Source organism: Engystomops pustulosus, chromosome 6 (genome assembly GCF_040894005.1).
Source record: "Engystomops pustulosus chromosome 6, aEngPut4.maternal, whole genome shotgun sequence".
NCBI classification, from domain to species: domain Eukaryota; kingdom Metazoa; phylum Chordata; class Amphibia; order Anura; family Leptodactylidae; genus Engystomops; species Engystomops pustulosus.
The window spans coordinates 117,691,494-117,835,672 of NC_092416.1; the positions used below are offsets into that span (position 1 = coordinate 117,691,494).

Sequence of the window (144,179 nt, forward strand, 5' to 3'; positions counted from 1 at the left end):
CTAAATGGACTCAGGCTTCAAACCAATGGGTGGCAGAGAAGAAACAAAGGAGGTGAGCAAGAAGTGCTGAAATGATTTCCTATGTCAACAAAAGGTTGACGGTATATTTAGTCAATAACACAGCATGGTGGCGACATAGTGACCAAGTTCCATAACGTATCTGGTGAAACACCCGAAAAATGAGCCTGACACAGCTCGTTTGATAAGGGGACGACATGTGGAGGCAGCCATGGAGACGACTTCCATGATTAAGAGTGACAGTATGGGGCAACTTCAGGTCTCCAGCATGGCGGCGACAGATGGGCCGAGTTCCATTATGTATCTGGTGAAACACCTGAAAATTCTGCCTGACACAGCTCGTTTGATAAGGGGATGATGTGCTGTATATCCTCTCGTGCTCCAGCGTCTGGGGTATAAAGAGTTGAAAGTTGCGCATGGAGACATTGGTGGACGCTGTGGAGGCAAAATGGACAGGAAACAGCAAGGGCAGCATGCATGGATGTCTCTGAGGCTGCCTAATCTTGGGATGGAGCTGGCGGTCCGCTGCCAGACGAGCTTTCGCCTGTCCAAGCCCCTGTCTCTCGGCTCCTCCCCACCCAAAATGGGCCTGGGGGCCAGAAGCGTTTGAATATTTCACCTTGGAATAATGGAATAGCATAGCGGTTCTATTTTCAATAGTTTTTTCGTAAATGGTTCCATGATTAAGAGCGACAGTATGGGGTATCCATATTGCGCTGCTATGATTTCAACTTCAGGTATCCAGCATGACGGCGAGAGATGGGCCGAGTTCCATTATGTATCTGGTGAAACACCCGAAAATTCTTCCTGACACAGCTGGTTTGATAAGGGGACGATGTATGGAGGCAGTAAAGTAGTATTAGATTAAAGGTGTTGCAGTTAAAACTATGTTAGTTGGATCTTGGGATGGAGCTGGCGGTCCGCTGCCAGGCACGCTTTTGCCTGTCCAAGCCCCTGTCTCTCGGCTCCTTCCAAAACAGCACTTCTAAGAACATTTTGTATAAGATCATGTGTGGTAGTGTTCTTATAAGTTTGGGTTATGGCGGATGAGGGGAATGTAAACCGATGCGCAAGAAGCGCTTAAATAATAACGGTAAATGATAAAAGTTTGCCAGTATATTTTGTGGATAACACAGCAGGGTGGCGACAAAATTAACAAGTTTGATGTGGAAGCCATGAAAACAACCCAAAATTCTGCCTGACACAGCTCGTTTGCTAAGGGGACGATGTATGGAGGCAGCTATATGGACGACTTTGGGAGGCAGCTATGGAGATGATGTGTAGAGGTAGCAATGGAGACGTGTGGAGGCAGCTATAAAGACGACGTGTGGAGGCTTCTATGGAGACAATTAAATTTGGATAGTGCCTGTATGTGGCAGCCCAAAAAAGTTTTTAAACCAGAGGAGCAGGTAGGTGGTCCTCCAGAAAAATTAAATAGATTGAGTGCCTGTATGTGGCACTCCCAAAAATTGTTTAAAACAGAGGACCGGGTAGGTGGCCCCCCAGAAAAATTAAATACATAGAGCACTACAGCTAAAGCCAGTTGGCTCTGGCAAAAAATAGCCAGTTTCCTCTGCTTTAGTGTACAAAGAGGAGGAGAAGGAGGAAAATGAGGAGGAGGAGTGCATACATTATTCAGGTTGAGCTTCTTTCACCTGGCGGAGAATGGAAATCCTGAGAAATCCAGGCTTTATTCATCTTGATAAGCGTCAGCCTGTCAGTCGACAGGCGTGTACGCTTATCAGTGATGATGCCACCAGCTGCACTGAAGACCTGCGCAGACAACACGCTAGCGGCAGGGCAGGCAAGAACCTCCAAGGCGTACAGCGCCAGTTCGTGCCACATGTCCAGCTTTGAAACCCAGTAGTTGTAGGGAGCTGTGTGATCATTTAGGATGATGGTATGGTCAGCTACCTACTCCCTCACCATCTTTCTGTAAAGATCAGCCCTACTCTGCCGAGACTGGGGACAGATGACAGTGTCTTGCTGGGGTGACATAAAACTGGCAAAGGCCTTATAAAGCGTACCCCTGCCAGTGCTGGACAAGCTGCCTGCTCGCCTACTCTCCCTTGCTACTTGTCCCGCAGAAGTACGCCCTCTGCCGCTAGCGCTGTCAGAAGGGAAATACTGTTTCAGCTTGTGCACCAGGGCCTGCTGGTATTCATGCATTCTCACACTCCTTTCCTCTCCAGGGATGAGAGTGTAAAGATTTTGCTTGTACCGTGGGTCCAGAAGAGTGAATACCCATTAATTGGTGCTGGAATAAAGACTTTGAATGCGAGGGTCAGGGGATAGCCTAGCATGAAATCTGCCATATGCGCCAGAGTCCCAACTCGCAAGAATTCACTCCCCTCACTGGCCTTACTGTCCATCTCCTCCTCCTCCAACTCCTCTTCTTCTGCCCATACATGCTGAACAGTGAAGGTCTGAGCAATGCTCCCCTCTTGTGTCTCGCCAACATTCTCCTCCTCTTCCTCCTCATCCTCCTCCACCTCCTCTGATATGCGCTGAGAAACAGACCTGAGGGTGCTTTGGATATTAACAAGGGAATCTTCTTCCCCCATCTCTAGTGATGAGCGCAAAGTTTCTGACTTCATGCTGGCCAGAGAGTTTTTCAACAGGCCAAGCAGTGGGATGGTGAGGCTGATGATGGCGGCATCGCCACTGACCATCTGTGTTGACTCCTCAAAGTTACTCAGCACCTGACAGATATCAGACACCCACGTCCACTCCTCATTGTAGACTTGAGGTAGCTGACTGACCTGACTACAAGTTATGGTGGAAGTTGACATCTGGCTGTCTACAATCGCTCTGCGCTGCTGGTAAACTCTGGATAACATGGTTAATGTTGAATTCCACCTCGTGGGCACATCGCACAACAGTCGGTGAGCGGGCAGTTGGAGGCGGCGCTGCGCTGCCATGAGAGTGGCAGCATCTGTGCTGGACTTCCTGAAATGCGCACAGATGCGGCGCACCTTCGTGAGCAAATCAGACAGATTGGGATATGTCTTGAGGAACCGCTGAACTATGAGATTTAACACATGGGCCAGGCATGGCACATGTGTCAGTCTGCCGAGTTGCAGAGCCACCACCAAGTTACGGCCGTTTTCACACACAACCATGCCTGGCTTCAGGTTCAGCGGTGCCAGCCACAGATCCGTCTGCGCCGTGATGCCCTGTAATAGCTCTTGGGCGGTGTGCCTTTTATCGCCTAGGCTCAGCAGTTTGGGCACTGTCTGCTGCCGCTTAGCGACGGCACTGCTGCTGTGCCTAGAGATACCGACTGATGGCGTCATGCCCACGGATGGTAATTCAGAGGAGAAGGTGGAGGAGGGGTGGGAGGAGGAGGCATAGTAGACCTGAGAGACCTGGACCGAGGTAGGCCCCGCAATCCTCGGCGTCGGCAGTATATGACCAGCCGCAGGGTCAGACTCGGTCCCAGCCTCCACCAAGTTAACACAATGTGCCGTCAGTGATATATAGTGGCCCTGCCGGCAGCACTCGTCCACGTGTCCGTGGTCAGGTGGACCTTGTCACAAACGGCGTTGGTCAAGGGAACGGATGATGTAGTCTGACACGTGCTGGTGCAGGGCTGGGACGGCACATCGGGAAAAGTAGTGGCGGCTGGGGACCGAATACCGAGGGGCGGCCGCCGCCATGAGGTTGCGAAAGGCCTCGGTCTCTACCAGCCTATAGGGCAGCATCTCCAGGCTAAGTAGTTTGGAGATGTGGACGTTGAGGGCTATGGCATGTGGGTGGGTTGCACTGTACTTCCTCTTGCGCTCCAGCGTCTGGGGTATGGAGAGCTGAATGCTGTGCATGGAGACATTGGTGGATGCTGTGGAGGATCGTGGAGGCGAAGGTGTGGTTTTCGCACGGGAGCTGTTTGGGCCGTGGTCCTGGGCAGGGGGCTGACTAGCAGAGGCAGCAGATTACACAGGGGAAGGAGCAGTGGTGTGCCCGGCCGGAGGTGAATGGCCTTGGTTCCATTGAGTGGGGTGTTTAGCATTCATATGCCTGCGCATACTGGTGGTGGTTAAGCTGGTAGTGGTGGAACCCCTGCTGATCCTGGTGTGGCACAGATTGCACACCACAGTTCCTAGGTCATCCGGTGTTTCTTTAAATAGCCTCCAGACTTCCGAAAATCTAGCCCTCGTCACGGGAGCTTCACTACGTGAAACATTTGGCGCTGATGCACCAGCTCTGGCCCTGCCTCCCCGTCTGGCCCCACCACTGCCTCTTCCAACCTGTTCTCATCGAGGACTCTCCTCCGTCTCAGAAGCACTGTGTTCACCCGGCCTATCAACCCAGCTTGGGTCTGTCACCTCATCATCCTCCGATCCCTCAGTCTGCTCCCCCCTCGGACTTCCTGCCCTGACAACAACTTCACCACTGTCTGACAACCGTGTCTCCTCATCGTCCGACACCTCTTTACATACTTCTTCCACTACGTCAACAATGTCATCATCACCCACAGACTGCGACCGGTGGAAAACCTGGGCATCGGAAAAGAGCTCAGCAGCAACCGGACAAGTGGTTTGTGACTCTGGGAAGGGTCCAGAAAACAGTTCCTCAGAGTATGCCGGTTCAAATGCCAAATTTTCCTGGGAAGGGGCAGACTGGGGGGAAGGAGGCTGATTTCGGTGACATGGGTGTACTGCGTGGAAGACTGACTGGTGGACAAATGGCTAGAAGCATTGTCGGCAATCCACGACATCACCTGTTCGCATTGTTCTGGCCTCAACAGTGCTCTACCACGAGTCCCAGTAACTTGAGACATGAACCTAGGGAGTGTAGCTCTGCGGCGTTCCCCTGCTCCCTCATCAGCAGGTAATGTCTCACCCCGCCCAGGACCACGGCCTCTGACCCCTGCAGTAGTGGGACGCCCACGTCCACGCCCTCGTCCTCTGCCTCTAGCCTTCGGGTTCAACATTTTCAAAATTAAAGTGTAAACTGTACATTTTTTGGATTTTTTTTTTTTTTTTTACAAAACGATGCTATCCTTTTGCTATGGCTAGTTTCTAACCTACACTGACAGCACACAACTGGATTTTGTGCTGTGCCTGATGACTTTCAGTTATAAAAAAAAATAAAAGTAAAAAAAAAATCAGCAGACTGTGCCTAATTCAATCAAACCCCTAATAAATTGTCCCACTCAGGTGTTTGAGATGTGTGTGCCACTAAGAGCTAAATATAACGTTCCCAAGTCTCTCTGCAAATTCCTCACAATATGGTACTAGCTGCACTACCAGTGCCAGCAAGGCCAGCCACAAGCAAATCAACAAAACATATATAACGCTATTGTAGGCCTAAGAAAGTCGTTTGGGTTCTTGTATGCCTAGTTTCTAACAGCACACAACAACTGGATTTTATGTCACTTTAAGTTTTGAAAAAAAAAAATCGTCAGACTGTGCCTAATTCAATCAAACCCCTAATAAATTGTCCCACTTAGGTGTTTGAGATGTGTGTTTCACTAAGAGCAAAATATAACGTTCCCAAGTCTCTCTGCAAATTCCTCACAATATGGTACTAGCTGCACTACTAGTGCCAGCAAGGCCAGCCACAAGCAAATCAACAAAATATATATAACGCTATTGTAGGCCTAAGAAAGTCGTTTGGGTTCTTGTATGCCTAGTTTCTAATAGCACACAACAACTGGATTTTAAGTCACTTTAAGTTTAAAAAAAAAAAAAATCGTCAGACTGTGCCAAATTCAATCAAACCCCTAATAAATTGTCCCACTTAGGTGTTTGAGATGTGTGTGTCACTAAGAGCTAAATATAACGTTCCCAAGTCTCTCTGCAAATTCCTCACAATATGGTACTAGCTGCACTACTAGTGCCAGCAAGGCCAGCCACAAGCAAATCAACAATATATATATATATATATATATATATATATATATATATAACGCTATTGTAGGCCTAAGAAAGTCGGTTGGGTTCTTGTATACCTAGTTTCTAACAGCACACAAGAACTGGATTTTATGTCACTTTAAGTTTTGAAAAAAAAAAAAATTGTCAGACTGTGCCTAATTCAATCAAACTCCTAATAAATTGTCCCACTTAGGTGTTTGAGATGGATATGTGTGTCACTAAGAGCTAAATAGAACGTTCCCAAGTCTCCCTGCAAATTCCTGACAATATGGTACTAGCTGCACTTCTAGTGGCAGCAAGCCCAGCCACAAGCAAACAAAAAAAAAAAATTAAATATAACGCTATTCTAGCCCTAACAAGGGCTGTTGCGTTCTTGTAGACTCACTTCTGCCTAACATTAAGCTAATATAACACCCTAACGCTATCCCTGCAGCAGCACCAGCTCTCTCCCTAACGGCATCCAGACAGAGAATGATGCGAGCAGCGCGGGCAGGGGCTAGTCTATTCCAGGGTCACCTGATCAGGCCAGCCAACCACTGCTATCGACGTGTAAGGGTACCACGTCATGCTGGGTGGAGTGCAGAGTCTCCTGGCTTGTGATTGGCTCTGTTTCTAGCCGCCAAAAATCAAAACGGCCGGAGATGCCATTTTCTCGAGCTGGCGAAGTATTCGTCCGAGCAACGAGCAGTTACGAGTACGCTAATGCTCGAACGAGCATCAAGCTCGGACGAGTGTGTTTGCTCATCTCTATTAATAATTCTTCACACATATTGTTCTTCACATACTATTGGGAAGAACACCGTCGTTCGCCACTAATGTCTTCTGATAAGTTAGCAGATGTACGGAAACATCTGCAATGTGTTCTTTAATGTGTTCTTCACTTAAATGATCCCGTGTTCACTGTGTTCTTCACTGTTCTTCACTGTGTTTCTTTAAGTGAAAGCTCGTTCTCGAGCAGGCAAAATACTCGTCCGAGCAACGTTCCGTGTCGAGTATGCTAATACTCGAACGAGCATCAAGCTCGGACGAGTATGATTGCTCATCTCTAGTTGGTACAGTGTCCTAAAATGACTGCAAGTGAAAAACTTGAGAGCAGTATGTCAGGCTACTACTGCTAGTGCAATGCCGTGCAACACTGTGCAAAGCCAGATTAATAAATTCATGTCCCATAAAAAGTCTAATAGTTACTCCAGGCCTCTTGTCATGCTCTGAGACTTTTTTGGACTTATTGGGAAAAAAAATCCCAGGCGGAAAATAGGCCATGAGAACATTTCTTAAAGGGCCACAGCCACTTTTATTAATCTGATGGGCAGTGGGGCTCCAAAAACAGACATAGAACTTTCCCAAGATGCTGCCTAATAATATATAACCCCCATTGTCTTGGAGATATTGGGGGATATTTGTCATACGCTAGCGCTCGTGCCGCGCTGCTGAAAATTCGCAGCCCGACATATCAAGAGGCTCCTGCCTCTTGATGTATCGGGGCTGATTGCAGCGCAGCGTTTATCCTACATCAGGCAGGGCCTGGCGTAGAAAAAAAACGCAGCCGGCGACTTTTTACATATGAAAAGTTGCCGGCAGCAGCAAGTGTGCAGGCGCGGGGACAGCAACGCCCTGCGCCAGCCCACTCCTGTCTGGCCACGCCCTCCTCTCAGCCGGTCGCGCCCCCCCCTTCACGTCCCACTGGCGTGAAGGTGGCGGAGAGGGGCAAATAATCGCAAAAGCTAGCACCACTGGTGGTGCGCAGAGGTCCTGATAAATATCCCCCATTGTTAGGATGAATGAAAATTCACGAACTATCCACAAGGCAGTAAAGGCACGTGGGCAACTTATGTAAAAGAGTGGCCAACCTAGTTAAGCTGCATGTGCCTAGTTAGAGGGTAGTATCCTGCACTTGAGTGAAAATATTTTGGGGTCTTCTCCACCTTTAACTGGTTTAAAATACGCAGCTGCATCTGCTAGGTATAATGTATGCCTAATCTTGCACTTGACTGAAAATATTCCTTTTTCATTGGTTTAAAATGCCCCTCTCCTGTTTATAATCCATGCATAAAATCTTGCTTGATGTTTAGAGGTCAAAGTGTTTCCAGTGGTTTCTTGTTCTGAACCAGTCACAAAGACCCCATTAGCCAATAGTCACAGTGTCCCTAGTAGCCAACAGTTACAGTTTATTTGTAGTATATGAACAAGCACATTGACCCCATAATGTCCTAGGAGTCTACCATGCTCAGGTAATAAAAGGCAGTCAGCACAGATCACACCTCCAGATCACCAGTACAACACACAGGTAACTTCAGGTAGTCCAGGCAGTAGTGCAATAAAAAAAAAAAAATAATAATAATCACATATCCCAACAAGCTCTGGGCCCAGAACTGAATTCACATGCTCACCTGTGCACCAGTCCAAGTCTGGAGATAGTTAAAAATATTTACAAAAGAAATTTGTTAACATTTGATGGCCAGAAGAAGAAGTATTTGTAGCCGAAATATGGAGATTGTGATAAGAATGGGTTTTGCAGCCAGATCTTGTTGCAGTGAGCTCAGCAGAATTTTGTGGCAGATAACCTTTAAAAAAAGCATCAGAAAAGCGAGTGTACGAGCTTGGCGGCGAGTGTGCATTGATCTGAAGTGTGTGCAGAGTGCTAAGTGTGACTTAGGTTTAAGGGAAGGAGTACTTTTTGGATCCAGTAACAGATAGATAAGTGCATCTACAATTTTATTTCCTGATATTCATTGTATGATTTTTATTGCAACCAAGTACATCTGAAGGTATTTTACTTGCATAATCTGTACATTGTGTGGGGGGTATAGGGAGGCATTCACCTTGCTTATCTAGACAGTATAGTCACAGGTGCTGCCTAATTAATAGTGGGGTGTGGCTATCTAATTAGCAGCCTTTATATACTTCTGTGGTCAGTTTGTTTGGTGGTTTGCAGTCAGATCTTGTTGCAGTGAGCTCAGCAGAATTTTGTGGCAGATAACCTTTAAAAAAAAGCATCAGAAAAGAGAGTGTGGGAGCTTGGTGGCGAATGTGCATTGATCCGAAGTGTGTGCAGTGTCTTAAGTGTGACTTACGTTTAAGGGACTTAAGTTTGAGGGGCTTTAGCAGGTAACTGCTGTATTTTGTGTTACTTTGACTGCATATTTCTATTGTAATCCCCATTAGAATAATGGACTCCATAAGTGGCATTGCTACACAGTGTACATCCTGTGCCATGTATGCTTTCCTTGAACAGCCGTTCGACGGGGAATACTGCTGTGTGGGATGTGTGAAAATTGCTCATCTGGAAGCCCAGATTCTGGATCTAAATCAGCAAGTTTCAAGGCTGCGGGCAATTGACAATATGGAGCGAAGTTTGCTGCTCCTGGAGCACAAATTCTCTGGGGAAGATGGGTGTGGGGAGGGAAGTATGGAGGTGCAGAGTGAGGGGGCAGCTAGTTGGGTAACATGTAGAAGGCGGGGTAGAGGGAAGAGTTGTAGGGAGTCTAGTCCTGATCTGGTGCACCCCAATAAATTTGCCAGGCTGGTGGATGAGGGGGATATCAGCTCTGGGGTAGCAATGCTGCAGCAAGACATGGCCTCTAGTAACCAGGGGACTGTCTGCTCCAGTAAGAAGGGTAATGGGAGCACAGGCAAGATCAGACAGGTGCTGGTAGTGGGAGATTCGATTATTAGGGGAACACACAGGGCAATCTGTCACAAAGACCATGCATACCGAACAGTGTGTTGTTTGCCGTGTGCTCGGGCTCGGCATGTTGCGGATCGGGTTGACGGATTACTGGGAGGGGCTGGTGAGGAACCAGCGGTCATGGTCCACATTGGCAGGTAGGTGGAAGGTCCTTAAAAATGATTTCAGGGATTTAGGCAATAAGCTCAGGGCAAGGACCTCAAAGGTAGTTTTCTCCGAAATACTGCCTGTACCACGTGCCACACCAGAAAGGCAGCGGGAGATCAGGGAAGTAAATAAGTGGCTCAAAAGTTGGTGTAGGAAGGAGGGTTTTGGATTCATGGAGAACTGGGCTGACTTTTCTGTCGGCTACAGGCTCTACAGTAGGGATGGGCTGCACCTCAATGGGGAGGGTGCAGCTGTTTTGGGGGAAAAATGGCTAGAAGGTTGGAGGAGTGTTTAAACTAGAGACCTGGGGGGAGGGCAACTACACTTGTGCAGGGCAAATAGACAGTGTAGATAGAGAGCTGGGAAGAGTTGTAGTCCATGGGGGAGGAAGTGGGGCTGGCATGAGATTGGGGAATAAGAACAAAAGGAATACGGACAAGGAAAACCATAGAAAGTGTGTGTACACAAATGCCAGAAGCCTCACAAACAAAATGGAGGTACTGGAACTCTTGATGTTGGAGCGGAAATATGATATAGTGGGTATCAGCGAGACATGGCTGGGCAGTAGCTATGACTTGGCGGTTACTATAGATGGTTATAGTCTTTTTAGAAAGGATCGTATAAATAAAAAAGGGGGAGGGGTTTGTTTATATGTGAATTCTTGCCTCAAGGCTGTCTTGCGAGATGACATCAGTAACGCAAATGCAAATGTGGAGTCCCTATGGGTGGAGATAAGGGGAGGGAAAAAGAATAATAAAATATTACTAGGGGTTTGTTATAAGGCTCCAAATATAATGGAGGCAGCAGAGGAAATGCTGATAAGTGAAATGGATGCGGCTTCAAAGCAAGGTGAAGTACTTGTCATGGGGGACTTCAATTATCCAGATATTGACTGGGGGGCAGAAACCTGCAGGTCCTTCAAAGGTAGCAGGTTCGTGTCAACAACAAAAGACAATTACTAGTCCTGGAGCCAACAAGAGGGGGGACACTGCTGGACCTTATCCTTACCAACAGACCTGATAGGGTATCAAAACTACAGGTTGGGGGGAATAGTGATCATAATATCATTGATTTTGTATTACGCTTTACTAAGAGCGTTAGTGAAGAGGCAACCAGCACTCTAAACTTCAGGAGGGCAAATTTTCAGCAACTAAAGCCGCAGACAAAGCACCCTGTGTGGCGCCGGCCTAAGGGAAGACCTTAAAGGCATAGACTGGGATAATGTTTTCAAAGACAAAAGCCCCCCCCCAAAAATGGGACTTTTTCTCATATATTCTGAAAAAGTCCTGTGAGAAACACATACCTTATGGGAAAAAGAATAAAAGAAACAAGAAAAAGCCTATGTGGCTAACTAGTCTTGTAAGGAAAGCAATAAGCGTTTAAGGTGCTAAAACATGAAGGTAGCGATGAGGCATTACAGGATTATAGAGAGAAAAATAAATCATGTAAAAGGCCGCAAAAATAGACTGAGAGAAATATTGCCAGGGAGAACAAAAATAACCCCGAATTATTTTTCAAGTATATAAATGATAAGAAACTAAAAACAGAGAGTGTGGGTCCCCTTAGAAATAACATGGGGGTCATGGTAGAAGGAGATGAGGAAAGGGCCAATCTACTGAATGTCGTCTTCTCAACTGTCTTTGCCCAGGAAAATCCCCTGGTGGAAGACACAATGAGGAATAATGTAAATTCTTTTTGGAATGTCAACAGTTTAACCCAGGAAGAGGTACGGCGCTACCTCGCAACCACTAAGATAGATAAATCCCCGGGGCCAGATGGCATACACCCCCGGGTTCTACATGAATTATGTACGGTGATAGACAGACCGTTATTTTTAATATTTGAAGATTCACTGAGGACTGGTTATGTTCCACAGGACTGGCGCATAGCAAATGTGGTACCAATATACAAAAAAGGATCAAATAGCGATCCTGGAAACTACAGACCCTTGAGTCTAACTGCTGTGGTGGGGAAAATATTTGAGGGGTTTGTTAGAGATGCTATCCTGGAGTATCTCACTGTGCACAACCTTATAACCCAGCGTGGGTTTATGAGAGATCGGTCCTGTCAGACTAATCTACGAGGAGGTAAGTTCAAGACTGGATCTGGGGGATGCTGTGGATGTTGTATATCTGGACTTTTCAAAGGCATTTGACACCATGCCACATAAAAGGTTGGTATATAAAATGAGACTGCTAGGAATAGGAAAAAATCTGTGTATTTGGGTAAGTAATTGGCTTAGTGATAGAAAACAGAAGGTGGTCATTAATGGCACATTCTCAGATTGGGTTGATGTTACCAGTGGAGTGCCACAGGGGTCAGTATTGGGGCCACTTCTTTTTAATATTTTTATTAATGACCTTGTAGTGGGTTTACACTGTCAAGTTTCTATATTTGCAATTGATACTAAGCTGTGTAAAGTAATAAATACTGAGGTCGATAGTTTAGCATTACAGAGGGATTTGTGGAAGCTTGAGGAGTGGGCAGAGAAATGGTTGATGAGGTTTAATGTAGATAAATGTAAAGTTATGCACTTATGTTCTAAGCTGTCAATTACTTGACTTGGGACTTGGGGGTATTGGTGGATGGTAAACTTAATTTTAGTGACCAGAGCCAGACGGCTGCTGTTAAAGCAAATAAAATTATGGGATGTATCAAGAGAGGAATAGATTCTCATGATAAAGACATAGTTTTGCCCTTATACAAATCCCTGGTCAGACCACACATGGAATATTGTGTACAGTTTTGGGCACCAGTGTATAAAAAGGATATAGGATATGCTGATGCCGGCCCTGACTGTAAACAGGGCCTTTGCATCATATTAGCTACTTCTACTGTTTTCTCTGCTTGTCCATGACTCGATATTTCAACTTGCTAGCAAGTTTTTGAGTCATGAGCCACATGACCACTGGTCCAGAGGGTGGTGTCTATCAGTCTATAAATCTCCTCATCTGTACTGAACAATCCAAAATTAAAAGGATTCAAACAGCCTTGTCTATTATACTACTTCCAGATGATTTCTACCTGTGCCAAATGTGTGGAGCAGTAAGCAGTGGTTTAAGCTGCAAGTAAAGTTTCTACTTTTTTCCCACATATTTCCCCACCTACAATTACAGGGCAACACTAGAGGTGGGTGACTTTGCCTTGTAATGTCATGCTTCAATCACTCCCAGAGTTTCACAGTTACCCACTTGTAATAGAGACCAATAAAAATGTGGAAATTCTCCACTGCACTGCCTTAGTTATGAGACTATAGACTTTTTATAGGTTTTATTGATTGAAAAAATATCCGAACAACACTTTTAAAGAGAAAACTGCTCCCTTCATCAGGTTCAAAGAATTAACATGTTGTTTTAGTGGAAGAGGTAGAGATCAATAGGTAGTTTAGATGCTCCCTAGTGAGTTCTCTTTCTATCTCCAGACTTGCTCTGCAGTCTGTATATTTGGACTGTATTCTAATATGGGGGTAATCTGTACATGGGATAGATATTTATATGGGGGGGGGGGCTGTATATAACTGGGGTGCATTTGTATATGTGGGCTGTATATAAGTGTACTATATATAATTAAAGTTGGTAAGGGCTGTATATAGGCGACTTATTTTAATTTAATTGTGGGGTCTGTATATAAGGTACCCTATAGAATTAAACAGGATTTTAAACTATTTAACTGTAGCTGCTGTTATAATTTGTTGTATAAGGTGGGGTTGTATACTGAATACTTTAAATAAATAAGAGGGGGGGGTGTAAATAAATCAGAAAGTGTATATGTATATATTCATTACTGTTTGTAAAATCATTTAAGGGGTCTGCATATTAATTAGTCGGCTGTAAGTAGAAGAATAACTGGGCGCCATATAATAAAGGAGAGAATATACCAAATTATTGAGGTTGCCTTCACACAATGGGGCAGATTTACTTACCCGGCCCATTCGGGATCCAGCGGCGCGTTCTCTGAACAGGATTCGGGTCCGGACAGGATTTATGAAGGTAGTTCCTCCGCCGTCCACCAGGTGGCGCTGCTGCGCTGAAAATCATCTGAACCCGCCGGAATCCACCGAGCTGGACCAGGTGAAGGTAAGCGCTTCCCAAGCGACACATTTTTGGTTTTGAAATGCGGAGGTTTTTCCGAATCCGTCGAGTTTTCGTTCGGCCACGCCCCCCGATTTCCGTCGCGTGCATGCCAGCGCCGATGCGCCACAAGCCGATCGCGTGCGCCACAATCCAGGGGCAATTTAGGTACAATCGGAAATATTCGGGTAACATGACGGGAAAACGCGAATCGGGCAATTAGTAAATGACTCCCAATGCGTTTGTTTTGTGTTTGGAAATGCACTGCAAACATTTCGCACAAAACTCTTCCTAAACACATATTTGCTATGTAAATGTGTTTAACATATTTTAATTATTATTTATCCGTTTGGTGATGAGTTTTGCCTGATGCATTTACGCAGGGTTTCAAAACATAGGTTCAAAACACATGTAAATGCATCATGTCAGGATTCGAAATGCATGGATCCACTGGACCTCCGCAGGAGATGGTACTAGCCGACACCTGAGCCCGCCGCAAAGTGGGATGGAGTTGCTGCGGCGGGGTACCACCAGGTCGTTCCACGGGTGTGACTAGCCCGTGGTGGCAGCCGAGTTCGAGGTACCTTAGCAGGTCCAGGCAGAAGGTCAGGGCAGGCGGCAGAGATGCAAGGTCATGTCCAAATCCACGGTCAGCAATGGGAGCTCCAGGCAGATGGGAATGGGAGCACAGGCACATGGGGCACAGGAACACAGCAATGCTTGAACACAGCAACACAGAGGAACTCTGGTAACACAGGAACACGGAAGGACTCTGGTAACACAGGAAAATGGAGGGACTTTGGTAACACAGGAAAATGGTGGGACTCTGGAACGCAGGAAAATTTTAGGGGAGGTTTCACAATGGCGTAGACAGGTGCTGGATTATAAGGAGAATGTTCATCCAGCGCACCAATCACCGGGACAGGTGAGTCCGAGGTATCGACAGGAGCCGGGGCACATGGAGGGACATGGCTGCGCCCGCGATCTGAGACAGCGATCACGGGAGCACCCATGACAGTACCCCCCCCCCCTCTGGCCTCCCCCTTTTTTTAGGCCTGAGAAATTGCTGAAGCAGGCTCTTGTCCAGGACATTATTCTCTGTCTCCCACAATCTCTCCTCAGGACCAAACCCATTCCAGTCTACAAGAAAGAACCACCTTCACCTTGAAGACATCAAAGGAATCAGCCTGAGGCGTGGAGGAACTTGCTGGGTATGCGCAAGCTAGGAAGCAGTCGCAAATTGTAGGCCACTGGGTTGATGTGACTGAGGACCTCAAATGGACCCAAGAACCAGGGTCCCAATTTGTAGCCAGGGATCTTTAATCAGACAGATCTGGAGGACAACCGGACTTTGTCAGAGGGTCTGCGTATTTTGTCCGCTTGATAGTGGTCTGAACAGAAGCTTGGAGCAATGAAGTATGGACTTGTTCCCAAATAGCTTTTAGATCCTGTTCCAAGTCCTCCAGAGCAGGAACATCAGCAGACATGGGTAACGGAAGAGGGGGCTGTGGATGCAGTCCATAATTAATAAAGAAGGGAGCACAACCGGCACAACTGGGGTCCAGGGAATTGTAGGAGAATTCCGCCCATGGAAAGAGGGAAGCCCAGTCGTCCAGATGAGCGGACACAAAGTGACGGAGGTAGCAACCCAACGTCTGATTCACCCTCTCCACTTGGCCGTTAGACAGAGAGTGATAGGTGGAATAAAAGTCCAATTTCACCTGCAGCTGGTTACACAGAGACCTCCAGAACTTGGAGATGAATTGAATACCTCGATCTGAAATAATGTGCTGGGGAAGTCCATGAAACCGGAAGATGTGCTGGAAGAAGACACTAGCAAGACATGTAGCAGAAGGCAAACCTGGTAGAGGGACAAAATGGGACAGTCCAAAAAAGTTTTCAAACCAGAGGAGCAGGTAGGTGGCCCTCCAGAAAAATTAAATAGATTGAGTGCCTGTATGTGGCAGTCCAAAAAGTTTTCAAACCAGAGGAGCAGGTAGGTAGCCCTCCAGAAAAATTAAATACATAGATTACTATAGCTAGAGCCAGTTGGACTTGGCAAAAATATCCAGTTTCCTCTGCTTTAGTGTACAAAGAGGAGGAGAAGGAGGAAAATGAGGAGGAGGAGTGCATAAATTATTCAGGTTGAGCTTCCTTCACCTGGTGGAGAATGGAAATCCTGAGAAATCCAGGCTTTATTCATCGTGATAAGCGTCAGCCTGTCAGCGATGTCAGTCGACAGGCGTGTACGCTTATCGGTGATGCCACCAGCTGCACTGAAAACCCGCTCAGACAACACGGTAGTGGCAGGGCAGGCAGGAACCTCCAAGGCGTACAGCGCCAGTTCGTGCCACATGTCCAGCTTTGAAACCCAGTAGTTGTAGGGAGCTGTGTGATCATTTAGGACGATCTGACTCAAGATCAGAAGAATACACAAGGATGTCATCCAGGTATACCACAACACAACTCCTCAAGAGATGTCATTAACAAACTCTTGAAAAGACCAACTTGCAGGAGCACCAACTTGCAGGAGTAGGGGTTCCGTGCGGAACCAGATGGGCACGGAGAGAATCTGGCCGCTGACCGATGGACAATGGTTTCTCAAGACGATCCCCTGGGAAGTGATGCTGGGAGACCAGGGCAGCATCCCCAAAGTTCTCTGTAGAGCCCGAATGCAGGAAAGTAGAAACCTGGACCGGGTCACTAGAACCAGAGCCAAGCAGCACAGGAATGTTGAATCTTGGAGAAGCCTCTCTCTCACCTGGAGACCATTCTCCAATTAAGCTGGGGACAAACAGGACACGTTTTGAGAAGATGTCCAGGAGAGGCAGGAAGGGAAGTGCCGAATTATAAGGAGAATGTTCAGCGAGCTCAGCAATCAGCATTGCACTGGCCCTTTAAATATCCTACAGCCAGCACGTGTGCACCCTAGGAGGCGGGGATGCGTGGGCATGCCATTCCGCTGGGCTACTGGAGCCAGGACAGGTGAGTCTGAGGTATCGACCAGAGCGGGGGCACATGGAGGGACACGGGTGTGTCCGCAACACGTGACAGGGATCGCAGGAGCACCCGTGACACATGAAAATGCAGCCTTAGGAACTGTATATTAACTATTTAGCGTATGCTGTAAATGATATATAATTAATAACTTATTTGATTTACTGTAAGTGACTGTGATATGTCTAGGGGCACAGTGCAGAGATGTGCTGCCAGGAGCTGGAGACAACTGGCAGCAAATTTAAAAGTTGGAAGGAAGTTCTCTTCCTGATCACATCCTGTAAGGTACTAGATGCCGCTTCTGCTTGTGTCACAGCCCACAGGACTAAAACCACCAGCGTCCACCTACACCACAGAGCATTTTACCTGGAAAGGAAGTCCAGTGCATAAGAAAAGCTTCTATAATTGTATCTCCCCTGCTTCAGTAGAGATACAAGTATACTGGCCAGTAGGCAGCAGCAGTGCACAGAGGTGCTGCCTCTTCTGCCCTGAAGTTTTCTGGAATTGTTGTCAAGAAAATGGCTGCAGTGGGGGAGGAAAGAGATGAGTAGTGCAGCTGTAGCTCTGGCATTCCCCCATCCATTCTGTGAGCCTCCTCTTCGGGTCCTGGAGCCTCCTGCTGATGCAAACTGGTTTACCACCCAGGGGAGTAATTAGATGAGGGAGGCCCCTTACCAGACTTTTAAATGGGCCCCTTTAAAAAAATATACATATATTTGTATATGTATATATATTTGTATACTCACACATGAGTTACAATCTCTCTCTCTCATATATATATATATATATATATATATATATATATATATATATATATATATATATATATGTGTATATATATATATACACACACACATACAGTACAGACGAAAAGTTTGGACACACCTTTTCATTCAAAGAGTTTTCTGTATTTTCTTGGCTATAAAAATTGTATCAAAGGTAATTAAAGGTATCAAAACTATGAATTAACACATGTGTAATGAATAAATCGCACATTATAATGAATGGGTTAAAACAAGACAGCACCTGAGGCTGTCATGGCGACCGATTGCAGCCCCCCGATGACATCACGGGGAGTGACGATCCTAGTCAAGATGCACCGCCATTTTTTTTAAAGCCGACATCAGCTTTTGCTGTTGGACGGGTTAACACCCGCAATCTTTGCTAGCACCAATCGCGGGTGTTACTGGTAAGCCTTTGCTGCAATATGCAGCAAATACTTACTGGCTATGGAGAGGGCTCATTTCGTGAGCCCTCTCCATGCACCCGCAACGGGCATGTGATGTACTATCATGTCACACGTCGGTAAGGGGCTAAAGTCTCCTGTGATTATAAGGCATCCCTTTTTCTCCCTGTGGATGAGTTTAACTAGTTTCTTCATGAAAGATCCCTGTCTCTTGTTGGCAGCATAGAGATTTATAACTGTGTACTGTAGGTTGTAACAACTTTCTGAGTCCACAATTTTTTTTATCAGCATACACCACTAAAGATGAATTAAATGCTACTAAAACTCCCCCCTTTTTTTGTAAAAGAAGAAAATATAGCAGTAGGGTATTTGTTGTGGGAGATCGTCAGGGTATGTGTACTAGAATAATTTATTACTTGGAAGCAAAGGACATCTGCCTTTTGTTGGGCAGTTTCCTTCCACAGCAAAGACCTTTCATAGGGACTGTTAAGGCCTTTGGCATTCATGGATATGGCTTTAATCCCCATTATGGGGGATCCCATGGGTTCCCCAGATCCCCATAGTGGTACTCACTGAGCAAATTATCACCCATCTGCAATGTTGGCTAATGTAATTAATGAAGGTATAAATGTCTGTAATTTTGTCCTGCAGTTTTTATGTATCATATTAAAATCCATGTTGTAGTGGGTTATTTCTTTTTTTTCTGTGATGCTCTTTTTTTGGGTGGAGGAGGTGGATACCAATAGATAGTAACAAACTGTCAGGTTCATAGCCAGACAAGAAATGGAAAGAGCTGGCTTTACTGGTACTTCTGTTATGGAGCCCAGTGCTTGAACAGAAATTCTGGGAATCCTAGGCCAAATAGGCCACTCATTAGATGAAGCAGGTCAACCACAAGCCCTAAAACTGTAGTTACTGGAGGTACCCAGGGACCAGGTTAGTTCTATTTATTTCTTGTCCCAGTCCCTTGGAGTTTTTCCATTTTCATGGAAAACCATTTTAAATCTATCCAGGAAGTAGATTCAAGTCTTCTGCGATGAAGAAGAAAAATGCTAATAGAGGGTATGAATATTTTTATTCTTGTGTCTGCCTGATGAAAAAGTTATTCCCTGTTGTAACAGAGAATATATGCAAACCATTTTTGAGCATTCATTATTCTGTCTGCTAGTATTTCTCAGCTTACCACAACAGTATACTCTAATAAACTAACCCTTCATACAAAATCATCAGACACTGATTGTGGGCAGGAAAGCTGGGCTTAATGGATTTCTGAAAAAAAAACAGGTGGCTTTTTACATGAAAATAATTAAATCACAAAAAAACACTATATAACTGTGGTCAGCCACTTCCAGTATATGTTGTGTGACTGTGTCCTTTAAGGAGCACAAATCTGCTTATTATAATCCTCATCTGATCAGGGGACGAGCGGCCGGCGTCACTCACTTTTCGTATCTTATTCATTGTATGAAAGATCTGATTGCTTTAAACGAGATGATCAGAGAGAATGGTAGCAGACGGCTGACAATTCTTTTCTCATAATAAGTAATTTGTGTAATAAAGCTTGGAGGAAATTGAACTTGCCGCTATGTTAAGTGCATTTCTCTCATCGAGCAGGGTCTATGAAACGGAAAAGAAATTGCGGCTGAATTCCCTGATTTCAAATCTAATTTGTCACACTTCCTTCTGCTTAATAAAACAAACAACAAAACAGAAAATTTCATTTGCTTTAAATTCATTCTGAGTTGTTCTTCCTCATCTGTGCATGGACTCCCACATTCAGCTGCTGTTGGGCAATTGTCTTCTGTTAAAGCTGAAAGCTCTAAAACTGTTCATTTGTTTAATTAAGTATAAAAGTTTGTTATATGTTAAATATTATAAAATATGTAATTCTTACTGAAGAAACTTCAAGGGGTTTTTCCCATGAAGACAAGATTTTAAATGTATTCAGGATAACAAAATAACATATTCTCTAATTCAATGTTATAAACCAAAATACAGCATTTCAGATTTAATTCCAACCTGTCTCTATCAGTCCTGGTGTACACAATTTCAGTTGCCCCCGGAAACAATTGTAAATCTTCTGACTATTTTTAGCAGGGCAGATTCGTCTTATGAATAACTTCTCCTTTCTGCACACTGCAGTGCTCTCTGCATCTAGCTCCTACCCTTTCCATTACAAGATCAGCTCAGACACAGACAATACCTGCCTGCAAGCAGCAGCGTGCAGAGTTTACTCTACAAGCTATAGATAAGATAAGGTTTTTATGTAGGGGAGGGAGGCTCTCTGTACGTGTTATAGCTGAGATGTAGCAGAGCTGATGGTCCGTCATAGATCTATCTTCTCTGATGTGTCTCAGCTATCCTTTTCTATGTGTAAGATACTAGTAAAATGTCCAGAAGCTAAATAAAAGTGTAGATAAACCATGGACCCTGATAATCGCAGTGCATTGTCAGCACACAGCATCTCAGAGCACTAGAGGGATCAGGAAGTTTCTGCTTAGAGATTCCGCATCCACACTCCCAATCCAGGAGCTAAAACAAAAAAAAAGCAATAAAACTGAGTAAAATAAACATAATCTATGGAATTTGGCTCTGATTTTGTTGCTAGCTTTAGTGTAGTTTTTCACAGATCACATAATCTTTTCACTCTTATGAACTCAGACTATAATATGAAATACTTTAGCAGACCTGTTGCAGATCTAAAGTACCATTAATTAAGACCGCATGCTCTTTGCTATGAACGTAGCTTTGGGAAATCAGAAAAGCCTAAATAATACACACAAACTTGTGTGAAGTAAGTATATTGAATTATGATTCAGGTTCTATGATGATATAATTACAGGTCCTGCTGCTCAAGAGGAAATAAAAAATGTTTACATATCACCTACGGCAGAAGGACCTCTAGTCACCAGTCACATTGATCTATCTATCTATGTATATCCTATCTATGTAAAACTCCAGCACAGCACATGAGGAGGCAACTTGAAGACTTGGAGAGTCTCTCCTGTCATTTCCTGCTGGGGAGTGTGAAGGAATTGGGGAGGATGGAGCTGCTACTTGTGTCTGTTCTGTGTGGATTATTTGTTTATATACAAGTGTAGGGAAGCTGAGGGAGAGATGATAGTGTAGTTGTTTGGTTACTAAATTAGTTAGGGCTTCTGTCAGCACATGACAGTGCTGGAGCACTGAGCTATGAGGTAAACAGCTGAGAGCTGGGAGAGGGGGGGGTGACATGTACATTCTCCCTCTGTAGTCAGCTCCGTGAAGACAAATGTACCTAGAAATAGCAATCTAAGGAGTCACTGACAAAAGGGGGAAGGCTGCAGAATACAAGAGGAAGGAGCAAGATTTGGGTGACTAATCCAATTGCAAAAGGGCTTAAAATTGCCTGTCCTACAACGTATCAAAAGTTTTTTTGAAATGATGGTTACTCTTTAATTTGGGGTGGCAATATCCGGCAATATCTTAAAATCTATAGCCCAGTTTCTGTTCTGTAATACACGGTTAACAATATTAACTCAACAATAATCTATTAGAAAACATTTTAGGATTGTATTCAATATATTCCACCCATAATTGACTGTATATTATATTACTAATTTAAAGGTCATGTCTTTTAATTGACCCCTCCAAATTTCAGGCATGTTTTGTTGTCTTGTTGATAATATCATTAATGTGATACATCAGTTACAGCCATCAATCAAACTAATCTAATGCACATAGTATAATTTCCAGAGGAAGTTCATTCTTCCCAAATCACCTAGGAAGAAATGGGAAATATAAAAAGGAAAGAAGGAAATATGACATGTCATGCTGAATATGAAAGCCGAGCAGCTGCTGGCATTTATGAGTAATTGCCTCAATTAATAACATATTGGATGACAATGTTAGGTGTCCTGCAGCTTAAGATGTCCAGGATGCTCACTAATATTGCACCATAGACTGTGAGACATTGCCTGGAAAATGCTGCCCAGCCCATATTGTTATATATACAAGACTAATGTCTTTACGCTGGTGGAATTTCATTTAGTGGAACGTGCCAATAAATCAAAAATATATGTCATGTTCTAAGACATTAGCTGTGAAGATGGGAAATGGCTATTTAGAGACTCAAAAGGGTTTTGTAGCCTTTTATTCAATCTGTCATCTCACAATTTCTTATTCTGTAGGTAGGTTTAAAGCATTACTATGAAAGAGTTCATCCTTAGCTGCTTGTTTCATGAATAGAGCTACAGTGGAGATCAACACACTTACCATAGAATAAAGAAACCACTAAAGAGAACTATAAATTATGTAACTTTAAAATCATCTAATGTTTCTAAGTGTTGAATAATGTTTGCTATGTTATAACAATGAATACAAACTTCTACCAAGTATCTTGGACTTTAGACTTAGACAACATAAAAGTGTAAGACTCAAGCTTTGGGGTTAGGTATCATTTATGACCACAGAATTGCATCACTTTCAATTGTGTAATGGAGTTTCATTTCTAGAAATTAGTTAATTGGAAATACTGTACAATTACATTGGAATACATTGTATTATCTTTAACACCTGTTGGTTACCGCAACTCCTTACCTATGAGTTCTTCATCACGGGGATACCAAATTTGTATAGGTTTATAATTTTAATAATTTTTTCATACATTTGCAAGAATTAAAACCTCCTGTACATTTTTTTTTATTTTTATTTGGCCATCTTCTGGCACTAATAACTTTTTCATACTTGTGTACAGAGCCGTGGGTGGTGTCATTTTTTGCGACTCTTGGTGACATGTTCACTGCTTATATTTTTAGTACTTTATGGCCTTTTGATCACTTTTTATTTTTTATATTTTTCAAAGTGGTAAAAAAGTGACATTTTCGACTTTGGGCACTATTTTCCGTTACAGGGCTAAATAAGGTTATATATAATAGATTAGACATTTTCAGACACAGTGATACCTAATGTGTTTATGATTTTTACTGTTTATTTATATTTATATCAGTTCTAATGAAAGGGGGGTTTGATTTAAATTTTTAGTATTTTTTAATATAATTTATTTTTACCTTTTTTTTTATTTTTACTATTATTCAGACCCCTTAGGGTAATTAAACCCTAGTTTGTCTGATCGATCCTACCATATATTGCCATTCTACAGTATGGCAGTATATGGGGATTTTCCTCCTCATTCATTACAATGTGCTAATTGCACATTATAATTAATGGGCTAAAACGAGACAGCCTCAGGTCTTTGGAAGACCCGAGGTTGTCATGGCTACCGATCGCTGTCCCCAGAGGACGCCACAGGGAACAACGATCTTGTCCGAGATGCGCCGCCATTTTTTTTTACTGCGGGATGAACGGATTTACATGCGCGATCGGTGCTAGCCACTATTTCTTTGAAGCCACCAGCATGATGTATGGGTCAAAACCCTTGAGGGGGTTAATACAGTGTCAGAACTTTTTTCAAAACCCTTCCCAATTATGCCTGCAAGATTGCTTCCATTTTTATTTAAAACTGATTCTAAACCAATCTCAGTGATCTAGGCTAAATTGTTCTGTACTACAAGAAATTACTAGATCTAGCAAGTAGACCACACAAACTGCACAGGGACTTAACAGGAACCTGTCAGCAGAAATTGACCTAATAAACCACTCACAGTATGATGCCACACAGCTGAACACCTTCTAGATCATTCTTCAGTCTTTCATCACCTAGGGTGTTGGCATCATCCAGAAAATCAACCATGAAGTGAGATGTAAATTGGTTGTATAAAGTCAAGGAGGCGGAGATTTTAACACCAAAGTAGAGCTCACTTTTCCTCAGAATGTCCTCTTCACTGTAATTGCTCAGAAACATCACTAATTAGATCTCCTGAAATCTGATGTATGATATCAACCACAGAGGAGGCATACAGAGCTTGACTTCAAGCTCCTTGACTTCAGTGTTACAATCTCCACCTCCTGGACTTTATAAAACAAATTTATATCTCACTTCAAAGTTTATTTTCTAGATGATGACACCATGGAAGAAAAAAAAATAGAAGGTGTTACGCTGTTTGACAATATACTGGTAGTGGTTTATAAAGCCAATTGACGATGACAGGTTCCCTTTAAATAGACTTCTTCTGCTGTCAAATATTTAAGAGCAAACTTTCTTTTTTTATGCTACTTAGGGGCAATACAAAAAAAATAAAAGCCCATAACATCTAATCTCTGTATCTAAGCATTTGCATTACAATATAATTGTGTGTTTTAACTTGCCTGGTTTTCTGACAAAACCCTCTGTTTAGTCCCAGGGGTTGGGCTTTGGTTTGCATGTATTCTAAAAACACATGACTTGTCTGTCCTGCAGACTGCTCAGCTCTCAGCTCTGTGATCCTGTACAGCTCCTTTCTCTTCTACTTATGTCAGCTCAGCAGACTGTGAGCTCTGTTCCTGTGAAGAAGCACAAAGGTGGGGGCTGAGAGCTGAGGAGTGAGGAGTACACACAACCCATGTGTTGTTTTTTGAAATGCATGCAAACCAACACGCAAAACCCAACAGAGGATTTTGGCAGGAAGCCAGGCAAATTAAAACATACAATTAAATTGTAATGCAAATGCTTAGAGAAATTAGAAAGGCATATTTGCATTGCAGGTGGGATGAGCTTTTGCAACCTTTCTTTAGTGAAAATGAAGTCCGTGGTGGCAGGTCTCCTTTAAATAGACGGAACTGTTTAACCCCTTAAATTGTTCTTTTTTCTCTAGAAAAAATTACTGGACCATTCATACCATTGATCTAAGTCAGCTTTCATTTTGATGGGGGGATGAGAACTGGGATTGCCTTAGACATTGCCTGGGCTTCTCAAGATGTGTATCTCTGCAGAAAAATGCTTATAAATATCTCACCAGATGGTATAGAACTTCTAACACATTCACTAAAGAGGGTCTATTTGTTGGTGATGGAGTAACTGTGATGCTGACCTACATATCATATGGTCCTGTCCCAACTTTTTGGGAGGAAATTACTAAGAAAAATAACTTAATCACCTCTGAAACTGTTGCCTTTTCCCTAGAAATTGTGCTATGTTGGATTCCTAACAGATAATGGATTGTCTGATTTAAATTCTCTTACAGCCAAATTGATAATTCCTCTATATTGGTTCTGAGTGAATAAGGTAGAAATTGAGAAATTGGCAATTTGGGCAGATAGGACATACACCTCAATCTTAAAGAGATGAGATCCCTGGACACAATATCAACAGCACAGCACATCTACTGGGGGATAATCCCTGCACATCTACTGGGGGATAATCCCTTTACAAAAAGGTCTATCCTTTAAGACACTAAACAGAAGCTCTTTCCCCCTCTATGTACTCATGCCTGCAGAAAGACTTGAGATCCTCACATCTTGAAACAATGTATGATTGCCATTCTGTAGAAAGGTATTGGCTCTATTTATCACCATTAATTTTTTAATGAAACTTGAACCCAACTAAAATTGTGCAGTCTAAATATCTAAATATTTACTTGATTCTTGTCTGTTTGGTTTTAAGGGAACCTGGTTTGTATTCCCTCCCCCCCTAATAGTTACTCTTTCCCTCCCCTTTTATCCTTTTACTTACCCTCCCCCCCTCCCCCAACCTCACTACTGTTCCTTTCTCTCTCTTTATTTTCCCTTACTGCCCTTCCCTTTTCTCTCTCCTTTATATGTGCCTACAGTTTCTCTGGGCAACTTTGCTGATTTATGTGGGTGGATCGAAACCGAGCAAGGAGATGGCTGTAACAAGGAGATGCTCCCAACATTATTCTCCTGAAACAGCTACAAAAGCCACATTACCTCAGTAGAAATGGGGAAATACAGAAACTCTGCACCTAAGGAACAAAGAGTTATCTTCCATTCTGGTTCCCAACAACAGGACATGGATACATTTCTAAAACGAAAGCTCTCCACAACACCGAACAAGCCTCACAAGATGGCGGCGGTGCCACACAAACTCCTTAACGCAGCAGGGAATTCAGACCAGGAGAGTGGGGATGAGTGCTCAGAGGCTGGAGGGGAAGAATCCTTTCATTAAGAAGAACCTATATCAGGCCCTTAACCAGATAGTTAAGGAGCTGGCAGATATTAAAGTGGGCATCCGCCATATTTGCACACGCGTGGTGGAATTAGAGCTCAGACAATGGGCCCTGGTAGAGTTCGGGGAAGCAGTGCGCTACAATATAAAGAACCACAGAGTCCAATTGAATGCAGTGCTGCTGTGGCTAGATGATCAATAGAAACACAGCCGCAGGAAGAATGTTAGGCTGCAGGGTCTCCCTTAAGACATTATACATGACCACCTCCCTAAGACATTCTGGGCCAGAACGTGCATCACAGATCCTCATGGAGCACATCCATAGGACATTATGTGGAAACCCTGTCCAACAGCCCCCCCCCCATAAGATGTAATTTGTGGACTGCTTAAATACACTGATACGGCTGATATATTGAAAGATGCTAAAATATGAAGCAATCTTCCAAGCCTTGGCACCCTCCCGCTAACGGAGCAGAGATTGCTATAGCAATTTTTTGAGGTACTGTGATGACACTATTTGCATTTCCAGTGGCTGTACCCCTTCAGTTTCTCAGTCAACAAAAACAGCAGACAGGCAGGTGATTATTATAACCCCAGAGGATCTGAGTGAAGCATGTAATCTGCTAGGAATGGAGCCAATAGAAGTACCCTCGTGGATGCAATTTTAAATTGATGACAGCCTACCTGCACTGAATTTGGTGGGCAAATATCATAGCTGCCAGAATTAACACATTACTCTCAAAGATAATAACAAGTGAACAGATGAGGTTTGTAGCAGGACAATTAGGCAGGGACAATACTTGCAGAGTTATCCATCTAATAAAGTATGCTAGACAAAACAAGATTCCATTGGTCCTTCTGAGTAGCCGAGAAGGCCTTCGACAGAGTGAGCTGAATGTTCATGAGGCAAACTGTGCTAAAGTTTTGCTTTCCAGAACAATTCGTCTAAGCCATCATGTAACTGTATTCAACCTCAAATGCTAGACTAAAATTGAATGGCATTCTGTCGGACTTCTTCCAAATTACTAATGGTACCCAACAGGGGTGTCTCTTATTGCCGAGTTTATTTATCATTACAAAAAATGACGGTGTTAGGGTACTGGAAAAAGGGGGCTTCACACACAAAATGGCAGAATTCGCTGACGATTTACTCACCATGACAACTAACCCAGAACAATCACTTCATCACCTTACGCAAATCTTTGTAGAATGTGGGAAACTGTCCTATTTTAAAATAAAATTCCAGAAATTGGAAATTCTCAACATCACACTACCCCCGAAAGTGGCTAAATGACTATAATGGTCATCTCAGTTCCAATGGCCAGAGCTATCAATTAACTATCTAGGGATCAAACTACCAAAGGATCTATATCAACTCTAAAAAAAAAATAATGTCCCCCTCTTGAAAAATATTGAGAACCAATTAAAATCACTGCATATCCTGTATGTCTCATGGTTTGGCAGAAAGAATATGCTGAAAACCTACATAATGCCAAAACTCACCTACCTGTTGCACACATCCCCTATTGCATTACCCCCTCAGTATCTACTAAGCATGCAGAAACTATTCCTGTCCTTTATATGGGCAAAAAAAAAGTCCAGATTGTGCTACCAGATGCAGACCACAAATTAGGGGGGGGGGGAGAACCTATTATTGGGTGTCTCTGATACAACGGTTACTGAGGCTAGCTCCAGCTTGTGTACCCAAGGAGAGAAACACAAGGCTTCAGATTTAAAGCATCCAACATAAAGACAATGAAAGGAATGCTGTCCACCTACACTTTCCTAAATAAGGAGTGGAACTAGCTATGGAAACACACAAAGTTAATGCCCTAGGTCATTGCCCCGTACATAGATAACCCATCAAAACAGATTATGTCATCCTTCTGGGATGATTATGCAGATATCAAAGTAGCTGAGTGGCTAGAATCAGCAGACCACTTCCAGGGAAAAGTAGACTGGCTTATAGACAAAGGACAGAGCCACAGTTTTCTCCAGAAACATGCTCTGACACAAACATGCAAGAAGATACTTAATAAATTCAAAGTAGCTAGAGACTATACATGGCTAGAAAACTGCATTAATAGAGCCCTGCCCCTGAAAAGAGGTATGAAACAGATATATGAACACCTCCTCTCCCTTCAGTTAGAGGGACCTCCCTCGTATATAGTAAAATTGGAGAGAGACTTAGGGACCCAGTCCACGGAGAAATAAATAAAGGCCATACTTAGAGGGGCGTACAGCTTCTCCAAATGTATAATTATTCAAGAAACTCCTTTAAACTCTTAATTAGGTGGTACAAAACCCTTCATATATTACATGAGATTAATGACTCTTTACCAGATATGTGCTGGAAGTGCCAGGGGTCAAGAGGAGGCATTTTCCACTTGTGGTGGACCTGCCCACAGATAACAAACTCCTGGCAGTCCATAGTGACAGAAATTAATAAAATAAGTCTACCAGCTCTGCAATTAGATCCGAAGCTATTATGGCTTCCAAATAAAATACTCATACCCCAAACAGATAACCTCCCAACGTTCCTACTTAACGAAACAAAACAAATTTGGATACCAAAGGTAGAAGACCTGAAGACCTAGTCCATTAGGATCTGGGGAAAATAGCACTGTTCCTCAAAGTATGTACGTCATGGAGAGATTACATATCTAAAAGTAGTTACCTAACAGAAATTTTGAAGGCTAACATGGGTCTGGCTACAGGACTACACCACCAGTAAACAATCTTAGGGAGACAAACATACCTACCCCACCAAACAATTATACAAACCAAAATTTCCCTCTCCCTCATACCCATTCCCTCCCCCTACCCTACATGTCTCTGTCTCATCTATGTTTTGTAATATTTCATTGAGCTCAGTATGATGAAAAGCGATACCTGACAAGCAACTTTCAATTTATGCTGGAGCAATACATGCGATGATATGGATGAAAGACGAAAACAGGCACAACTATGAAAAACTGACATTTTGCGGATATTCTTATCGCCGCCACTTTTGTTATAAAAGAATTGTTATTGTACTCTATAATTGTCATTTTCAACAATATGTGTAATATTTAGATATAGGTGAATCAATTCTAACAAAGTGGAATTCGTTTAGAATTTCAGGAAAACTTTGGCTCTGCACAAATCCGAAGTTTACGTTGATTTGTGGGAATGAATTTTATTAGGAAAATGGCCACATAGTTGGTGGATGATTTTTTTTTTCAAAGTCCAGGGTGTCAGTTTTTGGGGTTCTGTATTCTACAAATTAAAAATCTTTTTTGTTGCTAAAGTTGAAATCAAGAAATCTGTGTCAAATCAACATAGCGGATTAACCAATATGTCAGACAGAGAGGTGGCAGGTGGAGCAAGCACAGGTCGCAGCAAAGTAAGGGGACGTCGCAGCAGGGGTGACTCTATGAGGCCAGAACTGCCATTTTCATATAGCAGCAGTGTGTTGATGAATAACCCAAAGGTTCTCGATTGGTTGACTAGGTCATCCACTTCCTCCCAAATTGCAACTGACAATCCCAGCTAAGAGTCCCTGGGTTCCTCAAATACAACCCTTAGTTGGCATGGCCCAGGAGCAGGTCTGCAGCCCTCAACTGTACTCAACCAGCATCTGTCCTGTTCTTTTCCCTCAGCCAGAGAGCTACTAGGTGTTCTGGGCTCAGTGCCACTATACAGGGAGGACAGTTGAGGAGAATAGCAGTGACAGGGAAACACATATCAATCATGATGTAGCTGATCGCACTTGGGAGCCAGGTGAAGCAAGGGCTTCATCATCATCATTGTTGGGAGAAGAGGGTGTCACCTTGCGCGCCAGGCATCAAAGCAGGCAGCAAGTCACTACTGTGGCCGTGAGTCAGCAGGGTGGCAGGAGTGCGAGGACGGGAATCAAATGCCTGCGGGGTACAAAACCGGATTCGCAGGTCCAGGTAAGCAGTGGCACAGGGGCTCAGCGAGGCAGCGGTGTTAGTAGTCACTAAGTGCAGAGTGTTGGCGGTAAAAGCACCAACTCGGCGTTGTGGCAGTTTATGTTAAGAGGTCAGAGGAGCCGAACGTGTGTATATGTAGAATCTGCTGGCAGAAAGTGAAGCGTGGCCAGGAAGCTAACGTTGGCACCATGGCCCTGCGTTAACACATGCAGCTTCACCATCCATTGGGCTCGGAGAAACGTGTCTCAGATCTGGTGGCAATCCTGCCGCTCAGGTAAAGCAGCAGCATCTAGGGCTACACATGCCATTTCAGCTAGTCAAGGCTCAAGCACCTCTGCCGAAGGGAGCTGTTTGTCTTTGACATCATCTCCTGGTCCAGATGCTCCTGCTCCTCAATACGCATGGCGCCAGCAGTCGTTGAACGAGGCGTTTACAAAGAGACAATTGTATGCGTCCAGCCATCCTAAGGTGCAGAAGCTGACCACGCTCCTGTTCAAGTTTTTGGTACTGCAGTCCCTCCCTTTCCAAGTCGTAGACGCTGCACCCTTCAGAGAACTAATGGCTTGTGCCGAACCGAGGTGGAGAGTTCCAAGCCGAAATTTATTTTCCAAAATGGCAGTACCAGCACTTCACAAATGTGTAGAACAGAAGGTGGACCAGTCCTTAAGCTTATCGGTGTGGAGCTGTAATTATGGTCAGGGCCAGTACATATCCTATATGGCCCACTGGGTGAACATGCTTCCTGCCCAGCCGCGCCAACAACAACAGGAGACACTGATTTCTCCTCCATGTTATAAACTGCTTCTACTTCGCCAATGTCCTCCTTGACCTCCTTCTCCACCACCACCTCAGCCTCCACAAGGCCAAAGAGTGCTCCATTATACCACATGTGCAGGGCACAGCGGTGTCATGCAGTTCTACACCTGGTTTGCCTAGGCGAACAAAGTCACACAGAGGAGAAACTGCTCTGTGTCATGCAAGAAGAAATCAATGTGTGGCTTTCTCAGCGACAACTGCAAATCGGAACCATGGTGACAGACAATGGGTGGAACATGGGGTCCGCGCTGCACCAAGGAGGGATGGTTCATGCGCCATGCATGGTGCATATCTTCATTCTTGTCGTCAAAAGGTTCCTAAAGTCTTCCACCCATCTGCAAGACATTCTAAAAATGACCAGGAAACTCTGCATGCACTTCAGCCAGTCTTACAAAGCCAAGCACACCCTTCTTGAGTTGCAGCGTCAGAATGGCCTCCCCCAACATAGGCTGATATGCGATGTTTCCACCCGTTGGTATTCCAGCCTCCATATGTTAGACCGCCTGTATGAACAGAGAAAAGCCATTAATGATTTTTTGATGAATGCAAGCGGACAGTAGTACTACCCTGTGTAACTTTGATGTCAGCCACTGGCAGCTCATGCGTGACACCTGCCGTTTTCTCAGGGCCTTTGAAGAGACCATTTTATGTATCAGTCGCCAGGACTACGGGATGAATAATGTAATTTCACAGCTTCATGTCCTAGAACAGATGCTGCAAAATCCGTCTGGTCCGGGCACTGGAGGAGTGGTGACTACATCTCATTGTCACAGGTGGTCACCCATGTCTCTCTGCCCCCACTAGCGCATTGCTCGGGCGTCTCACCTCTCCTGGCTCCTGCTACGACTTGCTCCGCCGTGCGCACGCGTTCCTGACTTCTAGGGAGAGTGTGCGTGGTGGCTTCTCTAGATTTAAAGGGCAAGTGCTAGACATTTTTATGAAATGTAAATAAGTCTGCCTCTTCCTACACACCCTGCTGGATCTTCATGCCTCGTGCCTTAGAGAAAGCTGTGTTTGATGCCTTGCACAATTTCTGTGATTTCCCGTTGTGACCCCAGTTCTGTTTCTGAATTCACTCCTTTGCCGCTTGCCCTGACCTGTTGCTACGTCTTCGACTTTGATCCTGTGCTGCCCGTCCTGACCTCCTGTTTGTCCCTGACTAAGAGATTGCTTGCCTTTTCTGTACCTAGACCTTAGCTGCCACTGCAGACAAGTTACGCCTGTGGAATGACCTGGTGGTACCACGCCGCAGAAAGTCCAACCCGCTTTGCGGCGGGCTCTGGTGAAAACCGGGTGCTACTTAGACTCCATTCCCAGGTAGTGGCTTGTGTCATTATCCGCAGTGGTTCAGAGGATCCACTACCTCTGAGCTGGACACTCATGGCCAGATGAGTCCAGTGGGGGCTGAACTGGAGGAGGACATTGGAGTACAAGCAGAGTCTGGTGAAATTAGTGGTTTTTCTACTCAGGTGACAGGAGAGGAGCATCCGGAGGAGGTAGAAGATGAGTTAGATGACCCAGAAACACTGTGGCAGTATACAGTGGAGATGGAGGCCGGGAGTCCTTCAGAGTCAATTGCACAGATGGCCCGCAGCATGCTGCTTTGCCTAACTAGTGACAGCTGAATAGTCAACATCTAGCATAAGGATGACTTTTGGATCTCCACCCTTTTGTTCCCTTGCTAGCGGTCCAAAATGGGTGCCTTTTTCCAGAGGGAGGAACAAATGACGTACTATAGAGAAATACTTAGCAGACAGTTGGCTGCTGCCTATGTGTGCCATTGTCCATCCTCTGTCAGGTCTGACCAGGGTACTCCTGGCAGTCGGCGCTCACATACAACTGCCACAGCTGCTGTGGGGAGATGGGGGGGGGGGGGGTAGGAGCTGTAGCAGCTCCATCAGCAGCAGCTTAAGTCTGGAGTCCTTAGTGAGCAGCTTCCTTCACCCGCCTAGTGAGGAGGGTAGCCGCCACCAGCAGCAGCAGGACATGGTGCAGACCCTGCCTCAGCAGGTATAGAAGTCCAAATCAGCTCTACTCTCTCCCTTTACACAAACCGGTGAGTTGCAGACACGGAAACGCCCAAGGCAAGGGCAGAGAGCAGTCCAATGAAGAAAGGATTTCCAGCGTAAAAGTCTTCTCCGGTTAAAAACTTGCTTTTATTGGTGCATCAGTACATCGGGTATATTCACAGTGAAGACAGTGTCTTGGTGCATCAGTACATCGGGTAAAAACTTGCTTTTATTGGTGCATCAGTACATCGGGTATATTCACAGTGAAGACAGTGTCTTCACTGTGAATATACCCGATGTACTGATGCACCAATAAAAGCAAGTTTTTAACCGGAGAAGAGTTTTGCGCTGGAAATCCTTTCTTCATTGGACTGCCCCAGCAGGTGGTGGTCTACTTGAACAGCACTCAACCGGCACTCTAGAGTATCCCCTAGACTACTGGGCAGCCAAACTTGATGTGTGGCCTCAACTTGTGGAGTTTGCAGTAGAGAAGCTGTCCTGCCTGGCCAGTAGTGTGGCATCAGAGTGGGTGTTCAGTGGGGAGGGGGCCATCATTACCCCAAGGAGAAAATGCTTGTTCACCCGTAATGTGGAGAGACTGACCTTTGTCAAGATGAATCAGGCGTGGATTGGCCAGGATTTCAACACACTATTGCCTTGTGCATCAGATTAGATCAGCCATGACGCCTCCTCCAAATGTTGAGAAATGAGTCTGGATTCTAACTACTTACCTCAGCCACTAATCTGATGCTGCCACCCATCTGATGCCACACATATGCTGCCAGTTGCTCCATCTGCTTCCCACCATCTTTATCAGGGACTGGAATTGTCACCCACCTTCACTCTCTGTCATTGTGCCACTTTCTGACCTCCTGCTGCTGCTGCCACCTCCACACTCTGTCAGTGTGCCACACCGTGGCCTACCATGTTGCTGCCACCACCAGAAATTGTTTTGTATCAACTCCTGTTTGTTTTTGGCTTTATCAATACTGATGGATTATTGACCGATTGAGAGCAGACACTGACGGATGAATAGAAGGGCAAAATGATCAGTGACGTCAATGCAAAATTACTGCCGACACCCTCTCCAGTCTTTTGGGGGGTTTCTACATGTATCAGCGTTTAACAGAACAGGTTCTGTCATAATCTATGAAATCAACTGATGTCAGTGAAAAAAGAGTTCACTCTTTGATGTTATATATATCCTTTTGAGCTGGCAGAGTCTTTACCTTGTCAGGTTGCGTTCCCGTTGCACTTATTTGGTCAAGTTGGCCCCTGTAAGTGCCCATTGAATTGAAGAGTGAAGCGATTCTAAGAGAGGTGGCTGTCATGTGCATGTCATACTAAAACAAAGCATTGTTTGAAGACCAAACCACGCTACCTATGCATATTTAAGCATGGCATAATGTTCTACAACACCCTACAGGCTCTCTGCAGCCAGGAAATACCTGTTTTTGAACGTTTTTTGGCATGATTTGATTTGGATCAAAACAAATTTTGCAGGAAAATTCTGCAAACTTGGCGAATTGAATTATTGAAGAATTCGCCCATCTCTAAATAATAAAAGGAGTTTGAAAAAACAAAACAACTTTGCTGATATAAATGATTAGTATATGTTTTACTATCTTTGTTAAATGTTTTATTATCTATCTGTACTATTATTTTCATTAAAAACCCTTCATAACAAAAAAACTGTGTTTCTGAGCTAAATTCTTAACAGAATTTATAGGTTCAGACAGGTGCTTATCCATGGAATGTAGATAAAATTGGTGCAATCCACTGAGAGCAAGTAGACATCTTGGGTGTGGGGTGCTGAAATACAAAGGGCATAAATAATCTCATCATTAGGCTTTACTTATATAACACTATATTAATTTAATGATGTCTTTTTATGTTTTTAAACTTAGTTTCTAAGGTCCTTCAATCACAAAATTTATTAGAATGTTGCATTTTGTGACCTTGGAGCTTGGCTTTGTCATTGAGTTCTTTCATTTGCAGACTCTATTAAAGCCCTGAACAATGAGCCTGTGGGAGTGAGGCGGATGCAGAAAGAATTCACTTGAAGCAAAACATAACTTTTTTTTTGTTTCCCGATTGCTTAAAGTAACAAAAAAAATCCACTTTAAAACTTTGCAGTGTTCATGAGTCCATGAAATAAGGATGATTGTTCCGAGGATTGTTGGTCCGGCTGGTGAATTAATTTAAGAGTTATGTTACTTCGTAGATGGCCGCTGTTTAATTGATCTATACAACCCCCAGCAGGATCACCAAGCGATTTGAGAAAATTATGCCACACGTAAGATATCAATTTTGCCTTGAATTGTTAGAACAAATTAAGTTTTCAGCTGATTTATTTCTAATATCTAGCTGTGGTTTCAGCCTTGGGGACGGGGAGGGTGAAAGTAGTGAGGAATAAGCGACATCATTGAATGTTAAATAATAAGCATTCAGAACAGCATGTAACAAGAACCTCTTTAATCAGAGCGACTGGTATTAGAAAGCAAGTACTGGGCTGGGCACAGGTCCATTGAATCTCCAAGACATTTTCTCTTTTAAAAGGGTGTAGTAGGGCGGCACCTAACGCAGCACACTCATTACTAAAAGGGACATTTCTCATCCAGGGAAAGCTAGGTGGATGTGTATAAGGTGTGTGTTTTACTGTAGAAGATCTGCAGGTCAGTTAATGGCTGATTAGCAGGGTTACAGCTCAAGTGAAAGGCGTGTAGAGCCATAATAGTTGTGAACTGAAAACTGTGATATTGTGCGTTTTGGTGGTGCCAGACAGCAGGCCATCACCAGTGTTAAGTGCCAGATAGGTTTAGGATTTATTTGACTGGTTTTGTTGTTTTCCTCCTAGAAAACAGGAGTGGGCCTTACAGAAGTGAAGAAAACCACAGTAGCAAAACGCATTGTAACATTTAAAAACCCATGCGTTCTAAAATGCCCCGTGTGAACACACCCTTTATGATACATATAATGAGCAGCCTGTTTAGTCACAATTTTGCAACTTTTTGTGGTGTGCAACTTTTTAGTCCCAAATAGTGTCTCACAAAAAGTTTGTCTGGGTCTAGCATGTTCTGTTTTGGGACTTGGGTGTAAGAATGGGACAATTTCAGAGCCCAAAAGTCACACAAGTTGAACAAACATCTGGGCTACATAGATAGATATGGCACACTGCATTAAATCTTTCAAACAGCTTACTTTTGTACGCTGCTTGATTCTGCATCTAAAAAGTCTTAAACTGCTAAAAGTCACACAAAAAAAGAAAAAGCAAGCAATAGGAGTGATACATGTCCCCCATTAAGTTAGCAGCCAAGTTGGTTGGGTAAAGTTCAAAGCAAAGGAAGGCTGATTAAAGAAGGTTGGCAGAGTTTATTGCAAAGATGGAGGGAACATTTGTGGTGCACCTTTAACATACAACATGCAACACAATTTGAAAGTTAAATACGACGCTTGGTCGACCACAGCTCAGAGAGATGTTATCTATCACTCGGTAGTACATAATAGCTACTTGAGAACTGACCTTTTCATTGTAGATAGAGCAACACCTGATGAAGCGACCAGATCCGCTATAGCGGACATTAAATGGTCCTACCATGCACTCATTACTTTGACAATCACAGGACAGTATGGGCACCCCTAATTTACTTATGGAAGTTTAATTCTTCTTCACTCTCTCAACCCATATTTGGCCCACGAATCAGTTCTCATCCAAGATTGATGAGCTAAGGGACCAGATTCACAACCTGGAATCCATTAATATCACCAATCCATCTTCTAACCTACTAAACCTACAAAAGTCAATCACTACACAATTTAGACACTGCCCTCTGTTTCCTTATAAACAACAGTTATTAAAAGTTACTACACTTACCAATACCATATGAACTGGGACTAAGAGCAGTGAAGTCTTTGCTAGACAGTAAGGGGAGTCAGTTTAGGGCTCATAAAAATTTTGTCCTACAGATACTCAATTTTACCTCAATATTATTACTTTATGTTTACCAGCTCAGAGGCACAGCAATGGGGAGTGCATGCAGCGCCAGCTATGCCAACCTGTTCCTTGGCTGGTGGAAACAAAACTGTGTCTTCTCAGGTGATGTAGGTGAACCTCATGGCATCAATATGGAAAGCCTTTTAGTTCGCTATATCGATGCCATCTTCAAAATATGGGAGGGGAGTGTGGATGCATTTAAAGACATGGTTGGGTATCTTAATAACAATCACCTCAGATTTACATATGAAATTCACTCCTCAAGCCTCCCTGTCCTTGATGTTGTGATTTCTAAGTTATCAGAAGGTACTATTCAGATGTTGTAGGAATTCCCTACTTACAGTACCTGTGAATGCTTTAGTATACAAGTTAAATCATTACTTACGATAGAAAAAATCTCTTTGTATTTTAAAGAGTTAGTATAAATGGTGACTAAAATATAACCTTTAATTTATGTAGTAAGCTCATAAAATAGTGAAAATGTGTATAAATGGTATAGACACTGGAGTAGAGACTAGAGATGAGCGAACATACTCGTCCGAGCTTGATGCTCGTTCGAGCATTAGCGTACTCGAAACTGCTCGTTGCTCGGACGAATACTTCGCCCGCTCGAGAAAATGGCATCTCCCGCCGTTTTGCTTTTTGGCGGCCAGAAACAGAGCCAATCACAAGCCAGGAGACTCTGCACTCCACCCAGCATGACGTGGTACCCTTACACGTAGATAGCAGTGGTTGGCTGGCCAGATCAGGTGACCCAGGAATAGACTAGCCCCTGCCCGCGCTGCTCGGATCATTCTGGATGCCGCTAGGGAGAGAGCTGCTGCTGGTCAGGGAAAGCGTTAGGCTGTTCTATTAGAATAGTGTTAGGCAGGAGTGATTCTACAAGAACCCAACAGCCCTTCTTAGGGCTACAATAACGTTATACATTTTTTTTTTAATTTGCTTGTGGCTGGGCTTGCTGGCACTAGTAGTGCAGCTAGTACCATATTGTGAGGAATTTGCAGGGGGACTTGCTACCGTTGTGTTTAGCTCTTAGTGACACACATATCCACCTCAAACACCGAAGTGGGACAATTTATTAGGGGTTTGATTAGAATTAGGCAGAGTCTGCTGATTTATTTTTTTTTTACCTTTATTTCATTTTATAGCTCAAACTCATCTTGCAAAGCAGTGTGCTTTCAGTGTAGGCTACAAAATAGCCATAGGAGAACCCCAACGGCTTACTTAGGCCTACAATAGCGTTATATTTTCCTTTTTTTTGTTTGCTTGTGGCTGGGCTTGCTGGCATTAGTAGTGCAGCTAGTACCATATTGTGAGGAATTTTCTGGGAGACCTGCGACTGTTGTGTTTAGCTCTTAGTGACACGCATATCCACCTCAAACACCGAAGTGGGACAATTTATTAGGGGTTTGATTAGAATTAGGCAGAGTCTGCTGATTTATTTATTTTTTTTACCTTTATTTCATTTTATAGCTCAAACTCATCTTGCAAAGCAGTGTGCTTTCAGTGTAGGCTACAAAATAGCCATAGGAGAACCCCAACGGCTTACTTAGGCCTACAATAGCGTTATATTTTCCTTTTTTTTGTTTGCTTGTGGCTGGGCTTGCTGGCATTAGTAGTGCAGCTAGTACCATATTGTGAGGAATTTGCTGGGAGACCTGCGACCGTTGTGTTTAGCTCTTAGTGACATGCATATCAACCTCAAGCACCGAAGTGGGAAAATTTATTAGGGGTTTGATTAGAATTAGGCAGAGTCTGCTGATTTTTTTTTTTACCTTTATTTAATTTTATAGCTCAAACTCATCAGGCACAGCACAAAATCTAGTTGTGTGCTGTCAGTGTAGGTTAGAAACTAGCCATAGCAATAGGATAGCATCGTTTAGTTAAAAAAAAAATAAAAATAAAAAAAAATAAACACAAAAAAAAAAAATTATAAGTTTACACTTTAATTTGGAAAATGTTTAACCCGAAGGCTAGGGGTAGAGGATGAGGGCGTGGACGTGGGCGTCCAACTACTGCAGGGGTCAGAGGCCGTGGTCCTGGGCGGGGTGAGACACCACCTGCTGATGAGGGAGCAGGGGAACGCCACAGAGGTACACTCCCTAGGTTCATCATGTCTCAAGTTACTGGGACTCGTGGTAGAGCACTGTTGAGGCCAGAACAGTGCGAAGAGGTGATGTCGTGGATTGCGGACAATGCTTCTAGCCATTTGTCCACCTCCTTCCCCCCAGTCTGCCCCCTCCCAGCAAAATTTGGCATTTGAACCGGCATACTCTGAGGAACTGTTTTCTGGACCCTTCCCACAGTCACAAACCACTTGTCCGGTAGCTGCTGAGCAATTTTCCGATGCCCAGGTTTTCCACCAGTCGCAGTCTGTGGGTGATGATGACATTATTCACGTAGTGGAAGAAGTGTGTAAAGAGGTGTCGGACGATGAGGAGACACGGTTGTCAGACAGTGGTGAAGTTGTTGTCAGGGCAGGAAGTCCGAGGGGGGAGCAGACTGAGGGATCGGAGGATGATGAGGTGACAGACCCAAGCTGGGTTGATAGGCCGGGTGAACACAGTGCTTCTGAGACGGAGGCGAGTCCTATAGCAGAACAGGTTGGAAGAGGCAGTGGTGGGGCCAGACGGAGAGGCAGGGCCAGAGCTGGTGCATCAGCGCCAAATGTTGCCCGTAGTCAAGCTCCCGTGGCGAGGGCTAGATTTTCAGAAGTCTGGAGGTTCTTTAAAGAAACACCGGATGACCGACGGACTGTGGTGTGCAACCTTTGCCAAACCAGGATCAGCAGGGGTTCCACCACTACTAGCTTAACTACCACCAGTATGCGCAGGCATATGAATGCTAAACACCCCACTCAATGGCACCAAGCCCGTTCACCTCTGGCCGGGCACACCACTGCTCCTTCCCCTGTGTCATCTGCTAGTCAGCCCCCTGCCCAGGACCACGGCCCAAACACCTCCCGTGCGAAAACCCCATCTTCGCCTCCACGATCCTCCACAGCATCCACCAGCGTTCAGCTCTCCATACCCCAGACGCTGGAGCGCAAAAGAAAGTATAGCGCAACCCACCCACACGCCCAAGCCCTCAACGTCCAAATCTCCAAGTTGCTTAGCCTGGAGATGCTGCCCTATAGGCTGGTAGAGACCGAGGCCTTTGGAAACCTCATGGCGGCGGCCGCCCCTCGGTATTCGGTCCCCAGCCGCCACTACTTTTCCAGATGTGCCGTCCCAGCCCTGCACAAGCACGTGTCAGAGAACATCATCCGTGCCCTAACCAACGCCGTTTCTGACAAGGTCCACCTGACCACGGACACGTGGAGGAGTGCTGCCGGGCAGGGCCACTATATATTGCTGACGGCACATTGGGTTAACTTGGTGGAGGCTGGGACCGAGTCTGACCCTGGGGCTGCTCATATACTGCCGACGCCGAGGATTGCGGGGCCTACCTCGGTCCAGGTCTCAAAGGCCTACTATGCCTCCTCCTCCTCCCACCCCTCCTCCACCTCCTCCGAATTACCATCCGTGGGCATGGCGCCATCAGTCGGTAGCTCTAGGCACAGCAGCAGTGCCATCGCTAAGCGACAGCAGGCGGTGCTCAAACTGCTGAGCCTAGGCGATAAAAGGCACACCGCCCAAGAGTTATTACAGGGCATCACGGCGCAGACTGATCTGTGGCTGGCACCGCTGAACCTGAAGCCAGGAATGGTTGTGTGTGACAACGGCCGTAACCTGGTGGCGGCTCTGCAACTCGGCAGACTGACACATGTGCCATGCCTGGCCCATGTGTTAAATCTCATAGTTCAGCGTTTCCTCAAGACATACCCCAATCTGTCTGATTTGCTCACGAAGGTGCGCCGCATCTGTGCGCATTTCAGGAAGTCCAGCACAGATGCTGCCACTCTCAGGGCAGCGCAGCGCCGCCTCCAACTGCCCGCTCACCGACTGTTGTGTGACGTGCCCACGAGGTGGAATTCAACATTAACCATGTTATCCAGAGTTTACCAGAAGCGCAGAGCGATTGTAGACTGCCAGATGTCAACTTCCACCAGAACTGGTAGTCAGGTCAGTCAGCTTCCTCAAGTCTACAATGAGGAGTGGACGTGGATGTCTGATATCTGTCAGGTGCTGAGTAACTTTGAGGAGTCAACACAGATGGTTAGTGGCGATGCCGCCATCATCAGCCTCACCATCCCGCTGCTTGGCCTGTTGAAAAACTCTCTGATCAGCATGAAGTCGGAAGCTTTGCGCTCATCACAAGAGACGGGGGAAGAAGATTCCCTTGTTGATAGCCAAAGCACCCTTAGGTCTGTTTCTCAGCGCATATCGGAGGAGGTGGAGGAGGATGAGGAGGAAGAGGAGGAGAATGTTGGCGAGACAGAAGAGGGGACCATTGTTCAGTCCTTCACTGTTCAGCGTGTATGGGCAGAAGAAGAGGAGTTGGAGGAGGAGGAAATGGGCAGTCAGCCCAGTGAGGGGAGTGAATTCTTGCGCATTGGGACTCTGGCACATATGCTAGGCTGCCTATCCCGTGACCCTCGCGTTCAAAGAATTTATTCCAGCACCGATTACTGGGTATTCACTCTCCTGGACCCACGGTACAAGCAAAATCTTTCCACTTTCATCCCTGGAGAGGAAAGGAGTGTGAGAATGCATGAATACCAGCAGGCCCTGGTGCACAAGCTGAAACAGTATTTCCCTTCTGACAGCGCTAGCGGCAGAGGGTGTACTTCTTCGGGACAAGTAGCGAGGGAGAGTAGGCGAGCAGGCAGCTTTTCCAGCACTGGCAGGGGTACGCTTTACAAGGCCTTTGCCAGTTTTATGTCACCCCAGCAAGACACTGTCACCTGTGCCCAGTCTCGGCAGAGTAGGGCTGATCTTTACAGAAAGATGGTGAGGGAGTACGTAGCTGACCATACCATCGTCCTAAATGATCACACAGCTCCCTACAACTACTGGGTTTCAAAGCTGGACATGTGGCACGAACTGGCGCTGTACGCCTTGGAGGTTCTTGCCTGCCCTGCCGCTAGCGTGTTGTCCGAGCGGGTTTTCAGTGCAGCTGGTGGCATCATCACCGATAAGCGTACACGCCTGTCGACTGACAGCGCTGACAGGCTGACGCTTATCAAGATGAATAAAGCCTGGATTTCTCCTGATTTTCATTCTCCACCAGGTGAAAGAAGCTCAACCTGAATAATGTATGCACTCCTCCTCCTCATTGTCCTCCTTCTCCTCCTCTTTGTACACTAAAGCATAGGAAACTGGCTATTTTTTGCCAGGGCCAACTGGCTCTAGCTATAGTACTCTATGTATTTAATTTTTCTGGAGGGCCACCTACCCGGTCCTCTGTTTTAAGCAATTTTTGGGAGTGCCACATACAGGCACTCAATCTATTTAATTTTTCTGGAGGACCACCTACCTGCTCCTCTGGTTTGAAAACTTTTTTGGACTGCCACATACAGGCACTCAATTTATTTAATTTTTCTGGAGGACCACCTACCTGCTCCTCTGGTTTGAAAACTTTTTTGGACTGCCACATACAGGCACTATCCAAATTAAATTGTATCCATAGCAGCCTCCACATGTCGTCTTTTTAGCTGGCTCCACACGTTGTCTCCATTGCTACCTCCACACGTCATCGCCATAGCTGCCTCCAAAAGTCGTCCATATAGCTGCCTCCATACTTTGTCTCCTTATCAAACGAACTGTGTCAGGCAGAATTTTGGGTTGTTTTCATGGATTCCACATCAAACTTGTTAACTTTGTCGCCACCCTGCTGTGTAATCCACAAAATATACTGGCAAACTTTTATCATTTACCAATATTATTTCAGCGCTTCTTGCGCATCTGTTTACATTCCCCTCACCCGCCATATCCCAAACTTATAAGAACGCTACTACACTTGATCTTATACAAAAGGTTCTTAGAAGTGCTGTTTGGGGAGTAGCCTAGAGACAGGGGCTTGGATTGGCGAAAGCTCGCCTGGCAGCGGAGCGCCAGCTCCATCTCAAGATCCAACTAACATAGTTTTAACTGCAGCACCTTTAATCTACTACTAGTTCACTGCCTCCATACATCGTCCCCTTATCAAACGAGCTGTGTCGGGCAGAATTTTGGGTTGTTTTCATGGCTTCCACATCAAACTTGTCAACTTTGTCGCCACCCTGCTGTGTAATCCACAAAATATACTGGCAAACTTTTATCATTTACCAATATTATTTCAGCGCTTCTTGCGCATCTGTTTACATTCCCCTCACCCGCCATATCCCAAACTTATAAGAACGCTACTACACTTGATCTTATACAAAAGGTTCTTAGAAGTGCTGTTTGGGGAGTAGCCTAGAGACAGGGGCTTGGATTGGCGAAAGCTCGCCTGGCAGCGGAGCGCCAGCTCCATCTCAAGATCCAACTAACATAGTTTTAACTGCAGCACCTTTAATCTACTACTAGTTCACTGCCTCCATACATCGTCCCCTTATCAAACGAGCTGTGACAGGCAGAATTTTCAGTTGTTTCACCAGGTACATAGTGGAACTCGGCCCATCTGTCGCAGCCATGCTGGAGACCTGAAGTTGCAATCATAGCAGCGCAATATGGATGCCCCATACTGTCGCTCTTAATCATGGAACCATTTCCGTAAAAACAATTAAAAATAGAACCACTATGCTATTCCATTATTCCTAGGTGAAATATTCAAACGACCTGGCCTGCTTTGAAAATTATAATTTTTTCAAAGTAAACGCTTCTGGCCCCCAGGCCCATTTTGGGTGGGGAGGAGCCGAGAGACAGGGGCTTGGACAGGCGAAAGCTCGCCTGGCAGTGGACCGCCAGCTCCATCCCAAGATTAGGCAGCCTCAGAGGCATCCATGCATGCTGCCCCTGCTGTTTCCTGTCCATTTTGCCTCCACGATCCTCCACAGCGTCCACCAATGTCTCATTTCAACTCTCTATACCCCAGACGCTGGAGCACGAGAGGATATGCAGCACATCATCCCCTTATCAAACGAGCTGTGTCAGGCAGAATTTTCAGGTGTTTCACCAGATACATAGTGGAACTCGGCCCATCTGTCGCCGCCATGCTGGAGACCTGAAGTTGCAATCATAGCAGCGCAATATGAATGCCCCATACTGTCGCTCTTAATCATGGAAGTCGTCTCCATGGCTGCCTCCACATGTCGTCCCCTTATCAAAAGAGCTGTGTCAGGCTCATTTTTCGGGTGTTTCACCAGATACGTTATGGAACTTGGTCACTATGTCGCCACCATGCTGTGTTATCGACCAAATATACCGTCAACCTTTTGTTCACATAGGAAATCATTTCACCTCCTTTGGTGAAACCTGAGTCCATTTAGGGTATGTCGCCATGAGACTCTCTAGCCTGCCACTGCTGCCGCTGCCTCTGCATGCCGTCCCCTATAGTGTCAGGGTCAATTATTGGATGTTTTAGATGCTATCTAGCCTCATTCGGTCACTCTGTCATGGCCATGCTGTTGCCCATAATTTTGGCATAATGGTGCGATTAAGCAGCCTCAGAGGCATCCATGCATGCTGCCCCTGCTGTTTCCTGTCCATTTCCGTGGTGTTTCCATCCTTTTCTGAGGTTCCCAGGTGTTTGGCCAAGCTTCCCTGTGCAGAGCCTTGGTCCCCTTGAAAAATGCTCGAGTCTCCCATTGACTTCAATGGGGCTTGTTATTTGAGACGAGCACTCGAGCATCGGGAAAAGTTCGTCTCGAATAACGAGTACCCAAGCATTTTAGTGCTCGCTCATCTCTAACACAGACACTTCCTGCCAGCATGCGACAGATAACATAAGATCCTCATCACAGGGGAAGGAGACATGTAGCAGAGCTGTCTGTATGTGTGTGTTATAGCTGAGTTAGCAGTGTGTCATGTGTTTTTATATCAATCTCATGGATCTCATCATCTCTGATCTCTCTTTTTCTATTTGTCAGATGCTAGTAGAATGTTCAGAAGCTAAATGAAAGTGCAGATAAACCTATACCCTTTTAATCTAACCACATTGTCAGCACACAGGGATCATAAAGTGTCTGCTTAGAGAGCCCCTGCCCACACTGACCTGTAAAGTAAGGGGGTTAAAAATGATCTTTAAGATCACTAGGGAGTTATAATTTGAGGACTTTCTTTCATGATGTTACGTAAATCGGAAAGATGCTGGGTAATGGGAGATACCAAGAGGATTGGAGTACATTGTGAAACATAGAAGGAACTCTGAGAAAACTAGTTTCTAAGGAGTCCCGGAAAAGCAGCAAGGAATGCAGAGTGGAGTGCACACAGGATTAAGGTATGGAAATACGAGCAGGTCAAAAAGTTCTAATAACTGAATAGGTATATAAAGCGTTATCTATTCTTCTTCTTGACTTTGTCTTGATGTCAAAATATTTCCTACCACAAAACTTCTTTTCATCCTAATGTAATCTAAGAATCTTTTCAAATTAAGCACACAAAGACATGCCAGACCTACTTACCTCATTCACATGCTTGAATGTGCCCCTTTTTTCCCCATTGGGTTATTGTCTGTTATATTAATCTCTCCTGATATACCCATGGTTCTATTTCTCCATGACACGCTGTTCTTGCTTTGACCTTGGAAAGTGCGATTATGCTCTCTCTTTCCTGGCTTTGGTAATTTTCTCATGTCTGTGGGTTGTACACCTTTATTATATTTTATGTCACAACATTTCTTTTATGAATATATATGACAAAAGTCTTCTTTGGCATACAAGGGGTTCCTTATATTTTATGGATATACTAAAGGTGTACATCAGGAGCATCTCCAAAGGTCTACCTTTGATTCATTTTGAGAGCGGCTAACATAGACTTCTAATTATTTTCTTGACATTGTTCGCACAGTATAAAAATCTGGACTCTAGATGCAGCATGTGAGTAGCATGTGGCTCTATAATTCATATATCATTAATATCTTCGACCTTCAGTTTTATATTTGATCCTTGCCAGGAATAATGAGAGTAATACTCATTGGTGAAAGAGGCATTATCCAGCCCCCTCATATTCAATCAAACACACAGTGTATAGCATTTGTGAATATTTAATGCCACTTTACTGATACTTGAGGAAAAAAAATCTCATGTAAAGTTGTTTCTTGTTTCCATGCCAACAATGAAGTAATAATGATGGTTAATCAGTCCTAGAATCATTTGTTGGTGTAATAAGGTCAATAGAAGATGTGGATACACTGGAACAATAATTTCAGAGCTTAAACAGGAATTATACCTGAGAGATTAATCAGTTTTGACCTTTAGTCCCTTTAAGCCCTGGCCCTTTTTTGTTTTTGTGTCTCCATTTTACAGTTTTTACCTTCAAAAATCCACAACTTTTTTTTTATTTTTCCCTGCAGAGCTGAATGATTGCTTATTTTGTTGTAACAAAATGTACTTGCTAGTGTCCATATTTAATATTCCATGCTTTGTACTGGGAAGATGGGGAAAAAAACTCCAAATGCGAATAGCACAAACTTTAGTAATCTGTCATTGTATTCCAGTTCACCCTTTTCCCTAATAATCTTGGCCGCTCTCCTTTGCACCTGTTACAATTCTACTATGTCCTTTTTATACACTGGTGCTCAAAACTGTACACAAATATTCCATGTGTGGTCTCCTCCATAATTAAAGGGTTTGTCCGAGCTGAGGGACTGGGGAGTGTCAAAACAAGAAAGCAGTTGTACTTACCCCCTTCTGGTGCTCTGTTCCAGCTCCCATTACCTCCATTCTGTATGTATACACTGGCAAAGCCACAGCAGACTCTGGCTGTGGTCCATGTAACACTTGCACAGGCCACAGGGAGAGGCTGCACAGGTAGTACGCTGTGGTCCTGACATCATTGCTGCATCCCTTTATACATACAGACCGGGAGTGATGGGTACAAAGCGCTGGACCAGAGCACCGGAGGGGGTAAGAACAACTGCTTTCTTCTTTTTACAGCCTCCCCACTTCACTGGTAAAAAATATGCAAGCCTGGACTACCCCTTTAATCATGAAAGCCATGTATGTATATGCACATTTAGAGATGGCTGAATAGATTCGAACAAAGTGGAATTTAATACAAATATCATAGAAAATTTGATTCGTCGCGAATCCGAAGTTTACGCTGATTCTTGGGAACAAAGTTTTTTTTCCCTCTTTTGTACCTAAATGGGAGCGAGCACAATGTGTTACATGGGGCAGAGAACTCTGAGAAGGAGAAAGGAACAACCCCGATGACATCTGCAGACCTGTAAGCCAATCAGTGACTGGCTGGCTTATGTGATGTCGCACAGCCCTATAAAAACAGTCAGCCAATTGCAATCTCTGCATTTCACACTGCATGTGCTGTCTGTAGTGTCTAGCTGCTTTTACTGTACTGTGCTGTCGAGATTTCTGCTCCTTTCCCAGGATGTGCGTTTAGGAGGATCTGTATACCCCAAATAGCAGTTTTTTTGTTACTGAAGCGAATAGGAAGAAAACAGTGTCAGGTTCACATAGCTGATATAGTGATTTCTGGACTTCTCCCAGGGTGTGCATTTTGGGGGATCTGTAAACCCCAATTAGTAGTTCTTTTTTGAAACTGAAGCGAATAGGAAAAAATCTGTGTCAGATCCACAGCTGCTGTAGTGATTTTTCGACCTCTCCCAGGGTGTGCGTTTTGGGGGATCTGTATACCCCAAATATCAGTTCTTTTTTGTTACTAAAGGGAATAAGAAGAAATCAGTGTCAGATCCACACAGATGCTGTAGGGATTTCTGGAACTCTCCCAGGGTGAGTGTTTTGGGGGATCTGTAAACCACAATTAGCAGTTCTTTTTTGAAACTGAGTTGAATAGGAATAAATCGGTGTCAGATCCACAGCTTCTTTAGTGATTTCTGCGCCTCTCCCAGGGTGTCCGTTTCGGGCATCTGTATAACACAAATTTCAGTTTTTTATAGCTAAAGTTGAGATAAAGAAATATGTGTCAAATCCACATAGTTTATAGAGTGATTTTTGCTCCAATTACAGGGTGTCCATTTTGGGGTATCTGTATAACGCAAATTTCAATAGCTTTTTGTTGCTAAAGTTGAGAGCAAAAAAAACGTGTGAAATCCATGTAGTTGATTAACCACTATGTCAGACAGAAAGGTGGCAGGAGGAGCAGGCTGAGGTGGCAGCAAAGAAAGGGGATGTCTCAGCAGGGATGATTTTGTGAGACCAGAACTGACAATGTCATCTAGCAGCAGTGTGTTGATCAACAACCCAAAGGTTATTAATTGGTTGACCACTTCATCCAATTCCTCAAATATAACATCTGACAACCCCAGCCAAGAGTCCGTGTGTTCGTCAGATGCAACAATTAGTTGGCATGGCCCAGGAGCAGGTCAGCAGCCCTCACCTGTCCTCAACCCGCCTCTGTCCTGTTCATTTCCCTCAGCCAGAGATCTACCAGGTAGTCTGGGCTCAATGCCACTACACAGCAAGGACAAAGACTTTGAGGACAGTCAGCAGCTGCTTGACAGTGAAGATGTGGGGCAGACATCTGCTGCTTCGTGCAGTAGGCAGGCTGTGCATACTGATACCATTGAGGAGAATAGCAGTGACAGGGAAATGAAAATTGACCATGATGTAGCCGATCGCACTTGGGAGTTAGGTGTAGCAAGGCATTCATCATCGTCAGGCGAAAAGAGTGTCAGCTTGCACAGCAGGCAGCAGAGCAGACAGCAAGTCGTTACTTTGGCCATGAGTCAGCCAGCTGGCAACAGTGCGAGGATGGAAAACGGCCGCAGGGAGTGGGACAGGGGCTCAGCGAGGCAGCAACGCTATCGCCATCACCATCTCGGCGGTGTGACAGTTTTTTGTTAGGAAAACAGCGGGGCCGAGCGTGTGTATAAGTCGAATCTGCGGGCAGAAAGTAAAGCATGGACAGGGAGCTAACGTTGGCACCATGGCCCTAAGTCAACACATGCAGTGTCACCATCCAATGGCCTGGGAGAAACGGGTCCCAGGTGTGGTCCATCCTGCTGGCACAGCAGCAGCAGCACCTAAAGTAAAGTCCATGCGGCAACTGTGTTTTGAAGGAAATTCTAACACCTGTGAGCATTTGGTGATCCTCCCCATCCTCTTGAAAGTGCAAAAGAATACACCCTCTGGTTGCAGGTTTTTGCAGATAATGAAAAAGATTCAGAACGATCCAGCCCTTTTTTAATGAAAAATTCTTGCTTTTTTATTAAATCATCATATAAAATCGATCAGCACATAGTGGTGTCCACAAACAGCAAACAGCTGTTTGGGGATACCACTATGTGCTGATCGATTTTTATTAGCAGCAACACCTAGTGGCACACATGCCGTTTCAGCCAGTCAAGGCTCCAGCACCTGTGCCGAAGGGAGCTGTTTGTCTTTGACATCATCTCCCGGGCCACATGCTCCTGCTCCTCGCTACGCGTGGTCCCAACAGTTGTTGAGCAAGGCAATTACAAAGAGATAACTGTATGCATCCAGCCATCCTAAGGTGCAGAAGCTGACCTTGCTCCTGTTCAAGTTGTTGGTACTGCAGTCCCTCCCTTTCCAAGTCTCAGAACTAATGGCTTGCGCTGAACCGAGGTGTAGAGTTCCAAGCCGAAATTTCTTTTCTGGCAAAGACATAATATTTTCAGGGAAATTCTAATGGATGATGCATGTGGCGCCTCTAATCTTCAAATTTAAATTAAAAATTTCAACTTCAAATTCATTTTGCCACTCTCTGGACTACCATGTTGCTGCCACCTAAAGAATTTTCATCGTGCCAATCTCTGACCTCATGCCGCTGCTGCTGCTGCTGCCTCCTTGGCTGCCACCTTTGAAGTTCTTTTTTAGCAAAGACATAATATTTTCTGGGAATGGAAGATGCATGTGGTGTCTCTAATCTTCAAATTTAAATTAAAAATTTCAACTTCAAATTCATTTCAAACTTCAAATTCATTGTGCCACTCTGTGGCCTACCAAGGGGTCAATAGAAAAAAAGCATACTTACTTTGCTCCTTGTGGCTTTGATGCCTTCTGAAGATCCCTGGCATAGCCTACATGACATCAGAGGTCTGCCAGTGTCGTGTCAGTTCTGACCACAGGCCTTTGACCTGGTGCATGTGGACATGTCATCATATGCTGCCTGCGCCGTGTGATCCCTCCATGTCATACACGCCCTGCACCGCCACATAATATCCATGTCACACTGCTTTGCCACATTACATGCATAGTTAGATATGTATAGGTACATCACGCTCCAAGTGTATAATAATACTAAAGAAAGAGAGAGAACTGCTGTTTCCCAGTGGGTTGGTGGAAGGACAGTAGCTGTTCTCTTAGAAAGGTTCTAAAAAGTTGTTGCAAATTCTGGTGCAAAGGAACCAAGTCATTAGAAATGCAAGTATCAATATAGGTTGTAAGGGTTCCCAGATATAACCTTTAGATCAAACCCTCCTTGATATAAATACATAGTTGCATATAGGATAGTATGTACCCTTGTATATTATCAAGTTAGGACACTGTCTGTTTGTACTTTCAATTCTTCACTGCACTGTTCTTTAATAACAATTGAATAAAGGTTATATTTTAATTATACACTACAGCCCTGGTGGATAGAAAGGCTTTCTTTTGGTCACAAGCCGGGCTACTTTTTGTAAATTAATTGTTGGCTCCTTACCATTATCCACCAAGAGCTTATACCCCAAAGGGTCAAGTTGTTTTCCTTTCCCCCTGTGTGGGGATTGGTTTATGTTAGCTGGCTGGCCTTGGGCACGCTATGGTCACGGGGCTTGGTATGGGGACCAGAGAGCTGACCTACAGCAGGTGGTGTGTGCAAGAATATGGAGGGAGAGGCTGTTGCAATGATTTATCCCTGGGGAAACCCCTAAGGTGTCTGGAGGATGAATCCTTTGGTGATGGATTAGGAAGCCTGTGGTGGTTGTGAAAATCAACTTACAGTTGTTTATTCAATATTCAACAGCAGGCAATGGCCAGACAGTAGCAATAGATTCAGCAAGCTGGTGGGAGATGGTCCACAGGAAGGTTACTTTCAGCCTGGTAGTAACTGCTGGCTAGGCTGGTAGAGATGGAGCTGGGTCCAGATGAAGACCTGAGTTCTGGGGCCCTGAGGAATCAGGCAGTGGCCTGAGGTACCTCTTCTTCCTGGTATTAAGACACTGGCTGTGGAAGCACAGATATGTGCTGCTTTCTCTTCTGCTTACTGGAGTTATTTTCCTGTCACCACATTTGCACATATACAGCTTGTGACACGTTCATATAGAACCCTATTATAATAATAATTCCTTTATTAACATAGCACACACAGATTAAGCAGTGCTGCACAGAGCTTGCTAAATCAGTCCCCGAAATGGGCTCATAATCTAATCAGCCTACCAGTATGTTTTGGAGTGCGGGAGGAAAGTGGAGGACCCGAAAAAAACCCACACAAACACAGGACTCCAACATTGGAAGACTGTAGAGCTAACCACTGAGCCACCTAATAACTAACTGACACCCTTTTTTTAAGCTAAAAACAATATTTCCTTTACATTCCCATAAATCAATTTATCTTATATTACCTGGGTACAAAAAGTTAAAATTTTTGGTAAAATCTAGAAAAAACACCTTATAAAACCTGTATAAATTTGCTATCTCTGTGATCATACCGAACCAAAGAATATATTAGAGATGCTATTTAGAGTGTACAGTGAAAGACGTAAAAACAGAGCCCACAAGAAAATGGCAAAAATGTGGGTTCTTGTCAATATTACCCCATTTTGAATTGTATTTTTGAAAGTGGAAACTAAAATGGAAAGTCTCAAAGGGGTTAAAATTGGAAAAAAAAACTGCCCAATATATTGCTAGATACATTTTATACTTTTATTCAGTTAATGTGGGTAAATTTTGTAGCTAAATGAATGTATTAATGATAAATATTACTGTATTCCAAATCAAACCTTCATTTTGTTTTATTTTCTGTAAAATACATAAAGGGTTAACAAGCTTCTTACCTGCTGTTTTAGATAGTTTGAGGGATGAAGTTAATAAAACGTGGGTAGTTATTTGGTGGGTTTCTATTAGCAGAACTTCCAAAACCCCTATAAAAATGAAATGGTGCCTATATTAATTGATTCTAAAATTTTCTTAAAAATTTGAGAGAATGTTGTTTGATTTCTGATATCTCTAGAGTCATAATAAAACAAAAGGACTAAATGTCATGCTTCAAATGTAGGATAAAAGATCACTGATTCGAAAATACAATTTGTTTAGCCTGTCAGTTTAATACAGTTTATAGTTCGTAGTTTGTTGTTCTAATATTTGTAAGCAGGTACAAGTTTTTCTAGTGCCACGAGTGCCTTGGCAGCATATTGGTATGGAACTGTATGATACCTCTATACTGTACATGATGAAAAGTTGATGCGCACTGAGCTTAAATAATGTACAAGTTAAATAAACAGTAAGAGATGTGACAGTGAAAGTATTCATGTAAGCCTAACTGAAATGTATAGAGCTGTGGTTAATGTAAAACAAGCTGTATCAATGTATGCAGGTTATGTATTGTAAGAAAACCCAATAAATAATTATACTTAAAAAAAACCAAAAACAAAAGGGCTGTTCTAGAGTGAAGCCAACACAAAGCTAAGATATGGTAAATGTTAGTTAGTAACTAATTTGGGTAGTAAGACTATCAGTTTGAAAATAGCAATTTTTTTACCAAATTCACCTTTTTTCATAAATAAATATATAAACCAAAATCTCCGACTAACTTGAATTACAAAATGTTGTGGATAAACAAACTCAAAAACACTTGGGTGAGTTAAAGCGTTCTAAAGTTATAACCGGATAAAGTGACACATGCTGGTTTTGAGAAATAGGCCTTGGTCATCAAGGCGCAAATGAGCTTGGTCACTAAGGGGTTAAAACTGGGGCACTGTTCTGCTGTTTTTATATGTGGTATCTGCACCGATTATGTGGAAATAGAGCACATATAGACATTTGACAGTAGTGAATGCTCAAAGCTTATTTAAAAAATTGTATGTATACTTAAAAAAATGTAAATTGGATAAATGAAAACGAACACTGATCAAAATAATAGAGCACTTTCAGAAATCTGCAAGTTATTGGGGTACAATTGACACCTGATGCTAAAATTGATCTTACAAACCCTATTTATCTGGTAGCCTAACATTTTAGATTACACTGACTGTGCAAAAATGGTGTGCCGTTCCAAAGTGACTGAAACCCTCCGGCAGCAGGTTGCCCAGATGAGTGACCCTTTTAGCCATTGCTAGAGAAGTTGGTTGTTCAAATTTCGTGATTTCTTCAATATTGCAATATTGTAATCATTTCAGCACAGCAGCTGTAATTGTTCACCAGTTCATCATTTAACAGATTAAAGATTTGTCTTGTCATAAAGTGTCGTTAAGAGCATTAGGACTGAAAGCCCACTCTGCAGTGACCAGACTTCTCATTAGTAGAAAGAATCAAAAATCTAGACTCATTTTACCTCAGGAGCATGTTGTGTGAAGATAGAAGAAATGGCCACAGTTCATTTTAGTTATGAAATCAAGTTTAACTGGTTCACAACCGCCCGCTGTGAATTCACGACGGCGGTCGGGTCGCGCTGCATGGAGAGGGCTCACGGGCTGAGCCCTCTCCATAGCCGGTAAGTCTTTGCTGCATATTGCAGCAAAGACTTACCGGTAACACCCGCGATCGGTGCTGGCACCGATCGCGATAGTTATCACAGAGATGGCTGCCGGCAGCCTCAAAAGGATAGCGGCGCATGGGCGCCGCCATCTTGCCTGGGATTGCCGCTCCCCGTCACGTCATCGGGGAGCGGCGATCCATCTCCATGGTAGCCTTGGGTCTTCCGAAGACCCGAGGCTATTTCGTTTTAACCCCTTCATTACAATGTGCTGATAGCACATTGTAATGAATGAGGAGGAAAATCCCCATATACTGCCATACTGTAGTGTGGCAATATATAATAGGATCGATCAGACAACCGAGGGTTAAAGTACTCTAGGGAGTCTGAAAAATAGTAAAAATAAAAATAAAAAAAAGTTAAAAAAAAAATTATAATAAAACACTTAAAAATTCAAATCACCCCCCTTTCCCTAGAACTGACATAAATATAAATAAACAGTAAAAATCATAACCACATTAGGTATTGACGCGTCCGAAAATACCCGATCTATCAAAACATATTAACAGTTTTTCAATGCGTTTAACCCCGTAATGGAAATAGCGCGTCGAAAATGGCACTTTTTTGCCATTTTGAAAAATATTTAAAAAATCTGTAAAAAGTGATCAAAAGGTCATACAGTCCTCAAAGTGATATCATTGAAAATATTATCAAATTTCACAAAAAATGACACCACCCACAGCTCTGTTCACCAAAGAATAAAAAAGTTATTATCGCCAGAAGTTGGCAAAATCCCCCAAGAAAATTTTGTACAAGAGGTTTTAATTTTTGTAAATGTATGAAAACATTATAAAACCTATAGAAATTTGGTATACCCTTAATCGTGCCAACCCACAGAATAAAGTAGACATGTAATTTGGGGTGCTCAATGAAAGACGTAATATCCAAGCAAATGGCGCAAATGCGCTTTTTCACCATTTTCACTGCATTTGGACTTTTTTTCTTGCTTCCGAGTACATGGCATGGAATATTTAATACCATCACTATGAAGTGCAATTTGCTACGCAGAAAACAAGCCGTCACACAGCTCTTTACGTGTAAAAATGAAAAAGTTATAGATTTTGAAGGTGGGGAGTGAAAAATGGACATGAAAAACCAGGAAAGGGCCCGGGCCTTAACCGGTTAATTTATTTGTCTGATGAAGAAAGTGAAAGGTGTGGAGGAAGTGCCATGGTTTGGGGAATGTTTTTTGGAGTCAGACCTCTCATACAGCTACATCGCAGAATGAATGCAAGTGTGTATCAGAACCTTCTTCAGCAACACTTTGTTTCTTCCTTCCTCTCATCACTCAATCAGCCAGGTATTTACAGACAGGAATATGCCCCCTATAAAACCCTAAAACGGGTAGAGCAGTTCCTTTAAACAGAAAACATTGAAACAATGAAATAGCCAGACCAGAGTCCTGATCTCAACCTAGTGGAAAACACTGGTAGCTCCTTGGTGACAAAGCTATGGCCAAGAAAACCACAGCAATCACAGATTTGTGGAAATGAGTGATAGGAGAGTGGACCAAAATCTCACCAGACCAGTGCGGCCACAGATGTGCTGAATTCATCCTAAGAAAAGCCTGCATACTTCTTACATGTTGATAACTATTGTAACCTTCAAAAATTCAGTTACAATCTTTCTCTGTGCTACAGTATTTCTGTTCTCAAATTATAATCATTACATTTTATGTTGATATTCTTTGGGAATTTTTTAAAACATTGCTCTAGTGGCATGGTGTACCCATTAAAAAAAATCCATCAATGGAGATTTAATTATTTCTGTAAAAATTTAGTGATCACACATTGTTCTCTAATTTTGATCTCCAGTATATATGAATACACACATGACTGGAATCTCGTTATTCCTCCACTGATGTAAGTCACTACTCCTCCACACTTGAATAGATCTTTTATAGAATCTGACACTTTAGGGATATTCAGAATGGCACAGAGTGGCACAATATGAAAGTGTGGAGGTGGCAGCAGCAGCATGAGGTCAGAGAGTGGCACAATGACAAAGTGTGCAGGTGGCAGCAGCATAGGGTCAGAGAGGGACTCAATGAAAATTCCGGAGCTGGCAGCAACATGGTAGGCCACAGGGTGGCACAATGACAAAATGTGAAGGTGGCAGCAGCAGCAGTATGAGGTCAGAGATGTGGAGGTGGCAGCAGCAGCAAGAGGTCAGGGAGTGGCACAATGGCAAATTCTGGAGCTGGCAGCAACCTTGTAGGCCACAGAGTGGCACAATGACAAACCGTGGAGGTGGCAGCAGCAGCAGCAGCAGCATGAGGTCAGAGAGTGGTACAATGAGAAAGTGTGGAGGTGGCAGCAGGAGCATGAGGCCAGAGAATGGCACAATCACAAATTCTGGAGCTGGCAGCAACATAGTAGGCCACAGAGTGGCACAATGACAAAGTGTGGAGGTTCAGCAGCAGCAGCATGAGGCCACAGAGGCCTGTGTGACTTTGTTCGCCCAGGCAAACCAGGCATGACACCGCTATGCCCTGCACATGTGGTATGATGTAGCAGCACTTAGACTTGTGGAGGTAGTAGTGGAGAAGGAGGAGAAGGAGGTGGACATTGGTGCAGGAGCAGCAGTTTGACAATGTGGAGGAGAAAGCGGCATCTCCTGTTCAAGTTGTTGGTGTGGCTGGGTGGGAAGCACATTCACCCAGTGGGCCGTAAAGGACATGTACTGGCCCTGTCCCTAGTTAAAGCTCCACACGTCCATGCAGCTGGGCACCTTGGAAGAAACCGATATGCTCAAGGGCTAGCCCACCTTCTGTTCTACATATTTGTGAAGGGCTGGTACTGCCTTTTTGGAAAAGATATTTCGGCTTGGAACTCTCCACCTCGGTTCGGCACAAGCAATTAGTTTTCTGAAGGATGCAGAGTCCACGACTGCAGTATCAACAACTTGGACATGAGCATGGTCAGCTTCTCCAACTTAGGATGGCTGGACGCATACAGTTGTCTCTTTGTTATCGCCTACTTTAACGACTACTGGCGTCATGCGTAGCGTGGCAGCTCCCTTCGGCAGAGGTGCTGGAGCTTTGACTGTCTGAAATAACATGAGTGCCACTAGGTGCCGCTGCTGTTGCTGCGGCAGCAGGATGGACGGCCACATCTGAGCCACATTTCTCCCAGGCCAATGGATGGTTACCCTGCATGTGATGACGCAGGCCGTGGTGCCACACTTCACTTTCTGCCTGCAAATTCTACATATACACACACGCTTGGTTCCTGTAACCCCTGCTGCAACATCCCCTAACTGTGCTGCGACCTCTGCCTGCTGCACCTGCCACCTTTCTGTCTGACATAGTGGTTAATCAGCTACATGGATTGGACACATATTTCTTGCTATCAACTTTAGCAACAAAAACTAATGAAATTTGCAGTATACAGATACCCCAAAAAGGGCACCCGGGAATTGAAGCAGAAATCACCACAGCAACTACGTGGTGTAAGACATATTTCTTGCTATCAGCTTTAGCAACAAAAAACAATTGAAATTAGCAGTATACAGATACCCCGAAAATTGGACACTATGGAATTGGAGCAAAAATCATTTCAGAAACTATGTGGATTTTACACAGAGTTCTTGCTAGTAACTTCAGCAACAAAAAAGAACAGCAATTTGGGGTATACAGATCCCCCAAAACGAATACTCTTGGACTGGAGCAAAAATCACTCCAAAACTATGTGTATTTTGCACAGAGTTCTTGCTGGTAACTTCAGCAACAAGAAAGAACTGCAATTTTGGGTATACAGATCCCCCAAACGAACACCCTGGGATTGGAGCAGAAATCACTACAGCACAGTACAGTACAAGCAGCTAGATGCTGGAGACCGCACATGCAGTGTGAAATGCCGCGGTTGGAAATGGTCGTCTGTTTTTATAGGGTTGTGACATCATATAAGCCTGCCGGTAACTGATTAGCTTATAGGCCTGCATATGTGATCGAGGGTGTTCCCTTCTTCTTCCCAGCGTTCTCTGCTTCATGTAACACATTGTCCACAAGGCCATTTTGCTAATAAAGGAGTAAAAAAAAATATTCTGATCCCACGAATCACTGTAAACTTCGTATTCGTTATGAATCAAAGTTTTCCTGAAATTCTGCATGAATTCCACTTCGTTCGCATTGATTCGCCCATCTCTAATACCGAAGCATTTTACCCATAGAAAGACTTTTCTTAAAGTCTTTGGCTCCACATAGGAAAGTTTACCAGGAAAAATACCATACCCTAATAGGTTTCTTCCTTTTGGTACCTCCTTTTGCTGGTAGGAGGCCAGGATCACATGACCCTTCGGTAGCTGTTTTCAGGACACTGTAACGTCACAAGTCCTGCAGACTTTGGGTGGATCAGGGAGCCTTGTGTTCAACACTTTTGCCGCGATTGGAAATGGTCGCATGTTTTTATAGGGCTGTGACATCACATAAGCCTACCGGTAACTGATTAGCTTATAGGCCTGCATATGTGAACGAGGGTGTTCCCTTCTTCTTCCCAGAGTTCTCTGCTTCTAGCTGTTTTCAGGACACTGTGACGTCACATGTCCTGCAGACTTTGGGTGGATCAGGGAGCCTTGTGCTCAACACTTTTGCAACACCCTTCTGTTAAAATCACCCCGATGTAACTGGTTTAAGGAAACTTAAACATATACCACCAGGATCAAGGATTGTAAACCAAGCCCACTGACATACTGGTGTGTACCCCCTCTAGCAGGATATGCTCTTCTCTTTGCTTCTTATGCCCTAGTTTTTACGAAAAAAGGCTTTTAAAAGTATGCAAATGAGGCTGAAGGGAGTTTTAATGGAGCATGGAGCCCCTCAGGCTCATTTGCATCATTTCTTTTTTCTTGAAACAAGGGTATAGTAAGCTTAAAGAAGAGGAGAACACACCAGTATGTCAGTGTGCTTGGTTTGCAATCCTTCATCCTGGTGGTAGATGTCCTTTAATAGAGAGGCAAGAGAGAATAAAAAGCACTTACTGGGTAATGACCTTTTTTTAAAGGTACCATTAGTGGGTTTTAATGAATGAAGTTTCACTGAGTAGGATTGTGCAATAATTAGGCACTCTACTTATGGCATTGTAATAATTGGTTGCTGATCATTAGCCACACTGGCTTATCTCCCTGGCTGTGGAGATATTTAGTCATATTAGGATCTAGTCTTCAGACTTCTCTACTTTGTGTGCACCCATTTGACACATAAATATGTTGGTAGGTTGGAATCTGATAAGCGTGGTTTGTTTCTCCTCATGCTCCAAAAAATACCCTGACCACCAAATCAATCTACAAAGTAATTTTTTATAAGTGTCTAGTTCCATACCCGACTAGGGGTGTCAAACTCATTTTTACCGGGGGCCACATCTGCATCATAGTTGCCTTACAGGGGCTAAATGAAATTTTATTTCTGTATAATTGTAATTTTTACAGAATTACCATTACAATCAACCTTATGAGGGCAACCACAAAGCTGAATTTATTGTTAAGTGACAATAACCTGATGCTGCGTTCACACGTGGTTACTTAGTTGCATTTGCTTTGCATTTCAAAACACACAGACTTCTGCATTTATGAATTGCGATGCAAACACAATCTTATTTAAATAGGTGATCGCAAGAAGAGTCTGTGCTTTATGTGTTATGTGTGTTATGTTATGTGTGAATGCGGCCTTCAACATTGGCATGGCCAATATGTGTCCCCACAGCAACCAATAGCCAGAGTACCACCAAAGCAGCCAGAAGGTCCCACCAAGCAGCCACAGTGCCCCATCCTCCCCATAAGCAGCCACAGTGCCCTATCAACCCCCCCCCCCCAGCACCAGTCACAGTGCCCCACACTTCCTTCCATTAGCAGCAGCCACAGTGCCACACACCTCCCTCCCCTAGCAGCAATCACAGTGCCCCATACCTCCCTCCCTTAGCAGCAGCCACAGTGCCCCACACCTAACCCCAGCAGCATCCACAGTGCCCCACACCTTGCCCCCAGCAGCAGTTATAGAGCCCCACAGTGCCCCTCATATTTCCCCCTTCCCCCAGCAGCCACAGTGCCCCTCATCTCCCCCCCCCCTCCCGACAGCAATGGCCCTCATCTTTACCCCAAACCCCAGCAGCCACAGTTCCCATCACCTTCTCCCCCCGCAGCCACAGTGCTTCTTGTATCCCCCCTCCCCCAGTAGACACAGTGCCCCTAATCTCCCCCACCCTCCTCTAGCAGCCACAGTACCCAAGCAGCCCCTGCCACTTTTCCCTGCTCCCCCAAAGTAGCAGCCATACTCTTCATTCTTTCTTCTGTGTGCGCTGGCCCTGAAGCCGACACATGTGATGACATCACATTACGTTTGCCGTCTTCGGAGCTGGCAGGTCCAATGGGCTGGTGCACACAGGAGCGAATATGAAGAGGATGCTGCTTGAGTGGAAAGGTGATCAATGGAGTTATCCTGACAATATGATGCTCTCCTGATGGGGCAGGAAGCCAGACCCGGGCCAGAAAACACAAGGCTGTGTGCCGGATCTACAGCTAGCCGTCTTCTTTTCAGCTCTTCTTCTGCTTTTTTTCTTGATATGTTTTGTCCTTATATAGATAAGAACACTGACCATACATCAAATTCAATATTGAGAGGAGGTCAATAAATACAATTCAGGAATAGTCAGTTCAAAAAAGAATTTATTGGGGATATAATAAAAATGTATAACATTTAATTGGGCAGTGCAACAAACTTTTATACCTAGGCCTGTAATGAAGAAAGAGAACACTCTTTTTGGCTAGAGGAAGGATTTTTTTCTGTGTTTACTGGTAAAGTTATTATTTATTATTTTGTTTGGCTTATATTGATATTTTGCTAATTTATTAAACAAGAAAAACTTAAATATGTCAAAGTTATTAGTATCCAGACCCTTTGCTGTGTCACTCATTTATAACTCACATGCTGTCCATTTCGTTCTGATCCTCCTTGAGATGGTCCTACTACTTCATTGGAATCCAGCTGTGTTTAATTAAACTGATTGAACTTGATTGGAAAGGCACACACCTGTCTATATAAGACATCACAGCTAACAGTGCATGTCAGAACACATGAGAATCATGAGGTCTAACTGCCCAAAAAGGAATAAAGACATACTTGTGGCAAGGCACATATGTGGCCAAGGTTACAAAAGAATTTCTGCAGCACCGAAGATTCCTAAGAGCACAGTGGCCTCCATAATCCTTACATGGAAAACATTTGGGCAAAGCACAACTCTTCCTCAACCTGGCCATCCAGCTTAACTAAGCAATCATGGGAGAAGAGCCTTGGTGAGAGAGGTAAAGAAGAACAGATCACTGTGGTTGAGCTCCAGAAATGCAGTAGGTGCTTCCAAAAGGTGATTCTACTCAACACTGAGCAAAGGGTCTGAATACTTATATCTATGTGATATTTCAGTTTTTCTTGCTTAATAAATTAGAAAAAATATATGGATTTATGTTTTTTAAGCCAAGATGTGGTACAGAATGTATATTTGGCTATAGTTGGCTGCAATGAAACAAAGAGTGAAAAAATGTAAAAGAGTCTGAATACTCTCCGTACCCACGGTATTAGAGTTCCAAATTTTTCATGTGATAGATTTTTTTTGCTGTGAATGCTGTAACTGGTCCACATAGTTTGGGCTCATGGTGACATCTCTACACAATGAATCCCCCACTACAGGGTGAAGTAGCTACTTGTAAGGCTTGTAACCTTTTGCAAGGTATCCTCACAATAACCGATTGCTACCAAGAATGGAGTAAAATATTTTTCTGCACTTGATCTTAGAATCAGACTTGTGCTGGAGGCGCAATACAGAAAACATTTACCGAGCATCAATAAAATATATGAGAAAAGTTTATTTTATGGGCAGAATATTGCATTTCGAGAGTCTACACTCTTCTTTCAAGTCACTGAACCTGTTTTATTAAATTTAGAAAACCTGGGACATAGTAGGAACATCAAATGTGTAATAATGTGAAGTGTACCTTCTGACAGTAATAATCTTATCCCAAAATCAAAGGAAACAGAATAGGATTTTCCTGTCTTATTTCAAAGTTTAAACAAAAACACTCTTACTTTCAGCAAGGAGTTCCTTCTCCTGGCTCGCTTGTCTTTAATGGCTGTTCATCTTGTGTACCTGAAACAGCAGTTGATCAGAAATGCAATTTTGAGTGACACCTATTTTCAGTTGTGGCTGAACATTAAACCTTGTTTTGAAGTCTTATTTCCAGTTTATAATTTTACCAGCAGATTGCATAATTTTCTGCTGTCTCAATAAAAGGGCACAGCATTTTCTGTCTCAACCCAGACATTGGGACACATTTACTTACCCGGTCCCTGCGCGATCCCCGATCCGGAATGTCCATCGGAATGCACATCTACTGCAATTCAAGATGGTTGAGCGCCCGATTTCACGCTTGTGTCGCTTACCCGGTCAGGTCTGCCGTAGGTCATCATCTTCCTCCCGGTGTATGTAAGTGCATTGGATGCAACACAAATTTAAATGTTAAATCCTGCGCTTAGTCCGAATCCATCGGATCGTCCAATGACCTGCCCCCCCCCAAATGAAAGCCAGCGCAATGTGCCAAAATCTGATCACATGTGACACAATCCCTGGCGCAATCCCCGATGAATATGCGGCCGTGGGACCCTTAGTAAATAAGCTCCATTGTTTACACAATACAATGTTGACTTGTAAGGGACAAATGATCACCAAGCAGGGATAAGTGATACATCATTTATTTTATGTTGTCCTGTGATGCATCCACTATTTTAACTATCTATTAGTCTGTTGTCTAAAAGTACACTCACATGAGCTGTTATTTCCCTCTTATCTGGTGGTCTTAGCATGGTCTTGTAAACCCAACATTTGTCTTACCCCACCTTTTTTAAATATACCCGGGTACTATAAATGTTGCTTAGCTGTCTTGTGTCAAATTATATCAATCCTGACCAAGAATATATTTGGATCTCTCAGAATTTTTTGATATTGTGGACCACCAGTTAAATTTTGTAGCAGAATCAGCATTGGCCGTTTAAAAAAAAATGCCTTTTTAATGTTAATGTTCGGACAAACTTTTTACAAACAAGCTTCCTGCAAACAAGAGGTTTTAACAAACATAATATAAATAGGACCATAGCCTTACTCAGATCTAAATCAAGGAAATATTTTTAATACAAAAAATCATGTTCTAATATTAACCGGTTATCGCCAAAGCCACTTTTCATCTTCATGACATATTTTCAAATCTGTCCTGTGTCACTATAAGTGGTTATAACTTCAAAAAGCTTTAACATATCCAAGTGATTTTGAATTTATTTAATTGTGACACGTTGTACTTCATGTTAGTTGAAACATTTTGGTATGTTTTGTGTTCATTTATGAAAAAGAAACAATATTTGGTGAAAATTTGGAAAAATTCTTGATTTTCAAAATTCAAAATGTTCAACTTTTTATATACTGTGCATTCTCAGTGTGTGTTACAGGGGATATTATTCATAACTGGAGCCTCTGCTCTATTATTATATATATTACATATAGTGTAAATGGATTCAGTATATACTGACTACAGTCACTGATATTCTGTGGTGAGATGTCAGTGTGTACTGAAGCCATTGGGTCATTAACATACCAAAAGGCTTTGAAAAGTAAGAAGCCACCATGAACCAGGTGTGAGATTCCCTGCACCCACTGGGGTCTATCCTAAGAGGGTCTTAGGGTGGAGGCATAAGGGGGTGGGCAGGGACTACACACAAGGATATTTAAGCATGGTAAAAACAGAAATCAGGGTCTTCTGGCTCTTGCTCCTGACCTCCCCGGACGTACAGCACTTACCTTAGGAACCAGGTCATATATTGTGTGTGCTTTCTGTGTATGTATATTACTTTATAAGAGTAATTATAACATAGTACTTATTATAATATAGTAGACTTTATACGTGTACCTATAGATATTCCAGGTGTTATGTGTTTTACCATATATATACATAGCTAAGTGTTTACAGTGAGTGTGTATATATTAGCGTAACTACATGTATAACCTATAGCCGTATCCCATTCACACGTGGATCTGTGCCCTGCACGTGTATTGGAGTAGATATATAGATGCTATTGTGCATGAGTCTCTATATGTATATGTACATGTATATGGTCAGGTACTGGATGTAACTCCTGCTTCAGGGTACATCCAGGAGTTTCTGTAGTGTTAACTATATATTGTATATACATACACATTACTGTGTCCGGGAGGGGTTAGGATAAGAAGGTTTGTCTCTATGTATCTTGTATTGTATTTTATGTAGTTACTTTGTCACATGTATGTTGTTAGTAAAGTCTTTTTGTATATAAGTATCTGCGAGGGTTGTATGTTATTCCTGTGATATATGAAGGACTGGAGTGGGTGCTTATAGTAAATAGAACAGACTAAGGGGCTGGACAGAACCACTGAAACCTAGAAGAACGGAACAGAAAGCCAATTCCCCAACCCCCCTTTATCAATGGCGAGCCAGGCCCAAATGTCATGATCCATCTATATTAGGATATAGTGATGAAATTGTTGTTATACTGTGGACTTAGGTTATTATACTGGGTAGGTTCGGACAGGTAGCACAGTTTCATCTGAGGCCTAGTATGAGTGTGGTTATTGGCAGCGAATCTATATAAGTTCAGTTCTTAGGATTCTGGTTGTTTTCTGTTATCAGACCCTTGTGAGGTGACCCTGGTGTGAGGGTCTTTGCTTTGTATAGTCCTTAGTACAGGAGTAACACAGATCGCAGGGATACAATGACTGGCAAAGTGGAACATGTGATTTTTGAAAAGTTGAGTAAATATAGTTCGTTTAACCCTGTGTTATCTAAGAAAGAGGAATCTTTTGAGCTGCTATGGGAATCCCTGGTAGAGCAGGCAAGTTCCTATGATAAGTTGCATATTGCTAGGCGCAGTGTACTGAACCAGACATCTAAGAGGCTCCATATGATGGCCAAGCTTGTGTGTGTATTTGAGGAGGCCATTAATAAGATGGAAAAGATAGATGGAGACAAAGGATCAAAGGTTCCTAAAGATTTGCATTGCAATTGTTGTAAGGAAGGGGTTAAACGGCTGAACAGCTTAGAGACACAACTGAAAGAGAAAATGGAGGCTATAAATGAGATGGAAAGCCGCATGCACACGCTGCAGTCTCACGTAGCTGAGAAGGAGAAGTATTATGCAGATGTGGATAAGGTGTTTATACAGTTATACATGGAAATAACCGAATATAAGCAAAAAGCAGCAACTACTGAGGTGATTATTGACAACTTGAAATGTGAAATAGCAAAAAGGGATGAGATCATCTGTAGCAGGCAGACGTCCATCAAAGAGTCTTTGCCCACGAAACAAGTTTGTGTTTCGAGTGCAAACAGGGGGAGAGATGAGACTGAACCTGCGGCTGCTACAGATCACTCCACACCCCGGCTTGTTACTAGGCCTGGACTAGTGGGCAGTGTAGTAGATGGAGGGACAAGCATTGCTGGTGGGATAAATGGAGGATTAGGAGGCGACTCTGAGACTTCACTGATCAGACATAACCTGCATGTGTGTGACAGTAATGTACAGGAATCACTATCTTCCCATAAGATGGAGAGGATGCAATATCTGTTGAATATATGTAAATATATCCCAAGCTATGATGAAAATTTAGATCCCTTCACTTCCTGTGACACGTTTGAAGGTTATTGTAAGAAATTTTCTGTTCCAATGGAACATCGCATGGAGCTGTTCAAGCTATGGCTACCAGCACATCTTTACCAAAGATATGAGGCCATAGGGAAACGGCCCCCAGTAACGGCCAATTTAATGATGAGGGAGACAGACTTTCCATCCTCATGAAATTGGTAACAGGGCATTTGGATGTCACCCCAGACATACTGGTTAACTTCAGACCAACCATCTATGATGAGCCCTTGTCTCTGTGTGGGAGGTTTGAAGTTATGTATAGAAAGGTGACTAAGAATCATAGTCCAGGAACCCCACAAGGCATGATCCGCATGTTTGTGGAGAAGTTTCCATATCTTGACACCACAATTAGATTGAATGCAGCAAAAGAAGCTTCACTCATGGAGGCTGCCCTGGTGATAGAACAGGTCAGGCAGGATCTACTCAAAGATAGGTCTATAAAGATCAGGAAACAGATAGCAATTCACCCAGACTGCAAGGAACCCATGTACAAAAGAAAGCATCTCCCAGCCAAATACTGAGGAAGTGGGGGGGTGTTAGGTGTTTTCACTGTTTACAGTATGGACATATAAAGAGGTTCTGTCCACAAAGGGTTAACCTGTATGAACGGGGGATGGTCTCACAAAATGAGGGGCACAAATGTGTGGCTTCACATGGAGCAGGACCACACAACTGTACAACAGACAGCCCTACTGGGAATCTGCTGCAATAGGCTTATGGTTGGGGATCCATAATATACTTGGCCAAAATTTGTAAATCATGGATTCCCCATATAATGGGCAGGATGTGTATTGTAAACCTCATTAACTCTCATTGCTTGGTGATGAGATTCTATCACCTAGAGGGGGAGGGAGGAGGTTTACTGTTACCGAACCTGTGTAAATAGTCTGTTTGTAACAAGTGTTAATGAGGTCCAGTCCTTTTGTTTTCAACAGCTAAGAGAAGCAGAAGTACAAGGGAAGTGTATTGTTCAGTCATTTATGGCTCAATCCTGGAGTCAGGCCTCTGCCTGTAAAGACAAAGGTGTTAATCGTAAATAACAAATTTGGTCTTTTCTTTATGTTTGCATATTTGTTTTGGCAATATAATGGTTCTTAAGCTAATGTTGCACACAGAACTCTCTGCTCTCAGTGATTGGATATTCACCTGGTAACATGTTGGACAGTTACAAAATAATATCCACTAAGATTGGTTGTATAATCTCTCTAATTTCTGGCACCTCAGTAATTAAAATTCGGGTAGAGGGGTGATTACCTGCCCCTGTCTAAGTGCAATAGGTCTCAGGAAAGGAAGTGGTCAGCTTTCTCTAGGACCTATGGAACGTACAGTGTAATTCGCCAGCAAAGTCCGCGGCGCAGCCAATAGTCCGTGGGGCATAGCTCTCGCTATTGGGGATTCTGCAGGGAGTGGGTAAAACCACGGTGAACTGCAGAGGCGCATTATGGCACAATGACTGTTCAGTCGGACGCGGGTCTTTTAAGCTGCCTGTCAAAGGGGAAGCACCATAGGAGTGACAATCCCAGCCTTGGTTTATACCGTGTGATCTGAAGGTGCCAGGTGTACAGTATATAAAGCTTGCTTTTTGCTAACCAATGTCTTAGTGGTATATCTGAGGTAAAGGCTCTGTCCACAGGGGGAGAACATCATGTCTCCTGATTGATGAGGTAAACCGAGAGAATAAACCATGGTGGATGTACATAGAATAAATGTATTGCAGGTTGTGTTCTGTATCATGTGACAATCACTGAGGATTCCTCCTCTACGCAGTGTACTCTTCCATTGATCATTCCAGGTGGAAACACACAGAGAAGCAGTGAGTGTCTGTCTACTGAAGGAAGTGTAACTAGCCAATCCCTCTTCTACAAAGATGGCGTGAAAGCTGGAACCATTCATCCAAAGACCAGGCCAAAGATGCAAATGAACTTGTGATGTGCACTCAAGACTATATGGACTGTGACCTCTAGATGAAATATAATCTTAATGTCTTTCTGTTTTTATTTTACACCCATACATGAAAGGGTGATTTTTGGTTGTATTTGTCTTTATTTTGTACTGAGTTTGTTTTATTTTATGTCAAACATCATCACATAGAAGAGCAGACTCCAGCATAGTGTGTCAGGCGTCTGACATCAGGGGGAGATGTTACAGGGGATATTATTCATAACTGGAGCCTCTGCTCTATTATTATATATATTACATATAGTGTAAATGGATTCAGTATATACTGACTACAGTCACTGATATTCTGTGGTGAGATGTCAGTGTGTACTGAAGCCATTGGGTCATTAACATACCAAAAGGCTTTGAACAGTAAGAAGCCACCATGAACCAGGTGTGAGATTCCCTGCACCCACTGGGGTCTATCCTAAGAGGGTCTTAGGGTGGAGGCATAAGGGGGTGGGCAGGGACTACACACAAGGATATTTAAGCATGGTAAAAACAGAAATCAGGGTCTTCTGGCTCTTGCTCCTGACCTCCCCGGACGTACAGCACTTACCTTAGGAACCAGGTCATATATTGTGTGTGCTTTCTGTGTATGTATATAACTTTATAAGAGTAATTATAACATAGTACTTATTATAATATAGTAGACTTTATACGTGTACCTATAGATATTCCAGGTGTTATGTGTTTTACCATATATATACATAGCTAAGTGTTTACAGTGAGTGTGTATATATTAGCGTAACTACATGTATAACCTATAGCCGTATCCCATTCACACGTGGATCTGTGCCCTGCACGTGTATTGGAGTAGATATATAGATGCTATTGTGCATGAGTCTCTATATGTATATGTACATGTATATGGTCAGGTACTGGATGTAACTCCTGCTTCAGGGTACATCCAGGAGTTTCTGTAGTGTTAACTATATATTGTATATACATACACATTACTGTGTCCGGGAGGGGTTAGGATAAGAAGGTTTGTCTCTATGTATCTTGTATTGTATTTTATGTAGTTACTTTGTCACATGTATGTTGTTAGTAAAGTCTTTTTGTATATAAGTATCTGCGAGGGTTGTATGTTATTCCTGTGATATATGAAGGACTGGAGTGGGTGCTTATAGTAAATAGCACAGACTAAGGGGCTGGACAGAACCACTGAAACCTAGAAGAACGGAACAGAAACCCAATTCCCCAACCCCCCTTTATCAGTGTGTTACAGCTTGGTCCTGCTAGGAGGCCGGACCCGGCTCCCAGAGAAGGATCGCGCAGCCCTGGGGCACTGGCAGACCCCCCGGTAAGCGCCACAGGGGGGTCCGATCTAACACAGAAGACCCTTGCTGACCGCGGCGTATAAGGGGTTAATGCCGGCGATCGGAGGAAATTCCGATCGCGTGTGTTAGCGGCGGGAGTTAGCTATAATATACAGCCAACACCCGCAGCTTCTTACATCGGAATTGCTCGGCAGCTGGTGCCAGAAGCTGGACGTAGTACTAAGTCACGATGCGGCAAATAGCTAAATGTGGCTATTTATTTAACCATACAGTGGCTAAAGTGAAGGACTAATTCACACCCTCATTCCCCCTCTTCCCCAAACCCTCACCCCGTCCCCAAAAAATTAAGTTAGTAACTGTAATTCTATTTGTGTTGTTTATTATGTGAAACACTGTTCATTTCCTGGAGTAATGCACAAAACAATTTCCCAGCGGGATTAATAAAGTTTTTTCTATTCTATTTCTCCTATTAATTTTAGCACAACATGCCATCATAGGTATAAGCAAATCATACAAGTCATCAAACGACACATCCCATTCTTTATCAAGATGACATACTCTCAGAGGTCCTGAGTAACGTTTTGTTTCTAGAAATGTTATTTTACTCAGAAAAAACATCTTATCCCACAATTTATTGACATCTAAAATTCTCTCTGAAATATGGCTACATTATAACGGCAGTTTCAAATGTGGCTATCCACGTTGCAACCTCTATATGGTAAAAACTACTAAATTCACCTCCATTATCACTTCCAAAACATTCCCAATCGAAAAACACCTAAATTGTGAAAGTGACCATGTAATCTACATGGCCACATGTGTTTCATGCCAACAACAATATATTGGCTGTACAATAAGAAAACTTAAGAAAACACATTTCTGAACACTACACAGATGCATCTTTACATAAAAAACACTTACCCCTGGTCAAGGATCCTCCGAGCTGTCAAAATACTTCTAAACCTTACATGGAGGAAACATGTCCAGTCTGAATGTGATACCAAAAGAACGTGTCTCACGCCCCCTGTGAGGTGGGGATTGGATTTGCAAGCTACGTATGAGGGAAGCATACTGGATTCTGGTATTGGCAACAAGGTTTCCTGCTGGTATGAACCATAAAAATGATTTACTTTTTTTGTATTTAAATGTCAGTTGACACACTGCGTTATTTGTGCATCTGTGTATTTGTTATGTTTATCATAATGCATGTGCATGGTAGCATGGGTGGTGTATAATAGGGGATTGTCCAATGACGTTTACTTCCTCCTCCATATAATATGCACCCAGTCACTTTGTTGCTAGGCTACAACTAAGGACAATACAGGGTCCGAAACACGTCAGTATGTGACTTTTTGGATATGTTTTTATCTCTTTTTTTCTAACAAAATTCTGGATTTATATATTTTTTTTTCCTGGATGCTTCATTTTGGATTTTCACTCTCCCAAGCTTTGTCTCCAAGACATGTGCCCTGTAATTACAGCAACAGAGGACATGGCTGTGGTATCTAAAAGGCTGCAAGTGGGTTGTGTGGCTGCTCTGCAGTCAAGCAACCACCGTGCTGTACTTTCTCTGAACAGTAGAAACTATTCAGCTTCGGGTGTTGTGGGTCCTGATTCTTCTCAATTTGGTACGGATAAAGCCTTAATTCACCAGTTGTGACCCCCTCATCACTAGCCTTTAGGGTTTTTTGGAACTTTTGCAGTAGATGAGATCTAGACAAAGCAGATTATAATTGCATGTTATTGCTTATTACCAATTTAATGCAGCTTATAAACATGATGCATGAGCGCTTTTGTAGTCCCTGACAGAGGTATATACAACCATCTGCTGCTGCTTAGAGAATCATTAGCACAATGAACATAATGATACAATGTTGACTGCTGCAACATTCTCATTTTCGTAAGATCTTTAAGGAAGAAAAAAAAAAGAATTTTTTAGCTGCATTAAACAGAATTGCTCAGCCAACTCTTTCAGGTGCCAAAGACATAACTAATAAAAAAGGTTAGTGTGCAAAATTTTAAACATTTAAAGCATGTGAAATAATTCCAATTTACATTTTGTAACAGGGTCCACGAAAAAAATCCTTCCTTTGTACCTGTGCTGGACGAGGTGCAGATCTGCACCTAAAAAGTCACAAAAAGAACTAGAAAAAAGTGATACATAAGTGAAAAGTTGCATGCAACATCTGGAAAATAAAGATACATAAGGCACAAGGTGCAGACCAAGGTGTCGTAAAAACAACAGCAAAAATTGCAGTGAAAAGTTGCAAAAACCACAAGTTGCAAAAAATGAGACAATTTAACTAGCAGACATAAACATACATGATGATTTGCTCAGGCTGTATTACTTTAATTTCCTGAGCAAACTGTTATATAAGCACAACCGTATTGAATCTATTTTTGGGCCGTTTTTAAGCAGCCAGTCAAAAAACACATGCATTTTTTGAAAACACATCCGTTTTTGACCAGTCTTAACAATTATCTTAATTAAAATGGTTCAAAAATGTACGCATTAACAAAAATGCAAATGTGGAAATAAATCAATGCAAGCAAAGTCATAGCTGTATCTAATTATGTATCGTCATTATTGAGGCTACATTCACATCTGTTTTTTTTTTTTTGGGATACATTTGTTGCATATGCCAAGAAAGCTCCTGGCATTTTGGCTGAATGTGCGCATACTCTTAGGCCTCTTGCACACTAGCGTTGCGTTTCACGTCAGGGTGCAATGCGTGAAAAACTGACGTTTTTGCTGCGTTTTTGTTTCATTTTTGTTCGCGTTTTTTTGCGTTTTCGGTGCGTTTTTCACGCGCGTTTTTTTAAGTCAATGGGACTTTTTCAAAGGGACCAAGGTTCGGGAATAAAATGTTTTATTTAATTGAAAAATAATGTCTTCTGATAAGTTGCAAACATCTGCGATCTATTCTTCACTGTTCCCCGTGTATATTATCTCCCGACAAGTTATCAGATGTGAAGAACAGTGAAGAATAGAATAAAAACAGTGAACACAGTGAACACAGGATCATTTAAGATAAAAACACAGTGCAGAACACAGTGCAGAATAGATTACAGATGTTCGGCACATCTGCTTACTTGTCGGGAGATACGCGCGGAACGGTGCGCCCAAAATAGCATGTGAAGAACAATATATATGTGTGTAAAGAACACATTGCAGATGTTTCCATACATCTGCAATGTCTTCTTCACACATATATATGTTCTGCACTGTGTTTTTCTCTTAAATGATCCTGTGGTCACTGGTTTTATTCTATTCTTCACTGTTCTTCATTGTGTTTTTTTAATTAAATGATCGTTCGCGAGCAGGGGAAATACTGTTATTCTGGTCACCTAGCAACCCTTACGTTTAAAACGCATTGCACTCGCATTGCACTTGCAATGTTTGCGAGTGCAATGCGTTTTTGATACGTCCCCATAGACTTGAATGGGGCGTGAAAAATGCGCGTGAATCGCAAAAATAGAGCATGCTGCGATTTTGACGCGCGTGCAAACGAATGCAAGCACGCGCGTGCAAAACAACGCAAATGAAATTGAATACAATGGGACAGAGTGCAATGCAAGTTCTGCGCGTCAAATGCACGCGCAGAACTCGCGCGTGAAAAACGCCAGTGTAGAAGGGGCCTTATACTGGTAGTGGGGGCTTCCTTTGTGCCTCTGTCTGTTTAGTTTAAGTCAAATCCTTCAGGAAACTCTGGATAGAAAGATGTAGTAGCTTACTCTATATCATCCTGCTTCTCATAGTGTATACACTCAGCAGAGACAATAGCATATGGGGGACGGATGCCACTGTATGACATCCATCATCAGCCTCCACTGAGTGTATGCTATTGGAGGACCTCAGTGATGCAACTGTCCATAAATGACTGGGAAACATCCTAAACACCAGCAGCAGCCAATCACTTCGATGTTCACTCCTCCTTCTGCTTTCAAGAGAGTAGGTTAAAGCGGAGAACGTTTTCCACTGTATGAGTATACATTGGGTTTTGCTGCTGTCCTCCATTGTACAGAATCCCTAAAACACCATATCCAAGGTACCAAAAATAACTTTTAATTCATAATTTTAAACTGGATTACATTAGCTGTGAAATACACAAACTTTAAAAGCACAGAAACATCAATCATATCCATCCCATGTGGCAGTTTTCACTCTATAATTCTTACTACCTCCAAATAGAGAATCACTTTATGTAGATTATTGCTCCACAACGGCACATTTGAAGCACTGTGTGCATTGATATAGGGATACTATATATCTATGCTCCTTCAGATCATATACGGATATTGAAACACAGTAATCTGTTGAATATAACTGTATTTCCCTATCACGCATGCTTAATAACAGCCCATCGCTGTTATGACAGCCATGCGATGAGGATGAATTATGCATCAGTCATGTGACTTGATCATATGACTCATGATTTCGTCAGATCTAGGAGGAGCTAATTACATCACTGATGACAACAGTATTACACCTCTGTGTTTCCTTGGACCTGATTGGAGAGTTTAGGATGGGACCTCCCCAAGCTTATATAAAGCAGTGCTAAGTGCCGCACGCCAGCATATTCCCAAACCCCTGATGAAGCTTGTTGGGGGCTGTGTGTGTGTGTGTTACTACCAGTAACAGTTGTGATCAGTGACCTATTCCTCTCTACTAGCTAGTATGAGCATGCAAGTTAGACTAGAGGACAGTGTATGAATATTAGGAGTAACAGCTGTAGGTTTACTTGGAGTTGCAGGCAGTGATATTGAATTGGGGAGTGTGTTTACGATGGTGATGTGAGCCAATATATACCTACCTAGGGACTGAACCTATAGTCATCTGGTTGGATAAATCAACCTACTGAGCTAAGACCTGAGTTGTAGACACAAGATGCTGTAGTAAGGGACAGTATTCTAGCACCAGCAGTGATATTTTCTTGTCACGTGGAGAGAGCAATCCATCTTTTGTGCGATGAATATTTACCTAGTCACAGACCTAGCTCCTAGGAGGATAGACACTGTTCCCATTGAAATACCTAAAGAACATCAAAGGGGACGTTCCTATTTTTACAGTACACAAGTGTGTCTAGTTATATATACTGTTCAAGCTCACACTACCACTACCGTGTTACCCCTACTGATAAAGACATTGATCTGTCAATATACGCTGTGATCAATAAAGTCCTTTATTGTGAAATCCGGCCACTGCGACCCCACTGTTATCTCCATATCACTGTATCTTCATTATCCCACATGGTTACTTACCTATAGATACAATTCTGCCAACAAGTGTTTCCTGGGGATGGATATAATGGGCACTGCACAACATTGATGTTTCTGTGCTTTTAAAGATTGTGTATTTCACATTTAATATACTCCATTTTAAAATTATGAATTAAAAGTTATTTTTTAGTACTTGGATATGGTGTGTTAGGGATTGTTCATCGATCCGACTGAGTAAATTCTAAAACTACCTCCCAAGTATAGATCCTAAAATTCCAAAGCCTTTTGATTTATTTGGTAAGGTGACTATACACTTTGACTTTCCTTTAGCACGGATCACTGTAGCATTTTACCTCCATATTTCTATACTGTCATTATAAGTCACCCACTGTATATACATGCTGGCATCAGGGGGATCATTGTTCTTACTCCTGGTTTTGGTTATTTTTTAATTCTGTAATTTTTGTTATTAATAAAGATTTAATGGTTCCATTTTTGCATCTGTCTTTCCTTCCTCTTTTTTTGCAAGTATAGATTCTAGTGGTGAATTGTCCTCCATTGTAAGAACACATTGGGGCACATTTACTTAACTGTCCTGACAAGTTCCCCGAAAGTGCATTGCCTGACCGGAATGCACTTTGCTACGATTCACTACGATTGTGCGCCCGATATCCCAAATGTGACATTTCCCTGAATGTTATAATCCGCACTCAGTCCGAATCAGTCGGATCATCCATCGGCCCACCCCCTGACTTCTGTCGCATGAAAGCCAGCGCAGCTGAGCCAAAAAACTAATCGTGTGGGACAAAAACCCATGTTAAATACATGTCAAAGCCGTGCAATACCCGAAAATGTCGGAATATCCGATTAAAGTGCGGCCCCAGACCCTCAGTAAATAAACCCCCCAAAAAACAGTAAAGTTAGTACACCTTATAAGTCACTAAATCATACAGTGCACCATTGTTCTTCATTGTTATATCTGGGACTATAGCGAACGTCACAATACGGTCATAAGAAGACTCCAAAATCTATTTTATCATTTAGACTCACCGACCCCATAGCGTTTGAACACAAAATCCACCTGCTCTCTGCCTGCAGGAGCAGGCGCTGCCTATCTCCTCCTTTTACCAGATTTTTTATTACTTCAATGCCTGTTAATTTCAGAGCTCTTGCATCTCCCCCATGTTCTTCTCTAATATGTTGTATAAGGTGAGGGGCCCCTACTCCTGTTTCAATTAACCTTAGGTGCTCTCTCACCCTCAAATATAGGTTCCTGATCGTCTTTCCAACATAGTATCTATGACTATTGCACATTAGCACATACACCATGAAAGTGGTTTTACAACTTGTGAAGCTTTTAACTTCTACTTTTAGCCCCCCAAAATGTACTATCCTTTCTGCATCTCCCACATCTAAAGTTTCCCACCACTGGGTTTCTGTCAAGCCAGGTGCTATTTCATTTCGAGTTGTAGGCACTCCTGACCAAATCCAATCTCACTGTTCTGCCCCTTCTCAAGCTCTCTAGTGGGCGGCCCTCCGCTGTTTTCGATAGATCTGTGTCATTTTCTATCACATGCCAGTTGTCCTTAAATGCTTTTTTTTAATTAAATTGGCCATGGGGAAAAAATCAAAGGTAAAGGAGAACTTTACCTGTTTATTCTTCCTGTCGCTACTTTTCCTCAGAAGGTCACATTGATTTTTATTTTCACTTTCTTGTATGCATCATCCACCAGTTTGGTGGGGTAACGTATTCTGACCAACCTTTCCTTCAGTTCCCCTGCTTGTTTCTCAAATCCTTCTCTAGTATTGTTAATTCGTCTTAACCTTAAGAGCTGTCCATAGGGGATTGCTCTCTTAATGTGTATGGGATGATAACTATTAAAGTGGAAGAGGGCATTAGTGGCCGTCTTCTTTCTATGTATGGAAGTGGTGATCCTCCCATCCTGTACTTCAATTAACACATCTAGGAACTCTAGTACTTTGTCACTTATCGTATATGTAAAAAACATGTTCATATCGTTCTCAGTATTAAGGAACTACACCATTTCTCTGAATGTGTCTTTCGTACCAGACCATAGAATGAAAACGTCATCCACAAATCTTATATACATTTGGATAAACTTCACATACGGGTTCTTTTCACTATATACATAGATGTTCTCAAAAATAGCAAAGAAAATATTTCCATACGTGCTGGAGACGGGAGAGCCCATTGCAGTCCCGTCTCTCTGCATGAACCAATTGCCATCAAAAACAAATGCGTTATGGGATAAAATAAAGTGCAAGGCCCCACAGAGAAAGTTGGTGTAGTCATCACCTTTTTGCGTCTTCTGCACCACAGCCAATGCCTGCCACAATCGTCCGACCTTGGGGTTTCTCTAGACTCTTATGGACCTTCGGCAGGAAGTACCAGTCTGTCAGCTGTCTTTTTGGATAGGATACCTATTTCTACCTGCATCCTCAAAAATGTTTTTAATTGTTCCCTATATTTATGTGTTGGATGTTTATCTAGTTTGTAATAAGTCCTCTCATCTCCCAACAATCTATGGGCTTCCATTTTGTAGTATGTACTTTCCATGATGACTATGTTGCCCCCTTTATCCGCCGGCTTAATTACCAACCCCTTGTCCTTTTTTAGGTTCTCTATCGCCCTCAGCTCCTCTATAGTCATATTCTGGCTTTCTCTTCTATATATTAAAGCATCTATATCTCTCATAACTAGCTTCCGGAAAATATCTATGGTACTACCTTGTTGTATTTGGGGGTTGAACCTGGACTCATTACCCCCCTTAAAGGGTTTCACTTCCCCAACTGGTCTCGTCTCCTCCTTGCTAGCTAGAAATAGTATGCATTCTTTTTCTACCTCTGAGAGTTCTCCTGTCACAAAGAAACCTAACGGTTAGAGATGAGCGAACATACTCGTCCGAACTTGATGCTCGTTCGAGCATTAGCGTACTCGAAACTGCTCGTTGCTCGGACGAATACTTTGCCCGCTCGAGAAAATGGCATCTCCCGCCGTTTTGCTTTTTGGCGGCCAGAAACAGAGCCAATCACAAGCCAAGAGACTCTGCACTCCACCCAGCATGACGTGGTACCCTTACACGTCGATAGCAGTGGTTGGCTGGCCAGATCAGGTGACCCTGGAATAGAATAGCCCCTGCCTGCGCTGCTCGGATCATTCTGTGTCTGGATGCCGCTAGGGAGAGAGCTGCTGCTGGTCAGGGAAAGCGTTAGGGTGTTCTATTAGAATAGTGTTAGGCAGGAGTGATTCTACAAAAACCCAACAGCCCTTCTTAGGGCTACAATAATGTTATACATTTTTTTTTTATTTGCTTGTGGCTGGGCTTGCTGGCACTAGTAGTGCAGCTAGTACCATATTGTGAGGAATTTGCAGGGGGACTTGCTACCGTTGTGTTTAGCTCTTAGTGACACACATATCCACCTCAAACACCAAAGTGGGACAATTTATTAGGGGTTTGAGTAGAATTAGGCAGTCTGCTGATTTTTTTTTTTTTTTTTTTTACCTTTATTTCATTTTATAGCTCAAACTCATCTTGCAAAGCACAAAATCCAGTTGTGTGCTGTCAGTGTAGGTTAGAAACTAGCCATAGCAATAGGATAGCATCTTTTTGTTAAAAAAAATAAAAAAATTTAAAAAAAATAAACACTAAATTTTTTTTTTTTTCAAGTTTACACTTTAATTTGGAAAATGTTCAACCCGAGGGCTAGGGATAGAGGACGAGGGCGTGGACGTGGGCGTCCAACTACTGCAGGCGTCAGAGGCCGTGGTCCTGGGCGGGGTGAGACACCACCTGCTGATGGGGGAGCAGGGGAACGCCGCAGAGGTACACTCCCTAGGTTCATCATGTCTCAAGTTACTGGGACTCGTGGTAGAGCACTGTTGAGGCCAGAACAGTGCGAAGAGGTGATGTCGTGGATTGCGGACAATGCTTCTAGCCATTTGTCCACCAGTCAGTCTTCCACGCAGTCCACCCATGTCACCGAAATCGGCACTCCTCCAGCTCCTCCACCTCAGCCTCTTTCCCCCCAGTCTGCCCCCTCCCACCAAAATTTGGCATTTGAACCGGCATACTCTGAGGAACTGTTTGCTGGACCCTTCCCACAGTCACAAACCACTTGTCCTGCTGCTGCTGAGCTATTTTCCGATGCCCAGGTTTTCCACCAGTCGCAGTCTGTGGGTGATGATGACATTATTCACGTAGTGGAAGAAGTGTGTAAAGAGGTGTCGGACGATGAGGAGACACGGTTGTCAGACAGTGGTGAAGTTGTTGTCAGGGCAGGAAGTCCGAGGGGGGAGCAGACTGAGGGATCGGAGGATGATGAGGTGACAGACCCAAGCTGGGTTGATAGGCCGGGTGAACACAGTGCTTCTGAGACGGAGGCGAGTCCTATAGCAGAACAGGTTGGAAGAGGCAGTGGTGGGGCCAGACGGAGAGGCAGGGCCAGAGCTGGTGCATCAGCGCCAAATGTTGCCCGTAGTCAAGCTCCCGTGGCGAGGGCTAGATTTTCAGAAGTCTGGAGGTTCTTTAAAGAAACACCGGATGACCAACGGACTGTGGTGTGCAACCTTTGCCAAACCAGGATCAGCAGGGGTTCCACCACTACTAGCTTAACTACCACCAGTATGCGCAGGCATCTGAATGCTAAACACCCCACTCAATGGCACCAAGCCCGTTCACCTCCGGCCGGGCACACCACTGCTCCTTCCCCTGTGTCATCTGCTAGTCAGCCCCCTGCCCAGGACCACGGCCCAAACACCTCCGGTGCGAAAACCCCATCTTCGCCTCCACGATCCTCCACAGCATCCACCAGCGTTCAGCTCTCCATACCCCAGACGCTGGAGCGCAAAAGGAGGTATAGCGCAACCCACCCACACGCCCAAGCCCTCAACGTCCACATCTCCAAGTTGCTTAGCCTGGAGATGCTGCCCTACAGGCGGCCGCCCCTCGGTATTCGGTCCCCAGCCGCCACTACTTTTCCCGATGTGCCGTCCCAGCCCTGCACAAGCACGTGTCAGAGAACATTCTCCGTGCCCTGACCAACGCCGTTTCTGACAAGGTCCTGCCGGGCAGGGCCACTATATATCGCTGACGGCACATTGGGTTAACTTGGTGGAGGCTGGGACCGAGTCTGACCCTGGGGCTGGTCATATACTGCCGACGCCGAGGATTGCAGGGCCTACCTCAGTCCAGGTCTCAAAGGCCTACTATGCCTCCTCATCCTCCCACCCCTCCTCCACCTCCTCCAGACTGACACATGTGCCATGCCTGGCCCATGTGTTAAATCTCATAGTTCAGCGTTTCCTCAAGACATACCCCAATCTGTCTGATTTGCTCACGAAGGTGCGCCACATCTGTGCGCATTTCAGGAAGTCCAGCACAGATGCTGCCACTCTCAGGGCAGCGCAGCGCCGCCTCCAACTGCCCGCTCACCGACTGTTGTGCGACGTGCCCACGAGGTGGAATTCAACATTAACCATGTTATCCAGAGTTTACCAGCAGCGCAGAGCAATTGTAGACTGCCAGATGTCAACTTCCACCAGAACTGGTAGTCAGGTCAGTCCGCTTCCTCAAGTCTACAATGAGGAGTGAACGTGGATGTCTGATATCTGTCAGGTGCTGAGTAACTTTGAGGAGTCAACACAGATGGTCAGTGGTGATGCCGCCATCATCAGCCTCACCATCCCGCTGCTTGGCCTGTTGAAAAACTCTTTGGTCAGCATGAAGTCGGAAGCTTTGCGCTCGTCACAAGAGACGGGAGAAGAAGATTCCCTTGTTGATAGCCAAAGCACCCTTAGGTCTGTTTCTCAGCGCATATCGGAGGAGGTGGAGGTGGAGGAGGATGAGGAGGAAGAGGAGGAGAATGTTGGCGAGACAGAAGAGGGGACCATTGTTCAGTCCTTCACTGTTCAGCGTGTATGGGCAGAAGAAGAGGAGTTGGAGGAGTTGGAGGAGGAGGAAATGGACAGTCAGGCCAGTGAGGGGAGTGAATTCTTGCGCGTTGGGACTCTGGCGCATATGGCAGATTTCATGCTAGGCTGCCTATCCCGTGACCCTCGCGTTCAAAGAATTTATTCCAGCACCGATTACTGGGTATTCACTCTCCTGGACCCACGGTACAAGCAAAATCTTTCCACTCTCATCCCTGGAGAGGAAAGGAGTGTGAGAATGCATGAATACCAGCAGGCCCTGGTGCACAAGCTGAAACAGTATTTCCCTTCTGACAGCGCTAGCGGCAGAGGGCGTACTTCTGCGGGACAAGTAGCGAGGGAGAGTAGGCGACCAGGCAGCTTGTCCAGCACTGGCAGGGGTACGCTTTACAAGGCCTTTGCCAGTTTTATGTCACCCCAGCAAGACACTGTCACCTGTCCCCAGTCTCGGCAAAGTAGGGCTGATCTTTACAGAAAGATGGTGAGGGAGTACGTAGCTGACCATACCATCGTCCTAAATGATCACACAGCTCCCTACAACTACTGGGTTTCAAAGCTGGACATGTGGCACGAACTGGCGCTGTACGCCTTGGAGGTTCTTGCCTGCCCTGCCGCTAGCGTGTTGTCCGAGCGGGTTTTCAGTGCAGCTGGTGGCATCATCACCGATAAGCGTACACGCCTGTCGACTGACAGCGCTGACAGGCTGACGCTTATCAAGATGAATAAAGCCTGGATTTCTCCGCATTTCCATTCTCCACCAGGTGAAAGAAGCTGAACCTGAATAATGTATGCACTCCTCCTCCTCATTGTCCTCCTTCTCCTCCTCTTTGTACACTAAAGCAGAGGAAACTGGCTATTTTTTTGCCAGGGCCAACTGGCTCTGGCTATAGTACTCTGTGTATTTAATTTTTCTGGAGGGCCAACTACCCTGTCCTCTGTTTTAAACAATTTTTGGGAGTGCCACATACAGGCACTCAATCTTTGTAATTTTTCTGGAGGACCAGCTACCTGCTCCTCTGGTTTGAAAACTTTTTTGGACTGCCACATACAGGCACTCAATTTATTTAATCTTTTTGGAGGACCAGCTACCTGCTCCTCTGCTTTGAAATCTTTTTTGGACTGCCACATACAGGCACTCAATCTATGTAATTTTTCTGGAGGACCAGCTACCTGCTCCTCTGGTTTGAAAACTTTTTTGGACTGCCACATACAGGCACTCAATTTATTTAATCTTTTTGGAGGACCAGATACCTGCTCCTCTGGTTTGAAAACTTTTTTGGACTGCCACATACAGGCACTCAATTTATTTAATCTTTTTGGAGGACCAGATACCTGCTCCTCTGGTTTGAAAACTTTTTTGGACTGCCACATACAGGCACTCAATCTATGTAATTTTTCTGGAGGACCAGCTACCTGCTCCTCTGGTTTGAAAACTTTTTTGGACTGCCACATACAGGCACTATCCAAATTAAATTGTCTCCATAGCAGCCTCCACACGTCGTCTTTTTAGCTGCCTTCACACGTTGTCTCCATTGCTACCTCCACCCGTCATCGCCATAGCTGCCTCCAAAAGTAGTCCATATAGCTGCCTCCATACATGGTCCCCTTATCAAACGAGCTGTGTCAGGCAGAATTTTGGATTGTTTTCATGGCTTCCATGTTAACTTTGTCGCCACCCTGCTGTGTAATCCACAAAATATACTGGCAAACTTTTATCATTTACCAATATTATTTCAGCGCTTCTTGCGCATCTGTTTACATTCCCCTCACCCGCCAGAACCCAAACTTATAAGAACGCTACTACACTTGATCTTATACAAAAGGTTCTTAGAAGTGCTGTTTGGGGAGTAGCCTAGAGACAGGGGCTTGGATTGGCGAAAGCTCGCCTGGCAGCGGAGCGCCAGCTCCATCCCAAGATCCAACTAACATAGTTTTAACTGCAGCACCTCTAATCTACTACTAGTTCACTGCCTCCATACATGGTCCCCTTATCAAACGAGCTGTGTCAGGCAGAATTTTAGGTTGTTTTCATGGCTTCCACATCAAACTTGTTAACTTTGTCGCCACCCTGCTGTGTAATCCACAAAATATACTGGCAAACTTTTATCATTTACAAATATTATTTCAGCGCTTCTTGCGCATCTGTTTACATTCCCCTCACCCACCATATCCTAAACTTATAAGAAAGCTACTACACTTGATCTTATACAAAAGGTTCTTAAAAGTGCTGTTTGGGGAGTAGCCTAGAGACAGGGGCTTGGATTGGCGAAAGCTCGCCTGGCAGCAGAGCGCCAGCTCCATCCCAAGATCAAACTAACATAGTTTTAACTGCAGCACCTTTAATCTACTACTAGTTCACTGCCTCCATACATGGTCCCCTTATCAAACGAGCTGTGTCAGGCAGAATTTTGGGTTGTTTTCATGGCTTCCTCATCAAACTTGTTAACTTTGTCGCCACCCTGCTGTGTAATCCACAAAATATACTGGCAAACTTTTATCATTTACCGATATTATTTGAGCGCTTCTTGCTCACCTCCTTTGGTTCCTCTCTGCCACCCATTGGTTTTAAGCCTGAGTCCATTTGGGGTATGTTGCCAAGACACTCTCTAGCCTGCCGCTGCTGCCGCTGCCTCTGCATAGTCCCCTATAGTGTCAGGGTCAATTATTGGATGTTTTAGATGCTATTTAGCCTCATTCGGTCACTCTGTCATTGCCATGCTGTTGCCCATACTTTTGGCATAATGGTGCGATTAAGCAGCCTCAGAGGCATCCATGCATGCTGCCCCTGCTGTTTCCTGTCCATTTCCGTGGAGTTTCCATCCTTTTCTGAGGTTCCCAGGTGCTTGGCCAAGCTTCCCTGTGCAGATCCTTGGTCCCCTTGAAAAATGCTCGAGTCTCCCATTGACTTCAATGGGGCTCGTTATTCGAGACGAGCACTCGAGCATCGGGAAAAGTTTGTCTCGAATAACGAGTACCCGAGCATTTTAGTGCTCGCTCATCTCTACTAACGGTCATATCTCCAAAGGGACTTCTGCTTCCTTTATTTCATTCTCTTTATTTCTCTTTTCTATTTGTGCAACATATTTCCTAAAATTCATTCTCCTCAACCCCTTAAACAAATCAATTTGGAATTCCACTTTGTCAAACTGTTTGGTAAAACAAAAACTCAAACCCTTCTGTAATGCTGTAATGAGATCTTTATCCAAAACTGTGTCTGTTAAATTAATAACCAGAACGTCCTCTTTTTCCACTATTGTTTCTTCCATGTTACTTGTTTCCTTTTCTGTCTCCTGGTTCTTCTGTTTTTTTCTTCTCCTTCCTCCTCTCCTTGTGCGTTTCCTAAAGGGACAACCTCATTCTGGGTTCTTTGTTCTTTTTCTCTTTCACTTGCACCTCAGGGAAGGTCATCTGATGCACTCAAATCCGAGTCCGTGGTCCAGTAGTCTTTGCCTGGATGTTTATAATTGTGGTTTTTTCGTAGTTGATTCCTCTTTTTTAGACTTTTCTGTGGTTTCCAGCTGAATATCTTGCCATTCACAAAATCTTGTTTGTACCTTAGGAACTTGTCTTTTTTTCTTTCTTTTATATCAGTCTGAACAGATACCAATCTTTTTTCCAAGTTTTTCAAAAAAGCACTATATTGTTGTGATGTCAACCTTTTACTTAATTCTCTTTTTGCTTTACACAACTCCTCTGTCACCTTCTCATACTCTTCTTCATTTCTTTTCAATATGATTCTTAATAGGGTAAGCGAGTGCTCCAGATCAACCTACATCTTTCTAAATACCAGATCATTTTCGAATTGGGATGGCTATTTATAGGATCTCAGGCCCCTAGGTACTCTTCTGCATTCACTATAAGACCTTAGAGAGTTAACTGACCAAAAAAGACGTATCTCCTTCTCGGCCAAATTTCTGACCTTAAATTCCAAAGTTTTCGTGCTTATCATACTTATTTTGTCCCTCACATTGCACTGTATGAAAAAAGCATCAGCATCCTCCCTCCCTTGTCTAATAAGTCCTTCTTCCATTTCACCTGCAGTATACATTTGTTCCATCATACGTAATGTCAATCATACAAATGTCATCTCAAATGGTGTGCTCAGTAATCCATAAGAACAGTGTTGATATTCCACAAAAAAACAGGTGATCACGGCACTACCAGCAACAGATTTGAACAAGTATATACATATGGCACATGCGTCAAAATGGATCCTGAATGGGTGTTCTGAGTTTCAGTAAATGGTGGTGCTCAAAATCCAAAACAGCATAACATAGGCATGAAAAAAGAGTTTTTGTGGAAAGGATGGCAACGTCCTGTTGCAAAAATTCTTCTTTATTGTCAAGAGAGTTATACTCACAAAAAGTAGAACAAGCAAGGTAGGGAGTGGGGGATGATGCTCACAAAAAGGCAACGGCCGTTTCGCGCAGTTCACACTTCTTCCGGCCTCAGTGCATAGTGACTAAAAGTTCCTAAGGGGTATATATATATTACAAAAATAACGGGAGGGCTCACCACACCTGTGAACCAGCTTCATGATGGGAGAAACCATATGTCACACATCTACGTATTCAACTAATAATACATCCCGTATGCATAAAAGGGCTAAAACTCACCCAGGTTTGCGGACGCTCAGCCAATCCAACGGTACGAACTCCCCACAAATTAGCGCGACCCGTGGGGCCTCGCACGCCTCCATCCAGAAATCGGACGGCCGTCCCGCCCCCAGCACAGTCCGCCACGAGGGGTGAGTCACCTGACTCCATCCGCGCCTGCCACACCTACCGATCACATGACGTGCTACCATTGTACTAGGCACAACGTCATCACAATTTGTCGGGAGTTCGTACCGTTGGATTCGCTGAGCGTCCGCAAAACCTGGGTGAGTTTTAGCCCTTTTATGCATACGGGATGTATTATTGGTTGAATACGTAGATGTGTGACATATGGTTTCTCCTATCACAAAGCTGGTTCACAGGGGTGGTGAGCCCTCCCGTTGTTTTTGTAAAACACGGCACCGAACTTACCGTTAAATGCCCGCCGCCATTTTGGATGGCCGATCGCTGCCCACTGTAACATCATTGGAGAGCGGTGATCGGTTGCTATGGCAGCCTGGAGTCTCATTGAGACTCATAGGCTTGCCAAGTGCAATGATTTGTAATAGCCAGCAGAGGGCAGGCTATTAAAAATCATAGTAAAATAGCTATATACTGCAATACAGTAGTATTGCAGTATATAGTATAAGCAATCGGACCCTGTAGGGTTAAATTACCCTGGAGGATCTAAAATAATGGCAAATTTTTTAAAAAAAACATTAAAAAAAAATAGTAAAAAAAGTAAAAGTTCAAAAATCACCCCCCTTTCCTTAGAACTGATATGAATATAAATAAACAGTAAAAATCATAAGCATATTAGGTATCCTCGCATCCCAAAATGTCTGATCTATCAAAATATATTAGCAATTTTTCCTGGAGTTTAACCCCTTAATGGAAATTGGCGCCCAAATTCAAAAATGCCACTTTTTTGCCATTTTGAAAAATATTAAAAATTCTTTAAAAAGTGATCAAAAGGCTATACAGTCCTCAAAATGAAAGCATTAAAATCGTCATCAAAAGTCGCAAAAAATGACACCACCCACAGCTTTGTGCACTGAAGTATGAAAAAGTTATTAGTGCCAGAACATGGCAAAATGAAGAATTTTTTTTTTTACAGAAGGTTTTAATTTTTTTAAATGTATGAAAACATTACGAAACCTGTACAAATTTGGTATCCTCGTGATCGTACCGAATCAAAGATTAAATTAGACATGTGATTTGGGGGCGCTCAATGAAAGCTGTAAAATCCAAGCCCACAAGAAAACGGCGCAAATGCGTTTTTTTCATAATTTTCACTTTATTCTGAATTTTTTCCTGCTTCCCAGTACACAGCATGGAATTATAAATACCATCACTATGAAGTTTAATTTGTTACGCAGAAAACAAGTCCAAACAGAACTCTTTACATGGAGAAATAAAAAAGTTACAGATTTTTGAAGGTGGGGAGTGAAAAATGAAAATGCAAAAACGAAAAAGGGCCACGTCCCTAAGGGGTTAATCCAATACTCTTTCTTTTCCACTTCAGTGCCTCCTCATTGATTCCTATGTCGACATAAATAAATTGCATATTTATCTACATAGTATTGCTAGTTCATAATAGCAGCCAATCCTAGACCATACTTGCAAGAACCAATCAGTGATCGAGTTCAGCACAAACCCCTCAGCAGCCCCATCTCTTTTCCCAATCACAAGGCTCGCAAGACTCTCCTGCAAGAACATCGCGTTGGTCTCGCGTACCTCTCAGGCAGCAGTAACTCTGCAAAAGGCATCCACAGAAACTTTTCCGGACCCCACACAAAGCATGGCTTTTGGATACCCTTCACCTTATATGATTGTTTGTCTTATCCATAAAAGTATCAAAAAATGGAGAAATGGGTCTATAATTATCAAAATTAATATTCTCAAATGGGGGATAGAATATGCTTTTATAGAGATATTTAACATTTTAAAAATTGCCACCATTTGAGAAAATTAGTTTTGATAATTATAGACCCATTTCTCCATTTTTTTCTCCATCTTGTGCTTTGCGTGGGGTCCGGAAAAGTTTCTGTGGATGCCTTGTGCAGAGTTGTTGCTGCCATAGAGAAAAAGCTAATTATCAAAATGTTTGATACTCTGTAATGTGTGATTTTGTTTATATATTCCATTGAGTACTAAAGGGTGGTTTTATATGTTTTTTTATCTTCTAGCCATAGCTAGAAGAGGTATGGGCTCAGTCCTAAGACTTACATTCATCTATACTTTTTACTATTTCATAGGTGATATGACTTAATCACATGGATTTAAACATTTGATGCCTCCTCCATAAGGAATATACAGGTAATAAGTACTGCATAGTTTTCCAACCAATCGTCTGAAAGAAGATGAACCATTTGTAGATATTTACACCATCTTTATTGGATAATTCTTATCTTTGTGGATACCCATGATTATTAATACAAAAATAATGAAAAATAATCAACTGCATCCAAGGATCACTCTCGCAAACTAATTCTAATAAAAATTTTATAGACCATGGCATTCAGCCTCAATCAACAAATTTTAATCCTTGCTCGCTTATCAAGGTCTACCTGAAAGACACAAGCTTTTTATTGGCCATTCAACCAAACAGCGAGAACAACATTTTTATTATGTCCTACAAAAAGCAGCATAAGTTCATTTTGTTACACAGCGGGTCCATTTATTGTGTATGTACGGACAGATAATGCCTTTTTTATCAGTGTCTGTTCTCAATTAAAGGAAGGCATTTGGTGCCTGAAATGAACAGGTGAGGGCAGACAAATGATCTCCCGTTATAAATTGAGCAGCAATTAATTATTTAAGCCGTTGTGAGACTAATAACACACTTTATTAGTGTAATATTGCATTAGCTGTAAGGCTTGCGAAGAGAAAGCCAGGTCATTAATTTTAATGGACTGCACATTTTATCACCTAGGGAATTTGATCAGATCAACATAAACCTACAAAGTGGAATCACTGCAGTAACCGCCAGGTACTCAAACCAATTTGTAATGATTTTTTTGTGTTTTCCATCACTAATTTAACTTAAAATTTTCCTGGTATGCTGAATGTTAAAATGTGGTCCCTTTCAGGAGATACATAAAGGGGTATTCCCATTACAGAAAATGTATGTCATTCTTTTTATGATAAATGGTTATACAATTTTCCAATATACTTTCTGTATCAATTCCTTACAGTTATCTAGATCTCTGCTTGCTGTGATTCTAGAGAAAGCTTCTATGTTTACTTCCAGTGGACAGAAATCTGACCATGGTCAAAAAGGATGCGACTCATTATAATACACAGCTCTGATTACTCACTGTGATATAACGAGTCGTGCAACTGTGTGACCATGCTCAGATTTCTGTCCACTAGCACCAAACATCTGGAAAACCATGAAGTATTGATACTGAAAGTGTATTAGAAAACTGTATAATTTTTTATCATAAAAACAACAACAATAATTTGCTGAAATGGGAATACCCCTTTAACTTCTTTTTGCCAAAGTCAGTTTTCACCATTTTGACAGAGCCCTATTTTTAAAGTCCAACATGTATCCCTTTATGTGGTAATAATTTGAAAACACTTTAACCCCTTTAGAATGTATATTCTTGGATATGTTTTTAATACTTATAATAAAAAATTGTATTTTAGAACTTTGATACACTCATTTATCATGGGTTTAGAACATTTTCCAAATGTCTGCTTTATTGCTTTCATCATTTTTAAAATGTTTGCATTTTTTATTTTGATTTTTTATATATTTTTTTATTTTTTGGGGGGTGGGGGTTAATTATTGTTTGTAATGAGATTTGAAATGTATAATAATATTTGAACCCCCTATATATGACTCCATTTTCAAATCTACACCCCTCGAGCTATCATAAACAGCTTTTAGGAAGATTGTTAACCCTTTAATCCTCTTTAAGATTAATTAATGTGGACATTACTTGTTGAATGGGAGCACAGCAAATTACAAAGGGGAAGAAAGGCCAATTTTGTTTTAGTGTACGGGTCATTACAGACTATATATGTGGGATTTGTATGGTGGCTTTCAATTTTTTTATGTTGTATGTAGATTTTATATGTAATGGGGCTTTGGGTGCATTTTTATGAATTTATTTGTTTATTTTATATTTTAAAACTTTTTCCCCTTTTTTTAACCTTTTTACTTGCCCACTATGGTTCATGAACAAGCAATCATTTGAATCTTTATAATACCCTGCAATACTGATGTGAATTTTAACGGTTCCACTCATTACTAGTTCTGGTACCACATAAATGGATTGGCCCACATTTAATAAAGTGTTTGCACCAGTTTTCTGTCTGACTTTCAGACCGTGCAAACTGCGTGCACGTATATTTATCCAGTTTTGTGTCCAACAAGACAGAAAAATGGCTACCAAAAGGGGTGTGTTATTGCTTAGTCGGTCCGTGCGCCACAATTCTGTAGCATGAACAAAGAGCACCAAAAAACATGGTGCATTCTGCCGGAGCAGAGCAGGGGACACCAGAATCATGAAGAACGAGCACCACAATTCATGTATCTGATTCCCCCAGCACACTACACAAGCAAAATGCACATAGTGCAGTTTACACTTTTTTTTGATAAATAGGGACCATTCAGTTTAATTCTGGTATGAATGGCGGGATGTGTTTGAATACATGACTAAAGTATCTATTACCGAGGACAGCATCTTTCTAATTGGTACCTCCTTCATAAAGTATATTTTACACCACCCAGTCTATATAAAATAGATTACAGAGTGGATGACAACTGCCTCAGATGCCATAATTCCAATGCTGGTCTGTTACACCTGATGTGAAGTTGTCTCCACCATTATTAGCTGGAAGTTTTAGAGTTAAATAATAGTCTATAACACTGCTACATGTTATTAAGGTGTAATATACATTCTTGGATATCTATCTGAACTTTCTGTATTATGGTTCTTCTACAATGGCTCTTATGTCCATAGTTTACCTTATGTCAATGTAAACATTATCTTTAGTGTACATATTGGAAAAAGTATATATATATATATATATATATATATATTATGATGCTTGTATCTTTTGCCGTTGTATCATTAATTTGTATCAATTTTGGAATACTGCTCTTTCTGTGTTGTGCATCCAGGCTCGGACTGGCCCGCCGGAGCACCGGTGAATCCTCCGGTGGGCCCCGGTACCTCTGCTACAGCAGAGGCCTCCATCCCCATCGGAGGCCCCTGCCAGTGACAGCATTGGTACTCGATGCGGCCATAAGCGGCCGCTCGAGTCCAATTGCTGCTGTTACACAGCGGTCTGCCATTGACCCTGTGCGTACAACGCGGCCGGGAACTTTCCCCAGCATGCTTGCCCAATGTGACCCCTGATGCGCGGCAGCGTGAGGATGCAGTTGCGCTGCCGCGCGTCTTATTCAGTGTACAGTCCCAGCGGAGCGGGAAGAAGAGAGACAGAGGATGCGGGAGCGCTGCTATAAGTAAGTGAGTTTTATTATTTATTATATATACTAGTAAAGGGTCAGAAGAAGACTATATGAAATGAGGGGGGTCGTTACAGGGCGATATATACTAAGGGGGGCACTACAGTACTATAAATATTAAGGGGAACCATTGCAGGATTGTTTATATTAAGGAGGAATATATATAATAGTCCATATATAAAGGATAGCAGTAGTAGTACTGTACTGTGCCCATGTCTACAGGATAGGAGTAGTAGTACTGTGCTGTGTCCATATATACAGGATAGGAGTAGTAGTACTGTGCTGTCCCATATATACATGATAGGAGTAGTAGTACTGTGCTGTGCTCATATATACTGGATAGGAGTAGTAGTGCTGTGCTATGCCCATATATACAGGATAGGAGTGGTAGTACTGTACTGTACCCATATCTACAGGATAGGAGTAGTAGTACTGTGCTGTGTCCATATATACAGGATAGGAGTAGTAGTACTGTGCTGTCCCATATATACATGATAGGAGTAGTAGTACTGTACTGTGCCCATATCTACAGGATAGGAGTAGTAGTACTGAGCTGTGCCCATATATACAGGATAGGAGTAATAGTACTGTGCTGTGTCCATATATACAGGATATGAGTAGTAGTACTGTGCCTATATATACAGGATAGGAGTAGTAGTACTGAGCTGTGTCCATATATACAGGATAGGGGTGGTAGTTATGTGCTGTATCCATATATAAAAGGTGCAGGTTGATCTCTATTGCTAGGGATCCTCTCGACTCCTATTGTGGTTTTCAGATGGAAAACCCGGGCGCAATGAGTTCCAGTTGATGAAATTTTTATTGGTTCCGATTTATTTAAAAAGACATAATTAAAAAGGCAAGACGCGTTTCGGATCCGGATTGGATCCTTCATCAGTTGCATAAAATGTATCTGTGTTTGGTGTTCTATATATACACATGGTGATTTGGCGCGTTAACGGTAACGAGACCGAAACGGGTTTGTGCAGGAATACCAATAGATAACTCATTGGATCGATGAGACAGTGGTAAGTACTAAAAATAATTGCAAATAGTTAAAATGACAATAAATAAATAAATATGCAATGAATAAATAAACATATACAATAATTAATGTAAAAGTGTGATCTGAAATTGACCTCCTCTTTGCTATTTCTAATAAAGGCATATACCGGTAGAGGACTCTTCTGATTGATGGAACAGTTGTACAGGAAAAATTAGTTAAAATGGCCATGTATAAATGTACAATAGTTAAAAAAGTGTAGTTTATGATTGACTTCCCTTTATACTGGAGTTTTTTAATAAAAACAATTATGGCATTGATTGATGTGGGTCTGGTTTCGGTGTCAGATATTGATCCGACATGGGGGAAGACTACTAAAATGGACGTCATGTTTATGCTGGACTACAACTACGGAAGCCTGTTAGGGCCAAAAAGCCAGTGAGCATTCCGGAGCGATGTTCCTAGTTTAGGTATGTTAAGAGTTGGGGAGAAATTTGAGGCGGTGGATATTCGCCCGATATAGCTTGGGTGTTAAAGGTGAGTATTGTTTTAATTATGGTTGATGTTTCTGTAGGGGATTTATTCAATACAAGAGATTAAAAGGGATTTGCTGTATATATGAGTGTGATAGTGCTGGATTAAACGTTATATTAGGATTGTTTCACTGACCTCATTTAAGCCTAATGGTTTTAATGTTTTTAGTTTGAAGATCCAATAAATCTCCTTTCTTTTGAGGACTTCAAACCTGTTGGAGATTTCTTTGTGTACCTGATCAATGGGGGTGATATTATATTTAATATCGTTTCTGTGCTTTATTTCCATATGTCTGGATAGACTATGTTTATTGTTGTTATGTTGAATGTTGAACCTATGTTGATTCAAGCGGCAATGAAGTGGTTGTGTGGTCCTTCCTACATATTGTAATCCACATTGACATTCTATTAAGTAGATAACATAGCGTGATTGGCAGGTCATGTTGGTTTTTATGTGGAATTTCTCTTCAGAGTTGCTGGAACCAAACGTCGAGGTTCCATGATTGATAATTTTGCAACATTGGCATTTCTTATTGTTGCATTTCATAACTCTTTTGGTAGTGTTATCTGTAGGGATTTGTTTTTTTAGGTGTCTAGGTACACTAGGAGCCAGTCTCTGTTTTAGTGTAGTTGCTCTCCTGTATGTGAATATAGGTTTTGCGGAAATGTGTTGTTGTAGATATGGATCATTCAGCAGAATATGCCAATGTTTCTTGAAGACTGCTTCTATTTCCTTATGGTTTTTTGTATATGTGGTGATGAACCTAATTCCTGAGTCCTTCTTGTTTTTTATGTTCTCTTTCTCTTTGGTTTTATTTTTATTTTTCACCTTATTGAGAGGTTTTAGACACTCTACTTGAGAATGTTGTCTGGCTCGATTGTAGGCATCTTTTATCAGTTCTGTAGGGTATCCTTTTTCTTTGAATCTATTTTTTATGATTTCTGCTTGTTCCTTAAAGGTATTGTTAATGGTGCAATTTTTCCTTATTCTAAGGAACTGACTGTAAGGTATATTGTTAAGCCATTTTTTATGATGACTGCTCTTGAAGTTAAGATAACTGTTTGTGTCGACTGTTTTAAAATAAGTTTCGGTGATAAAGTTTTTTTCGTTGTGTTTAATGGTTAGATCGAGAAACTCAATTTTTTCTTTTTGGACATTCAGGGTGAGTTTTATGCCCCATTCGTTCTTGTTGATTTCCTCAAAATATTGCATCAGTGTAGATTTTTCGCCTTCCCAAATCATAAATAGATCGTCTATAAATCTAAAATAAGTTACCAGGTGTCCTTTATGACGATCTTCTGGGGTAATGTATAGTTCTTCGAATACCCCCATAAATATATTTGCATAAGAGGGAGCCACTTTGGTCCCCATAGCCGTACCCTTTGTTTGATGGTAGACTTTGTCCCCATATATGAAATAATTATTCTGAAGTATAAACTGTAGGCATTTTGATAAGAAGGTTCTTTGTTCCTCTTTGATGCACGTGTCCTTTTCAAGACTCAGTTCCACACATGTCAGTCCGATAAAGTGATCAATGTTACTGTATAAAGCTGTAACATCCATAGTAACTAACCAATAATTGTTATGCCATGTTAATGTTTGTAATTTCTGGATGAGGTCGCCTGAGTCTTTGATGTAGCTGGGTAAATTGGTGACAATGGGTTGGAGGAAAAGATCTATGTAATGTGATAAATTACTAGTAAGACTTTGAACATTCGATACTATAGGACGACCAGGGGGTACAGTGGCATTTTTATGTATCTTAGGGAGGTGATAAAAGTATGGTTTACTTGGTTGGTTTATGGATAAATATTTCTTTTCTTTCTTATTTAGGTATCCTTTATGGTATGCGGTTTTTATGAGGTCATTGAAATTTTTGTTTATGGTAGGGAAGGGGTCTGTTTTGATTGTTTCGTAGTATTCCGGGTCGGACAGAATATTTAGAGCTTCTTTTTGATAATCGACCCAATCCTGTATAACTAATCCTCCTCCCTTATCTGCTGCTCTTATAATGATATTAGAGTTTTTTTTAAATTTTCCAAGGCTGCTTTTTCTGATCTAGTGAGATTGGGGAGATTTCTGATTCTTTGTGTTTTCGTGTATTTCCCGGTATGTTTACTCGAGTTTTGTGGGTTGGTGTTTTTATTAATTTTGTTGAGGTCATGCGCTACTAATTCGTGAAAAGTTTTTATATGATGACCTTGATGTTCTAGTGGGTAAAAAGTTGAAGGAGGATGAACATCTTGATGCATGTAATCATCTAGGATTATATCTTGTTCTTGTTTCTGGATATTGGAGTTATTTTTCGATTTGAGATCGAAATGTCTCTTGATTGTGATTTTCCTAGTAAATTGGTGAAGAGAAAAATCCCCATCACAAAACACAAAGAAGAGAAAACCCACTTATTAAAACCTATATTAAAACCCACACAAAACAAACCACAAAAAACAAATATTTTTAATCTATCATCTTACATGTTAAACAAACACGAAATAAGCCTCTTAGAAAAAGGCCTTTCTTTTTGTCCGGACAACAAATCAAAAGATTTTGACCTATTCTTGGACCTTCACCAATTTACTAGGAAAATCACAATCAAGAGACATTTCGATCTCAAATCGAAAAATAACTCCAATATCCAGAAACAAGAACAAGATATAATCCTAGATGATTACATGCATCAAGATGTTCATCCTCCTTCAACTTTTTACCCACTAGAACATCAAGGTCATCATATAAAAACTTTTCACGAATTAGTAGCGCATGACCTCAACAAAATTAATAAAAACACCAACCCACAAAACTCGAGTAAACATACCGGGAAATACACGAAAACACAAAGAATCAGAAATCTCCCCAATCTCACTAGATCAGAAAAAGCAGCCTTGGAAAATTTAGAAAAAAACTCTAATATCATTATAAGAGCAGCAGATAAGGGAGGAGGATTAGTTATACAGGATTGGGTCGATTATCAAAAAGAAGCTCTAAATATTCTGTCCGACCCGGAATACTACGAAACAATCAAAACAGACCCCTTCCCTACCATAAACAAAAATTTCAATGACCTCATAAAAACCGCATACCATAAAGGATACCTAAATAAGAAAGAAAAGAAATATTTATCCATAAACCAACCAAGTAAACCATACTTTTATCACCTCCCTAAGATACATAAAAATGCCACTGTACCCCCTGGTCGTCCTATAGTATCGAATGTTCAAAGTCTTACTAGTAATTTATCACATTACATAGATCTTTTCCTCCAACCCATTGTCACCAATTTACCCAGCTACATCAAAGACTCAGGCGACCTCATCCAGAAATTACAAACATTAACATGGCATAACAATTATTGGTTAGTTACTATGGATGTTACAGCTTTATACAGTAACATTGATCACTTTATCGGACTGACATGTGTGGAACTGAGTCTTGAAAAGGACACGTGCATCAAAGAGGAACGAAGAACCTTCTTATCAAAATGCCTACAGTTTATACTTCAGAATAATTATTTCATATATGGGGACAAAGTCTACCATCAAACAAAGGGTACGGCTATGGGGACCAAAGTGGCTCCCTCTTATGCAAATATATTTATGGGGGTATTCGAAGAACTATACATTACCCCAGAAGATCGTCATAAAGGACACCTGGTAACTTATTTTAGATTTATAGACGATCTATTTATGATTTGGGAAGGCGAAAAATCTACACTGATGCAATATTTTGAGGAAATCAACAAGAACGAATGGGGCATAAAACTCACCCTGAATGTCCAAAAAGAAAAAATTGAGTTTCTCGATCTAACCATTAAACACAACGAAAAAAACTTTATCACCGAAACTTATTTTAAAACAGTCGACACAAACAGTTATCTTAACTTCAAGAGCAGTCATCATAAAAAATGGCTTAACAATATACCTTACAGTCAGTTCCTTAGAATAAGGAAAAATTGCACCATTAACAATACCTTTAAGGAACAAGCAGAAATCATAAAAAATAGATTCAAAGAAAAAGGATACCCTACAGAACTGATAAAAGATGCCTACAATCGAGCCAGACAACATTCTCAAGTAGAGTGTCTAAAACCTCTCAATAAGGTGAAAAATAAAAATAAAACCAAAGAGAAAGAGAACATAAAAAACAAGAAGGACTCAGGAATTAGGTTCATCACCACATATACAAAAAACCATAAGGAAATAGAAGCAGTCTTCAAGAAACATTGGCATATTCTGCTGAATGATCCATATCTACAACAACACATTTCCGCAAAACCTATATTCACATACAGGAGAGCAACTACACTAAAACAGAGACTGGCTCCTAGTGTACCTAGACACCTAAAAAAACAAATCCCTACAGATAACACTACCAAAAGAGTTATGAAATGCAACAATAAGAAATGCCAATGTTGCAAAATTATCAATCATGGAACCTCGACGTTTGGTTCCAGCAACTCTGAAGAGAAATTCCACATAAAAACCAACATGACCTGCCAATCACGCTATGTTATCTACTTAATAGAATGTCAATGTGGATTACAATATGTAGGAAGGACCACACAACCACTTCATTGCCGCTTGAATCAACATAGGTTCAACATTCAACATAACAACAATAAACATAGTCTATCCAGACATATGGAAATAAAGCATAGAAACGATATTAAATATAATATCACCCCCATTGATCAGGTACACAAAGAAATCTCCAACAGGTTTGAAGTCCTCAAAAGAAAGGAGATTTATTGGATCTTCAAACTAAAAACATTAAAACCATTAGGCTTAAATGAGGTCAGTGAAACAATCCTAATATAACGTTTAATCCAGCACTATCACACTCATATATACAGCAAATCCCTTTTAATCTCTTGTATTGAATAAATCCCCTACAGAAACATCAACCATAATTAAAACAATACTCACCTTTAACACCCAAGCTATATCGGGCGAATATCCACCGCCTCAAATTTCTCCCCAACTCTTAACATACCTAAACTAGGAACATCGCTCCGGAATGCTCACTGGCTTTTTGGCCCTAACAGGCTTCCGTAGTTGTAGTCCAGCATAAACATGACGTCCATTTTAGTAGTCTTCCCCCATGTCGGATCAATATCTGACACCGAAACCAGACCCACATCAATCAATGCCATAATTGTTTTTATTAAAAAACTCCAGTATAAAGGGAAGTCAATCATAAACTACACTTTTTTAACTATTGTACATTTATACATGCCCATTTTAACTAATTTTTCCTGTACAACTGTTCCATCAATCAGAAGAGTCCTCTACCGGTATATGCCTTTATTAGAAATAGCAAAGAGGAGGTCAATTTCAGATCACACTTTTACATTAATTATTGTATATGTTTATTTATTCATTGCATATTTATTTATTTATTGTCATTTTAACTATTTGCAATTATTTTTAGTACTTACCACTGTCTCATCGATCCAATGAGTTATCTATTGGTATTCCTGCACAAACCCGTTTCGGTCTCGTTACCGTTAACGCGCCAAATCACCATGTGTATATATAGAACACCAAACACAGATACATTTTATGCAACTGATGAAGGATCCAATCCGGATCCGAAACGCGTCTTGCCTTTTTAATTATGTCTTTTTAAATAAATCGGAACCAATAAAAATTTCATCAACTGGAACTCATTGCGCCCGGGTTTTCCATCTGAAAACCACAATAGGAGTCGAGAGGATCCCTAGCAATAGAGATCAACCTGCACCTTTTGTTTCACCGGCATTGACCGTAGCGACTCCCAGGAGGCGGCATACAGTTCCGTACATCACTAAATATGCGATACATATGAGTTGCGCCATCAGCGTAACCAAATAAGGTGAGTGCACAATCACTTCATTCTTACCAATTATCTGGAAAATCCTACACATCGAGCGCCTCCGTGCTCTCTCTTTTTTCTTTCTTCTCTGTATCCATATATAAAGGATAGGAGTAGTAGTACTGTTCTGTGCTTATATATATAGGAGTAGTAGTACTGTGCTGTGTCCATATATACAGGATAGAAGTAGTAGTACTGTGCTGTGTCAATATTTACTGAATAGGAGTAGTAGTACTATGCTTTGTCCATATATACAGGATAGGAGTAGTAGTACAGTGCTGTGTCCATACAAACAGGATAGGAGTAGTAGTACTGTGATGTGTCCATATAAACAGGATAGGGGTGATAGTTCTGTGCTGTATCCATATATACAGGATAGGAGTAGTAGTACTGTGATGTGTCCATATATACAGGATAGGGGTGGTAGTTCTGTGCTGTATCCATATATACAGGATAGGAGTAGTAGTACTGTGCTGTGTCCATATATACAGGATAGGAGTAGTAGTACTGTGCTGTGCCCATATATGCAGGATAGGAGTAGTAGTACTGCGCTGTGTCCATATATACAGGATAGGAGTAGTAGTACTGTGCTGTGCCCATATATACAGGATACGAGTAGTAGTACTGAGCTGTGCCCATATATATAGAATAGGAGTAGTAGTACTGTGCTGTGCCCATATATACAGGATAGGTATAGTAGTAATGTGCTGTGCCTATATATACAGGATAGGAGTAGTAGTACTGTGCTGTGCCCATATCTATAGGATAGGTATAGTAGTAATGTGCTGTGCCTATATATACAGGATAGGAGTAGTAGTACTGTGCTGTGCCCATATATACAGGATAGAAGAAGTAGTACTGTGCTGTGTCCATATATACAGGATAGGAGTAGTAGTACTGTGCTGTGCTCATATATACAGGATAGAAGTAGTAGTACTGTGCTGTGTCAATATTTACTGAATAGGAGTAGTAGTACTGTGCTGTGTCAATATTTACTGAATAGGAGTAGTAGTACTGTGCTTTGTCCATATATACAGGATAGGAGTAGTAATACTGTGCTGTGCCCATACCTATAGGATAGGAGTAGTCTTACTGTGATGTGTCCATATATACAGGATAGGGGTGGTAGTTCTGTGCTGTATCCATACATACAGGATAGGAGTAGTAGTACTGTGCTGTGCCCATATATATACAGGATAGGAGTAGTAGTGCTGTGATGTGCCCATATGTACAGGATAGTAGTAGTAGTTCTGTGCTGTGCCCATATATACAGGATAGGAGTAGTAGTACTGTGCCCATATATACAGGATAGGAGTAGTAGTACTGTGCCCATTTATACAGGATAGGAGTAGTAGTACTGTGTTGTGTCCATATATACAGGATAGGAGTAGTAGTACTGTGCTGCTCCCATATATACAGGATAGGAGTAGTAGTACTGTGCTGTGCCCATATGTACAGGATAGGAGTAGTAGTATGTACTGTACCAATATATACAGCATTGGAGTAGTAGTGCTGTGCTGTGCCCATATGTACAGGATAGGAGTAGTAGTATGTACTGTACCAATATATACAGCATTGGAGTAGTAGTAGTGTACTGTACCGATATTAACAGGATAGGAGTAGTAGTATTGTGTTGATCTCATATATACAGGATAGGAGTAGTAGTACTGTGCTGGTCTCATATATACAGTATAGGAGTAGTAGTACTGTGCTGGTCTCATATATACAGGATAGGAGTAGTAGTACTGTGCTGGTCTCATATATACAGGATAGGAGTAGTAGTACTGTGCTGGTCTCATATATAAAGTATAGGAGTAGTAGTACTGTGCTGGTCTCATATATACAGGATAGGAGTAGTAGTACTGTGCTGGTCTCATATATACAGGATAGGAGTAGTAGTACTGTGCTGTGCCCATATATATACAGGATAGGAGTAGTAGTGCTGTGATGTGCCCATATGTACAGGATAGTAGTAGTAGTTCTGTGCTGTGCCCATATATACAGGATAGGAGTAGTAGTACTGTGCCCATATATACAGGATAGGAGTAGTAGTACTGTGCCCATTTATACAGGATAGGAGTAGTAGTACTGTGTTGTGTCCATATATACAGGATAGGAGTAGTAGTACTGTGCTGCTCCCATATATACAGGATAGGAGTAGTAGTACTGTGCTGTGCCCATATGTACAGGATAGGAGTAGTAGTATGTACTGTACCAATATATACAGCATTGGAGTAGTAGTGCTGTGCTGTGCCCATATGTACAGGATAGGAGTAGTAGTATGTACTGTACCAATATATACAGCATTGGAGTAGTAGTAGTGTACTGTACCGATATTAACAGGATAGGAGTAGTAGTATTGTGTTGATCTCATATATACAGGATAGGAGTAGTAGTACTGTGCTGGTCTTATATATACAGTATAGGAGTAGTAGTACTGTGCTGGTCTCATATATACAGGATAGGAGTAGTAGTACTGTGCTGGTCTCATATATACAGGATAGGAGTAGTAGTACTGTGCTGGTCTCATATATACAGTATAGGAGTAGTAGTACTGTGCTGGTCTCATATATACAGGATAGGAGTAGTAGTACTGTGCTGGTCTCATATATACAGGATAGGAGTAGTAGTACTGTGCTGTGCCCATATGTGCAGGATAGGAGTAGAAGTAAAGTGCTGTGCCCATATATACAGGATAGGTATGTATAATATATACAGGCTAGGAGTAGTAGTATTGTACTGTACCGATATTAACAGGATAGGAGTAGTAGTACTGTGCTGGTCTCATATATACAGGATAGGAGTAGTAGTAGTCTACTATAATGATATATACAGGATAGGGGCAGTAGTACTGTGCTGGTCCCATATATACAGGATAGGAGTATTACAATTATTAGGACTTTTATATAAAATATTTCAAGAAGAACACAATAGAAGAAGAATAACTAAGGAGGGCATTATATAAAACATAATAAGTAGGAGCCCTATAAGACTGTATAAATGATTAATTGGAAATGATATATTATGTCATTATTTATGGGAGTGATGTCCAATTTAATTTATTAGGTGTACAGTATTATTTACTCAAGGGCTATAGTGTGTATTGTAATATACTGAGAAGCTGCAATGTAATATTTGATTTATAGAGAGAGGGCAGTATGGTTTTGTTGTGGGGGTATATTTGATATTTGTGGGGGGCACCAAGTGGTCAGTTGTGTTGTGATGGGTAAATATCATTTAGGAGCACAGTTGTTATCCAGGTGACTTTATATTGTAGTGACTGTGATACTTTTAGTTGCACAGTGTGGAGATGTACCATACGGAGCAAAAGATATCTGAAGATAAGTAAAAAAAGGGAGAAGTTGTCCTGCAGTTCAGTACCCAAAGAAGAAGATATGTGACATGTGAGGTACTGAATCCCACTTCTTAGTCTAATGACTGTAATTACTGACTAACTATCTAGACTATTTCCTCAGTGTCAGTGCCTATCCTTCTTTATGTGGTGCAGCGAGGATACGGGAAAGATGAAGGGTTATTCTTATTGGTAAGTTAGTGCTGAGCACTGACGATTACATCCATAAATGCCTTGGCCACTGTTAACTCCTGTGAAATATGGAATATTTCCAGGTAGCAGTATGGTGGGCCCTCAGGATAAATTTCTCTGGTGGGCCCCAGGCACCCCAGTCCGACCCTGTGTGCATCTGATGTTTATGTCTTTTCTTTTGTCCAAAGACATTTGCACTCATCTGGGAGGAGGATTTGGGAGAGGTATAGGGGTGGGAATGGTTGTTTCCTGTATGTCTTTATTATTTTTAAAAATATGAATAAAAAATTATTTCATCAATAAACAATGTAATTCTGTTTTGGAAATATGTGGTTATCTATGTTGTACATATGTAGTAGAATTGAAGTAGGCTTGTTTCTGTTAGTTTATCTATATAGTATGTTCGGGTCTGGTACTATATCTACAGATAAAGCACTGGTTAACCTGACTGGCTTAATCTGTTGACCAGAAGTGATAATTGTATTGTGTATTGTATATAAATACTGGGATCAGATTTTCTGTGATAATCACATGTTATATTAATCACAGTCATGTTAACCAGTGCTGCATCTGTATCTACTAAGATTGGTTATATTAATGTTTTTAAGTACTGTAGTATGTTTGGTTCTGGTGCTGGCACTATCTATAATTTCTGACTCTTGGAGCCACAGTAAAACATTGCCAGAAACACTACCATAAGTGAAAATCTTGTCAGGAATAAAATCCCTCTGGATTTGAGCCAACCACTAGTGTCATACATTACTAATGGATGCAGATTTTCATGACATCTCTATAGAGGGACCTGGTCTTTTCTATTTAGAGATTGAAAGGTCCCTTCCTCCTGTAGTGGTTCTGGCATGTGCAATGTTATACCACCTGGGCCTGACCACAGTGTGGGGGCAGCTGTGTTCCCTGGGACCGGCTGACATGAAATTGCGGCCTAGAACCATAAATACATCACAATAGCTTTGTCCATGAGAAAAGGCCTTGTCCACGGCATCAGGGTTAGTGGGGAGATGCAATAAAAGGGGAAGGCTGCAATGAAGAAAAGAGATGCCTCTGGGGCACTCCTGTTTGGTGTGTGGTGATTCCCAGGCGGATGGTGAAGGGGAGACCCGTGATTTTAGCGGCAACAGGCTTTTAATACTAAGCCTCTTAGTATATGCCTAGCCTTTTCATATTTCCAGCTTGGAGTATGCGGCAGGGCCATGTGTATGGCATATTGTCCTACTGCCACAGTTTCCTGGCAACGCTGCAGAAGACCAGAGGCTGCAAAAGAAACTTGTCATCTTTCCACAAATAGATTAAAAAACGGTTGTCAGCAAACTACATAGGTTCCAAGCCAAGCTGTCACCATCTCATAGTGAACTGGCCCAGGATAAGGCTTCCCCAGTAAAAAGAGAAACATAAATGCCATTTTGTAGTTTTCTTTTGGTGTCCACAAAATTTTATTGCATCTGACACTGATTCAGAAATCCACAAGCCTGGGAATCATGATTAAAATGAATGAGGGAATTTAAACCTCAGAAGTAGCACAAACTGCAGCTAAGGAGTGGCTGTGGCCAGTTATACTACAGAAGGAGGTGCAGAGTTCACATGATTAGAACTAGCATATATTGCCTGCCTTAGCTTTTTCTGATGTAAATTCAGTTGTTGGAAGTCTTCTTGTGAGTTCTGGCCTGGTGTCTTGGCTTGGCCAGTGAAGTCTATAGCATGAATGTACTATAACAAAAACAGGTTGTGGACCCACTGTGCTATCCAAACCTCTCCGGTTTTCATCCTTTTACCCCTATACATGGGTTTTGCTGCAGAGAGATTCCAATGCCATTTCCTCTTGTGGTGTTCCAGGTGTGGTAGCAGCTTACTAAAGATGGGTCAGAGGATACAAGAGGGAAGCACAAGGGGTCAAGTTGTAGTCACAGAAAGTGTGGATGTCAGGGTAGGCAACAGGTGTTGAGCAGGCAGTAAACAGAAAAAGTTCATGCTATATACCAGATATCAGGGTGGGCATTTAAACTTCCTTGGGAGTATTAAGGTTTTTACTGGTGTTGTTGGCTTTAAAGGGTGGAAACATTATTGGAGGAATCTTTATAGTTGTAGCAATGAGACTGTGAGAAACAAAGTGCCAATACACAGTGTGGCCATGAAGCTGTCTGGTGCCCTGGGCTGGCCCACTCCTACTGCACCCCCTTCGCATCCCCCCATCCCTAAACCCATTTGGCATGAAGATGTTGTGCAGGGGAAAATCATGGCAATTACTGGCGTTTCACAGGTAATTGAAATTATTTCAAAACTTTTTAAGCCAAAAAAGCTCATATATGTCCCCCCATGTATCTAAGTTCTTTCCCTTTTAGGTATTTTAGGGGGAAAGTATTAGCTACCAATAAAATATATTCTTGTATTGCTTGTGTTGGAATTTGCAGACTTTGGCTTCTAGACTATTCGGTGAGTTATTCTATGTTCTCATGGGCTTTGTGATCGGTTAATTAAAAAGTAATAATCCCTGTGATTTCAGAGCCTGGAAAGGTCAATGTGACCTTATAAAGAAAAGGCTGACTCCAATGTCAATCAAAGAATTGCTCTTCTGATACCAACATCTAATTGATGCCGCTGTCTTTAAATTTTTATCAACATTGATGATATCAAATCCATGGCTTGCAATGCATTTATATGTTAGCATAGCAGACGACTGCTGCTGTGACTCCACAATGGGCTATGGAATAATTAAGAATGTTGCCTCCATGATATCGACCTATTGGCTTTGAACAGTAATTTGAATTCATAGTAATTTTTCTGTTGAACTTCATTTACATATCTATAAGTATCATGTTGATTTTTGCATGCTCAATAACTTGCCCCATGCTGTGGACTATAGTGAATAATACTACAATATATTATAAAAAGTGTATTTTTTGTGGTAGGGGATGAAACTGTATATACGTTTCCCAGGATTGTATTTTACACCATAGAGCACAACATGCTGTGCATTCCCATGTAGTAGGAGACTGAAACAAGTGCACTTTGCTTTTTGCTATTTTGCTTTCACATAATGTGTAACATGCTACAGTATGTATAAAGTGGCACATTTCAGAGCCACATGCTAATAGACCACCCATGTTGTGAATGTATTAGCATAACAAAGCCTTATGTTCATAACAGTAACTAGAGTTCTCTGGCAGCAGGGCAAAGTTCCCAATGGGGCCCCCTCAATCCTAACAGTGACTATTGTTACTACTATTACCTAAAAGTTATGAATTTCTACATCCCAAAAGTCCAGATCTATCCAAATATTATGTGGTTATTCCCAGCGATAAACCCTAGAACAGAAAATAGAGCCTAAATGTCTAAAACATTTTTTGCCATTTTTCAACATATTAAAAATTTAATAAAAAGTGATCAAAAAGCATATCCAGTCCCCAGAACGGTAGCAAAAGAACCCATCAGCTTGACCTCACACAGATCCGTACAACTAATTATGAAAAAGTGCCAAAAGATGATGAAACAAAGAAATTTTTTTTTCATACAAAAGGTTCCAAATATTTAAGTTTACTGAAACACAATTTGGTATCCCCCTGATCACACGAACAACAACTCCAGTCATTTGGAGTGCAAAATAAAAGCCATAAAACCAAGTCTGCTAGAAAATGGTTTTACCACATTAGAGGTTTTTTTCCACTTCCCAGTACACGGCATGGAATATAAAATACTGTCAATTTAAAGTACAATTCATAGAAAATAAACCATTACACAGCTCTGTACATGGAAAAATAAATAAGGTATTGACATATAACATATCGTCAAGGGTGCTGCCGCGATCCATGTCACGGATTGCGGGCACACCCGTGCCCCTCTCCGTGGCGTGGCTTCCCCCCGGGCCACACTCCCCTCCCCACGCTCCTGCGCCTTTCCGGCCTAGGCTATGCACGCATTCGATGATTTAAAGGCCCAGCGCACTTCTGATAGGTGCTGGTACTTCCAGGTTTCCCATAAAGACCGGCGGCTCACATCACTCCCCGCCAGATCATTGACCTTTATGGTGATAAGAGAAAGCTTCCTTAGTGCGTTGTGCCTGTTTCCCTCCGTGTTCCCGTTCCTGCTCTGCTTGAATTCCAGTTGTGACCCCGGACCTGACTTTGACCTTGCATCTCTGCCTCCTTCCCTGACTAAGCACCTGTAACTTACCACTAGACCACCTGCTGAATCTGAACCTTGACCTTAGCCATCTCCTGTGGTGGTCCATGGGGTCCACTGACTCCATACCCTGACAGTAATATCCGGCCATGGACCCCACCAAGGTGTCACTTCCGTTACTGGCTAATCTTTCCAGCATTGCTTGTTCAAGTGACCACCGCACTGGCCTTTGAGCACCATCATCAGGTTCTAGCGACTACTCCAGTCACTCTGGCTTGTTTACCGGCAGCAGAACCAAGGCTCAGACTCTCAATGCCCGATAAGTATGATGGTGACCCCAAGCTTCTATATAAGTGTTGACTTCCCAGTTGTCTATGAGGTTAAGGAGGTGTTGGACATGAAGACCGTAAAAGGTAAGAGGTTCTTCATTGTAGACTGGAAATGGTTCAGGCCCAAAGAGAGATCCTGGGAGCCAGAGGAGAATATCGTGAACCGTAGACTCCTCCAGAGGTTTCTTGGGACCAAGAAGAGGTGGAGACTGAAGAGGAGGGTACTGTCACAGGTGCTCCCACAATCCATGTCCCAGATCGCCGTGGCGCGGCTCCCCCCGGTCTGCAACCACCTCTCCACGCTCCTACTCCTGTCAGGCCCAGGGCACACGAGCGTCCCCACTCCGAAAAGCACGCGAGCTGGCACTCAATGATCTAAAGGGCCAGTGCACCGCTGATTGGCGCTGGTACTCCCGGGTTTCCCATAAGGACCTGTCACAGCTGAGAGATGTTTACCTGACATTCTCTACCTGATGGAGAATGATTGGCAAGAATGAGGAGAATACAGAAAGAAGGGATGGATGAGACCAACAAAGATATAGAAAGAGACAGCAGCAGCCTAACAGTAAGTAACGTCTGTGCCCAAGTGCAGTCCAGATGTGCAGTATAGTTAATGCTGGTATATATGTATATGATGTGTGTAGTAAATTAATGTTTGGTATATATTGATATGTGTGGGATATTATTATGTGCTGTTTATTCATTGCTGGTAAATATTTATAAGTGCAGCCTAGTCATCTATTTGTTTGGTTTATTCATTGCTGTAATATATTTATGTGTTTGCCACATTATATCTTAGTATAAGCATTGAAGGTATTTTCACTGGGGTGACATATTTTTATATTTTACGCTATATTTACAGCTGGGAGGCCTTATTGTAGATGTTATCATAGCAGTTGGCCACATAGATTTCTTTCTTATTATTTTTAATGGGGGTAATTTTTCCAGTTAGGATCGGCCCTATTTCAGCCGTGTTTGGGTCGGGGTCGGGGTGGGGGGCCCAATTTTGATTGTCTGTCTAGGGCACCAAAATGCCTCATCCCATCCCTGCTAGCTGGAGATGAAACACCACTGGTGAGTTAGTTGAAGCCATTTCTAGCTGTGTCTGATTAGTCCTGGATTAAGCGACAAACCTTCTAGATCCACAGACCCACTTAGAAATGTAAGTAAAGCATGTGGTTGTGGTTACGCTTTACCTAGACTAGAATCTATAACATCCATGTCTTTATGGGGATCTTCCATAAAAATGAGACATGATAAACCACACTTAATTATGTGTTATCCATGACCCCCTTTAATCAACTGTTAAAATTATGTTAATGAGCAAGAAGGGCTCCATTACCAGAGCCCCTTCGTGTTGTAACTGCACAGGCTGTTACACTCTGCAGGAAGACTAACCCCCTCCCATTTTGCGCTGATGCCATGAGATTACAGCAGGAGGAGGGAAGTGCTGATGGACCAGGGAAAGGGTGAGATGTGCTCCTACACAGTGTAATAGCCTTTGAAGCTCACCGGACAGGACTCCTTCCAGGTGGGAGTCAGCAGCAAGAGGATGCTGTGGGAGCAAGGGAAAGGTTAGTGGTTTCATTATTTTACAAAAGGGTCACTGTATATATGTGAATTTTTTACAGTGGTGAGTTACTGTGTTTATGTAAATGCAATGAGGGAAGGTACACTGTAAATATGTCATTTCATTGGGTGGCTATGTATGCATGAAACAGGGAGCATTGATAAGATAAAGGAGAGGTTAAGCCACTTCTCATATGTGCAGGGCCAGAAGACAGGCTCTCATTTACTACCATACTGCAAAGATGCATTTAGCACTAGGAGTTGATCAGGGTCATTGTTATTTTATAGCCAGGTGCTCGGAAATTGTCAACAGATACAATTAGTAAAGCCAAAGCATATTCAATGCTTGTTCAATTCTTCAATGAATAATTAATAGTACAAAACCTTCAAACATCATTAAGCAGAAAACAACACAAGGTACCAGGAAAAAGAAGATGGACAAAGCCTGTATAATAATGCTGAACCCAGCAAAAGGTACTGAAGAATACTGCAGATTTATTAGAGCTGATGTGTGCAGCAAAGTTATGACAGTCTGTAGTCAACACTACCAGTTATGTTTGTGGGAAATGTGGTAGCCATCAGGAGGCATAACTTGAGGGGGTGCAGAGGGTGCGGTTGCAACTAGGCCGAAAAAGCTCAATGGGCCTAAAAGGTGTCACTTTTCCATATGAGAAGGTTAATACTATAAACCATAGTTGAGGACCTGGCACGGACTCTGAATTCAGCTTAAAGTCCACTAGTAGCCATATAGAAAGCAGGACACAGGTTTAGTAATGCAATTCTTTTAATTTGTCACAATCGAATCACTCCCATGTGTACGAGTCATAAAACAACATGGTGACATATACTAGCTGTGAAGAGGCATAGAGGCTAGAATATGTTCAGCAAAAATGTTTGTCTGCAAGAGGCTGTGGTGAGCCCTTCTTCTTTTGTGTGATATAGCTGAGTATTTTAGTGTGGCCTTTTACCTGGGCCAGCCTGAGGACGCTTGCTAACGTTGCAGTTAAAACTGCACTGTAATCAGATTTGATGTACTTTTAGATACTTTAGCACAAAGTACAATTGTATATCTATACAGGAAAAATAACTTGGAGAAATATAGAAACAGCAAACATAGATCAGGCAGTCATCGTACCATATACAGTAGTAGAGGCTTGTAGGCCAAGGCGCAAATCACCTTTTTACAATGTACATAATATTAGGAATGAAGGGAATTAGGAGCCTCTGGTTCTTACACTTCTATCAATCTCAATCCTTTGGGCTTAGCACTCGGAAAGCTTCCCATTTAGCCCAGATTTTGGAGTGGCGGGCTAAATTTCCTAATCTGCCACTAACTTAACGTTCCATCTCCGGATTTAAATGGACTTCACGGATAACAGCTGGTATATTAGGGACCTCTGATGATTTCCACTTTCTGGCTATACTGACCCTGGTTACCGTAAGAATGTGAAATGCTACATATCTGCCTTCCCTCTTCAGCGTATCTAGCTCTAAATTTAGTAAAGCAACTTGGGGGCCCCAAGGAGGGGAATACAGAAGAACCTTTTTAGCAGATCAAATACCGATTTTTCATAGTGGTTTCGACTCTCTGCATGCCCACCATGTATGTATAATAATGACCCAATTTGGGATTGACAATGCCAACAGGTGTGTGAGGAACCTTGGTACATCTTGGACAATCTAAATACAATCTATATACAGCAGCTTACAAGAAGTTTCTAAGTGATTTATGCACTTGGATGTCTTATGTTCATCTGTGAACTGCTGTTGTAATTCCTTTTTCCATTTTATAATGTTTCTGTAAGCTATGGATACTCCCTTTTTCCTTCTCACTAAGATCAAGTGCCCAATATCCTGCATGTGTCGCTTCCCCGCTCGGAGTTCACCTTCTTCTTCCTGGTGATTGTAAGTGCTTGATCTTGCAACACAATTTGAAAGTTAAATCCCGTGCATGCGACACAACCCCCTGTTAAATATCTTTCACAGCCGCAAAAAAAACCAGATTTTTGGCACCTGTATGATTGGCGCGCATCCAGGGATTCCCCTGCCCTGTTAGATAAATGGATCCCGTTCACAGCAGTCAGGGATCTGCATGTGCGCAGGAGACGCTACTCTTGGAAACTAGTCCCGAGTATCGTGTTACTGTGGACAGGCCATCCTATAGTGACTGCGCTAGGACCGGGCAGAAGTCACAGAGGATGTGCGCACATATGTCAAAATATCAACGGTACGGTAAGGGACCCAAACCTGGTTGCATGATCTGTATATTTTAAGTTGTTTAAAGTAAAATAGGTGTATGCTAATAAGGGTGTTGTGAAGAACCAGTATATCATAAATCGGGCAGAGATTATTTCTGTAGTGTCCATAACGTCCATAAAGTGTATAGTAGCAGCAGTGAATGGGAGTTGCAATGCTGATCCCCTGCCTTTCCACTATACCGTAGTAGGCCTCTGCTAACAAATTATTTGAGTCCCAGCAATCAGATACTGCTGACTTACTGTATCCTGTGGATAGGTTATCAGTGAAACAAAGATTTAAAACCACACCTTTAAGGTGAGTAATTTAATGAAGAGATATTTGTTGGGAGTAACAGTTGATGTGAAAACAGAGAGTGGTTATCAATTTAACAGAGGAATAACAAGTAAAACTTAATCTTTTACAGAGTAAAACTTTGTCACATTAATCAATCTGATTAATTATTTCTGTTGTATAACATGCAGCCATGAAAATTGTGCTGCATTTTTCATGTAATCCTTTTAAAAATGTAAGGGTGTGTTGACACCAGGACTTAAGGGAAACCCAAAAGCCTGATTTAAAGGCACCATTCTATGAAAAGCATATTGTGGGGGAAAGAAAATCATTACAACGTTTGGGTCCCAGTTATACCTTAGATACCTGATAATGAAAATAACATCTGCATTATCAGAATAACCACAATACTGACCAGGTATTCAGCTAATTATGCCATCACTAGTTTCTAAAACGTAATCAGTAAAGACAAAAAGCAGTCATTGTCATCATCATCAAGTGAAGGAACTGAGTGATGAATATTACATTTACATTCTATTTCACCCAAGGCTTTTAAAATTCTTGGGGAAGTAGACTTTTGATACAAACTGTATTTCAAGGACGCCTTATCTTGAGTGAAGTACAGAGAATTTGCAGCACATTGCTTTTATTTAAACAATGAAATGAACATGGATAATAAGCTGCTCAGAAACATAATAAATCCTTTCATTTCTTCACGATTGTAACATCCTCTTGTTTCATTATGCACCTGGCATTTCCTTTGACATATCATGTATGGCTTGGCCTCTGTTTGCAATGTAAAAGAGCAGAAATTTTTCATTGAAGGAAACATGATGATGAGAATTGATAATTTTAAAGAGAAACAGAATTCTGGTGAAGAACAACCCTTTATTTATTCTTAAAATATGCCAATGTCCATAACTTACATATTTAGGGCTCATTCACACTGCCGTCTGCGGGGCCGTACATGCGGCCGCAAATTTGCGGCCGCATGTACGTCCCCATAGACGGCAATAGCGGCACGGCGGGGATCCGGTGCCACACATGTGTGGCACCGATCCGGGCCGCACACCGCAAAAAGATAGAGCAAGCTCTATCTTTCGGCGGATGTGCGGCCGTGTGCCGCTATTTCCTATGGAGGGAGGAGGGGTCACCCCCTCCTCACCTCCAGCACACGGTGGTATGCCCGCACGGCGGGCATACCGCGTGTGAATGTACCCTTAGGGAGAGAGACTCCTAACTGGTAGGTGTTTTTACCACCTAAGGGTACATTCACACGGCCGTATGCATTTTCTGTCCTGTATTTACAGCTGTATTGTGGTCGCAAATACAGGCTGTATGACATCTGTATGTAGCCTGTATGTAACCCGTATTTTCACAGTATTTTGTAAAAAATACAGTGGCTTGCAAATGATGTCACTTACTTGGCCAAGCCCAAATTTGATCAGCTGACAAGCCCAGACTACATTTTCTCTTTACTGAGAGTGAGGTTAGATTCCATTGTGGAATATATAACTGGATATATAGATGTACATGCTTGTATCATCTATACATGCATATTTGCAGGTATACAGCATAGGAGTAGTAGTACTGTGTCCCCATATATACAGGATTGGAGTGGTAGTACTGTTTCCCCATATATACAGGATAGGAGTAGTAGTACTGTGTCCCCCTCCCACTTGGCAACGGGCATGTCCCCATTTCCCCCTAGACAACAAGCATGCCCCCCCTTGGCAACGAGCATGTCCCCCCTTGGCAACGAGCATGTCCCCCCTTGGCAACGAGCTTGGTCCCCACTCCCCTTGGCAACGAGCATGCCCCCCCTAGGCAACGAGCATGTCCCCCCTTGGCAACGAACATGTCCCCCCTTGGCAACGAGCTTGGTCCCCACTCCCCCTGGCAACGAGCATGCCCCCCCTTGGCAACGAGCATGTCCCCCCGAGACAATGAGCATGTCCCCCCTTGGCAACAAGCATGGTCCCCCCTAGACAACGAGCATGTCCCCCCTTGGCAACAAGCACTTTTGTGTGTGTGTTTGTATTTTTTGTCTTCCAGGACCGTGCATGCTGTGGACTACTTCGGATTCGTAGGATTCCGTCGATGACTGGCATTTTTTTTACAAATAAATTGGTCAACGAGGGTGTGTCCGCATTTTCTTTCAATAAAACTTTCTTTTTGTAATTAAAAGTGTTTTTTATTTCTTTGCGAGACTCTATAATCAGCCATAATAGTGGTGCTGTCTAGTTGACGGTGTTCATTATTAAGGGCTGGCCTTAGTGTTTGCCTTTTTTTTTTTTGGCAAATTCACACTAACGCCCATTCCATTACCCCGGTACCCACCGCCACCAGGGGTGCTGGGAAGAGCTGGGTACAAACCAGTACCTGACCGTCTATAGATGATCAGGTAGTGGGGCGGCTGCAGGCTGTTATTGTTGCGCTGGAATAGCCTCCTAACAGCGGGCTATCCCAGCTCAGCAATGGCAGGCTGCTGCTGCTTTTTTGTATCTGGCTGATTTGGACAATCGGGGGGAACTCACGTCAATTTTTTTTTCATTTTTTGGCAAAAAATTGGATAAAAAAAGATGTGGGGTTCACTCTTTTAATAGGGGGAACCCTACATCATTTTTTTGGTCAGAATTGTTTTTTTTTAATTATGTAGGTACCACCCTATTATTTATTTTCATTTATTGGCCAAAACAAATTAAAATAAACGATAGGGTGGACCCCACATAATTAAAAAAAAATAATTCTGACCAAAAAAATAAAGGTGACATGTAATTTGGGGCGCACAGTAAAAGCCGTAAAATCCAAGCCCACAAGAAAATGGCACAAATGGGTTTTTTCACCAATTTCACTGCATTTGGATTTTTGTTCCCGCTTCCCAGTTCAGGGCATGGAATATTAAATACCACCACTATGAAGTGCAGTTTGTTACACAGAAAACAAGCCGTCACACAGCTCTGTACATGGAAAAATAAAAAAGTTATGGATATTTGAAGGAGGGAAGTGAAAAATGAAAACATAAAAAATGACAAAGGGCCAGGTCATTAAGGGGTTAAAATCTCCTAAAACCTATATAAATTTTGGATCCCAGCGCACGTACCAACCCAAAGAATAAAGGGGAGGTGTCAGCTTGAGAGAATAGTGAAATCTGAAAAACAGAGTCCAATAGAGAATGTGGGGCATGCATTTTTTCCTCAATTACTCAGTACATTGCATGGAATACTAAATGGCTTGCACACTCTTTACACATCTTTGCACACCTTTCACACCCTTGCACACCCTTTTACACCCTTTATGCATCTTTGCACACACTTGCACACTCTTTCACACCCCATGCACATTCTTTCACACCCCTTTCACAATCTTTCACACCCCTTGCACACTCTTTCACACCCCTTGCACACTGCACACTCTTTCATACCCTTTCATACACTTGGACACTCTTTGAACTTACATTTCACAGGCTCCTGCTCTGCACACTCTTCAGACACTCAGCTGACAGCTGAGAGCAGTGCTGAGGTCACGTTCTGCAGCGGTCACGTGATCGCGTCTCCACGGCAACCCACAGCACAGTGAACGGCCGCATGCGGTGGATCCCTTCTGGCAACGTAAGCAGCCCCGATTTATTACAATTCCATACACTTCTATTGGAATGGCCGCATCGCAAATCTGTCCAAAAATAGGACATGTTCTATATTTTGCGATGCGGCCATCTGGTCTGGTCACGATGCGGTGAGACAACGTTTGCTCACCGCATCAGTACCAGGAGCAATATAGGTCTATGGGGGGCTGTGATCTGGTCACAAATCATGCGACCAGATCACTGTCCCCCTCACGGTCGTGTGAATGAGGCCTTAGACATAGTAGAGGATCATCAGAGGTGGATTAACCACTTCCTGCCTTTTTCATTTTTGCGTTTCCATTTTTCACTACCCACCTTCAAAAATATATAACTTTTTTATTTTTTCATGTAAGGAGCTTTGTTAGGTCTTGTTTTCTGCGTAACAAATTGCACTTCATAGGGACAGTATACAATATTCAATGCTGTATACTGGGAAGCAGAAAGAAAATTCAAAATGCAGTGAAATTGGTGAAAAAAAGCATTTGTGCAGTTTTTTTTTTTTTACGGATTTCACTGTGCACCCCAAATGATATGTCTACTTAATTCTTTAAGTCAGTGCGATCACAGGGATACCAAATTTGTACATGTTTTATAATGTTTTCATACATTTACAAAAATTAAAACCTCCTGCACAAAAAAATTAGTTTGCCATCTTCTGGTGCTGATAACTTTTTCATACTTCAATGTACGGAGCCGTAGGTGATGTTATTTTTTGTGAATTTCAATGACGTTTTCAGTGCTTCTATCTTTAGGACTCTATGACCCTTCTTGGGTACTTTAAAGTGTAACTAGTGATTTTACCAAATTACCATATGTGGTTTCCCCTCTGAAAACAAGCTGAATGATTTCTGCTCTGTTCTTAAAGGAAACCTACCATTTCAAATGGTAGGTTTGAGCTGTAAACACCGAGCACCAGATCAGGGTGAGCTGGTGCCGGTGCTTAGTTTCGTTAGTGTTAAAACCGCGGTATCGCGGTTTTAACACTTTTTAAACTTTATAGCAGAAGCCACTTCGGCGCTGCGCGCGTCCGTGCGCGCGCAACGCCTGCGGCATTTCCTATGTAGGCGCACGCACGATCGTGCACACGCAGTGCCGAAGCAGTTTATGCTATAAAGTTTAAAAAGTGTTAAAACCGCGATACCGCGGTTTTAACACTAACGAAACTAAGCACCGGCACCAGCTCACCTTGAGCTGGTGCTCGGTGTTTACAGCTTAAACCTACCATTTGAAATGGTAGGTTTCCTTTAAAGTATTTGACAAAATTCTCTCTCACTAGAGGTGAAGTGGGTGGAGAATTATGTCTGTCTGTCTATGTCCTCAAGCTGAGGCCAGTTAGCTTGCCCACAGATCCCATGATGCTTTGTGTTCCCTCTCAAAGTAATTTAGCATTAAATACATTTAATTTCCCACAAATAAATCCACTGAACACTGCACAGTGCATATGCAGGATGTATATGGTGACCAACGTGGATCAGGGAACATGTAATAGATGGGAGAAATCATTAGTACATGCAGTCTATACCTGTGCTGTATGAGCACTAAGGGTTAATAGCTTAGCTGCACAGAGCTGATACTGCCCATGACAAGGTGGGGTAGCAACATGAGGAGAGAGAGAGAGAAACTGGAAGAACTGAGGGAACAGGGAGAACTTGTACCTCAATATTCTGAGTAGGAGACATCTGGATTGACACTTCCAGCTCTGCTACATTCACATGACTTCCTCCTCTGGGAGCAGGGAGCGGCAGCTCCTCCCTCTTCCATGAAACCATCAGATAAACAAAGTACTGACTCGCAGGGCTTATCAGCACATGGAGAGGAAGCAACGATTGGAGCACTGAGGTAATCTGAAGGGGATAGAAAGGAAACTACTGGATATAGGTAACAAAGATAATAGGAAAAGTTGTTTTACATCCCCAGAGTTATTAATTTATGAAAAATAAAAAAACTTTACAGTTATTCTTTAACCCTAGGTTGTCTAATTGAACTTATCATATACTGCCATACTACAATATGGCAGTATATGGGGATTTTCCTCCTTATTCATTACAATCGCTGCCCCCCGATTACATTATGGAGAGCCATCTTTTTTAAGCCGCCGGCAAAGCTGGAATGGACGGGTTAACATCTAAAATCAGGTGTTGGCACCGATTGCGGGTGTTACTGGTAAGTGTTTGCTGTAATATGCAGCTTCCTGCAGCCGATTGTGTGACATACTACTATGTCACGCGTCGGTAAGGGGTTAAGCGTCAACGACCCTATGCTGTATGAAAATTGTGGGCCCCCGTCATTCTAATTTTTGTACGTGGTTTGATATTTACTACCATGAACTAGTACCAAAATCAAGTGGATGTCATAGACAAAGATAGGAAAGGGGATCGGTTCAGTTTAAAGAAAATCTATTCATAGATCCAAGCACTATGCTAATGAGCCTGAGGGGCTACCCAAGACCCTCTGTGATTTGGCTTTACAGATTGTTACACTTTCTCACTGCTCTCCTGCTTTCTCAGCACTTCTGCAGTAAGAACTTCCTGCTCATTGCACCAGTGCTGAAGGAGCAGGGGAGGAAGCAATAGATGACAAACATAAGAATACTACCGCAGTCCCTGGATCTACGAGTAAGTGTCCCTGGTTTCTCATACATGATTTTGATGGTATATTTCCTTTAAAGAAGCATGGCAGATTTGAAGAGGTTATTAAAGGTAGGTTATTATTTAACTCCCATGGATAGGGCCTAACTTTTTTGTGAGAAAACTCCTCTAAGAGTTTTTATATTTCCACCAGTATGGGGCGGGGGGGTTATTGTATTTATTATTGTATTAGAGATTTTTACCTATCCCCCACCCCCAAGTAGCTCTGCATTCTGTGCTGAGCATCAGCTCACAACTGACATGGTCTGATGATGTCATCACAGATAACTTCAAATCCCCCTTTCTTTTACTTCAATTGAAATTAATCTTAGACTTGCTGACAGCTTACAGTAACCTCTTATTTTCTTGATTTCAACCTTTTGTAATGTCCTACCCTTCACTCTTTACTATATTTACAGTAACTATTTCTATTTTCCCAGAGCCTCTAATATCCTAATTGCAGGAAAGACTATTTAGACACCTATATAGGAAAGTACTCTTTACAGTTACTGTAGAGACACTAATGAATTATTTCTACCGGTCTTGCATGATCAAACTGTACCTGCTTTGTCTCCTCCTATCTTTCCATGTTTCCTTCAATAAAAATGTATTGTTTCTTAAGGGGCTAAATGCATTTCTAATAACAAATCATTTTAGTGACAAATTTAAAAACGAACTGTGGTTATAGCATATAGGTATGTCTCTTACCTACAAGCTACGGGGACTGGAATTATAAAAAAAGAAAAATTTGATTCAGGGAAATTATGATAAATATAGGATATTTGATGTCCACCCATCCTGGATCAACACTGTAAAATGATAGGTACAAACTGTCTCCAGGCTACATATAAGATAGGTTCTTTAGGTTTGTACTTAAAGGGATATTCCACAAATATGAACTGTCTGATCCAAAAACTCATAAAACTATAAATAAATATAACAAAACTCAATGTCACAAAATGGAGCTTAAATAGATTGAATTTATGATTCACAAAATGTTTAGGGAATTCTAAAGTAGGTGGAGTTATCTCCAAGATGGCCACCACTGAAAACTACAGGTCCCATGATCCTTCTGTTATCAGCAACTCCTCCTCTCTCTTATGCTCTGCACCCAGTGATAATCTAACATCATTTTCCTTTTTTCATCTACAGAGCTGTATGAGGGCTAGTTATCTGTGTAACAAATTGTCCTTCCTAATGACAGTATTTCATATTGCATGCTTTGTAATAGAAGGCATAACAAAAATTCAAATGCAATGAAATTGTGGAAAAAAACACATTTATGCCATTTTCACTGTGCACTCAATGTAATACCTCTCATGTATTGGTTTGGTATGATCACTGGGAAAGCAAATTTATATATGTTTTCTTATGTTTTAATACATTTTTTTTAATTTTAACCTTTTGTACATGTGAACTATTGTCATGTGTTTAATGAAAATGCTTTTATTTTTCATATGCTTGCTGAATGTTGAAACTTAGAGGACGTTTGACCATGGATGAAGCTGATCAAAGTTCACTTCTTTGACTGAAGAATGCAAGACCCACACAGCCAATGTTTACATCTATGAAGATGTACTTACTCAAGGGAAAACAGAGCCTTTGTGTCTGCAATGGCCATGTAATAATTTACCAACCAATGGACTATGGACATTACTTCTTTATCCCTGAGTAACCAAGCCCAGGTCCTGCCCCACTGAAGGTTTCAATATAATCCTTTGTGACACAAATAAAGCATCTCAAGTCTGCCTAGCCTTGCATGGCATCACTGCTCCACAGAGATCGAGCTATTATACTATACTTTGTCTTGGTGTGATTTCTTTGAGCTCGACATACAAATAAATTGTTCTTCATTTTGCCCTATTTTGACACTAATAACTCTTTCATACTTTGGTATACAGATCTCTGTAAGGAATAATTTTTTGTTGGACGAGCTGATGTATTCATTGCTACCATTGTAGGGACTGTACAACTTTGTCACTCTTTATTCAAAATTTTATGTGTTGTAAAATGGTGAAAAAGTGGTGATTCAGACATTTGGGCACTTTTTTCTGATATAGGGTTTTAATATTTTGGAATATACAGATTTATGGGATGCGATGATAACTGACATATTTAGATTTTTATTTATTTTTAATTTACTTCCATTTTATTTACTACTGTTAGATGTTTGATATAACTAGTGTTTATATAACTGTATTGCAATATGATGTTAATATACAGATCCTTTATTACAGACTGCCTCAAGCAGGCTGTTAAAGGGAGCATTATTTGGCAGCCATAGGAGCCTCCCAGAGACTCCCAGCTGTCATCGCAACCAAAAAGCAAACTTTGATGATGTTGTGGGGGATGCCGATTGGCAGTACTATTGCTGCATTTTATGTGAAATGATCGGCTTTGGCCATTGAACCTAACAGGTTAACTGGCACGACTGTTGCCGGCACCAAATGCAGCAGTTAGCTGCAGGTATCTGCCTATATGGAGAAGGAAAAACCTATGAGCCTTCTCTATATAGCTCCAACCTCTTTATGATGTATATTTACAATGGACAATCCTTAAGTAGTTAATAGAAGAGATCAATTGAAAGTTATTGATTTAGTTCTGGTGGAGAGGCTGTCATTGTCACCTGGTCATACCTTTCCTTAGAAATATGGCATGACAAGTTAAAGGAAATTTACCATTTACCAAAAACTATAAAACACCTACACATACTGACCTACCCTCTTCTTCATCTTGATCCCAGCAGTGTTTTTCTAGAAAAGAAACATAACTAGCAGCCTGGAGTGTGAGGACAAGATATCCAGGGTTCCTAGCTGCTAATTATGCATTCCCCCGTTCGTTAGAGGGAAGCATGCATCATGGAGGAGACATGATTTCACGCCTTTCACGTGACATCACCACTCTCTCCCAGCATGGGAGAGAGAGCTGCCGAGGGCGTGCATAATTTCCAGTTGCTAATTAAAGGTTTCTTTTCTAGGTTATCCCGGCGTTTAAACTTAGCAAAGAAGACTGCGGGGATGAAGATGAGCGTGGGTAAGTATGTGTAGGTGTTTTTTAGTTTAACTCCTCCCTGTTCCCATTGCTCTCATGTCTTATTAATAGATAGACAAATTACTACTGAAAAGGAAGTTTAGCGAGTCTTTTCAATAGAAAAAGAAAGTTAGATTTTATAACAATTGCAAATTAGGGTCCCATAGGTTTTTAAAATCTTTTACTTTTTTATTATTATAAGGTGATGTGCCTTGAGAGTATATAATACTGTACTTCTGGACAATGTCTGTGCATTGGTATATTAAGAGCTGCCTCATAAATCAGCATTAAGTAGAGTGACATTCTGACGTGACATGGCGCCTTAACAGCGGGAGATCTGTCACCTCTTTATCCTCTTGCTGATGCAGAACCTGAAAGGAAGGAGATCTGGGGGAAAGGACAGATGTTCCCTCGTTAATGGTGACAAGTTTCCCATCTGTTCCCAGTCAGTTCTGTTCCTGCTGATTTGAGCCCTGACCCACATTCCTAAACACCTAACAGATGGTGGGCATCAAAGGGGACTGAAAGACACAGATAAGCATGGAGATATGATTTACACATCATCTAAGTCCTGTTCAGCATATGCCAACTGCCAAAAAAATTGCATTAATTTTACTTTTGCTTTTTTTTCTTTCTTTTCAATCTCTTTAAGTTGACTTTGTGTATAAAATGATTTTTTCCTATCACTTGACTGTGATTACTATTATGTATATAAATCAGAAATTATTTAAGTGAATAAGAAACTGTATTATGGTAAATCTATTTTTTATTAGAAGGCAAAGATGTAAACATTACAGAGTTTATAGCGCCAATGTAGAATAATGCGGGCTCATTCCATTTGAGAAAAACATTGACATAAAAGATTTCCTTACCACATCACCAGCAGCCAGCATTGTAAAACATAAGAGCAACAACAGGAAAAAGAAAAAAAGAAGCGGAAGATGAGAGAAAAAGAGAAAACTTACTTGTGCCTCTCATTATGCCTACCACACTATACAATTCTGACCTAGGACCATATTTTAAGGTCAATGTTTCCCTAGGCACTCACATTGCTTATGCCCCTTATTGGTACCATCAGGCTGTCGCTTCTGCCCATAAATTATTTCCAGTTTGAAATGCATTGGGAAAAAAGTATCATCAATATGTTTTCTAAGAAGCAAATTGTGCTGCTAATGAAAGACCCTTTATAAGTTTGAATTCCTTTTTCCGAAAGGAAAAAATAGGAGGCATTTTCACACATCCAGACTTGATTACATAAGCCAATTCAATATTCAAAAAGAAAAGGTCCATTTAAAAAAATTCTTAGCAATACCATTTATCGCATTGATAAGCGATCTGAAGATTTTGCCTTACAATCATGCAGCCAAAATTGCGCAAATATGGCTAATTCTCAGCATGGACAAAATCAGCCGCATTTGTATCTATCTGGACCTAAACACGTAACACAATACATATGAGTGTACATGTACAGACAGCATTTAATACCTCCCTAATGATAAGACACAAGCCCCCCACTGACAATGCACAAGTTTCCATCCCCCACTGACAACATGTAAGCCTCTCCTCCCTCACTGCCCACACGCACTCCCCTCGCCCATTGACAACACACATGCTCTCATCCCCACTCAAAACACACAGTCCACCTCCCGCACTCACAACATACAGGTCCCCCACTCAAAGGACACAAACATTCCCTGCCCTACCCACTACAGACATGGCTGCCTTGCACCAGTCAGTAGTCCCCCTTGCCTCATTTTCTTACTCCATGCTGCAAATCCTGAGCTATGCTGTGGGTTTGTAGCCTCCTATGTCTAGCTAAAGCACCTTTGTTAGCTGCAGGATGCAAGACCAGGGAGGAGGCCGATATTGGGGTCTATAGGGGAGAAAAGGCTGCACAGGCACTGCCATCCCTCTGCTGTGCATCCTTATAATAGGTTAGCTTATCATATGGATCTATAAGGGAGGGAAAATTTTGGAAGCAGGAAGTTATATGCCTGGCCAAACCATAGAGCTGAACAGCATGCAGTGAGAAATGGAACGAGCAGCCCCATCTCCTGTTTGACAGCCACCGGAAATACTCTATGGCCAGTCCACACCTTGTTGCTGAACACAATTGAAGCCTAAACTCCACTGGTAAAAAGTATAGACACAGACAACTCTTCAACCATAAGGGCTCTATATGTGTTTCAAGCATGGTTGCATAAGGCTATTTCTGAAACATCACATGGAATTAAGACCACAATTTTTGCTTTTTCTTACATTATTTGTCTGCAGTGCAGCTGTTTTTTCTTGTTACATCAGTATTGCAGGGTATTGTGGTGAATAATTGAATATTGAATATTATTATAATGAACACGCAATCACAAACGAAACAATGTTTTAAAATAAAAATAAAGCAATAAATTAAAGAAAAGAAAATCTCCAAAGCCCCGTTACATATAGCACTTAAATATAAAACAAAAAATCACCATACAAACCATGTCCATAATGACCCTTACTATAAAAAAAAAATCATTGTTAACCCTGCAAGAATAGCAGCGTGAAAAAAAAATACAACCAAAAATTGTGATATATATATATATTTCCACATAAAATGTGATAAAAAGTCTTCCTATCTAGACGAAAAAAAAGGTTCTGCTGTAAAGCACAACATGTCTTACAAAAAAATCTCTAGACCAGCTCTACAGACCAAAAATTTAAGGAGTTATTCCACTTGGAAAATCACAATGCAAAAATTATAGATTTTTTTACCCATATTAGGTTTTATTCTACAAAATTAGTAAAAATATAGAAATTTGCTATTTCTTTAATAGTGCTGACCCATAAAATAAATATAAGATATTACTAGGGGAAATAAAAAGTCAAAAATGTATCACAGAATTTGTGTTATTTCTACAACCCTCCCCCAAGTCAATACATTTTCAGCAATAGGACATAGTCACCCCAAAATGGTATCATTGAAACATTTATGCAAAAAAATAAACCCTCACATGGCCACATTAATGGAAAAACAAATATTTTGTAGCTCACAAAAGTGTACCAGTGAAACAAAAAAACTTGTTTGCCCAAATTTTATAGGGCAAAGGGGTATTCCCACGAAGACTAGTTTCTTATATGTACTCAGGATGACAAAATAACACATTCTCAAATTCATTGCTTCCCTGCATTGGCCCGACAGATTTTACCAACTTTTTTGTGGTGCACCTTTAACATAGGGCATGTGACAGATTTTGCATGTTAAATCAGGCGCACGGTCCTACTAAGCACTGATACGCCCCCTAATTTGTGTTGGATGATGCCTAGTGCAGCTGCAATACAAAACAGTCGCTTGCAGCACATTTATGATGCAAGCAGTTTACACCTAAAATAACGTACAAAGTCCATCAGAAAACTGGCGCAAAGCCCTTAGTAAATGTGCCCCAATGGGTTTCATAGGAAAGAGGCCGTAAAAGTTAGACTTGACCCACTAATATTCGCATGTAATAATAAAATGGGTGTGGACGATGCTGTGCTGTGCTGATGATCTACTTTTCCAGTGCCTTTAATCCCGTTGATCCTGTTCTAATGGGAGATGAAATAACTCACCTAAACATAGAGCTTGCGGTAGTGAACTGACTCAAGAAGCCTTGATTACCTAACTAACAGATGGGCAACATGTTTGTGAAAGCAGTGCACAGCGCACTTCTCCTCCACACATTTTGAAGAGCAACAGAAGCTGCTGAAGCACCTGAAGGTAAGTTTTACTTTATTTCTTTTCTGTACTCATTCAAATGGATATATCTCCTGAACCCTGGCAAACACTTCTTTAATATGATGTATGGATTGTGTTTGGATGCATAACAGAGCCAGAGATATCCACCCTTAAAGTTGTACTAAAAAAATGATTTTTACGTACAGCTTTATATTCTCAATTGTAACTCTGGTTCCCGTAAGCATCTGTGCACAATCCATAAATCATATTAAAGATGAGACTGTTTAATATGACACAAGAATTGTGTTTCTACATTGCAAGAGTTCAGAAGATATAGGGGTTTAAGTGTGCCACCTCCAGCATGTCAGCTGAAGGCAGAATATAGAAGAAGCTGCTGGAGACTTTCAATTTGCAGAAGTACACGCACCCTCTGCACCTGTAGCTGAACCTGTGAAAGGGTAATCGAATAATGCTGTACATATAGATCATATAACATATTTTGGTAAAAGTTACTACTTATTTTAAAAACTTTAATTAGAAAAATAACAAAAAAAGTTTACTTTTTTACATTTGCATTCAATTATTGGCAAATTTTATGAAGAAAAAAATATCTAATTAATAAAGATATCGTATGAAGTTACAGTCTCACATGTCAAGAAAAAAACAACGTTTTAAAAATTGTTATGACATGTAAAACTTTTCCAGGGTCTTCAAGAGTCCTGTGTAAAGTAAAATTGGGGGAGACACTTTATGTTATATGGAGGGTGTACTGTATATAATAACATCAGAGATGCCATACATTATATAATTTATACTGGGGAGCTGTATATAATATGGGGGTATTTAATATTAATGTAGTGGGAGACTGTATATATTTTAACTCCTTAAGGACACAGACTTTTTTTTGTTAATTTTTCCCTCCCCACATTCAAAATTCTATAACTTCTTCATTTTTTCATGCACAAAGCTGTATGAGTTATTATATTCGGCATAACAAATGATACTTCTTAGTGATGGTATTTATTATTCTGTGTCTTGCACTGGGAAGCAGGAAACAATATGCATTTGCGCCACTTTCTTGTGGTCTCAGTTTTTGCGGCTTTCACTGTATGCTCTAAATAACACCTCTACATTATTGTACATTGATAAATGTGGGCCATTATTAACATCTCCTTGCAATAATCTTATCCTAAATGTAGACAAAACCAAAGAAATGATCATCAATCTATGAAAAAAAACAGTCTCGTGACCGGTCACCATCAAAGGTCATTGAACAATCTATATACACATACACATACATCTATATACACATCCATACATCTACATGCAGAATCAAAAATCTGCAACACGCCAATAATTCTATAAAAAAATTATTCAAAAAGGCAACATTTCAGGTCCTATCCAGAAATATTTGTCAAGCAATGTGATGGTTACAGAGAATTAAATTTAAAGGAAGTGCTCTCATTGGTGCAGTTGTTCGAGAGTGGTATATACTATGCAAGCTCTACGCCCAGTTATGGCATCATCTAACAGCTTTGGCCAGAAACAAACAGGGGATCACTGGTCTCAGCATAATGGAAATGTTTTTGATCATAAACACCTGCCATTGTGGAGGGTGCATGATCAGTGGCCAGGGAACACAGCACTCTGATGGTGTATATGAAACTAACAGGTGCAAGACAATTCTTCCATAAACATAATATACCCAAAGCAGTACGAGACTCCGTCCACTTAGTTCTGCCATTTAAATTATAAACGCTAGTCTGAAAATTAACTAATTGAATGATGAATTATTGAATGATGAATTATTGGTGTGCTGCCCTTTTTGATTCTATTTATGGATGTATTGATCATGTCCATAGTGTGCATCAGCTGTGGTTTTTGTTGCTGCTGTACAGGAGTAGACTATATGGCAATTCTACACAAGGTAAGTTCAAGTGTAGAAATGCCACGCAACACTGTCGTTTGGCTAATTTATCAAAAGACTGAAACCTCCTTCTGGTGCTGAGGATTGGGGGCTACATCATAGGCCTAACAGTTTAACATATACATTTACATATACATATTCTACCACATACATTGATACACACAAGTTACACCTACACACACACTTATAGGTCACACATATGCACTCACCTTCCATGATGAATGGAGAACAGCTAGGACTGCTGTAGGAGGGAAAGGGGCCCACAATTTGGTAATATTATACAGATCATGCTCTTTGCTAATTTTCCATGTGCTGAGCTCTTCCCCCAGTGTTGCTCTGACAGACAGTATAGTGTGGGAAATAAGGGTAAGAGAGTGCTGTGTGCAGGAAGAGTTTGCACAGCCATTTGCCATGTGATGCAGGTTTAGGGTGTATGTACCCATCTCTTGCTCAAACAGCACCCTCCTTGGGGTGATCAGGTCCCACTGCCATTTTTTTTTTCAAATAAACCTTCCCTTGCACGGTGCCCACAGTGCCAAGTGGTAAATATGACCTTGTTCCGACAACAAAAATAAGTTCATTATTATATTATTACATTCCTTATTGACCCCCACACTTTATAATGCCCCCTCTCCTGTTGTCCCCACAGTTAATAATGCATCCTGTTGTGACCCCCACACTGAAATATTAAATCTTTAATAAAGTACTTCTATATGGGATGTACACAAAGTGGCTTAGAAATTGTATTTGTTTAATAAGTAAAGGTTATAGACACCTTTGTGCAAGACAAATCAATAAATACACATGGTACTAAATTCCTGTAGTAAATAACATGCACTTAGCTGTTTTGAACTCATCCCTTCGTAAATTAAAATTTTCAAAAAACTGGGCTGTGAGGCTGTTCCGTAGGAATGATCTTTGTAACATCTGTACCAGCATCTTCCATGGTGTTCGTCAGAGGACGATTTTGATTCCCTATTTTATGTTAGTTGCCTGTGTAAACATACACTTAGATTGCTGGCTGAATTGGACTTGGTTGCACCACACCCTTATCCACCTACAGTCTAAATTTTAGCAATGGTTAACTGTTGTGACTGAAAGAGCACTGTTTCAATCACTCTGGAACAGAGGTTCTGGTCTCTAATAAGTGTTTAGTTCAGTGACCTGCTTCTTGTGAGAGAGGTGATTTATTGAAATTATGGTATTTCAATCTTAGCTACTTAGATGTTATTCTGTGCTTCGTCACTATCTCTGTTGGGACCAGGCTTATTGACTTCTTGTTCCCATTTGTGTTGGTTTTTCTGTTATGTGTTTGATGTAGGGAGTTCTGTCATCTAGTTACTTAACCACTGACGGTGGATCTAGTAAGCAGGCAGGGCCTTTTGGAGTTTAGGGCTCACTGTCCTATTTGCCTTACATGACCTTATTTGCTATAATATTATTAGCTTGTATATCACATGCACAAGTTCTTCTGCACTGTCTTCCCTTGTCTATTCACACTTTGTAGATAGTCATTTGTAGCCCCTTCCCCTTCCTCTTATGAACTATGAGAATTCTCCACTGGAGATAAATGAGAAGCTTCTGTCAGTCTCTACATAGGATGACAAGCTTACTGTTGTCAGATGACATGGGTAGGAAGGAGATATGAGAGATGAGTAGGGCCTTACTTGGAGAAGGGAACTAAGGAGGAGGAGCTGGGGCTACATACTAGAACTGAAACATAGTGGAGAAGGCAAAGGAAGATGAGCAGGGAGATGGGATAAGTGAGCAAATGGACTGGAGTAAAGCAATTTACTTTAGATGGTAGTTGGAGTAGAGAGACAAGCCAGACATTATGAGAGCACAAGGGAAGGGGAGGTGAAACATAACCACCAGGCATTGGGCTTTGGTTTGGATGCATTTCAAAAAACAATATGGACTTGCTCAGCTCTTGGTCCCCACTTTAGTGCTCCTGTACATCTTCTCCCTCCTGCTCCTTCACAGAGGTCATAGCCTGGTGAGCTGACATCAGTGGGAAGGGAGGAGCTGTACAGACAAGTTAGCAGATGTATGGAAACATCTGCAATGTGTTCTTCACACATATTGAAAAATGCTCGAGTCTCCCATGGACTTCAATGGGGTTTGTTATTCGAAACGAGCACTCGAGCATCGGAAAAAGTTTGACCCGAATAACGAGCACTCGAGCATTTTAGTGCTCGCTCATCTCTAATAACTAGCTTTGAGCGATTGGTAAATATATACGATAACAAAATAACATTAACATAGAAGAACAAGAAAACATACAAGAAGAGTGACCCATAGTAGTAAGGTTGGTTTTATGTGAAGCCCAGACTTCACTTACAGGTGGTGCAGAAGGGTTTGGTTAACCACATTTGCCATGCTTCTGTGTATTTTTTGTATTTATTTAGTTGTAATGCTATAATCTTCTCAAATGTGCAGGTAGAATTAATTAGGCTAATAACCTCACCGAATGGAGGAAGGTTGGTATTTTTCTAACACTTGGTGATGACCAGTTTCATTGCCAATAATAGATGAGCAACTATTGTTCTGTGGGGCACTTTCAGGAAATCTATATCGATTAATAGAAGAGCTAACTGTGGTGTGAGATGGAATTGGTAACCTAACATATTGCTTATAGTTTCTGAGATTTTGCACCACAGAGGGGCGATGACTGGGCATTCCCATAGAATGTGTAATGTGGTACATTTAGCCCCACAACCTCTCCAGCATAATGGAGAAGAGGTGGGGAAGATAAGAGCCAGCCTGGCTGGTGAGAAATACCATCGTAGTTGCGTTTTAATGATTGCTTCCTGGAAAGCTGTGCAGCGAAAGGTAGAGTGAGTAAAGGATAAGGCTTTCCGCCATTGTGTTAGTTGAAAAGTTTTGCCTATTTCCTTCTCTCATCCTATTATACTAGGTAGCTTGGCTGAGGTGTGCTTAGATTGCAGTGTTTTATAAATATATGAGATACCTCTTATGTAATCTTTTTTACTATCTAGGAAGAATAAGAGTGATGAAGATATTTGCAACTCATTGACCATATTAGCCACGAGGAAATCTCTTACTTTGAGATATGTGAAAAATTCTTGTGCTGGAAGATTAAATTTAACCTTTAATGATGAGAAAGTACACAAATGCCATAAGCCTCACAAACAAAATGGAGGAACTGGAACTCTTGATGTTGGAGTGGAAATATGATATAGTGGGTATCAGCAAGACATGTTTGGATCAGTAGCTATGACTGGACTGTTACTATAGATGGTTATAGCCTTTTTTAGAAAGGATCGTATAAATAAAAAAGGGGGAGGGGTTTGTTTATATGTGAATTCTTGCCTCAAGCCTGTCTTGCGAGATGACATCAGTAACGCAAATGCAAATGTGGAGTTCAAAGCAAGGTGAAGTACTTATCATGGGGGACTTCAATTACCCAGATCTTGACTGGGGGGCAGAAACCTGCAGGTCCTTCAAAGGCAGCAGGTTCTTGTCACCAACAAAAGACAATTACCTGTCTCAAACTAGTCCTGGAGCCAACAAGAGGGGGGGCAATGCTGGACCTTATCCTTACCAACAGACCTGATAGGGTATCAAAACTACAGGTTGGGGGGAACCTGGGTAATAGTGATCATAATATCATTGATTTTGTATTACGCTTTACTTAGAGCGTTAGTGAAGGGGCAACCAACTCTCTAAACTTCAGGAGGGCAAATTTTCAGCAACTAAGGGAAGACCTTAAAGGCATAGACTGGGATAATGTTCTCAAAGACAAAAGCCCCCCCCCAAAAAATGGGCCTTTTTCTCATATATTCTGAAAAAGTCCTGTGAGAAACACATACCTTATGGGAAAAAGCATAAAAGGAACAAGAAAAAGCCTATGTGGCTAACTAGTCTTCTAAGGAAAGCAATAAGCGAGAAAGATAAAGATTTAAGGTGCTAAAACGTGAAGGTAGCAATGAGGCATTACAGGACTATAGAGAGAAAAATAAATCCTGTAAAAAGCAGATAAAGGCCGCAAAAATAGAGACTGAGAGAAATATTGCCAGGGAGAGCAAAAATAATCCCAAATTATTTTTCAAGTATATAAATGATAAGAAACTAAAAACAGAGAGTGTGGGTCCCCTTAGAAATAACATGGGGGTCATGGTGGAAGGAGATGAGGAAAGGGCCAATCTACTGAATGTCGCCTTCTCAACTGTCTTTACCCAGGAAAATCCCCTGGTGGAAGACACAATGAGGAATAATGTAAATTCTTTTTGGAATGTCAACAGTTTAACCCAGGAAGAGGTACGGCGCCACCTCGCAACCGCTAAGATAGATAAATCACTGGGGCCAGATGGAATACACCCCCGGGTTCTGCATGAATTATGTACGGTGATAGACAGACCGTTATTTTTAATATTTGAAGATTCACTGAGGACTGGTTATGTTCCACAGGACTGGCGCAAATGTGGTACCAATATACAAAAAAGGATCAAATAGCGATCCTGGAAACTACAGACCCGTGAGTCTAACTGCTGTGGTGGGGAAAATATTTGAGGGGTTTGTTAGAGATGCTATCCTGGAGTATCTCACTGTGCACAACCTTATAACCCAGCGTCAGCATGGGTTTATGAGAGATCGGTCCTGTCAGACTAATCTGATTGGTTTCTACGAGGAAGTAAGTTCAAGACTGGATCTGGGAGACTCTGTGGATGTTGTATATCTGGACTTTTCAAAGGCATTTGACACCGTGCCACATAAAAGGTTGGTATATAAAATGAGACTGCTGGGAATAGGAGAAAATCTGTGTATTTGGGTAAATAATTGGCTTAGTGATAGAAAACAGAGGGTCGTCATTAATGGCACATTCTCAGATTGGGTTGATGTTACCAGTGGAGTGCCACAGGGGTCAGTATTGGGGCCACTTCTTTTTAATATTTTTATTAATGACCTTGTAGTGGGTTTACACAGTCAAGTTTCAATATTTGCAGATGATACTAAGCTGTGTAAAGTAATAAATACTGAGGTCGATAGTTTAGCATTACAGAGGGATTTGTGGAAGCTTGAGGAATGGGCAGAGAAATGGTTGATGAGGTTTAATGTAGATAAATGTAAAGTTATGCACTTGGGCCATGGAAACAAAAAGTATAATTATGTTCTAAACGGTCAATTACTTAGTAAAACTGGATCTGAAAAGGACTTGGGGGTATTGGTGGATGGTAAACTTAATTTTAGTGACCAGAGCCAGGCGGCTGCTGCTAAAGCAAATAAAATTATGGGATGTATCAAGGGAGGAATAGATTCTCATGATAAAGACATAGTTTTGCCCTTATACAAATCCCTGGTCAGACCACACATGGAATATTGTGTACAGTTTTGGGCACCAGTGTATAAAAAGAATATAGTAGAGCTGGCACGGGTGCAGAGGAGAGCAACCAGGATTATTAGGGGAATGGGGAACTAGAATACACTGACAGATTACAAAATTTGGGATTATTCAGATTATAAAAAAGACGACTGAGGGGAGACCTCATTACAATGTACAAATACCTGAACGGACAGTACAGGATCTCTCCAAAGATCTTTTTATACCTAGGCCTGTGACCAGGACAAGGGGACATCCTCTACGCCTAGAGGAGAGGCGATTTTACCATCAACATAGACAAAGGTTCTTTACTGTAAGAGCAGTGAGACTGTGGAACTCTCTGCCGCAGGAGGTTGTTATGGCGGACTCTGTGTACATGTTCAAGAGAGGCCTGGATGCCTTTCTGGAGAGAAAAAATATCACGGGTTATGGGGATAAAACATTTATTTAATTCTTAAAGGTTGGACTTGATGGACTTGCGTCTTTTTCCAGCCTAATATACTATGATACTATGATACTATGATTTTTTTTATCGATAATTAGATCTTGGATTGTGTTTATGCCAGCTGCTTGCCATGTAGTCAACCTAGTATATTGGATGTGGTTTTCCAGAAGAGTGATAGGGATGTTATTTAGATGGTAAGGCTTTGTGTCCTGGTCAGAGGCAACTAGTGTCTTCTTCCAGACCCAGTCAGAGACAGAAATGGCCGAGATGTATGTGGATGTGACAGGTAGATGCCATAAGCCAGCCAAAAGTCTGTTCTTTAGTGGCAAATTTCTATTTAGCTGTGTCTTTAACTCTACCAAGGCTTTGTCAGGGGTATTCTTCCACCAGTGTATCAATTAGTCGGTGAGGGCTACAGTGTGATTGAGGGATAGGTCTGGTACACCCACAACTCCTCTATATCTGTGATTGGTAAGTTTGTGGAAGGCAACTCTGGGTTTTTTGCCCTGCCATATGAACTTCCTCAATCGAGAGTGGGCAGCTGTAAAGAAAGATTTGGGCAGATTAATGGGGTTAGTTCTAAATAGGTAGAGGAATTTCGGTAAAATACCCATTTTGAAGGCAGCTATTCTACCAAACCAGGATATAATGCTTTTAGAAAATGTGGTTAGTTCTCTATCTATGTTGGATAAAAGTAGAGAAAAGTTATGTTCATAGAGTTTGCAGGTGGGGGAGGTCAGTTGAATGTCAAGATATGTTATGGAAGATGTTTGCCAATCAAGAGGGAATAAGTTTGTCAGATATTGCAGTTGCTCGTGGGGGATAGCGATGGGCAGGACTTGTGATTTAGTGGTGTTCATCTTGTAATAAGAAACTTTGTCATATTCCTTTATTATGCTAAAAATTATGGGGAGAGCAATAGCGGGTTTAGTGTTCATTAGTATAATATCATCGGCGAATAAGGTGATTTTGTGGTCAGTAGTACCTATTTTGATACCTGTAATATGTGGATGACTTCTGATCATTTCTGCTAACGGTTATATCGATAGAATGAAAAAGATGGGATATAGGGGGCAGCCCTGCCTGGTGCCATTAGTCAGGGTGAATTCATCTGAGAGGAGGCCGTTGGTGTAAACTCTGGCCGTGGGACTTGAATATAATGCCTTGATGGCTGTATAAATGGGGCCGTTAAAACCAAATTTATTTAGGACTGAGAATGCGTAAGTCCAATTTACACGGTCGTACGCCTTTCTGGCGTCTACCGTCATGAAAGTAGCCGTCATTCGCATACTTGCATGAGAGTGGTTATTCTACGGATATTATCTGGTGCCTGTCTTCCGGCAACAAGCCTACTTGGTCGTTTTTAATCATTAAAGGAATAATTTTTTATAATCTTTTAGCTATAACTTTGGCATAGAATTTAATGTCGCAATTGAGTATTGGGATGGGACGTAAGTTAGCAGGCAAGGTAGGGGTTTACCCGGTTTAAGGATGGTGACAATGAGAACAGAAAGCATATCTTTGGGGAAGGTTCCAGATTTGGCGGCTAAGTCGAAGGTGTCTTTCATATAGGGGGTTATAATATCAGAAAATTTTTTATAGTAGTCTATCGGTAGACTCAGGGCTTTCCCTGAGGGAGAGGACAAGATAGCTTCTTTAATTTCATCTAGAGTGAAGGGAAGATTGAGCTGCTCTAGTTGTTGAGGTGAAAGTTTGGGAAGTGCTACTTTAGTAAGAAAGGAGTCTATCATCTCCTGGGAGGGTATGGTTGTTTCTGGGTCTTTAGCTATGTTGTAAAGTTTTTCATAATATTGCTTAAAAGCCTCTATGATACCCCTTGGGGATAATATTTTCTCACCCATGAGGGAGTGGACTAAAAACGGGATCTTGCTTTTTTGTGCTTGTTTTTTAAGTGCTTGTGCTAATAGCCTGCCTGCTTTTTGTCCTTGAGAGTAGTACTTGGTTTTAAAGAGCAAGTGGTTATGATCATATTTTTGTATTAGGAGGTTGCGAAGTTAGTCCCGCTCATGGTTGAGTGCCCTAGACCTCTCTATAGTGGGTTTTGTTTTGGGTCTCCAGTTCATGGATTTTCTTGTATATTGAATTTACCTCTCTTTCTCTTACTTTTATAGAGATTATGTTGAGTTTGGAAAACTCACCAATAAAGGCCTTGTGCGCGATCCAGACAGAAGAGGGGCTGAGTTTTTCAATAGTATTAAATTTAAAGTATTCTTTTAGCACCCTTCTGAGTTTTCCTGTATATTTATCATGGGTGATGATAGAAGTTTTAGCTCTCCATACAAAGTCGCTATGGGAAGAAAGATCTTCCGTTAGTTAACAGGGGAATGATCTGACCATCTGATGTCTCCAGTTGAGGTGTCGGACTTCCTGTCTATTAATGATTTATCGATTAGTATATGGTCTATGCGTGAATATGTTTGGTGTCTGTTGGAGAAAAATAAGTAATCTCTCTCATTACTGTGCTGTAGCCTCCAAATGTCATATAGGTTGTAGGACCATAAAAGAGATTTAAGTGTGAAAGCCCTGTAGCTGAAGTGTGTCTAAAATGGGGTCTGTGACTGCATTCATATCCCCAGTAATTAATAGAGAGCCTTTTTTCCTTTTCTCTATTAGTTTGAAGAGTTTTCTCAGAAAAGAGCCTTGTTTTTTGTTAGGGGTGTATATTGTTACAATTGTATATGGGAGATTATTTATTTTGCATATTAAGATGATATACCGGCTTTCAGGGTCTATTATTTGTTCCTCTATTTGGACAGCTAATGAGGAGTTGAAGGCTATCAAGACCCCACTCTGTTTTTTTGGAAAAGAGGAGTATATGATAGTGGGATATTTGTTGTGTGAAATAGTTATAGGGTGTTTACTTGAGAGGTGTGTCTCTTAGGCACAGAGGATGTCTGCCCTGTTTATAGTGGCTTCCTTCCAAAGCATTGCTCTTTTATATGGGCTGTTAAGACCTTTAGCGTTAATTAATATTACCTTGATCCCCATGTTTGGTAGTATTGGAGCCTGTAGTTAATGTCCCATAGAGGGTTATATTGGAGGGTGAGTCACCTGTGTGTGCTGGGGTGAGGTAAAAATTTTTTGGCTATGGTCACTTAAACATACACTCACCGGCCACTTTATTAGGTACACCTGTCCAACTGCTCGTTAACACTTTCTAATCAGCCAATCACAAGGCGGCAACTCAGTGCATTTAGGCATGTAGACATGGTCAAGACAATCTCCTGCACTTCAAACCGAGCATCAGTATGGGGAAGAAAGGTGATTTGAGTGCCTTTGAATGTGGCATGGTTGTTGGTGCCAGAAGGGCTGGTCTGAGTATTTCAGAAACTGCTGATCTACTGGGATTTTCACGCACAACCATCTCTAGGGTTTACAGAGAATGGTCCGAAAAAGAAAAAACATCCAGTTCTGTGGGCAGAAATGAATTGTTGATGCCAGAGGTCAGAGGAGAATGGGCAGACTGGTTCGAGCTGATAGAAAGGCAACAGTGACTCAAATCGCCACCCGTTACAACCAAGGTAGGCAGAAGAGCATCTCTGAATGCACAGTACGTCGAACTTTGAGGCAGATGGGCTACAGCAGCAGAAGTCCACACCGGGTGCCACTCCTTTCAGCTAAGAACAGGAAACTGAGGCTACAATTTGCACAAGCTCATCGAAATTGGACAGTAGAAGATTGGAAAAACGTTGCCTGGTCTGATGAGTCTCGATTTCTGCTGCGACATTTGAATGATAGGGTCAGAATTTGGCGTCAACAACATGAAAGCATGGATCCATCCTGCCTTGTATCAACGGTTCAGGCTGCTGGTGGTGGTGTCATGGTGTGGGGAATATTTTCTTGGCACTCTTTGGGCCCCTTGGTACCAATTGAGCAACGTTGCAATTCCACAACCTACCTGAGTATTGTTGCTGACCATGTCCATCCCTTTATGACCATATTGTACCCAACATCTGATGGCTACTTTCAGCAGGATAATGCGCCATGTCATAAAGCTGGAATCATCTCAGACTGGTTTCTTGAACATGACAATGAGTTCATTGTACTCAAATGGCCTCCACAGTCACCAGATCTCAATCCAATAGAGCATCTTTGGGATGTGGTGGAACGGGAGATTCGCATCATGGATGTGCAGCCGACAAATCTGAGGCAACTGTGTGATGCCATCATGTCCATATGGACCAAAATCTCTGAGGAATGCTTCCATCACCTTGTTGAATCTATTCCACGAAGAATTGAGGCAGTTCTGAAGGCAAAAGGGGGTCCAACCCATTACTAGCATGGTGTACCTAATAAAGTGGCCGGTGAGTGTACATTAACTAGTCTAACAACAAAAAAAACTTAAAGAGCGACTGTTGGATGTCACTCTATAAAACACATCAATGGCGTGTCATCACTTGGAAAGCTCTTTATTGTTATTATTAAAAAGTGAACTACGCGTTTTGGCGCTGTACTAGCGCCTTCGTCAGGTTCAAGATAATAAAAAAACGTAGAGTGACACAATACAAGTAGTTTGCAATGTTATATAGAAGGTATAGAAGATTGGAGCCTTGTTCCCAGCTATGGGAAGTATGTCAAAGAGGGATACCAACTTGATAGGGCAATAACACTGCCCATCAGTCTATATCACAGCCCATCAGTCGATATCCCGATCTCCAAGAATTACATTGTACAAATATATTGAAACATTACAAATTTCCTAACATGCCAAAAAATGGTTATAAACCTGCATAAAACTGGTAAATGTTATTGAAGGATGTGTAGGTCTGAAGTAAGTAGTAATCGGAGCTAGTTCTAAGTATGACATATGTACGATCATGGTGAGTATACTAATCTGATATCAATTATGGTAGTGTGCCGGTGTACTGTGTGCTCAGGTGATGAGCTAATATTGGTTTGGATACCAGTTGTGGTTACAGTTACGGAGCGTCCGCTGTCTACGGCAACCCTGATGTTCATAGCGGTTCTATTCATACTTATCTCTGCTGGAAGTGTGATCTATGGAAGCCAAGGTGGATCAAAAAGAAAGTCTCATACCCGGCTCTCTCCGCTACGGGAAAGGGAGACTCAGATATTTTCTCTATTTGGAAGTGGAGATGTTCTCATGCTGGTCGGGTTAATAGGATAAGCGCAGAAACAGGGTCTATTGGTAAGTGGGTGTTCTTGCGTGAAAGTTAGAGGCTTTTTTGTTGTGGTTCGTTGCAGATTGGATGTTGATCGTATGCTGGTAACTGATTGGGTCTGAGGGGTATGTTGTCTTTCGGGCTGCATCTTGGTCTTGCGAAGTAGATGATCCTATTCCGATAGTACTTAGTTCTCAAAAGTTTTGATAGTTTCATTTAACCCTTCAGGTGTTAGTGAACGAAGTCTGAAGATCCAATAGGACTATTTTTTATTGAGTGTGGTCAGCCGGGCCGGGATGTCCTCCGGAATGTTTTCAATAGGAGTAATCGAAATACATTTGAAGTCCTTATTATGTGCAATAGTCAAATTTCTTGATAGGCTTTGAAGTAGAAATCCGGACTTCGTTTTACATCTGTTTCCGTTTAGTCTCATACGTAGGGACTGTGTGGCGCCTGGCACATATTGAAGACCACAGTGGCAATTTATTAAATATATAACAAAATTGGAGTTGCATGTCATTCTGTGTTTAATTTTGAATTGTTCCTTAGTAACGTTTGAACGGAAGGAGGTTTGTTTATCAGTTATAGATAGACAACAAAGGCACTTCTTGTGATTACACTTGTAAGCTCCCTTCAGTAGTATTTTGGCTGGGGTGTTCTGAAGTTTTTTTATGCATCTCAGTTTACTTGGTGGGATAATGCTTTTTAGTGTTCTCGCTTTTCTGTAAGTAATAGATGGGGCTTTTGGTAATATTTCTTTCAGGAGGGGGTCATCTCTGAGCATCTTCCAGTTCTTTTGCAGCAGGTTCCTAATGGCATTACTGCCCTTATCAAATGACATTATGAAGTTGTGTTGTGTCGGCATCGAATTTTGAGGGGTGTCCTTTTTTGGAAGTAGACATTCTTGGGTAACATATAGGTTCTTCCTGTAAGCGTTTTGTATAAGGGTTTTAGGGTACCCTTTCATAAGGAATGTGTCAAATATGATTTGATTATGAAAGTAAAACACAATATTGGCATAAGAGAGAGTATTCGTCAGAGGACTAACTATAAAGACTTAATGTACGAAATTAGTAATTGACAAATTGTATGCCATTGGTTAGTATTTTTTTGACAGTAGCATCTTGATACAGTAAAGGTAAGTTATTTAAAATGATATTTTTAACCATGGGAAAATCTACACTGTAAGTGGTGCTAAAGATAATTTTATAAGGGGTAGATTGTCCCTTCTTTTTTTGTGAGAATAAATAGTCACTACGTGACTTAGTGGACACAATGTTTTTGGCTCTTTCTAGAGTATGGGCAGTGTAGCCTCTATTTTTGAAATGGTTGTCCATAATCTTAGTTTCGGCAGTGTATGTATTTGGTAGGGAACAAGAGCGACGTGCTCTGATATATTCACCTACCGGCAAGTTTCTGGTGATATGTTTAGGGTGACAAGACCTAGCATGAAGGCTGGTGTTCCCTGGGGTGGGTTTTCTATACAGACATCTAGAAACTGATTGAGAGTCAGAATGTCCAGTAAGTGTTATGTCCAAAAAAATCGATGGTGTTATTGTGATACTGATAAGTGAAATTAAGGTTCAAGCTATTGTTATTGATTTATTGGATGAATGTTGGGATGCTTGATGTATCAGCTGACCATATTAATATACAATCATCTATATATCTGCCATACCATTTTATAGAATTTGCAAAAGGATTTGAATCAGAAAAAATATAAAACTCCTCCCACCATGCCATATATAAATTTGCCATTGAGGGCGAGAATATCCATGTACCTGTAAAAAAAATTGGTTATCAAAGGAGAAAAAAATGTGAGATAAGAGGAACCTTAACACATCAAGAATAAAATTCTGTAAATCAAAGGAGTAATTGCTGTACTTTTTCAAATGATGGGCTACAGCAGAAATAGCTAAATCATGGGAAATGGTAGAACACGGAGAAGACACATCACATGTTACCCAACATAAATTCTCTGACCATTGAAAATTAGACATACACTTTAGAACCTCTCTGCTGTCTTTAATGTATGGTCAACTGATACATCAAACATCCCAAAATTCATCCAATATATCAATAACAATAGCCTGAACCTTAATTTCACTTATCAGTATCACAATAACACCATCGATATTTTGGACATAACACGGGACTGGACATTCTGACTCTCAATCGGTTTCTACATGTCTGTATAGAAAACCCACCTCAGGGAACACCACCCTTCATGTTAGGTCTTGTCACCCTAAACATATCACCAGAAACTTGCCGGTAGGTGAATATATCAGAGCACGTCGCTCTTGTTCCCTACCAAATACATACACTGTCGAAACTAAGATTATGGACAACCATTTCAAAAATAGAGGCTACACTGCCCATACTCTAGAAAGAGCCAAAAACATTGTGTCCACTAAGTCATGTAGTGACTATGTGTTCTCACAAAAAAGAAGGGACAATCTACCCCTGATAAAATTATCTTTAGCACCACTTACAGTGAAGATTTTCCCATGGTTAAAAATATCATTTTAAATAACTTACGGCATGGCATATGGACGATGTCATTGTGTCCAACAGTCAGAGAAATGTGTGTCTCAGCCCTAAGGTCTTCAAACAAGTGAGTGTTGCGATTACAGAAAAAGGTGACTATACTAGCTACATATAATGTATACCCTCACTGGATGAATTTAATACTTGCAAGCCACAATGTACTTGAAAGCAAATATTTATTTGTATGAAGATTTATATTAAAATCGATATATATATATGCGAACATTGAAGTAAAGTATACAATAAAACGTTGAAATTGTTTTGGATGGTCAATTAATAGGACACTATTCATTGGTGCATTTTCTGGGAGGAAAAGGAGATCCTCCAGTCCTTGACCAATTGTATACTTCATGCCTCTGAATAGTATTATCCCTATCTCTAATGAATATAGATTGAGTTCAGTCTGATGCTTCTCCTCTCCAGTACAATGTAGCGATGTACACTGTTTCCACTAATGTAGGTGGAATGATGAATTATATGATTGTTGTTTGTTTTTTTTTACATTTCTATATGTATTATATACTGTATATATAATATATATATATATATATATATATATATATATATATATATATATATTGTATATCATTGGCTGCACAATTGGGTAAAGGGGTACAATGAGACATGGGAAAATAATATAAAAAAATACATTGTTTTTGGCCAGATACATTTTGGTGCGGAAATTTAAAGACTCTAACTTACCAATATTTATGGAATGGGTAAATTTGCTTGTCAGAATTAAAACTTATGAAAAATATTCACCTTGCAAAAAAGAATACATTTTGTAATCCCCCCCACCCACACTTTTTTGTTTATTTATTTTTACATTTTATTTTACCGTATGTATTTCTCTTTCAGTCCAGGTATGGTAGGGTGTAGGGGAATGATAATCTTATTGTTTTTGTATATTCACTTGAATTCATTATCATTATTGTTTTTCCCATGTGAATAAATGTCCTGCTTTCATAAATGATCTAGTTATGTTTTATTATATATAATCTCCTTTTCCTCCTAAGTTGAGGTTATATACCCTATACAAAACATTGGGCAGGGTGATTATAGCCTTACAGGCTCTCCCTGCTAGGTTCATGTGCTTGTTGAAGCACTGTTTTTAATCCTTACTTTGCTTGTTTACCGATGTTCAAATAAAGTATTGGTACTTTTTAGATTTTGTTGATTCATGGTGTGCGTCTTCTAGGTTATACTTTCTTTTTGCTTGTGTACTGACATTAATTAGAGAATATAACCCAAACTGTGGTGAATTTTCCAGAAAACACCATAATTTGAGGATAAAAGGCAATGGCCTGAAGGAACCCCTTCCAAAGTGGGTCATCCTATGCAGTTGAAGGATGGTCCCAGTTGTATATAATGTTATAAAGTATTTATTTATTAAAGGTATGCACTAAATTTATGAAAAAAAAGCTAAAAATCTAAAAGGTAGTAGAGAAAGTTTATTTGATAAATGATAAATTAGAAAGATAAGGCATTTAAGTTAAAACAAATTAAAACAAGAAGGTAGTAATTAAGTGTTACAGGATTATACAGGATTATAAAGTGAAATAAATTCTGTAAAAACTGAAACTTGTGTGGGCCCTCAGAGGCATAAATAACTTGGGGGTTGTGTCTCCGTCTCAACTTTCTTTAACCAGGAAAATCCCATGGGAAATGACATGAAGAGGAATGATGTAAATCATCTATTAAAGGTCAGTTGCTTAACCCAAGAAGAGGTACGGCGCTTCCTCAAGACCAGTAAAATAAGCTCAGTTGGCAGACACTGATGGAATTGTGTGCTGTGACAGACCATTATTTATAATATTTGAAGATTCATTAAGGACAGGATTTGTTTCACAGGACTGGCGCATAGCAACTATGGTGCCAATATTTTAAAATGGGTCATAAAGCGATCCTGGAAACTACAAACCTATCAGTCTAACACTGGTTGTTAGGAAAATATTTAAGGGGTTTATTAGAGATGCTATCCTGGAGTATCTGACTTTACATAACCTTATAACCCAGCATCAGCATGGGTTTATGAGGGATTGTGCCTATCAGACTAATCTAATCGGCTTCTATGATGAGGTTATTTTTAGAGATGGGTTTTTCGAAAAAATTAGATTCGACCCGGATCGACTCAAAACGAATCACGTTTAAAAACAGGCATTTCCTGTATATTGTGCCATGCTTAAATATGCATAGGGAGCGTGGTTTGGTCTTCAAACAATGCTGTGCTTTAGTTTGATAGGCACATGATAGCCGCGGCTCTTAGAATCGCTTCACTCTTTACTTCTATGTGCACTTACATAGGCCAACTTCCCAAAATAAGCAAAGCGGGAACGCAGCCTGACAAGGTAACGTCCGTGCCAGCTCGAAAGGACCGAGCTGAGGGCCAAGATCCCACTATAACATCAAAGAGTGCACTCTTTTTACACTGACATCAGATTTCATAGATTACGACAGAACCTGTTCTGCTAAACACGGAAACATGTGGAAAGCCCCCCAAAAGAGTGCAGAGGATGTCGGCAGTAATTTCTCATTGACGTCACTGATCATTTTGCCCTTCTTTTCACGCGTCAGTGTCCTCTTTCAATCGGTCAATATTCCATCAGTATTGCTAAAGCCAAAAACAAACAGGAGTTGATCCAGAATAGAGATGAGCAGCAAATGGGATACTTGCATGTCCTCTGTGTTCTGTATCCACTCCTGCTTTTGGCTATCAATCCTGAAGCTTTTCATCCTTCTGACAGATGAAATGAAGGAGAAAACCAAACATAGTGGCAACGTCATAGAGTGATGGAGGGTGAAAACAGCATTATGGAAATCACAGGGTGTTCCAGGGAGACAGTGGTCAGTTGGCAGCAGCATGAGTAGGCTGCAGAGTGGCACAATGACAAATTATGGAGGTGGCGGAAACATGGTAGGCCACAAAGTGGCACAATGATAAGAGTGTGGACGTGGCGGCAGCAGAAGCAGCAGCAGCAACATGGTGGCAGCAACAGGGATAGCCACAGAGTGGCACAATGATTTAGTTTGGAGGTGGCATCAGCAGCAGCATCCCACAAGTGGCAGCAACATGGTGGCAGTAACAGGGAAAGCCACAGAGTGGCACAATTATATAGTGTGAAGGTGGCATCAGAAGCAGCAGGTGCCTGCAGAGTGGCAAAATGATATAGTGTGAAGGTGGCATCAGAAGCAGCAGGAGCCTGCAGAGTGGCACAATGATATAGTGCGTTGGTGGCATCAGTAGCAGCAGCAGCAGCAGGAGCCTGCAGAGTGGCACAATGATATAGTGTGAAGGTGGCATCAGTAGCAGCAGCAGCAGGAGGAGCCCACAGAGTGGCACGATGATATAGTGTGTTGGTGGCATCAGAAGCAGCAGGAGCCCGCAGAATGGCACAATGATATAGTGTGAAGGTGGCATCAGAAGCAGCAAGAGTGGCAGAGTGGCACAATGATATAGTGTGAAGGTGGCATCAGAAGCAGCAGGTGCCTGCAGAGTGGCACAATGATATAGTGTGAAGGTGGCATCAGAAGCAGCAGGAGCCTGCAGAGTGGCACAATGATATAGTGCGTTGGTGGCATCAGTAGCAGCAGCAGGAGCCTGCAGAGTGGCACAATGATATAGTGTGAAGGTGGCATCAGTAGCGGCAGCAGCAGGAGGAGCCCACAGAGTGGCACGATGATATAGTGTGTTGGTGGCATCAGAAGCAGCAGGAGCCCGCAGAATGGCACAATGATATAGTGTGAAGGTGGCATCAGAAGCAGCAAGAGTGGCAGAGTGGCACAATGATATAGTGTGTTGGTGGCATCAGAAGCAGCAGCAAGAGCCGCAGAGTGGCACAATCATATAGTGTGAAGGTGGCATCAGAAGCAGCAGCAGCAGGAGCCCGCAGAGTGGCACCATGATATAGTGTGGAGGCGGCGGACAATTCCAGTCCCTGGTAAAGATGGTAGGAGGCAGATGATGCAACTAGCAGCAGATGTGTGGCATCAGGTGGGTGGCAGCATTAGAATAGTAGCTGAGGCAGGTAGTTAGAACTCCGACTCATTTCTCAACGTTTGGAGGAGGCGTCTTGCTTGATCTAATCTGATGCATTAGGCATTGGTGAGTTGAAATCGTGGCCAATCCAAGCGTGATTCATCTTGAAAAAGGTCAGTCTCTCCACATTACGGGTGGACAAGCGGGTTATCCTGGGGGTAACGATGGCCCCCGCTGCACTGAACACCCGCTCTGATGCCACACTACTGGACGGGCAGGACAGCTTCTCTACTGCAAACTCCGCAAGTTGCGGCCACGCATCAAGTTTGGCTGCCCAGTAGTCCATGGGATCCTCTACCTCAGGTGGTAAAGTGCTGTCCAAGTAGGCCACGACCTGCTGGTGCGGGGTCGGCTTCATGTCTGCTGCTGCTGTTACGGCTACCCTCCTCACTAGGCGGGTGAAGGAAATTGCTCATTAAGGAATCCAGACTTAAGCGACTGTTGATGGAACTGCTACTGCTCCTACAGCTCCCCACAGCAGCCATGGTAGTAGTAAGTGAGCAATGACTGCCAGGAATCCCCCAGTCAGACCTGACAGAGGATGGACAATGGCGCACATAGGCAGCGGCCAACTGTGTGCTCAGTATTTCTCTATAGTTTGCCAGTTGTTCCTTCCTCTCAGCAGCAGGAAAAAAGTCACCCATTTTGGACTGGTAGCAAGGGTCCAAGAGGGTGGAGAGCCAAAAGTCATCCCTATGCCGGATGTTGACTATTTGGCTGTCAATAGTTAGGCAAAGCAGCATGCTGCAGGCCATCTGCGCAAGTGACTCTGAGGGACTCCCGGTCTCCATATCCACAATATACTGCCACAGTGCTTCTGGGTCATCTGCCTCGTCTTCTACCTCCTCCGGATGCTCCTGCTCCTCCTCTCCTGTCACCTGAGTAGAAAAACCACAAATTGCACCAGACTGTGCTTGTGCTCCAATGTCCTCCTCCTCCAGTTCAGCCCCCACCAGACTCATGTGGCCATGAGATGTAGTCTCCACTTCTCCAGTACTCTGACCAGACAGATTTTGCAGCATGAGTTCCGGGACATGAAGTAGTGGAATGACATTATTCATCCTGCAGTCCTGGCGACTGACAAATAACGTGGCCTCTTCAAAAGGCCTGAGCAAACGGCAGGTGTCACGCATGAGCTGCCAGTGGCTGACATCAAAGTTACACAGGGGAGTACTACGGTCCGCTTGCATCATCAAAAAATCAATAATGGCTTTTCTCTGTTCATACAGGCAGTCTAACATATGGAGGCTGGAATTCCAACGGGTGGAAACATCGCATATCAGATTTTGTTGGGGTAGGCCGTTCTGGCGCTGCAACTCAAGGAGGATGTGCTTGGCTTTGTAAGAATGGCTGAAGTCCGTGCACAGTGTCCTGGCCATTTTTAGAATGTCTTGCAGATGGGTTTAAGACTTCAGGAACTTGTTGACTACCAGATTGAACACAAGCGCCATGCAGGGCGCATGGACCATCCCTCCTCGGTGCAGCACGGACACCATGTTCCTCCCAATGTCTGTCACCATGGTTGCGATTTTTAGTTGTCGCGGAGAAAGCCACAAATTGATTTCTTCTTGCATGACGCGGAGCAGTTCCTCCCCTGTGTGACTTTGTTCGCCCAGGCAAACCAGGTGTAGAACTGCGTGATTCTGCTGTGCCCTGCACATGTGGTATGATGGAGCAGCACTTGTGGAGGCTGAGGTGGTGGTGGAGAAGGAGGAGGAGGAGGCGAACACTGGGGCAGGAGCAGCAGTTTGACATTGTGGAGAAGAAAGCGCCGTCTCTCGTGGAAGTTGTTGGTGTGGCTGGACGGCACACTTGGCGTTCCACTAGGTGCTGCTGCTGTTGCTGCGCCTGCAGGATGGACCACATCTGACACCCGTTTCTCCCAGGCCATTGGATGGTGACGCTGTATGTGTTGGCGCAGGGCCGTGGTGCCAAGGTTAAGTCCCTGGCCACGCTTCACTGGCCACGACATATATCCACGCTCGGCTCCTCTGGTGTCTTTACAAAAAACTGCCACACTGCTGAGGTGGTAATTTTACCGCCAACACTCTGCACTGAGCGACTACTACCGCCGCTGCCTCGCTGAGCCTTTGTGCCACTGCTTATTTGGGCCAGAGAATCGGGATTTGTACCCTGCAGACGTTTGACTCCCGTCCTCGCACTGCTGCCACCCTGCTGACTCACAGCCACAGTACCGACTTGCTGCCTGCTCCGCAAGCTGACACTCTCTTCGCCCGACAATGATGAATCCCCTGCTACACCCGGCTCCCAGTCACTGCTACTCTCCTCACCGGTGTCAGTATGCACAGCCTGCCTACTGCAGGAAGCAGCGGAAGTCTGCCCCACCTCTTCACTGCAAAGCAGCTGCTGACTGTCCTCAAACACTTCATCCTCACTGAATAGTGGCGCTGAGCCCAGACCACCTAGTAGCTCTCTGGCTGCGGGAAAGGAACAGGACAGAGCCTGGTTGAGGACAGGTGAGGTCCGCTGACCTGCTCCTGGGCCACGCCAACTAATTGTTGTATCAGAGGAACCCACGGACTCTTGGCTGGGGGTGTCAGATGTTATATTTGAGGAATTGGATGACCTAGTCAACCATTCAACAACCTTTGGGTTGTTGATCAACAA

The 144,179-nt window shown here is 42.2% G+C and overlaps 1 long non-coding RNA gene across 1 annotated transcript; it reads left to right on the forward strand.

The window, feature by feature from the left end:
* Nucleotides 1–34,932: 34,932 nt before the first annotated feature.
* LOC140066047 (uncharacterized) lies at nucleotides 34,933–117,563 on the forward strand. Its single transcript, XR_011848084.1, has 5 exons — nucleotides 34,933–35,079; nucleotides 86,423–86,483; nucleotides 87,100–87,156; nucleotides 115,282–115,378; nucleotides 116,873–117,563. It is a non-coding gene; the product is annotated as an uncharacterized lncRNA (long non-coding RNA).
* Nucleotides 117,564–144,179: the final 26,616 nt, after the last annotated feature.